This window comes from Oryx dammah, unplaced genomic scaffold (genome assembly GCF_014754425.2).
Source record: "Oryx dammah isolate SB20612 unplaced genomic scaffold, SCBI_Odam_1.1 HiC_scaffold_17, whole genome shotgun sequence".
Classification (NCBI taxonomy): domain Eukaryota; kingdom Metazoa; phylum Chordata; class Mammalia; order Artiodactyla; family Bovidae; genus Oryx; species Oryx dammah.
In genome coordinates, this window is record NW_024070201.1 from 63,320,248 (window position 1) to 63,464,426 (window position 144,179).

Genomic DNA, 144,179 nt, shown 5'->3' on the forward strand with positions numbered 1-144,179 from the left:
TAGAGGACTTTACAGGGGAATGGGTCACCCAACTGAGAGTGATGGTTAACTCCATTTCCTAATGTTGGCTGCAAAAATCACCCACTAGGCAGAGGGTGGGCAGTCTCTGGACACTGACTCTACTACTGTTCTTGGGGTCCCACATGGTTCTATTATATAACGGCCCTTCTTTTAGGTCCCAAAGACTACCTCCTTGATAATGTTCCTCTGACCCTCCTCCTTCTGCCATTCATTTTGATAGATGTTACCAAACCACCATCCACAGGAAGTAAGTCCTTTTGAAGTCCCATTGACTGTTCATGTGGTGAGGGTGAGTGCCTATTTCACTCTGTACTAGCCAGCACTGCAAACTTTAAAAAGTTTTATCATGATCAGTCAGTCAGTAGTTCAGACGCTCAGTCGTGTCCAACTCTTTGCAACCTCACGAACTGCAGCACGCCAGGCCTCCCTGTCCATCACAACTCCCAGAGTCCACCCAAACCCATGTCCATTGAGTCCGTGATGCCATCCAACTATCTCATCCTCTGTCATCCCCTTCTCCTCCTGCCCTCAATCTTTCCCAGCATCAGGGTCTTTTCCAATGAGTCAGTTCTTCCCATCAGGTGGCCGAAGTATTGGAGTCTCAGCTTCAGCATCAGTCCCTCCAATGAATATTCAGGACTGATCTCCTTTAGGATGGACTGGTTGGATCTCCTTGCAGTCCAAGGGACTCTCAAGAGTCTTCTCCAACACCACAGTTCAAAAGCATCAATTCTTCTGTGCTCAGCTTTCTTTGGTCAACTCTTACAGCCATACATGACTACTGGAAAAACCATAGCCTTGACTAGACTGACTTTTGTTGACAAAGTAGTGTCTCTGCTTTTGAATATGCTATCTAGGTTGGTCATAACTTTCCTTCCAAGGAGTAAGTGTCTTTTAATTTCATGGCTGCAGTCACCATCTGCAGTGATTTTGGAAAAAATGTTTAACATAAATTTTATCATCTTAATGATTTATAAATGTTCAGCTCAATGGTATTTAGTGCTTTTGTTGTTGTTAGTTGCTAAGCCATGTCTGACTCTTGTGACCCCCATAGACTGTAGCCCGTCAGGCTCCCATGTCCATAGGATTTCCCAGGCAAGAAGTGCCTTTACATGGTTAAATAACCAGTCTCCAGAACTTTTTCCATCTTGCAGAACTTAAAACTCTTTACCTACTAAACAACAACTGCCCATTTTCCCCTCCCTCTAGCCCCTGGCAACCACCATTCTACTGTTTCTATCAATTTGACTCTTCTAGTTAACTCACATAAGCAGAATCACACAGTATTTGTCCTCTGTGACTGGTTTATTTCACTCAGCATAATGTCTTCAGACAGCCTTCCTTTCTTCCTAAGACTGAAAAAACATCTCATTATATGTACATACCTCATTTTGCATCTCCTTTCATCAAGTGGACTTTTTGGACTACTTCCACTTTTCAGCTATTGTAAATGATGCTGCTATGAACACGGGTGTGCAAATATCTCTTTAAATCTTCCTTTCAGTTCTTCTGTTTCTACAACCAGGAGTAGAATCTCTAGATCAGACAGTAATTCTATTTTAAATTCTTTGAGGAACTACCACACCATTTTCCATAATGACTGCATTATTTTTCCTTCCCATCAACAGGGTATAAGGATTGCAATGTCTCCACATCCTCGCCAACACTTGTTATGGTAGCCATCTTAGTGGGTTTAAGGTGACATCTCACTGTTATTTTGATTTGCATTGCCCTAGTGATTAGTGTGGAGAAGGAAATGGCAACCCACTCCAGTGTTCTTGCCTGGAGAATCCCAGGGACGGGGGAGCCTGTTGGGCTGCTGTCTATGGGGTCGCACAGAGTCGGACATGACTGAAGTGACTTAGCAGCAGCAATGATTAGTGACACTGAGCATCCTTTCATATGTTCATTGGTTTAATTTGCTTTAACTTTTTATTTCCATTTTTTTATTCTATTTGGAGACCAAAGTGGAACTTTCATTCCAATGGTGAGATGTTTCCACTTTCCAGAATTATAAGGACTACCCTAACTTTGCAAACAACTTCTCAAGTCTGTGATGAGTTGCCCCTCAGTGGTGGTAGGAAAAGTTCACACCCGTGATCATCAGGCTCATCAGACTCAAGATTTACACAGCGCTTTGTAGTTTATACCGTATCTCACTGGATCATCACAGCAGCCTTGCAGCCTTGTGGGTGCAGAGGGCAGATGAGGAAATTGAGGTTCCGAGATGAGAACAGAAAAATAGAAGGGAATCAGTTCTTTAAAATCATAACCACCAAACCAAAGTACAACAGACATAGCTGGCTGCCTAGTCAACTACTCTCTAGGTCCACCCGTGTTTCTGCAAGTTGTTCAATATTTTCACGTGGAGGAATGTCAGCTAAAAATACTCCTGGCTTCTCTGACCATCCTTTACCCTCTCTCTCCTTTCCCAGTGAGTTTGGAGAAAACCTGAATATTCTCCACTCAGCTCCTCCCTCTTCTCTTCTCTTCAGACCCTGCAGCGAGGGGCCGTTCTGGGCTTTCATCCACTCTGTGGCAAATGGGGGAAGCCTGAAGGTTTTTTGGAGAGATGTTACAAGTTCCTTTCAGGCAGCAGTATTAGAAAGCTCTCTCTGGCCGCGTATTTAGAACACTTTCGTTTCTTCAGCTTTTCCTAGTAATAAAGCTGTTGACTTGATCTCCATCTGTCTACTGAATGTATTTTTTCTTAGATGATTTTTTTTTAAACTCTTTATTTCATATTGGAGTATGGCCAACTAGCAATGTTGTGATAGTTTCAGGTGGACAAAAAAGGGACTCAGTCATACATGTACACGTGTTTATTCTTCCCCAAACTCCCCTCCCATCCAGGCTGCCACATAACATTGAGCAGAGTTCCATGCGCTATACAGTAGGACCTTCTTGGTTATTCATTTTAAATGTAGCAGAGTATACATGTCTACCCGAAACTCCCTAACTATCCCTTCCCCCCATTCTTCCCTCTTGTCAACCATAAGTTCATTCTCTAAGTCTGTGAGTGAAAGGCATTATTCATTGGACCACTAAACCTTAACCCAAACCACAAAATCAAAATTATTAAGTATTTAATACAAAACTTCACATCATGTCTACTGCTCCTGTTTTATAGTTCCTGTTGGATATGGAGGGACAGATGATGTCTGATGTGATCTGCAGTATGGTTTCCAAAATTAAGAGGGTCAAGGGCCCACAAAGGCCTTTGCTGCTGCAGCTAGGTCACTTCAGTCGTGTCCAAATCGTTGAGACCCTATGGAGCATAGCCCACCAGGCTCCTCTGTCCATGGGGATTCTCCAGGCAAGAACACTGGAGTGGGTTGCCATGCGCTCCTCCAGGGGGATCTTCCCAACCCAGGGATCGAACCTGCTTCTCTTATGTCTCTCGCATTGGCAGGCAGATGCCACTAGCGCCACCTGGGAAGCCTACGAAGGTCTTAAAAGAAATCAAGTAAGGACTGAGGTTTGACTCAAGTCTCAGGTTCAGGACAGACAGGAGATGTGGGTAAGGAGTAGGTAGCGGGGTTAAGAGGTACATATGAAGTAAGAAGTTCTAAAATGATTTGACCTGTTGGATGATTGCAAACCAGGCTGTGTTTTCCTCTAAGAAAATATTCTAGGTTTCAACCACATGATACTGAGTCAGCTGAGTCTGAAAGTACGGAAGAAAATAGTGTCAAAAGAAGTTACAGCAGCAGCGACACTAGGACTAGCTAGTGTTAGTCGCTCAGTCGTGTCCAGCTCTTTGCGACCCCATGGACCCATCGGCCCCTCTGTCCATGGGATTCTCTAGGCAAGAATACTGGAGTGGGGTGCCACGCCCTTCTCCAGGGAATCTTCCCAATCCAGGAATCAAACCAGGGTCTCCTGCACTGCAGGCAGATTCTTTACCATCTGAGCCGGGAAGCCCAGTACTAGCTAAGATGTATGGAATATATGTTACTTCATTTTATTCAGTCTTCCACCACAACCCTATGGATTAAGCATTATATTAGCTTTGTTTTACATTTGAGGAAATTGAGGCTTAGAGAAATTAAGTAGTTTGCCCAAGGTCACACGGCTAGCAAGTACTAATTACCATTCCTGATACATTTTCTGAGGAAATAATTTGATGGAAGCAAAAAGCAACAGGCATAAAATCTCTATTAGAATGTTTTATATAATTGCAACCAGAGGAAGCAACTTACATGTACATCAGCAGGGTAATAGTTTAATAAATATGCTACATCTAATCAATGGAATGCTAGGAAATAGTAATTCTGGAACTTGTATTTAAAAATGAGCTTTAGGAGCTCTGCTCAATGTTCTGTGGCAGCGTGGATGGGAGGGGCCTGTTGGGGGAGAACGGATACACGTATATGTATGGCCGAGTCCCTTCACAGTTCACTTGAATCTAATCACAACACTGTTAATTGGATATACTCCAGTAAAAAATAAAAAGTCTAAAAAAAAAAAAAACACCAAAGAATAAAGTGCTAAGGGACAAAGCAGAAAATCAAACAGTGTGTACACCATGATGACAAACAGTATAGGGAAAAAAAATCTGAGCACATGTAATCAAAAACTGAAAAGATGTATCAAAAACAAAAATAACTTTTAATACCAAGTGGGATTTAGGTGAATCTTTTTTCCTGTTTCAAAATTATTTTCAACGTTGCACAGGCACTACCTTGTCAGCAAGAGCAGAACAGAGCTGCCTGGGGCACTGTAGGCGGGCTCGTGCATCAGCAAGTTAAGGGTCCCTGGGAATTCTGGGGAGAGCTTGACATGCCTCTTCATGAGCCCCCAGTCAAACTGTATGTATTAGCCTGCATCCAAGTGTCCTTTGAACTTAAGGCAGATGCTGAAATCCTGAGCACAGTTTCTCTGTAAGCATCCCACAGGGAAGAGCAACTTTGGCCCTGGCTCCAGACAACTAGAATCTCGAAGCTCCACCGGTGGGGAGGTTTTGCAGACTTGCCCAAGGTGCTGGTGATATCACCGAAACGTGGGTGGAGAAAGGCATGGGGCAGGACAGGAGAGGAGGTGAAGACGTTTACAACCATAAACTTTTCTAGAGGAAATGAGATGCAGATGAGTAAAGGGCAGGAAGGAGAGAAACAAATCGTGAGGTGTTGGATAGTAAGAGACTTTCTTGAATGTTGAAACAGAAAAAGGCAGTCTAGTTACCCAGTTTCCTCACTCCACAGATGCCCTTATTGTGGTGGAAGGAACAAGGGCTTTGACATTACACCAGGTTCTATCACTGGCTTCACTGCTGTGTGACTACAGGCAACTTACTTAACCTCTCTGATCCTCAGATTTTTTACCTTTAAATGGCAATGTCATTCCTACAACACAGAATTCAGTGAGACATTCTGAGGTCTCCCTTGTCCTAGTGCCTACCCCATACATAAATGGAACGTTCTTGGTCTCCATCTCTCTCCCTGTGGCGATGGGGACGGAGTAGCATTTTTTTGTGCCCACCATGTTTATTCTACAAGCTAACACCCTGCCATGCTTTCTCCCCAGCAAAGGACCAGAGAAACCCATCCCTGCCTCCTGAGGGAAGAGAGAAGTGTAAAACAGGGATGTCCTGAGGGCTGCACCCCAGGGCCACGCTCTGCTCTGAAGGTGAGTTTCTAGATTGCGTGTGATGAGAATGGAAACACAAGCAAGATCTAAGTCAGACGGCCAGGGGCTGACACTCTGTGGGTGGGGGAAGAGAAAGGGACAAAACCCAGCCAAGGTGCTGGCAGATGGGCAGACCCAAGCGGTGGGAGCGAGGGTGACATTTTAAGACAAGACATAAATGTGGTTGGTAGGAGGGGGAGCCAGTCAAGAGGCAGGAGAGAAGGGAGACGGGAGAGGATGAACAGTGAGGAGGTGAGGAGGGCAGGGGAGAGTGAAAGGGAGACAAGCCAGAGGAAAACAGAGCTTAAAAGACATAGAAAGAGTGAGAAATATGAAACCCATCTGAGAAACTGATTGAATGCTCACCCTCCATGTGCATCCAACGATGTCACCCGCCTGTGCCCAGCACAGGGGCTCCGTGAATACAGTGTGGAGGGGATCACAGTCCTGGGGAGTATCTCCACGAGATGAGGCGATGGAAATGCCGCCGTTTGTTGACTTGTCGGTGGAGATACATGATCCCCTGTCCTGGGGATCCCCCTCCTCCACAAGGCTAAGCCAGAATAAAGAAAGTTTTCCACCCTGAATAAGGGCAAGCCAGGTCTTGCTAGTGCCAGCCATCACCGATTGGCATGGCCCCATCTGGCCTGGGAAAGGGGAACTGGTTGCTACTGAGAAGTCAGATTCGGTACAACTGGAACAAAAGCCAACCATGTCTTAGGTACAGTCTCTTTCCGGATTTTCCCTCTGGTTTTTCTTGAGTATTCAGAGTTCTCATGCCCTCATCCACAGCCACCTGGCCAAATCGGCCAGGAAGAATGATCTTCTCAATTCATTGACCCAGGTCACAAGAGTGACCGATACGGCTGTAAAAGTTTAGGTAGTAGATGCTGGGGCATCAGCTGGCTGGCGCCAGAGGGGCTGCCTGGACCTTCTCCAAGGATGTCACCCGGTGGTCCTGCCTCTTGCTTCTCGGGTTTGATACCCTCACCTGCATCCCTTTCCAGAGGCCACCTGTCTGGACCACTCAGCAGTTATAAGCCTGAGCCAGATCCCCGCCACAGCCCCATCCCACAGACTGGGATGGGGACGGCCAGGTATTCTACTGCAGGCAGAACAGATCACCCGGTGTGTGGTGGAGACTGCCCTCAGGACCAGGCGTTTCCTAGATAACGGGAAGCGACTCAGTATGTTTGTGTGTATATGTGTGTGTTTGTGTGTGTGCATCTTTGAAGACACCAGTTATGTTTAATGCATCTTAATATGTTTTAAAATTAATTTTTATTGGAGTATGATTGCTTTACAATGTTGTGTCAGTTTCTACTGTATAGCAAAGTGAATCGGCTATAGGTGTACATATATCCTCTCTTTTTTGGATTTCCTTCCCATTTATGGGACTTCCCTGGTGGCGCAGATGGTAAAGAATCTGCCTGTAATGCGGGAGACCTGAGTTTGAGACCTGGGTTCTATCCCTGGGTTGGGAAGATCCCCTGGAGAAGGAAATGGCAACCCACTCCAGTATTCTTGCCTGGAGAATTCCATGGACAGAGGAGCCTGGTGGGCTATAGTCCATGGGGTCGCAGAGTCCAACATGACTGAGCAACTAACACTTTCAGAAACACTTAGGTCATCACAGAAATATGTTTTTAAAGTATGACTGTTGTTTGATTCCAAAGTAATGTATATATTTTATAATACATATACAAACATGTAGTGGAGACAATTGTAAATAACCCATAATGTAATAACAGTATTGTAGTTATGTTATGTTAAAGAGCTCTTAGTTTTTAGAGTCACATATTGAAATATTTACAGATAAAAAGACATGATGTCTGGGATTTGCTTAAAAATACTCCAGTGGTGAGGAAGGAAGTAGGAAGTGCAGACAGATAAAATGAACCATGAGTTGACAATTGGTGAAGCTGGGTGATTGGTACTTTTCTCACTACCTGTTTATCTATTTTTATAATTGAACTTCTTCATAATTAAAAGTTTTTTTTTAAGATTTCCATCTTCCTTCTGTGCCATATATATCCTTCCATTAAATTCTCATTGCCTTATTTGGACAAAGGTCAACAATAATCTCACCTCATATACTTCTAGTCCTCTTTTAATACAAAGATATATACAGAGAGAAATTGTACTCTTTGGGGATGTGTAATGAATGTGTTGAAAATAAGACCTTATTTATTTGGTAAATATTAATATTTGGACACTGTACTTACTTTTTTATTGAAGTATAGTTGATTTACAATATTATGTTAGTTTCTGGGGTACAGCAAAGTGATTCAGTTACATATATATATGTATAAACACATTAGCTACTTTATATGTAGCAGTTTGTATCTGCTAATCCCAAACTCCTAACATACCCCTCCTTCGCCCCTTTCCCCTTTGGTAAGCATCAGTTTGCTTTCTGTGTCTGTGGGTCTGTTTCTGTGTTGTAAGTAACTTCATTTGTGTCATATGTGAGATTCCACATATAAGTGATTATCATATGGTATTTGTACATCCCTTTCTGACTTAGTTGACTTAGTATGATAATCTCTAGGTCCATTCATGTTTGCTGCAAATGACATAATTTCATTCTTTTTTATGACTGAGAAGTACTCCATTGTGTGTGTGTGTGTGTATTTTAGAATGCATATACAAACATGTGGCAGAGACAGTTTTAAATTGTCTTTCAGAATTCTTTATCCATCTTTATCCATTCATCTTCAGATGGACTCTTAGGTTGCTTCCATGTCCTGGATATTGCAAATAATACTGCTATGAACATTGGGGTGCGTGTATCTGTTTGAATTATAGTTTCTCCAAATATATGCCCAAAAGTGAGACTAGGAACTTTTGATTGCATCAATTGACTCTTTGCAACCCCATGGACTGCAGCATGCCAGGCTTCTCTGTCCATCACCAACTCCCGGTGCTTGTTCAAACTCATGTCCATTGAGTCAGTGATGCCATCCAACCATTTCATCCTCTGTCATCCCCTTCTCCTTCTGCTGTCAGTCTTTCCCAGTATCAGTGTCTTCCAGTGAGTCAGTTCTTCATATCAGGTGGCCACAGTATTGGAGCTTCAGCTTCAGCATAAGTCCTTCCAATGAATATTCAGGACTGATTTCCTTTAGGATGGACTGGTTGGATGTCAAACTGGTTGGACTCCTTGCAGCTCAAGGGACTCTCAAGAGTCTTCTCCAATGCCATGGTTCAATTCTTTAGCACTCAGCCTTCTTTATGGTCCAACTCTCACATCCGTATGTGACTACTGGAAAAACCATAGCTTTGACTAGACAGACCTTTGTCGGCATAGTAACGTCTTTGCCTTTTAAAATGCTGTCTGGGTTGGTCATAGCTTTTCTTCCAAGGAGCAAGCGTCTTTTAATTTCATCGCTGCAGTCACCATCTGCAATGATTTGGGAGCTCCCCAAAATAAAGTCTCTCACTGTTTCCATTGTTTTCCCATCTATTTGCCATGAAGTGATGGGACCAGATGCTATGATCTTAGTTTTCTGAAGGTTGAGTTTTAAGCCAACTTTTTCACTCTCTTTCACTTTCATTAAGAGGCTCTTTAGTTCCTCTTCACTTTCTGCCACAAGGGTGGTGTCATCTGCATATCTGAAGTTATTGATATTTCTCCTGGCAATCTTGATTCCAGCTTGTGCTTCATCCAGACCCAGCATTTCTCATGATGTTCTCTGCATATAAGTTAAATAAGCAAGGTGACAGTATACAGCCTTGACATACTGGTTTCCCAATTTGGAACCAGTCCGTTGTTCCATGTCCAGTTCTAACTGTTGTTTCTTGACCTGCATACAGATTTCTCAGGAGGCAGGTAAGGTGGTCTAGTATTCCCATCTCTTTAATAATTTTCCAGTTTGTTGTGATCCACACAGTCGAAGGTTTTAACACAGTCAATAAAGCAGAAGTAGATGTTTTTCTGGAATTTTCTTGCTTTTTCTATGATCAAGCGGATGTTGACAATTTGATCTCTGGTTTCTCTGCCTTTTATAAATCCAGCTTGAACGTCAGGAAGTTCTTGGCTTACATACTGTTGAAGTCTAGCTTGGAGAATTTTGAGCATTACTTTGGTAGTGTGTGAAATTAGTGCAATTGTGCAGTAGTTTGAACATTCTTTGGCATTGCCTTTCTTTGGGATTGGAATGAAAACTGACCTTTTCCAATCCTGTGGCCACTGCTGAGTTTTCCAAATTTGCTTTCATATTGAGTGCAGTATTTTCACAGCATCATCTTTTAGGATTTGAAACAGCTCAACTGGAATTCCATCACCTCCACTAGCTTTGTTCATAGTGATTCTTCCAAAGGCCCATTTGATTTTGCACTCCAAGATGTCTGGCTCTAGGTGAGTGATTGCACCATTGTGGATAGCTAGGTCTTTAAGATTTTTTTTTGTATAGTACTTCTGTGTATTCTTACAACCTCTTCTTAACATCTTCTGCTTCTGTTAGGTCTATATCATTTCTGTCCTTTATTGTGCCCATCTTTGCATGACATGTCCCCTTCGTATGTCTAATTGGGCATATGGTGATTCTATTTTTACTTTTTGATGAGCTTCCATAACTGTTTATCATAGTGACTGCACAATTTACGTTTCTACCAACAGTGGTTGGTAGAAAAAAGGGTTCCCTTTTTTCCACACTCTCCAGAAATCGATGACCATTCTGAAAGTGTGAGATGGTACCTCATTGTAGTTTTAATTTGCATTTCCCTGGGATTTCTTTAGAGGGAATGATGCTGAAGCTGAAACTCCAGCACTTTGGCCACCTCATGCGAAGAGTTGACTCATTGGAAAAGACTCTGATGCTGGGAGGGATTGGGGGCAGGAACAGAAGGGGACGACAGAGGATGAGATGGCTGGATGGCATCACTGACTCGATGGACGTGAGTCTGAGTGAACTCCGGGATTTGGTGATGGACAGGGAGGCCTGGCGTGCTGTGATTCATGTGGTCGCAAAGAGTCGGACCCGACTGAGCAACTGAACTGAACTGAACAGTTAGAACTGGACATGGAACAACAGACTGGTTCCAAATAGGAAAAGGAGTACGTCAAAGCTGTATATTGTCACCCTGCTTATTTAACTTATATGCAGAGTACATCATGAGAAACGCTGGGCTGGAAGAAGCACAAGCTGGAATCAAGATTGCCCGGAGAAATATCAATAACCTCAGATATGCAGATGACACCACCCTTGTGGCAGAAAGTGAAGAGGAACTAAAAACCCTCTTGATGAAAGTGAAAGAGGAGAGTGAAAAAGTTGGCTTAAAGCTCAACATTCAGAAAACTAAGATCATGTCATCTGGTCCCATCACTTCATAGGAAATAGATAGGTAAACAGTGGAAACAGTGTCAGACTTTATTTTTTAGGGCTCCAAAATCACTGCAGATGGTGATTGCAGCCTTGAAATTAAAAGACGCTTACTCCTTGGAAGGAGGGTTATGACCAACCTAGATAGCATATTCAAAAGCAGAGACATTACTTTGCCAACAAAGGTCCATCTAGTCAAGGCTATGATTTTTCCAGTGGTCATGTATGGATGTGAGAGTTGGACTGTGAAGAAAGCTGAGCGCCGAAGAATTGATGCTTTTGAACTGTGGTGTTGGAGAACACTCTTGAGAGTCCCTTGGACTACAAGGAGATCCAACCAGTCTATTCTAAAGGAGATCAGCCCTGGGATTTCTTTGGAAGGAATGATGCTAAAGCTGAAACTCCAGTACTTTGGCCACCTCATGCAAAAAGTTGACTCATTGGAAAAGACTCTGATGCTGGGAGGGATTGGGGGCAGGAGGAGAAGGGGACGACAGAGGATGAGATGGCTGGATGGCATCACCGACTCGATGGACTTGAGTTTGAGTGAACTCTGGGAGTTGGTGATGGACAGGGAGGCCTGGCGTGCTGCGATTCATGGGGTTGCAAAGAGTCGGACACGACTGAGTGACTGAACTGAACTGAATAATTTTTGAGGCTGAGCATATTTTCATGTGCCTATTGATTATCTGTATGTCTTCTTTGGAGAAGTGTTTATTTAGGCCTTCTTCCATTTTTTGACTGAGTTGTTTGGGTTTTGTTGTTGTTGTTATTGTTGTTGTTGGGTTGTATGAGCTGTTTGTATATGTTAGAAATTAATCCTTTGTCAATCACATCCTTTGGCAAATATTTTCTCCCAGTCTGTAGGTTGTCTAGACAACTTTGCTAGGATTTCAAAATTATGTTTTGTACTAACTTTGTGAGAAATTTCTTAAAAATTTAAGCCAATGACATTTCGGTGGTGCTGTTACTGCAGCATACCCACACTATCCTGACTAATACAACTTAGTATTCCATCCTCATCAGAGATGACAAATACTTATTATTAGCGTTACCTTTGCCCCATCCTAAATACTATTAACGCATCACTGACGTCTTACCCATTGATCTGTAAGACCTCAGATTCTTTCTCATCACAGTGATTTAAGCCATCATTACTAGTTAATTGGAGCAGAAAAAAATGAAGGGAAATCCAACAAAAATCATCTTACTACAATCTGCATAAAATCCAAATTTTTTTACCATAGCCTGCCAGGTCACATACAAGTTAGAACTTACCCTCCTCTAGAATCTCATTTCCTAACCACTTATTTGTCATTCATTCCACTCCAGCCACACCGGTCTTTCTGTTCCTCAAATACACTGAGAATGCTGCTGCTAAGTCGCTTCAGTCGTGTCTGACTCTGTGTAACCCCATAGACGGCAGCCTACCAGGCTCCCCCGTCCCTGGGAGTCTCCAGGCAAGAACTCTGGAGTGGGTTGCCATTTATTCCATCTCAAACCTTATATTTTCTGTGCCTGCTTTTTTGAAAACTTTTTTCTTATACTTTTGCAAGTTTGGCTCATGTGTCGCCTCTTCAAGGAGAACTTCCTATTCAACTTGCATTCTCCACTCACCTCCTCAATGATAAGAAAATCCTGTTGTATTTCTAGTCCTGAGTAGTTCCTGGTGCATAGAGGTACTTAGTAAACATTTCTGAAAGTAAGGCAGGCAGTTAATTTGCCAGCCCCAACATGGACTATAATCTTTTTGATGGGAGAGACTAGGTCTGGTTCATTTTGAGTTTGCCCCCCATGTTTAGTCCATCTAATGCCTCCAGTAGAAATCTCTTAAATTTCTGATTGATTGAGAGTTAGAAGGCTTGTATTTCCCTCTATACCCTGATGGATTCATATCTGTGCCTTTTTTCCCCTTCCACCTCACATACACACACTTAAGATTCCTGCTCTTTTCTCTCTCCTAGCCCCTCCCTCACTACATCCTTTCCCAGTGAAATTTAGTTTGAGTCTCTTTCTCAACCACGCCATGCCTTCCAAAGCAGCAGCCTCCTGTAGCAGAGGAGCAGCAGCAGGCAATAAGATGGGTTTGGGCCTGACCTCATGTTTCCAAGCTACTTGTTGTTATTGTTGTTTAGTTGCTAAGTTTTGTCTGACTCTTTTTGCAACCCCATGGACTGTAACCCGCCAGGCTCCTCAGTTTATGGGGTTTCCCAGGCAAGAATAGTGGAGTGCATTGCCATTTGCTTCTCCAGGGGATCTTCCTGACCCAGGGATCAAACCTACATCTCCTGCACTGGCAGGTGGATTCTTTACCCTTGAGCCACCAGGGAAACCCCTATTCTCTTTTCTGTAGGAGCCTGGCTGGAGCCTTGGCTGGAGCCTCACTCCTATGCATTGTAGCCCAGAAGTTTTACCCTTTGGGTGTTTTGAAGAGAAACAGCTGTTACCATCTGCCAGCTGAAATGTTTTGCCTTTGAAATAGACTGTGAGGCATGTTCAGGCAGAAAGGGGCTTTTTGGAGAAGGCATGGGAAAACAGGACTCAGAAGACCTGCCACTCATTTGGAGTCCTGTGCAACTGTGGGCAACTCATCAGAATGTCTAGAGTCTCTACCAGTGAGAAGAATTAATGGTACTCTCTCAGGATAATTGGATGATGGGGGTTGGGGCGGGGGTGGGGGGTGGATGGGGGTGTAGGTGAGGCCAGATTATGAAAACAGCATGGAATTTAGAATCAGAAACCCTGAGATTTAGAGTCATAAGTCCTGAATTGAAGGCCCAATAGGGGACACATCTCAGTCATTTAAGCCCCTGTTTTGTTATTGTTGTTGTTCAGTTGCTAACTTGTGTCCAACACTTTGCAACCTCATGGACTGCAGCACACCAGGTTTCCTTGTCCTTCACTGTCTCCCAGAATTTGCTCAAACTCATGCCCATTGAGATGGTGATGCCATCCAAACATCTCGTCCTCTGTTGTCCCCCTTCTTCTCTTGCCCTCAATCTTTCCCAGCATCAGGATCTTTTCCAATGAGTCAGTTCTTCCTTCCAGGTGGCCAAAGTATTGGAGCTTGAGCTTTAGCACCAGTCCTCCCAGTGAACATTCAGGGTTGTTTTCCTTCAGGATTGACCAGTTTAATAAAAAACCCCTGTTTAGTCTTTCGTAAAACAGACAGCCACCCTCCTATATTCATCAAGTATTCTTGGTTGCAACAGAACCCAGCTAGCACTAACACAAACAGAAGAAAGGGGATTTCTGAAAGGATATCAGGACACATCACACAAGTCATGGGTAAGAATGCAGTCAGATGTCGAGAATGGACTAGAACAAGGAAGAAAAAAGTGTCAGAACTGAGGTTTTTCTGCCTTTCTCCCAGCTTTTGCCTGCTTCTCCTTTCTTTTGTTTCTCCATCCACATGGAGGTAGGTGGCTACCCCACGGCTTCCAAGTATGTGTTTACAGGATCAGCCCTACTCCAATCCCAAGTTTCTAGAAGAGAGACTATGACTGGCCCAACTTGCATCAGGCGTCTGGCAACTGGTCCAGTCAGTCATGGGCATGGCGGGTAGGGGTCACATAGTAAGACTGCGGCTGCCGTGGGAGGCTGCCTTTAAGGGTCTAGATACAACATTGAGAGAAAGAATTATAACTTGTGAGTTGGGCCAGCAAACCAAAAAGTGTCTTATGAAGAGTATGATCACTGAATAAACCTCCAGGTGCTATAAGCAGAGAATGGTGTTTATTTCTAGGAAGGACATACAGCTGTCTCATAATGATATTCTAATGAATGAAGGCATTTGTTGTTGTTCAGTTGCTAAGTTGTATCTGACTCATTGTGACCCCATGGACTGCAGCACACAGGCTCTTCGCTCCTCCACTATCTCCCAGAGTTTGCTCAAATTCATCTCCATTGAGTCGGTGATGCTATCTAACCATCTCATCCTCTGCCACCCCTTCTCCTTTTGACTTCAGCCTTTCCCAGCCTCAAGGTCTTTTCCAATGAGTCAGCTTTTTGATTCAGATGGCCAAAGTATTGGAGCTTCAGTTTCAGCAACAGTCCTTCCAATGAATATTCAGGACTGATTTCCTTTAGGATTGACTGGTTTGATCTTCTTGCTGTCCAAGGGATTCTCAAGAGTCTGCTCCAGCACCACAATTCCAAAGCATCAATTCTTCAGCATTCAGCCTTCTTTATGGTTCAACTCTCACATTCATACATGACCACTGGATAAACCATAGCTTTGACTATATGGACCTTTGTTGGCAAAGTGATATCTCTACTTTTTAATATGCTGTCTAGCTTTTCATAGCTTTCCTTCCAAGGAACACGGAAGAAAAATTTAATTTCATGGCAGCAGTCACTGTCCACAGTGATTTTGGAGCCCAAGAAAGTGAAATCTGTCACTGTTTTCACTTTTTCATTCTATTTGCCATTAAGTGATGGGGCTAGTTGCCATGATCTTAGTTTTTTGAATGTTGAGTTTTAAGCCAGCTTTTTCACTCTCCTCTTTCACCCTCATCAAGAAGCTCTTTAGTTCCTCTTCACTTTCTGAATAACTGAGGCTGTTGACATTTCTGCTGGCAATCTTGGTTCCAGCTTGTGCTTCATCCAGCCTGGCATTTTGCATGATGTACTCTGCATATAAGTTAAATAGGCAGGGTGACAATATACAGCCTTGATGTACTCCTTTCCCAGTTTTGAACCAGTCTGTTGTTCCATGTCTGGTTCTAACTTGCTTCTTGACCTACTTACTGTTTTCTCAGGAGAGAGATAAGATTGTCTGGTACTCTTATCTCTTTAAGAGTTTTCCAGTTTGTTGGGATCCGCACAGTCAAAGGCTTTAGTGCAATCAATGAGGCAGTACATGGGGGCTCAGTTGGTTCAGTTGTGCCTGACCCTTTGTGACCCCACGGACTGTAGCTCACCAGGATCCCCTGTCCATGGGATTTTCCCAGCAAGAATACTACAGTGGGTTGCCATGCCTTCCTTCAGGAGAACTTCCCGACTCAGGGATCGAACCCGAGTCTCCTGTGTCTCTTCCATTATAGGCGGTAGATGGTTTTTCTGGAACTCCCTTGCTTTCTCCATGATCCAATGAATGTTGGCAATTCGATCTCTGGTTTCTCTGCCCCTTTGAAACCCAGCTTGTACATCTGGAAGTCCTATGCAAATCTAGAATTTTCTAGTAAGTAAGCAAAACTAGTTTATGTACTTAAAGTTGCCTCATTCTTAAACAATAAGGTTCTACTGTATGCCACAGGGAACTGTATTCATTATCTTGTGATATATTATAATGGAAAAGAAAATGAAAAATGTGTATATGAATAGCTGAGTCATTTTGCTATACAGCAGTAATTAACCACAATATTGTAAATCAGCTATACTTCAATAAAGTTTAAAATTATAAAATTGCCTCATTCTAAGAGCCTAATTTTTCAGTGAGCTGTGAGAATCAATATTCTCTATATTTTACTTTAGTCAACTCCTCTCCAACTCAATGGACATGAGTTTGGGTAAACTCCGGGAGTTGGTGATGGACAGGGAGGCTGGCGTGCTGCGGTTCATGGGGTCGCAAAGAGTCGGACACGACTGAGCGACTGAACTGAACTGAACTGAAACTCCTCTTTACCTCCCCAACTCTCACAAAAGCTTCTGAAGGAAACCCTCCTTCCTAAAAGAAACTGACTGGAATAAAATTGAGTGAAAACTAATTAAGACTCCACTAATTTAGTCTTAGTGTTTTTGCTGTCAATAAATCAAGAATCAGAATGAGATAAAATGTTTCTATCTCTATATCTCTTAATGGCAAAAGAGGCTTCTTTTAAGTAAAATGAAGATTTGACCTTGGATAAGTCACCTAACATTCCTGAACCTCGGCTTCCTTCTCTGGAAAATAGGAATGAACTTTTCATAGGGCTGTCGGGATGAATGGCATACAGTTTAGGATACGCTAAGCACTGGTGTCTAGCTGCGAGGTTTAGGATAATGAGGCTGAGTAGCAGGGGCACTGATGATGGTGGTATGGGTAGGTAGTGGTAATGGTGATGTAGTGGTGGCAGTGGTCACGTAATAGTGGGGTGGGGGGTGGCTGTGACAGCAACGGTGGTGACTGGTGGTGATGACTAATTATGATAGAATCAAAAACGTTTCAATTTTGCTCTGCACCTAAAAGTCACTTGGTCACATAGCAAAGGGATGAAGAGAACAATTTTCAGATTACCCCAAGGATATCAGCCACCATGACATTTCAATAACAGGTATGATCAACATACATCATGCTTAAATGTCCATTAAGGAAGACCCCCTTAAAGACTTTCCAGAGATGTTTAACTAACAATCCGCATGATGTGTAGAGAAGGTGAAGAGGTAAGAATTTTAGTTACTCCATACTTAAAAAGGAATATAATTATATTTCTTTTAAATAATTGTGCAATATACATTCTCACTTGCCTTCCTCCTAATTAGGCTACTACATGAGGTCACATACCATTCATTCAAATCTCATCTTTGACAATTCACTTTCTAAGTTAGTTTCTATCCAGCTAAGGAATTTGGTCCAATGGCACACCATTTTAACTTCCAAAGGCGTGTGTAAACCTCATTTTGCAACTGACATGGACCTACCTAGACTCCAGAGGTACCCTGTCCCCTTCATTTTCAGGATGCACTAGCTACTTCGGTTGCCATACTTTGAAAGCCTTAGTAATCCTAAAGGCTCAGCTCCATAGTCCCACTTGGTTAACTCAAAACCAATTAGTCATGCAACTTCATCTATTTATCTTGCAGATTGCATCCCAAATGACCAGTATCCCGGGACTTCACTAGTAATTATTTCACAAGAGCTTTTTGATTGCTGCTCATGGGAATGTGTGGAATTCACACTAGGAGGGTGATCTAAGAATGGATTTATTTTTTGAGTGAAAGCTGAACCAGAATGGCACTTTTTCTTTACTTTGCCAAATTGCTCCATCTCTGGGAGAAAAGAACTGAATGTTATCCCTTTAAAAGAGCCCAGTGGCCTGCTATGTTCATAATCCTCAAATCCCATGATTCAGTTTCCATCTCCCAGCCTTACTCCACACAGGCCTGCTAACATTTGGTTTAGATCTAACTTTTCTCTGCTCAGGAACACCACAATTTATTATTAGTCAGTAATAATAGCCAGCGGGCCCCAACATTTTAGGAAGAAAAATAAACAAAGTCTAGTCTGCCAGAGGGAACTATGCTCCGGCTGTCCTGGGTCTGCTGAAAGTGGTCACCCAGAATGACACTGCTGCCTGCCTATGTCTCAAAAGTGTCAGGTTGTTTAAACGCTTCTACCTATTGGATCACGTGATTCCTGAAGTCACCCTATAAAGTGTGCTGGGAGGGAAAAGAACGATAGTATTTTTGCATTTATGTCGTGTTTATTTACTGAGCGCAGTACGAACACTAGAGACAGCAATTACCAGGCATTGGAACTGAGTTAGTACTGAGACCCAAGGCAGACATGGTCCTCTCTCTAGATAGCTTAGAGGCTCGTAGGTCATAGTTTCACCGTGAGGCAGGGATCCCAGGAAAGAGTCCTGATGCCTTATTTCACTTACTACTCATAACTGTGATAACATTCTTATTAACGTCAATGGGATGAGAATTTGTGTTATTTGTGGACAGGATGACCAAAACTCCCGGAGGTTAAGAGACCCGAATAAAGTCACCGACTGATAAGCGGGAGAGCTGAGGCTCAGACTTGGGGTTTCCTCATCCAAGGCTGCTGACTGCATCCTGGATTCTTTCCAAATAGTGTAATCTCACGTCAACCCAGATCAATTCAAGCTCTCTTTTTTACTTTCCCATGTCTCATAGTTTGGCTTAGCAAAGTATCCCCTGCAATAGACATTGACCACCTAAAAATAGCAATTTTGAAGATATAAGCTTTACAGAGGCTCAGAGAAGAGCAGGGAAAGTCCTGGTGAGGCCAGTGGTGTGGGCAGAGTAAAGGAGAGGCGTCGGGGGTGGAAAGGGAGTGGGGTTTGCTCTGAGAGGTGATCCAGGAATTCCCAAGGGGTGGCCCTGACTCAGTAAGTCACCAGGTCAGTTTGAAATGAGTCATTTGTGGCATGGGGGCAAACAACCTCAGTCCAGCACTGAATTATCGGGAAGCAGGCTGGCAAAAGATCTCCCCTGGGAGAAGAATCCTAATTACGATGCCCGAGAATTTGCATGCCCCTCTACAGTTTGCAAAACACTTTCATACCTGTTTCTTCCTTTGCTGATTGTTTACTGCACAAGTGCAAAGGGGACCAGGGTTCAAGATGACCCAGTCTAGTGGTTTTTAATATTTGCGTGAAGAAAAATTCTTTGTCAAAATGAAATCTCACTCAGCAGTCTAGTGTATAACATTGATGCCAGAGGGAGCTCTGTGGCTGGGATGGGGACTCCAGTGGGGGAGGCATGCTGCTGCTGCTGCTAAGTCGCTTCAGTGGTGTCCGACTCTGTGCAACCCCCTAGATGGCAGCCCACCAGGCTCCTCTGTCCCAGGGATTCTCCAGGCAAGAATACTGGAGTGGGTTGCCATTTCCTTCTCCTGTGGGGGAGGCATAGCCCACACCTAAGCCTTTGCTTTGATCCCTGTGTATGTTTTTGAGGAGTCTCCAAGGAAATACCTAGTTCCATGGAACAGAAAGACAAACATTGTTTCCCATCTTTCTAGTGACTACAAATACCCATTCCACTTTCCCCCTCTTCTCCAAAACAAAACAAACAAGAAAAAAAGCTGAAAACCCTGGAAGTGACACAAGACAGCCAGGGTCATTCCTTGTCCAGTGTTCTTTCCATGAAACTCACCAGGGCTGGTCTCTCACATGATCAGAGGCTGAAGATCTGCCTGGAAGCCAGTTTGCCTCCAGTTGCTGAAGGAAAGTGTCCTCTTGGTCACAGATGGCTCGGCCAAGTCAGCTACTACTGTAGCGTTTATCAGCGTACCTGTTGGTCAAGTGGGGCTCTTTGTTTCAGACAGGCCACCCCTTTGGACGTGGAATGTCAGCCACTGAGCAGCTGGGGAACAGTAAGTCCAGCGATCTTTCAGCTCCAAATACTCTCCCTGAAAATGCAAGAGGAACAGCCCCTCATCAAGCAGGCTCTTCCCAACTCAAAACTCACATTGAACTACATAGCATTTGTTCTAAATGTTTGTCTCCCTGCAAGTTCATATGTTGAAATCTTAACTCCCAGTGTGAGGCTATTAGGAGGTGGGGCTTTTGAGAGGTAGTTTAGGTCATGTGAGTGGAGCTCCCGTGAATGGGATTAGTGCCTTTATAAGCAGATGCACACAAGAGAGCTTGTCCTCTCTCTCCCCCTCCATCCCCTTCTCCCCTCTTGTGAGGACAGGACAGGACAGAGAAGATGACTCTCTGCAAACCAGAAGAGTGTTCTCACCAGAACTGGACCATAATGACACCCTGATCGTGGACTTCTCAGCTTCCAGAACTGTGAGAAATAAATCGGTCATTTAAGCCACCCAGTCTGTAGTACTTTGTTATGGCAGCCTGAACTAAAGCAGTGGGGATGGCTGCACAATTTCGTGACTGCATCAAAAGCTACCTAATGGCTAAAATGTTAAATTTTCTATTAGGTGTATTTTAGTTCAACAACAGCAACAGCAAAGTAAACTTTCATTGACTTCCTGTTTCTTAGGGATCAAGCTCAAACTTCCTAGTATAATTTACAAACTGGCCCCTGCTTACCCCCTAGCCTCATATCTTGCTGTCCTCCTTCAATCTTTTTATCTGATCAAATGTTCCAATTGCTCTCCAAAATAAAAAAGTGATTACTTTGCTTTAAAAATGCTGGCAAGGCTCTTTCAGGGTCTCTTCACAGTTTCTGGTATCAGATTCTGTGTCTCACCAGGCAAGAATTCCATTCAGATTTACTTTCAGTAGTCCAAGTTAGCAATAAATGCTGCACCTGCTTTTCGAATATTGTATCACAATGTTACAGATAGATATGGAATTATAGTGCAAAGTATGATTTTTTCAAACTCAAAATGAGGAATATGACAATCTCCTCCCCTTTCTGAGATTTGCTGAGTAGAATAGATTAGGATAGAAAGTGGATTAACATTCATGTAGATAGGAATATAAACAGGACCAAGAAAGAAGGGATTGATGTGTGGGTGGGTGAGAGGGGTAAAATGATGAATGGATATGTAGATGATGGATGGATGGATGGATAGATGATGTGTGAGTACATGTATGAACAGATATGTGGGTATGGATGGATCGAGGGGAGAATAGTATATAGATGGATGTGGCTTTACAAAGAGATGTGAAAAGATTAAGAATAGATGGATGAGAAGTTGTATGGGAAGGTGGTTGGAAGAAAATGTGGTTGATGGATGGGTAGATAAAAGGATATGTAGTTGGATAAATGGTTGGACAGGAGGCTGGGTGCATGTGAGTGCATACTGATGGACAGGAGGGTAGATAGATGTGTGAGCCCTGGAGAGACATAAGATAAAATGGGTAGATAGAGGAATCCGTGGGTGTTTGGGAGGATGAGTGAGAGTGTGAGTAAGCCAAGGAGGAATGGATGGATGGAACCAGGTGCCAGCCTGGGACCGGAAGATGATGCACAGGTCAGTAGAGCCAAATACCAGCCCCGTGGCTGGTTACCATTAGCTTTCCCTGAGCAGTCCTGCTAAGAATCAAAAGTCCACCCGAAGCGTGTTAATGAACTCCCTTCTCCTTCAAGGGAAGGTCGACGAGCTCTTCCTCCCTCCCCTGGAAGAATCGCAAGCTCCCGACCATGCGCAGGGAAAAACCACACTTCCACTGTCCCAGCCCCGCTCCCAGAATATCCAGCTGCCTGTGAAACCCACAGAGAAGAGTTCCCCAGCCTGAGTCAAAAGAGAAACTTCGCGGAGGGGAGAGGCCAGAGGCTGAACCCAAAGGGGCGAGGTTTCAGGACTCAGTTATTCCCTCCTGCGTCCAGAGGCTGCGCTCCCAGCCGCCAGGAGAGGAAAGTCGGTGCGTCCTGGGTGCACGGGGACCCCTCGGCCCTCCGGGGTGCGCGCCCAGGCACCCCGCTTTATTATCTCGGGGGAGAACGGGGCGGGGGCGGAGGGGCCAGGGCTAAGGAGAGCTGGTACGTCTTTAAACTTCTGCCGGCTGCTTAGTCACAGCCCCCTCGCTTGGGTGTGTCCTCCCTCGCTCCCTCCCTCTTAGGTCACTCTCTCAACCCTCGAATAAAAACTGCACCCAACTTCCGAGGCGCCCTCATTGCCAGCCGGACCCCAGCCTCCGACAGGTTCGGGCGCCCTGCTTGGCCCGTGCTCCGCCGGCCCCCGCCCAGCGCCCGGCCCCTCCGTCTCCACTCCGCTCGCTCGGTCGGTCGCTCCGACGCCATGGACACGTTTTGGTGGCGCGCAGCTTGGGGACTCTGCCTCGTGCAGCTGAGCCTGGCGCAGATCGGTGAGTGCCCGCCCGGACGGGAGGGAGTGGCCCGGACCCAGCCGTGCGGGCTCCGTTGGCCCTGGGGGGGTCGGGGTCAAGTGGGCGGCGAGCGGCTGGGATTTGGCGAAGGAGGACCGGGCGAGGATTTGCGCTAAGCTCTTGGAGAGCCTGTCGGTGGGAAGCACCGTTTTGTGGAACGGCAAAAAGAAAGAGCGCAGAAAAGTTTGCTGGGCAGCAGGCTGTTGGCGCGCGCTTTGGGGTGGGGTGGTTGGAGCCGGAACTGTACTCCTGGGTGCGCGCAGCCTGTGTCTGGACTAACAGACTCTTGTACCCAAGGGCGCTTGAAGCCAGGCTGCGCAGGGCAGGGACGGGCTGGGGTAGGGACAGGGGTGCTGGCGAGGTGGCCATAGAGGTGGGCACTGTTGCCGTGTGTGAGGGTTGGTGGCAACAAGCTTCCCAGAATGGGGTCCCGCGTTCCTGTGGCTCTCCCATTTCACCTAGGTTCCAAAGCTCTTACAGTTGGCTCCAGTCACGAACAATCTTAACGCTTGTGGGAACTTGAACCTTCTCTGTGGCAAGGTTCTGGGTCGCCACGAGGTGCCAGCCTGGGGCAGGGAGTGTGAGTAGGGTAGGCAGTGACTCGGCCCGCTGCTCCATCCTGGCAACCTCCTGCAGGCTGCCGATCAATTAGGGGAAATCCAGGCGGTCATGTGGCTCCCAGTGGGTGCCTGGCAGCCTCGGAGCAGGACAGGGAAGCAGGCTCCTGGGTGGCATCAGGGATCCCGGAGCCGGTATCCCATCCCTACAGGGTCCGTGCCTCTCAGGGGCTGTCGAGGGGGTGGCTGCGTGTGAGGTATTCTGGCAGGGCTGAACTCCAAGCATTCCTTTTCTTTGTCTTTATATGTACAGATAATTACATGGCTGATTTGCTTATCGCTAGCAAAATTAATTTTTCTTTTAAGAAGTGCCAGCTGGGTCATTAAGACAGCTCAACCTATGGTTAATTCTACTCAGCAAGTGTTTATTAAACCCAGCTCTGGGGGTACCAGGAAAGTAAGAGACACAGTCCTACCGGGATACTTTAGACTGAGAAGATAAGTGAGGGTCTAGGATTTAGATTCCTGAATCAGAAAAGTAATAATTAATAATAATAATTAACAGTCATCACAATGGCAGCACCAGCCACCATTTATTATACATTTGGGCTGGGCCAGCCACTGTGCTAAATTCTTTACATTCGTTATCTCGTTTTACCCTCAACAATGGCCCGCTGAGAAGTGTCCTGTCGTTAGCCCCGTTTTGCAGGAGGGCAACAAACCGAAGCTCAGAGAGGTTAAGTGACTTGCCTGTGTTCACACAGTCAGAAGACTGCTGGTTCTGTGAACCAAGCTTCTTTGCCTGTTGCTTAGTCAGTACTGGTTAAGCTGCATGTATGATATGGACAAACAGCAGCATGATATGGACAAACTCAGAAAGGATTTTGTGGAAGGAGGTGGTGGACCAAAGGCTTTAGAAGAGGCTTTCAAAGGGGAACTGGAGCTCCAAGGATCTCTCGAAAGGCAGAGAGACTTGGGATGGGAGAGAGCAGGGAAAGATTTCAGGGAGAGCTCTGAGCCTGGCCTCAGGGAAGAGGAACCAGGCTGGTGTCTCTCTCTCAACTATAAGGAAGTCCATTTGCATGTTACCTCCCTGGGGCATCTTCTGCTTTGCTTCTGAGGATTTCGACTCCTGACTCCTTCCATCCTGTAGCCCAAAATCTTCTAAAGGGCCCCATCCCCTGATATTTGGCACTGTCCTGGCCCTTGAAGTTCCTCCCTTCCCCCCAGATGGGCAGGCTTACTCCTGCTCTGGGTTTCCGTGGTCCCTTTGGGGAGCGTCATTTGGAGGAAGCGCAAAAAAATACCAGTAGCAATAGCTGCCTGGGCCCAGGCTTTCATGCGCTTGTCAAGCTGTTTGGAAGGAACTGAGACTTGGGAAGGAGATGTGACTTAACAGTGGGCTCGGGCTGGGCTGGCAGAGAGAGGAAGGACAAAGAGGAGGCGGGAAGACTCTTCTGGTGCCCCACCAGCGAAGGTAGTGGGCTCCAGAGGACAATGTGGACATTTCGGCAAGTGGCAAGGCTTTGGGGAGGAAGAAAGGGTCTGATCTTCATACTGAAAAGCAAGAAGTAGAGACATGGCCAAATACAATTAAGCAGTGTTGGACCCAAACTCTAAGTTGGAGAACAGATCTGTTGAACTACGTTTCACATGTGGAAGGACGAAAGTAGCCCTGGATAAAGAGCAGTGAAGTGAGCCCTCTATACCTGCCTGCCTCCTGTCCTCTGTGGGTGAGAGGTCCTTGCTAGAGAATTGTGCCCCTGGTGTTTAGAAAGAGGGGTGCATCTAAGAGCTCTGGGGCTTTGGCGGTGGCTGGCACCCTTCTGATCCCTCTGAGCCTTAGAGACCCCTCTTTCTGGGAGTTAGACTTTTGGCTGTGTTTTCCCAGGAGAAGCAGCAACAAAGCCAACCTCCATTCCCGCTGAGGTTGGTTAGCATCAGTTAATTCAGTTGTTCCCCAAATACACAATGGACATCTTCCTTCCTGCAAAGGCACAGTGCCAAGTAGGTGTGTTTGAGTTTTGCAGCCAGTAGAAAAAGTTTCCGTTCTTTTCCCAGTTTGGCCCACGCAATTTGGAGAGGCTGCTGGGCAGTGTGAAATTCTTAGTTTATGACAGATCCCTTTCCACTCATTCAAGAAATATTTCTTGACTCACTATTGTAGACTCAGAGATGGGGACTCCAAGAATCATTTAGAAAAACCCTTTCTTTTTCCCAAGGAGGAAACAGATCCCCAAAGAGAGAAAGGTGACTTCCCCTCTCTCTCAGGCCGAGTGTTAGCACAGGACGCTTTCCAAACCTCAAGGCTCTGAAATACCTTAATCCTCCAGGACTGAGCCCACCTCCACTACTTACAGTGGGTGGGGACTGTGTTGTCTACAGAGGTAGCAACGTTTGTTTCACACCTTAAATTGTCTTAAATGCTCAATACAATTTTATATTTTCCTCCACAGTATATCCAGTTTGAGTTTAACCTAAGAATAAAGATGATAACTTTCTTCTTATCAAGCAAAGTGGCTGCTTGGGGTAGAGCCTCTGTACTGCCCAGAGCCTCCTGGGGTGTTGCTGGATCCCATTCAGTTAGCAGCATCCCAGCTTTAAAAGCCTGACACTTGGTTCCTCTATGAAGTAGGCCTAAATCTGCAGGCAATACCAGTTACCGAGCACTGACCCTGGTGGCTCAGTGGTAAAGAATCCGCCAGCAAGGCAGGAGACCCAGCAGATGTGGGTTCAATCCCTGGCTCAGAAAGATCCCCTGGAGGAGGAAATGGCAACCCACTCCAGTATTGTTGCCTGGAAAATCCCATGGACAGAGGAGCCTGGAGGGCTTCACAGTTCATGGGGTCACAAAGAGTCGGACGCAACTGGACGTGCATGCACACGACTTCATACGAGGCATTCAGCCATGGGCTTTGACCAGGTTATCCTATATAAGCTTCACAACAGCCCTGTGTGTGTTTAGCAATCTTTTCATTCCATTTTCCAGATAAAGAAGTTGAGAGGCTCAGGGAGATGGAATGACTTGCCCGAGGACACACAGCTAGTATGAGTGATGGAGTTGGGGTCCTCTGTTGTCTCACATCCTCTGTGTTAGACTCCAGTGCCTGTGCTCCTTTGATTCATTATTTGCCTCTGGAGGACTCTGGAAGTTGTGTGAGGCCAGCAAAGGTGAAGCCTGGGATGAGTGGCTTTCCTCTTCCCCGGCAGGCTGAGAACTCTTGGCTGCCCTGCTCTGCCCTGGCCTGTCTCTCTCCAGTCCTGGCCACAGCTGTCGAGAGATGCCAACCTAGCTATTTGTTACTAAAATAAGTCAATTCCCTTATCAGAGTCCAGCTGCCCTTCTAGACATGCTCTCATTTGCAGGCTTGGAAAAAAGGGAGAGGCTGTTGCTTGTCTAAGAGACAAGTCAGGGCAAGGGTTTCTGCCTGCAAACAGAAAAAAAAAAAGGGGGGGGGGTCCTTGCAGAGGCTCTGACCTTGCAGACATTCTAGGTGCGATGACCCAGGAAGACCCCTTGTTACATGCTCAGTGGAAACCCTCAGCATTTAGCAGTTTGTGTGTGCCCCAGTAAGGGGGAATGTCAAGGACCCCGGCGATGGGCTGATACGGTTTCTAGAAAAGGCAGGGATCTTGAACGGAATGTCAGTGTGGGGTGCGAGGTGACACGTGGCCACTCAAGTGAGATTTCAGTTTGGCCTTGAGTGTCAGATGGCTCCAGGTGGGGAGTCCCTGATGAAGAGGAGGCTGTGGGAGGGAAGCGGGCCTCCCCCGGCCACCCATCCTGGCCGCGATGGGGGCTGAGTTACAGGCTACCTTGTGTTTCCCCTGCGCCTCCTTTCTAGTTGACTCCACCAAGAGACTGAAAGGGAAGTGGGTCTTGTGAAAGAATGAACTGAAGCAGGTGGCAAATCCCGCCAGACCAAGTGAGTTCTCAAAGGGGATCTTTTCTGCTTCAGAGAGAATGTCTGAGGGGTTGCACAGCCAGATGCTGTGACTCAATTTCCTTTGTGTCTTTGCTTCAATGGGAAACACACCAGTGTTCTCTAGACTCGCCAGGGGAGGCTAATGCCTTCAACCTTAAGTTGGAACGCCACTCTTAATCCCTTAGCAAGTTAATATTTTTCTTAAAAAGTGTGCTCCCTCGAAGCTGCCCAGCAAGGATTTGGGAAGCCAGCCCAATCTGCCAGAGTGTTTTCTTAAGTGTGTGGTTGTGGGATCTGGCTTGGCATGGACACAGCGGTTGGGAACTCTGGATTTTCCAGGAGGGTCAGGATTTCAAACATGCATATATTCTACCAGTTGAAGTCCAACGTATATTTTGACTTCTGTAGATTTTTTCTACAAATAAGTGCATGACTTTGTGTGATTAGAAGTCAGAAACTTGCATAGATTTTTGCATAAGTGAAAATCACATCTCTACAGCTCATGAATCAGCCTAATTAAATTACTATCCAATTAAATTACTATCTGGTTCAGAAAATTTATACTTTGGAGAGGAAAATTTGTGCCCCTCTGCTCTCTCTCTCTTGATATCCCAATATGTGAAGCCCCAAGAAAAATGACATATTGGGTTTTTGCTTTCTAGGTGTGGACATATACATGGTAGGTGTGTCCATAGGCGTTTAAGTAACTGAACGTGTGTGTTTGTCTACCCGTAACGTTGTATTGCTGGTCAGTCGTTAAGTTTGTATAAGGTATCTTCTGTGGGTCCCACACTGTACTAGGTCTCACAGGGGAATTAAATGTGAGAGAGCGGGACTCTATCCAAGAACCTTAAGGTTTTACATGGGGAACACCGTACCAAGGAGTGACAGCCTGGCCAACTAGGACCACAGGACTGACAGCCTTGCTGAGCTGAGGCACAGCCATGAGGGCTGGGGGACTCAGTGATGGGGATGAAGAGGGGGCCATGTGCACAAGAGAAGATTTGAGCATCTGAAGAAGCTGGAATGAGCTCGGGCCGTGTGTATTTCTGTTTCCCTGCCGTTCATTTACCCACTCGAGCAAGTTCATTAACTGGACAATATATCCAGCAAAAGCTCACGTACTTGCTGCCCATTTGTGCACCAAGCAGTCTTGGGAGCTCATGGGCAACAGGGCACAGTCCTCGCTCTCAAGCAGCTTGTGGTCGAGTGGAGGGTTTCCTGGATAACAGCTGATGGTGCATCTCTGGTTTATTCTCACTCTAGATTCTGAAAGTGCACGCCTGCCACCGCCCCCCGCCCCGCCCCCGGCCAGGTGTGACGGCCTATATAGCCTCCAGACATGGCCAAACAGGGGTGGTGATAAAGTCACCCCCAGGTGAGAATCCCTGGCGTCACTGAATGGTGGCCAACCTCATCTCTGACGAGAAGATATCTGGTCCCCATAGGTCCCCAGTTAATTAGCCTAAAAACTGCACAGGGAAATTAAGATCAATAAGCATATTTATCTTCTGGGGCCAAGAGGTGCTCATGACTTTCATACTTCTTATTGGTGGAAAACCCCAGACCAGATAGATCTTCTTTTATCTCTCTTCTGCAGTGTTGTCGGGGGGCTCCCTGACATCAGGGATGGAATCGCATTCATTTTTGTAGTCTCAGAACCCAGTCCTGGCCCATATTTGTTATCTGTTACTGTTGAACTGAGATGAATATTTAGAATATAGAAATTATTACATCCAGGTATATGAAAACATGCTCCACATTCTACGTAAGATGCAAAGGCCTTTATCTGTACATGATAGCAGTGGTGAGGACTGCCTCCAGGACAAGGCTGAGATGAGCGCTTGGCTGGACAGTGGCCCACCACAGGACTCGTTTTTGGTCTGCCCAAGTAGGGAGATCACCCATCTGTTTGTGGCTTTGGTGGCTGCTTGCCGTGACTGGGGACGTCTGTCTAAGGACAGGATGACTCACTTCTTGGGCCAAGAAGGGAGTGGGAGTTAGGCCGGATGATGACACCCAGTCCCACATTGAAACCTCAAAATAAAACACTCCTGGGCAGTGGCCCACTTGGAACTCTGGCTTATTTTGGAGATGCTAATCTGATGTTGGACTTCTTGGGTGAGAGACCCACACTCTCGCTTTCAACCCCTCCAACACTGCCCCCTTCCAATTTCTAGAAGGTGTTAGCAGCTGGTAGAGAAGTGGAAGTACTTCCCAGAAGAGCCTTCTCTGTGGGTCTCCTGCAGGTACTACAGGTCTTCAGCAAAGCCTGACACCTGACATGGAAGCCAACGGTGCTTTGTCTCCATGGAGCTTGCCACGTGTGACGCTGACCACAAATGGGGCAGGTCCTGCCTACCCATGGCTCATCCACCCCGTGAAACTTTGGGGCAGGATGAGGGGTGAGCGTCAGGGGGGTCCAGAACCTCACAAACCCAGATCTCCCTGAGTTTGGGGGTGCGTTGGCTGCCTGGGTGTGTCCTCTTGAGGCAAGAGTCTCTCCTAAGAGCAAGTGTGGGCAGATAGGTCCCAGGAGGGTGGGGAGGGGCTGAGTCACCGAGGAGGTGATTTGCAAAACCCAGGTCCCCAAAATCTTTCCTGAGTCTTCAGCTTTTGAGAGTGAATGTTAAGTGCAAAATTCTAGGGAGAGAGAGAATTCACAGAGACCAGTAATTCTGAGACTTTGCCATGGTGTCATGGTGAGTCTCCTTGAGCTGTGCTTGAAAGTTCATCTTTCTAACCCTCAACCTTTCTGGAGAGTTAGAGCTCTTGTACATTTTGTTTGTTTCTTTGCAGTCAGTTGTATACATTAGAAATACTGTCACTACTGTTGGTAATATTAGCAAACATCATCCTGTTCCCTCTACTAACGTGTTTAATCCATGCACTAACTGTAGGAAGGCGTGCTCATATTACCCCTCTTTTACATATGAGAAAACAGAGGCATAGAGAATTTGAGTCACTTGCCCAAGGCCACAGAGCTGGTAAGCAGGAGAGCTGGACTTCCAGTCCAGGTGGTCTAGCTACAGGGCTCACGTCCTTGCTGACTGCATTGCTCTGCCTTCCTTAGTATATCAAGACAGTAGGGTGTCCAGAAACCCAAACAGCGATACCTGCTAGTATGCTTACTGGTTGTCTTCATACCTGCTAGTACACTGCTGGGCAGGATCATAACATCCACAGAGCTGGATTTGCTCTCTGTTTGTGTGCATGATGTCATAGGAGGGGGCTGGAGCTGCAAATATGAATGAGAAAGAAGTTGTCATGGAAACGTCTTCCCATTCCTACTCTGTGCGGCTCATTCATTCCAGTTCCTGGATAGAAGGTCTGCCCATACGGGATGTGGAGCTGGGGGAATTGAGGAAGGAGTAGGATTCGGCGGGCGGTGAACCAAGTCATTTGTTCAGCATCACTTCATACTTGTCCCCTGGATGGTGGGTGAATGACGCTGCTCCATTGTCCAGGACCTTGGCTCATGACAGGATAAAGTTGGGAGAGGAGCCAACTGAACAGGAGTGAAAATGTTTGCCCTCAGCTTAAGGGTCCTTAATGCCAGGACCTTCTCTCTACCAGCTAGAACTGGAGACAGAAGAATCGACTCTGAAAGCGAAGAATGTCAGGCGGCAGGCCATGGGCACATGAAATCAGGCCAAAACTAGACATTTACTTCTGCCCTTCTTCCCAGCTCCAGTGCAAACCTGTGACTTGGCTGCTGTTTGGCCCAGCAGGTGGCCTTTGCATGGGAGAGGGCAGGTAGCATTTCTTCTGGGTGCTCTCCCGGAAGGGAGGAAGCAAAGGCCCCTGGAGACCTCCAACTCAGCCTGCAGGTAGGCAGCTGGGCCTTTGGCCTGGGAGCAGCGACTCATCACAGAACCCCATCTGTTTCAGTTTCAGTACATCTCTTTGCACTTGAGTAGGCCTGCAGTGCCTTCTAAAAGAAACCACACATCAGTAGTGGGTCTAGGTAGCATCTTCTACTTCCTCTCTCAGAGAGAACCCACCAAGATATTAGAGTGGGGATGATAAGGCCTCTTCACAAGTGTTCACCATTATGGAACCCGAGATGCCAGGGAGAAAGGAACAATTCCATGCAGCTCAGACCTGGTCTCTTGCCTCTGGCTTGGAAGATCATTTCTAGCGAGGTCCCTGGCTCCAAAAGTATCAAATGGCGTAAATACTGTATGCCAGTTACAAATGTTGCCATTGTTGCACGTGTCCAGTTCATGAAGCAGATTCCAACAGAGCTGAGCATCATCTTATAGCCTATAGCAGACCAGCTGACGTCACTGAGTCAGCCCCTCAGCCACCAGTGAGTTTCAGGGCCCCACTTCCCTACAAGGGGAGGACAAGGGTATAGGTGCCCACAAGAAAGCTGGTCACATAGACATAAAGCAGAGTTTGGAGAGAGAAGTAATACTGCCATAGAAATCTTCTGCCCAGAACTTCAGCTTTGTAGTGGATTCTCTGTGATGGAGCTAGTTATCTTGCCAAGGTCAACCTTAGAGGTCAGACTCATCCCTCTAGACCAGCAGTCCCCAACCTTTTTGGCACCAGGAGCCAGTCTTAAGGGCAGCAATTTTTCCATGGACAGGGCGGGGAGATGGTTTTAGCTTCACCCACTGCTCACCTCCTGCTGTGCAGCCCAGTTCCTAACAGGCTGCAGACCAAAACTGGTCCATGGCCCGGGGCTTGGAGACCTTTGCTCTAGACTTCCTCAAGCGACTCTTGCTTTGCCCTTTTGTCTACTAGTTGTTTCTCCTTGATGATTCATGAAAAGCCCATGAGCGTATTTCTATCTAAAAAATTCAAAGGCTGCTGCTGAGGTATATTATGGTCTGTGTTCTCTTTCACCGGTGAGTCCATAAGCTCCTTAGGGAAAAGCTTATGTTTTATGTACATTATGTACAATTTTGTATCCTTGAGGTTCCCATCTGTCAGTTTCTCAATTATAGTAGATGTTCAATAAATGTTGGACTGAATGAATGAAAGTTCTAGATTTGGCTAGCAAAGCCATCTTTATCATTTACCTTTTGTGATTTTCATAGATTCTGGCTAATGTTTTTTCATCTTTTTAAATTTTTCTGATCTATAGAAACCTGTTTGTTTTTTTTTTCTCTCGTGCTTCCTATACTGATCCTCATCTCCTTGACATCACTTTACTCTGCATTCTCTCTAATTTGAGTGTGCCTTTCTTCAAGTTTGACATATCAGGCAAGGCAGGAGAAGTTTAGAGCTCACTGAGTTTTGTCCAGTAGACCAAGGATCTTAATTTCCTAGAGGTCTGTCTGCCTCTCAGCCCCAGCCCTGCCAAATCTGACTTCATGTACACAGAACTTAAGCCTCAATCATGTTCCAGTGACACTCAGAGAAAAGCAGTGGGCTTTTTGGTCACTATGTTCAAAGGAAAAAAGGGAGGAGTTCTTTCTTTCAATGATTTAAAGACCTTTTGTACTGAACCAGCTGTTCTGTGTGGTGGGATGAGAATGAGAAGATTGGCTTTGGAGGAGGGCTTCTGGAAGGAGGAGGGGCTGTGAAACAGGCTGATTCTCCTCCTGGCCGCACGAGAGCAGCGTGAGCCCCAGGGGCTGCACACATTAAGCGTCTAGAACAGTGTTCAGCACGTGGTGTCTGGAGCTCGAGTCTAGCACACAGAAGGCGCCTCGAGTATGGAAATGACTATAATTCTTTAGCGCCTCTCTGTAACTGATTGACTGTGTGATGCAGAGCCAATCATTTTACGTCAATTTGCCTCCAATTTCCCGTGTGTCAGATGAGACAGCAGGATTCTAGTTGATCTGTGCAGTCCTTTCCCAGCCTCACATTCTGTAAACCCACCATTCTGCAGGCCCATGAACACCTAAGCCTCATAAAAGTTAATGCAAGGAATAACACACTGTGGTGCAGTCCCTCCCCACCACCCCACAACTGCCCCCAAACACACAAAAGTGATGTCTGGTTTGTATTAAATGTCAGAAGTGAATTATTAATCCATACCAGAAACAACAAGCATACAGACCGAGTTACACTCTAAACGCCAATTGGCCGGATGGACTCCTGGGCCAAGGTGCTCTGCTCAGAGGACTCCTCCAGATCCTTCTGACCCCTTGCGGGTGAGCAGATGAAGTCTAAGCCAGAGAAGTTAGCAACAGGTGTCAGTCCCACAGCTAAAACTGCCCGAAGTCAGTCCTGGGATTAGCCACAGAATCCAGATGCAATAGGGCTTCCCTGTGGCTCAGCTGGTAAGGAAACCCGCCTGCAATGCAGGAGACCTGGGTTCAATCCCTGAGTTGGGAAGATTCCCTGGAGAAGGGAACAGCTACCAACTCCAGTATTCTGGCCTGGAGAATTCCATGGACCGTATAGTCCATGGGGTCGCAAAGAATCAGACACAACTGAGCGACTTTCACTTCACCTCCAGATGCAATATTCTTTGAACAAACATTGCTTCAAGAGGCTAGAGAAGTCAACCCTGAAGAAGAGAAAAGTGGTCTCCTTCACGCTCCACGCTCCATTGGATTTCTCAGCTTTCCTCAAGGGATCCCCGTAACATGTTGATGCAAAATGAACCACAGTATTCAGCCAAAGCAGTGCTTACAGGATGAGCTGTAGCATCCTAGGGAAAAGAACTAGGGTTGCCGTGGGAATCTGAAAACAAAACAGAGAAATATATATGTATCGAGGTGGCACAGGTAGTCTTTTGAGACGGTTAGTTGCTTCTTCTATGGAGAAACTTCCAGACTCCTACTAAGATATTTATTTATTTTCTGTGGAACCAGAGAAACTCTTCCTGCTCAGTGAGGGCAGGAAGTAGGGAAGGAAGTTAGAATGACTACATTACTTAGGAGTTTGTCCAGGTGATAAGTTGGGTTTTCCTGGTGTCTTAGATGGTAAAGAATCTGCCTGCAGTGCAGAAGACCTGGGTTCGATCTCTGGGTCAGGAAGATCCCCTAGAGAAGGAAATGGCAGCCCAGGGAAAATTCCATGGACGGAAGAGCCTGGCAGGCTACAGTCTATGGGGTCTCAGAGTCAGACATGACTGAGCGACTAACCCTTTACTTCAAGGTGGTAAGTGAGAGACTAAATGCTCTGTTGGGATTCTGCTCTTCTATTGGTCACTGAAACCCTTATCAGATCAGAGTGCATCCTGGGTGTGCCCTGTTTCATATCCATCTAGAATCCACTGACCAGAAGTTGTAATACTTGTGGATGGATTCAGTTCTCCTGTCGTTGGCATTGCTCTCGGTAACTGCTGGGTATGGTCCAGTCATCTGTATCTCCAGGCAATCCTCCAGACACTGCCTTCTAGGAGAAGTGAGAACCACATGTGGCCAGCGGAGGCTCGGCGTTTTTCCATCTTAGTTACAGGATGACTGCGGACAAGGTTCTTCCTTTATTAGTTGCTTCTGTTTCTCTGGGTGTAAAATGGGAATAAACCCACCAATTCAATAAATGCAGGAAAAACTATTATGTGATTGTCTTTGTGGAAAGAAGTGAGGGAAATAGATCTAGTTCCTGTCCTCAGAGAATTTACTGTTTGGTGAAAGAAGAATTAACCAAGTGAAGAAAGTATGTAAGAGAGCAGACATTTCTGTGTGACAATAGTGTAGGATGATTTCATGGAAGCAGTAAAATTTGAGGATGAATTGAGTGTGAGTAAGAAGATGAACAGAGGAAGGAGAGTGACTTAGGGAAGCATAAAGAATGAACTGAAAGTTTAAAAGTTGGGGAAGTAAGTATGACTTGATTGGGGTCAGTAAAGGGCTGCATGCCCTTTAATTAAGAGACACCATGTTGAAGAACAGTGAAGGATGAGGTTGGACAGATTCCAAGTGATCAAGTGGCACCATCTATGAGATTCCATTCCAGAGACTTAGAAGTTCTCATGACACCCTCTTTAGACAGTGCTAGACAGAGTTCAGAAAAAGGTCAGCTCCAACATTGGTTGATATAAAAACTTTGGGAACTTCTGGCAATTTAAAAGAATCGCAAACAGGCTCTACAGCAGGGCAGCAATAGCAAACAGATTTCAGCTCCTGTATCATTTCGCATTGACCACTCAAGGCTGCCTGAGAGGCTGTGCTAAGAAGCCAGACCTTGGCTCAGCCACAAAGATTGCATGTGTGCGTGCTAAGTTGCTTCAGGCATGTCCGACTCTCTTTGCAACCCTATGGACTGCAGTCCACCAGGCTCTTCTAACCATGGAATTTATGGACTGTAGCCCACCAGGCTCCTCTCTCCATGGAATTTTCCAGCCAAGAATATTGGTGGTGGTGGTTTAGTCGCTAAGTCGGGCCTGACTCTTGTGACCCCATGGACTGTAGCCTGCCAGGCTCTTCTGTCCATGGGATTTCCTCAGCAAGAATCCTGGAGTGGGTTGCCATTTCCTTCTCCAGGGGATCTTCCTGATCGAACCTGGGTCTCCTGCATTGCAGGCAGACTCTACCTTGCCGGCACAGAGATCGAACCCACATCTCTTATGTCTCCTGCGTTGATAGGTGGGTTCTTTACCACTAGTGCCACCTGGGAAGTCCACAGAGAGTGCTGTGGTCAATTAATGATGTCTGTTATGGGCGCAGTATGGAGGATTTGACCCTCCTGTATCACAGAGATATCACCACGATAGAGCAGTAGGCTTTTCTGGTGTACTTTTCGGATAGTGTGTGTAACGCTGGGAGTTTAGCCCACTGAATCTGGTTAAATAGCCATATCATAGACTCAGTCTCCTTCCAGAATGGTATAAATGCCTCTTTCCCAGAGGAGTTTGGTCCCCTGAGCCTTCTCTCCTGATTCATTCACAGTCTGTTTTCCCATCAACCCTAGTGAAGTAAGGTGCTTGGAGCCAGGAATCTCCTCTGTTTGCACAAGGGCCAGACCTCGTGGCCAAGGGTAGCTTCCCGCATCAACTTCATCTGCAAACTGAGAAGAGAAAAATGATTCCTCAGCCATGGGGATGATAGGAGGCATAGCTAACTCATGTTAGTTAAAGCCTTTGAAGATGAAAGGGTTATATGTGCATGTTAATTACAACTTTTATCAGCCCTGGAGCCTCTACATTCTCAGCTGCCACGGGGGGCTCTTCCTTGCCTCCCAGATACAAACAGTAGGAACATTCCAAAGGCTGGCCCCCGCTGGAGCATCCAAGTCAAGAAGGCTGGATTCTGAACTCTGGCTGGTCAGCCCACTCTGAGCGGCTCCAGTTTCCCCCTGTTCATCCCCAAGGGAAAAAAGCAAGCTCACTGCTTGGGTAGGTAAGATAAGGTAGAACCAAGGGATAAACAAAGGCTCCATCAGGAGTCTATTGGAAATAGCCTCTGGGTGAGATTAGGACACTGCTCTAATTCCCACCGTGTCAAAGCCTAATTGTGTGACCCTGGGCTGCTGGCTTTATCTGTCTAATGTTTCAGTACACTTTGTGAAATGGCGTGGGGGTAATAATCCGTCTGCCTCTCCTAGACCTCTCCACTTTTACCTGCTGGTGTAAAAGTGTTTTGTGCTGGTAGGCAGAAACTTGTGATGTAGAAACTACAAGGTTCTATTATTACCTGAAGTCACTTTCACCTTTATCTCTGTCTCCTGTTGCTGGTTGACCCCAGTCATTGAAATTGTAGTCTTCGGAATGCTCTCCTACGTGCTGCCCTCCTCTCCAGGGCAGCGCTTATCTGGGGCCCTTGGTATGTGCTCAAGTTCTTGATCCTGCCGTTTCCGGAGGCGGGCAGACACAGCCAGCCTGCAGGGGATGGCGGTGCCCTGCCAAGTTGTGTCACAATACCCCTACTTCGGTGACTCAATGAAAGCACTGGAGGCAAATGAGGGAGGGTTTTCAGAGTCTTTGCTAGGGCTTAGAAGGTGCAAGGCTGAGCTGCATCCTATAGCAGGACTGAATTACGGATCCAAAGACAGAAAAGAGGAGAAAGGGCCCTAAGTGAGAAGTTTTCAGGATCTGGTGACACAAAGCCCATGATGATGGCATGTCAGGATGGGGAAAGGCGCTGGAAATTACAGAGTCCACCTATTTCTTTTGGATGACTATGGGAAGGCCATCTTGAAGACTGCACATGACTTGCCCAAGGTCACACAACCGGTTAAAGTCAAAACTCTGGTTTCTGCCCCTCCATCCAGTACCCTTTCTGTTTCATCCTTTGAGATGATAGGAAAGGGCACTAAACAGGAGGGCACACGGCTGACCAGGGCCAGAAGATTTGGAGGGACAGAGAGGAAGAGAAAATAGTCGTGGGCTTGGGTTTTGTGTGTGCGTGTGTGACACAGTGGGAAATACTGCAGGTGTTCACAGTCTGCTGGGCCTCACTGTGCTCAGATCTCGTTTCCTATGTAGTACCTTGTGCATGCATGCTTGCTGTTTGTTTTGATCCTTTATGATTCAATGAACCTTTGGAAACCAAAAGGCCCAGCATCACCTGGCCTAGCTCTTACCTAGCCTCTCTGAGCAGTCAGTGGTTTTCAAACGGTGCATTTGTGTACTCAACATGCATTTACTGAATACCAATATATGCCAGGCACTCCAGCCAGGCACCAGGAATACAACCTTAAACAAGAGAGGCACAGTTTCTGCTGTGATGGGACTTATGCTCGAGCTGGGAAGACGCTGTAAACAACTCATTACACCCTTGTTTAATTACACTTGTGGTCAGAGCTCAGAAGGAGAAGTACAAGAGCTTGTGAGAGCATGTAACAGGGAGACTGCGCCTGGTTTAGAGCATCAGAGACTTCTCAATGAATAGCAGTGAGTGTGTTTGCAGGATCCCTGCAGCTCCATTTGGGGGGCTGGGGCTACCTGTTGGACTCCTCAATCCCACCAGCTCTCAAGTCCAGGGGACATTTTGGTAGGTGAGGTCAGAGCTCCTCATCACAACTCTAGCCACAGCAGCTCCTGTTCTGGCTGCCTCACATAGGGTCCTCTGAATAAGAGGGCCAAATATCAAGGTTGTATCCCTCAAAATTCTGAAAGCAATAGGTTTGTCCTACTTGCCCTGCAATAGGCAGTGGTGGGAAGAGAGCCATGAGAACCTCCAAGTTGACTCAAACTTTTAGAAGCACATGTTGGGGAAATGAAGGAACCCAAACTCTGGGAAGCAAAAAGTATCATTTTTCCATGGGGGAAAAATTCATAATTTACATAGGTATCTTGAATATTAAGCTTTGGTTTAGGGTCAAATTTGGTCCATTTTATTGGAAGTTTCTTGGTCTTATTTTGAACACTTCGGTGGCAAGAGTTTGAGGCCATGGTCTGATTGATGTGTCCCTGAGGGGTGGTTTGTAGCATGACTTCTAGCAGCCATGCAGGTGCATTGACTGGGTCCAGGCAGGAGGAGCAGGCAAGAGCCCTAGGATTCAGGTGTCCAACTATCTGACTACAAAGGCCTCACTTTTTAAAAATCTCTTTGTTGGTGGTAAATACTTGGAGATGACCGGAGTAGACTCTATCAAGAGGGTGACATAGATGTGGTAAGGAAAAAACAAAAACAACCCCCCCACCCCCAACAAAGCATCACTTAGAATGCTTTCAGGTAAAAGCACAGGCTGGGCTTCCCAGGTGGCACAGTGATAAAGAATCCGCTTGACAAATCAGGAGATGCAGGGTCAATCCATAGGTCAAGAAGATCCCCTGGAGTAAGAAATTGCAACCCATTCCAGTATTCTGGCCTGGAAAATTCCATGGACAGTGGAGTCTGGAGGGCTACAGTCCACGGGGTCGCAAAGAGTCAGACATGTACACACACATGTGTACGATGCTAATAGTATTTATCAATTAGCAGAGTATAGGCACCAGCCATCCAGATGGTCAGTTATAAACAACTGTGTCTTCTGAACAAGGACAGATTCAGGCTATTGTCCCTCCCAGTGATGATGATGGTATCCTTTTCCTTTTGTTCAGATGTGCTTTCTTGGGTTGGAGAGATAAGGGTGGAGTTATAGCTATCATGCCTGAACAAAAGCCACAGCCCATCTATGCGTCAACCCGTGGTGTGTCAGTCTCATGCAACTGCTATCTGTCACATAGTTCTTGGTATACCCACATCAGTGCATGTCAGCTGGTATCACTGTAAGGAACAGAATAATCAACCCTCATAAATTGTTATCTAGCACAGCAAGAAGTATGGAAACAGGATGATTCCAGAAGCAATGACGTTATCAAAGATCCAGTTTTCTTCCAGCTTTCTACTCTGCCCCTCATAGCGTCTTCCTACAGTTTAGCCTCCTTCATGGTCCCAAATGGACTCTCACAGTTCCAGGCATCCTATGGAAAAACAAAACAAAAAGCAGTGTCTATCACCAGAAGGAATACTTATTCATAAATATCTCTTCTTTAAAAATGGAAGGATGGCTTTTGCAGAAGTTCTTAATTGACTTCCCTTGGAGAAGGAAGTGGCACCCCACTGCAGTACTCTTGCCTGGAAAATCCCATGGATGGAGGAGCCTAGTGGACTACAGTCCATGGAGTCGCAAAGAGTCGGACATGACTGAGCGACTTCACTTTACTTCTTATTGGAAGAATGGTGTGCCATTCCCCTGGAGACCCACACTAACCCAATCAGTGGCAAGGAGAACTCTGATCACAGTGCTCAACTTAGACCAGTCATGATCCACCCAAATGAGTTAGGAGTTGTTGGCCTCCTCTTCCCTGAAGCACTTTCAATTAGAAGGATTTTATTGCATTGGTAACAATGTCTCTTATAATCAATAAGGCTGTAAGGGAGTCGACACAGCTAGTAGAGTTTGATTTGCAATTCTGTGTAGGCAAAAGAAAAAAGGCAAGTTCTTGTGTTTTCTAAGTCACACCCTCATGTTTCTCCCGGGAAGACACACCTCACTGACAAGAGTTCACATGGGGGACACACTGCAGGTGGAGGCTTGGATGGTCTGGGTTTATGCTCAATCACGATAGCTATAACTTTATCCTTTTCTCTCTCCAATAAAAGCATATCAGGGAATAACCTTAAATCTGTTATAATTTACAAGAAATAGTCCATCTTTTGCACACTTGAGCACTTTATTATTAGAAACTCATCACTGCAGCTCATCTCAGCGCTGCTGGAGCTGCACTTTGCTGAGGACCATGAGTCTGTAGTGATCCATTTAAAAAGAACTACTGCGACCTTGGAAGAGCATCTCTTCCTGTAAATTATGAGATGATGACCCCCAAGGGAGAAGGCCGGCTTCCCTTTTCAAAAACTACACTCCTGGAGTGTTTTAATGTGTGTGAAGTGTGTTCAGCTCCATTATCTAATCCAGCACTCACATCAGCTTCCCGGTTAGCATTATTACACTCCTGTAGAGGAGAGGCGTTTAATGACTTTCCCAGGATCACAGAATTAATGCAGATTCAGGATTTGAATCTTAACTTCTCCATCCTTAGAGTTGATGTTCCTGCAACCACCCTGTGTTGACTCCCCACAGATCGGACTTGCTTCAGGGAATCTAAATTAACTATTGAATTTTGTATGAATAATTGCTCTTTCATAAGCAGAAAAACTCCTTCCAAATATTAATAGTTTCTCTGAGTCCAAAACTCAAGGGCTCAACATCCTAACATTTTGATTAGTCCAAAGAGGGACAGGTGGGTTTTCTGGGCCAGTGTCCTGCCTCCATGCAGTGTGCTCATGAATCTAACAGCATGGAGGGAAACTCAGAATTTAAAAAATTATTTTTCCATTCCTTTTTATCACTTAAGTATCATTAAAGGATTTATAAGGACTGAATCCAGGGAAGAGAAACCCAGGGGATGTTTAATGTGGACCTCAAGAATGTGATGGTTTCTGACGCAGGAAGGGGGCCTTGCTTCTCAAAATCTAATGATGAAAGAGCGAGAGGAATGGATTCTATCAAACTGAAATGATTTACGCTTTATTATGAGGGTGAATTTCCTGACTGCGAGGCCTGCTGAGCCTGGCCCGCTAGTTCTCTGTCTATCCTTCAGTTCTCAGCTGAAATGACAGTGCCTCGGGGAGGCATCTCTTGGGGACAGCAGAGGCCTTGGGGAGGAAAGGCTTCCCTTTAAAGTGCAAGCGTTCAGCACCTTGCCCTTCTGATACTACATTTATTGTGCTGTGTTGTTGTTTTGTTGAGTGTTTGTCTTCTTCCCTGGACCATAGTCTACGTCGGGGCAATGACCTTGCTGACCTTTCTCAATGCCCTGGTCTCAGTGCCTAGCACAGTGCCCATGGTGGCACTGGATAAAATCTTGTTGAATGAATAGACTTGGAATTGGTCTATTTTACTATTTGGTTGGATTTGTGCGATTGTGGCTTACCCTGGTGGATTCAGTTTGTGATGTCCAAATTCAGTTAAAAAAACAACTTTACATATGTATGTATCCATGTAGCTATTATGTATCTGTCTGTTCATCCATCCATGTATCTATCATATATGTCTATCATCTGATCTGTTGCTCTATGTACCTATCCATCCATGTATGTATCATCTATCTATTTATCTATTTATTGGAGTAAGAGATAAACTTCCTTAGAAAGCAAATGAGGGTTAGCAAACAGACCACATCTTTTCTCCTCCCTCTGTGACTGCGCACCACCCCAACTGCCATTCCTCTTGGCTATCATCACCTAGATATAGTCTCTTCCATGGTTTTCTGCAAAGGTACCAAACAGAGGCTGAATATGTGCAATGTTCAGGATGGCTGTGAAAGACAAGGAGGAAACATGTTCTGCTGAGGGAGAGAAGAGATGGAGGAAGGTTTGGGGAGGCAAGCCTTGGATATTCTAGATTCTTCTTACTGGGGACAGAGGGTGGGGCTCCCCATGGCTCTCTTGTGAAACTTGTTTGGGGGGCAGCTCTGTTTCCTTAGAGAAAAACATCATCAGATAATCTCCAGCCTTCCTTAAAGACTGTTTCTCAGGGTAGAGGAAAGGTACCTATTATCTGTTTGAGCTTCCTGTTATTTGTATTGCCCGGAAAGCTAAAGTCAACATCTACTTCTGTATTCTGCACTGTGTGCATTGTTAGAACCTCTGGGAAACTCATCCGGTTTCTTCTCCAGATGAGCTTCCCAGATTTTCTGGAAGACATTTAGAAACAGGCATCTCTTCAAATAGGCCATCAGAAAATAGTCTCTCAAAGTCAGGTTCTCTGTCTTCTAAAGGATACATTTGAGAATGCTTACTCATCATCCTTGTAGTTAGTAGGACTGACTGTCAGCTCAGCCTCTGGGCTAAGCACCGAGGTCAGGGATTCATGAGTGGGATCTGAGTCTGGTATCCCACTCTCAGAAAGCACTGTGTGTACTCGAGTTCAATCTGGGTTTGAGTCCTGCATGCGTGCCGAGTTGCGTTAGTCGTGTCCAACTCTGCAACCCGATGGACTCTAGCCCACTAGGCTCCTCTGTCCAAGGGGTTCTCCAGGCGAGAATACTGGAGTGGCTTGCCGTGCCCTCTTCCAGGGCATCTTCCCAACCCAGGAATCAAACCTGCATCTCCTGTGGCTCCTGTATAGCAGGCGGAATCTTGACCGCTGAGCCACCTGGAAGCGTGGGTTCGAGTCCTGCCCATCATCAATTATGTGGCAATTGACAACACTCTGAACCTCAGTTTTCTTGTCTTTAAGGCAGAGTCCATCTAGGTGTAGGTGTAGGATTGTGTAAGGACTACCAGATTGTGTGTGGAGTAACTGACAGGGAGCAAGCATCCTCAGTGTCATCACTGTAGTATTAGACCTGGAACCTCTCCCTTCCTCATTCAGCCCAAACTTTGTTCCTGCTGCGCTTGAGAAATGCTTCCAGCTGCCTTTGAAAGATGTTCATTCCATTTCTGGGCAAAACGTTAGTCAATAAGATCTCATTTAATTTGGTGGCAAGGGGACACCAAAGTGCTGACACCCACGTGCTTACTGGAACAACTGTTGCCAGGCAGACACGGCAGCCGGGGATGTTCTGGGAAGCTTGGCTATTGCAGAAGCTGGTGAAAGCGAGTCGGCTGACGCGCTCCAGGCCTGTCTTTACTTGCTTGATGACAGGCAGTCTCCAAGGCTGCTTGTCTCAGCAGGATCTGCCTCTTCCTGCCTTCAGTGCTGACAGTTGGCATGAGGAGGAGATGGTATTTCCCTCCCTCTTGGGGAGAAGCACTCCTTTACCTGGTCTCAGAGTGTAGAAAGACCCTTGGGGGCAATTTAATGCAGTAGCTTCCTTCTCATTCTGGAAATTTTGAAGTTCCTCAGGGTCCACTGCTTCCCCCAGAAGCCCAGGCTTGGAATTTCCTGGTTGTGGAGGGGTTGGGGCTGCGGGACCAGCTTTTGAACACATGAAGTGCCCACCCTTCAATCATATTGGGATGTTCAATCCTCTTATCTCCCCCAAATACTTTAGTTACCTTTAACTGCTTAGTTCTGTTCGCCTTTAAAGAAAGGAAGATCTGGCCCCTCCCCGCCGCACCTCAGAGTGACTAAAACTTTGCATCTTTTGATAGGAGTGTTCGCCTTTGTGTCACACTCTCATTTTGCTTTTAGTTTCTTAAAAGTGTGGTTGCAGACTGCTGTTTGGGCTGAAACAAGACTATCAAAACACAGACAATTGCTTGTAGTGTAAATACGTTATAAATCAGAACCCAGGGGTCCCCTTGATATCTGGGAGAGCTGGGGCTGGTCATGCAAGATGTTTTTTTTAATCTTCCTGTGGGAGAATGAAAAAGATTGACATGTACTGAACACTTGTTATGAACCAAACTCAACGCTGATGCTTTCCCATGAATTTATTATCTAACTCCCATAAACCTCTTTTTGAGGTTTGCAGCAAATATCCATTCAGTAAATGAATGACTGCATTTCCTCAGAGCCATTTTATAGGCTGGGAAACTGAGACTCATAAAGTTGAAGTAACTTGCCCAAGAAGGCTCTGCTCTCATGTGGTGGGGCTGAAATTCAATCCTCTCCCTCTAATACCACACCAACGTTCCCACTCAGTCTTATGGGGCCCATCCTATCCTCCCCATCTCCAGAACTGGAGGCCTTAAAGCTTCAAGGCGTCTCCTTTTCCTGAGAATCTGGGTTTTTCTGGCTCCTTGAAAATGAACGGTCTTGAAACAGTTTAGTACTACTGAGAGTCATCTTTGGGAAAACAGGTGGAGCGAACCTCCCTCTTTGCTCTCTGCACTGGCAGCGGGACCTGCGAGACCACCAGAGATCAGGCAGTCAATCAAGAGTGGGCGTCTCGACTTCCAGGGGTGCAGGTGGGATCTGCTTGAAAGCACCTCACTGGAGGATTGTCTCACAACTAAAGAATGGTCTGAGTTGGCCCGCGATGCTGAAATTTGCTACAGGCAGCACTGGGGCTGTTTGTAATAATTTAGGAGTAGTCTCTCTAAGGGAATCCGCGATCCTGCTGTGCTTCTCTTAATTGAAACCATTCTCTCCCGCCGACTTCGATGGGGCAGGTTCTAGTCTCTGTGGGCTGGAAGGCATTTAGTTGGTGTAATCGGAGAGCAGGATGCTGGTAACACTCTTGTTTTGTCTATTATTTCTTTTTGTTGGCCGCTCCAGCCTGCTTGACGCACACCACCGCCGCCTTGATTCCAGAGGGAAATACCACAACCCTGCAGGCAAGAGGGAGCCACTCAGGTTTAGAGAACAAGTTTAAAAGAAACGTAGACTTGTCCTTCTAAAGGCAAAGCGTTGGGTTGGCCAAGGGACCTAGAGACTACCAAAGCCAACTTCTTCCTGGGTCTGATAAAGAAACTGAAGCCTTACTGATGAGTACTGATGGCTTATTAGTAAGAAGTCAAACTGCAGATCCCAGGTCACTGGACTCTAATGTATTTCCCACAAAACTAAAGAAACATCTATTGGGCACCATACTATGAATCAGACATCCCAGATATAAAGATGAACAAGGAATGGTCCTAATGGAACCCATTTTGATTCTATGGGTTAGTATCACTTGAGGCAGACTTTTTCCAAGAATAGTGTTTTATAAGTAGTGTCTGTCTATCCATCTATCCATTCATCTATCTGATGACTTCTTCCATCCTTCCTTCGTTCCTTCCTTTCTGCTTTTCCCTCTTCCTTCTTTCTTTCCTTCCAATCTGTCAATTGCACATATTGTATAGAGCGGGGGCTTGTGCATCTGAATAATTAGGCTCCTGACTCCTAACTGGGAGTCTTGAGTGGCTGTTACTGGTGACACAGTGAATGGCTGGCCAGTTTATCAAGAACTGTCAGAGCAGGAGGCTTTTAGCCTTAAGTACACTTTAATCTTTGAGATGATTGTCTAATATTAATCAAATCCCAGCCGCTTTACTAAGCGTCAGGTACTTTGCCACCTATTTCAAGTGCGTGCCTTCATTTACACCTAAAAGCACCCCATGAAGGAGTTGCTGCCTTTCTTTAGTAAGGAAGAAATGAGACCAAAAGGTTAAGAAAACATGGTGTGCCTAACGTTCCACAGGACCCCAAGCTGGGCTTTGGACTCAAGTCTCTCTAATGTGAAAGACTATGAGTTTGGCTGCTGTACCATCTTACAGTACCATGGGGGTGATTGTTCCATCACCCTAGTAACTGTAAACTCCGAGAGGCTGAAGATGCTGGGAGATTCTTGTAAGCCTTCAGGGCTGGTGCGTGGACTTAGCACAGTTGCAGTCTGATGGGCTTGCTCTGTCACGCTGATTTGCCTCCTTCAAGTTCAGGCAAAGACCCAGAATGGGTGTCTGCAGCCCACTTCCATCAGCTCGGTTCCCAGCTAATGGCTCAAGTGGACACCGAAGCTGGCTCATTCAGTTATGGCTCAAGTGGACACCGAAGCTGGCTCATTCAGTTGCCTTGGCCTTTGCCTTCCAAGTCTTCCTTGTTTATCTTAAGTCCGCATTCTAGGGACATCTCGTCATGGACCCTGGAAGGCAAAGATGAATTCCAAATATGATTTAATCTCTCTCTCTTTGTGTATAGGTATTTTCTTTTGTCAGGTATCTGATCTCACCAAGAGCCCCATAATAAATAAGGAAAATATACCCAACAGCTTCATAAAAGAGTGAGCCTCAGACCACACAGACTGCCAGAAGAGGCAGCCTGTTCATCTTTTATTTTCGTGTAGTACCATCACTACCCCAAACTGCCTTATTTATATTCTCTGCATTTCTCTGTATGGCTGTCTTGTTTCCCCACACTAGCGCATAAGCTCTTTTAGGGCAGGGACCTTGTGTGTCCTCAGCTGCCAGGGTTGTATCTTCTAGAAGGGGCTTTGAATGTATGCCTTGCACCATGCCCTAGGGAGACCAATAGAGACCTGAGAGGCACAGATTTCATAGGAAGAGTTCTTGTCATCCTCCTCCTAGAGCTTCTAGGATGCCCCTCAGATGTCCATGGTGAAAAGAGTTTAGGCCTTCACCCAGGTGTGGTCTCTTTCCGTGTCCAGTGACCGTTTATTTGAAGGAAAATCCAGATCTTATTTTCTCTGACAGCTTGGCAGAAGGGTCATTTGTAACCTTCTCTATTTCCAAGCCTCCTGGCTTTTTTGTGTGAGCCATGTTCCTTAAGAGCAGGAAGTTATGTTTGGCCCACTCCGGCGATGCATGAAATGGTAAAGATTTTGGTCCAAACTCTGTGGCTTGAGTCGGATTTAAAAGCTTGTCAGGAATGAGTTCTCTGGAGCCTGGCATTTGCATCTGGCATCTGTGGTTACAGATGAGATTTCAGAGATTGAAAGCTCAGGAAGAGGTGTGAATTACAAGCTCTTAGCTCACAGGGCAATTGGAACTGTACTGATCCTAGAAATCTTCTGGCCCAGATTTTTAAAAATATCCTCATGCTCCAGCATCTCCCTTTGTAGGGTCTCTGTTTTGAAACATTTGTATTAATCTCTCTCTCTCTTTTTTTTTTTTTTGGTAAATTCTTTTTCCTGAACTTTTTTTTTGATTGGAGTGTAATTTCTTTACAATGTTGTGCTAGTTTTTGTTGTACAACTAAGTGAATCAGTTACATGTATACATATATTCCCTCCCTCTTGGACTTCCCTCTACCACCCGCCCTCCCCACCAATCCCAACCATCTATGTCATCACAGAGCACAGAGCTGAGCTCCTTGTGTTATATAGCAGTTTCCCAATAGCTATCTGTTTTACAGATGGTAGTGAATATATCGGAGAAGGCGATGGCACCCCACTCCAGTACTCTTGCCTGGAAAATCCCATGGACGGAGGAGCCTGGTAGGCTGCAGTCCATGGGGTTGCTAAGAGTCCGACACGACTGAGCGACTTCACTTTCACTTTTCACTCTCATGCAGTGGAGAAGGAAATGGCAACCCACTCCAGTGTTCTTGCCTGGAGAATCCCAGGAAAGGGGAAGCCTGGTGGGCTGCCGTCTTTGGGGTTGCAGGAGTCGGACACGACTGAAGAAACTTAGCAGCAGCAGCAGCAGCAGTGTATATATGTTGATTCTAATCTCTCAATTCATCCTACCCTTCCCTTCTCTGTGTCCATATATCCGTTCTCTATGTCTGTGTCTTTATTCCTGCCCTGCAAATAGGTTCATTGGTACCATTTTTTTCTAGCACATACATGTATTAATATATGATATTTGTTTCTATCTTTCTGACTTACTTCACTCTGTATGACAGATTCTAGGTCCATCCACTTCTCTACAAAGGACTCAATTTTGTTCCTTTTTCTGGCTGAGTAATGTTCCAAATGCATCTGGAGAATGAATAATGCTCAGGTTCTTGAACTGTGAGGAGACTGATTCACATGGGTGCACACACACCGCTCTTCACTTTAGCCTCTGATAGAGGGAGAGAGGGAGAAACGTAATCTATGAGAGGAGAGAATGACTGCGTCACAAAAACACGACCTGATGATTTCCAAGCCCTCCTAATTCAAAATCGGTGGAAATCTAGAATTCTCCTTGGTCACTTTAATACTTGTTGTTATCAATACATGCTTTTGTAGCTGCATCAGTTCACTGCTGTTGTATTTGAAGAGGAAAGGGGCAGCCTAAAGGCCTGGTTCTTGTTCTATCTCAGTCCATGTAAAGGTGGCAGGCTGCCTGACCCCTTAATAGTGCAAACTTGGACAAATTGTTTTCTTCTTTTTGGATATCATAAGAGTCTGTATTCCAAGTACCAAAATTCAGAAATAAGAAAAACAGGTAAAATGTCAACAATTAAATATTAAAATGCCAATTAATTAAATGTTTAATTTGACATAATTAACTTATAGAGGCAACTTACATTTAATTATATAAATAAATGAATAGGAAAAGAACAAGTTTCTTAACCTCTCTAAACGGTAGTTTTCTTATCTGTAATAAGGTCTGATCAACAATTGTCCTTATATCATACATTTATTGTGGGAATTAAATGAGACAATCAGTGGGAAGCACTTAGCACACAGTAGGTGCTCCATTCTTGGTAATATGGCCAGAGGTCCAGCAGTAGGACCTGTCCCAACCACACCCAACAGGGTCCTTGCATTTCCAGCCCCCAGTGTGAGAGTCTCTGTGCCCCACGCAGAGGAGCGTGGCTTTCGTAAACGCCTAAACTAACTCATGTTAGAGACCAGGTATAATTCCGTCATTTGACTTGTGACCATGCCAGTTTCATAGTCGAATGTTGAGTCAGTTGTGCTCTGAACCTCACCTGTTTCATCTGCAAAATGGAGTTGATGATTTGACCTCTCAAAGCCGTTCTGAGGATCCCATGGTAGGACATTATTACCACACCTAGATTAATGTCCAACACCGAAAAGCAGCTCCATAGATTCCAGAATCTTCTCTTCATCCCTTGAAAGGATTCTGGGAGAGATAGGGTCAAGGAATTCAAATCCAAGTTGGAGATACCCCAGACTGGGCAGTCCTGCTGGGCTCTGTGGGAACTGGTGCTGGCCTTCTGTTCCCCTCAGCCTGGATGGCTCTGCCTTGGAGGACAGCAGCTTCACCTCAGTTTCTGGATCTGTCAAGCCTCTCGAGTCCATTGCTGATCAGCTCCCATCACTGTAGATTAGGTTTGGAAAGGCAGACTTGGCTATCTTCTCTCCAACCTTTAAGGAGAACTTTACATTGCAAAGCATTTTTATTCTTGAGACTGATGAGAGCATTTTTAAAAAATCACTTATAAACCATTTTATGCAATGTGTTTAATCCTTCAGGCTTCAGAGCCTTGTACTAATGACTTAGTGCTCTGACCCTCTGCTTCCACAGCTGTCACAGAGGTGACTAACCCTCTTAGGATGCTTTGGAGCCCCTGGCACACAGCATGCCTTGCCAAGCAGTGGTTATCATTGCTACTGTGGGCCCCTACTGCATTGGTTTCCTGAGTGTTCCATGCAGTTTCTTAGAAAGCATTGTGGAGGGTGTCAGGACCTTGGTGGGGTGGGGTGGGGGCTGGGCAAGGATGAGCTGCTGTTGGATCCAGGGTCTTGGGTCTGCCCCTTCATCCTCACTCCAGCTCTCATGGAAGCAGTTCTGCTTTCCTCCATTTCTGAATACTGTGGTTCTGCCTAAGACATCATTGGGAGGAGAAGGGACGGTAAAGTATGAAAACCATCACCCTTCTGTCTGAATGCTGCCACTTTTCCCCTTTGCTGGGTGACACCCAAGATGGAAAGGGCAGAACCACGGATAATGGGGAAAATCAGAATACCTCGAAAATCTGAGTTGAGGTCTGGGTTTTATTCAAATTCTGTAAGACTTAGGAGTCTCTGAATCTCTTGCTTCTTGGTTTCTTCATCTTAAGGGGCCATAGTACCTACCTGATGGGCCTCACAGGGCTGCTTTTGGATGTAGAAATGCTTCATAATTGGAGATGGAAAGACCCCACCATAGTGATATTATTGACACCTGCTTGTGCTTTGATCCACCTGTTCTGCTGGGGTTGGAGCCCATATGCATCTTAATCAATATTAGATTTTTGAAAAGTGTTGAGATGTTCATATCACCCCAGGTGTGCATGTGGCTCTCCCTGCTTTATCCTACTAGCTCAAGCATTTCCTAACTCCTCGCTTCATCCTGGGAGGCAGGAAGTTTAGGCGTGAACCAGAGATCGAGAGTGATTTATTCAAGGTCACACAGCTCTTAATGAATAAGATTTAGGCTAGAACCCCTTTGCCCCTCTCCCAGATGGGGCCCTATGGGTCATCTGTGTGTTGGTGACTCACTAACCACCCCGAAAAGCAGCTATTATCTGTGAGTGACAGTTTCAGCCCACCTCAGCTCTCATGAAGTGTGCTCTGCTGGGCTTAGTTGCTCAGTCACGTCTGACTCTTTGCAACCCCATGGACTGAACCCCGCCAGGCACATCTGTCCATGGGGTTCTTCAGGCAAGAATACTGACATGGGTTGACACGCCCTCCTCCAAGGGATCTTCCCAACCCAAGGGATTGAACCCAGGTCTCCTGTACTGCAGGTGATTCTTTACTGTGTGAGTCATCAGGGAAGCCCAAGAATACTGGAGTGGATAGCCCAGCCCTTCTCCAGGGGATCTTCCTGACCCAGGAATCAAACCAGGGTCTCCTGCATTGTAGGCGGATTCTTTACCAGCTGAGCTACCAGGGAAGCCCCTCGTGAAGTACTCCCCTCAAAATAAAACCAGCCAGTTCCTCAAAGATCCGGCTCCAGACCTGAACCAGAGCTGTACCTGAACTAGATAGGTGATATAACTGTAACTACCCACCCCCCAGGCACCAAAGTATATATAGGTATGAAATAAAGTAGGACCTCTTTTTTCTTTTCTGCTTGCAACAGGAAAAACCCCATGTGGGCTCCTGAGATACTTTCTCATTTGTTTTTAACCACATCCTGGGTTTGTGTTAGTCAGTCTGTTAAACAGATATGATCCAAAAAAGAAGAAAACAAAGGTCTTAGGCCCAGAGCCGAGCATTTTCTGGTTGCCATGGCGACGTGTAGGGGTACACGCTGTGGTTTCTCTCCCTCAGCTGTCTTTCCGGAGACTCGTTCATCAAAACCACTTAGCCTCACAGAACTGGGTACTGAGGTGACAGTTCTGGGACACACTCTCCTTGGCCAGAAAGACTGTTGGATCCAGGATCAGGAGTGGGGGCCTAAACAGACCTTCCCACCCTCTCCTCTCCTCCAGTTCCCATCCTTCCACCAGGAGGCAGGGGTGGGGGCTCTTTCTTTAGACTCTGTACAAACAAGCTAAGAGCTTCATGGGGTTGGTCCTTGGGAGGCCTAGACTGAAGGGTCAGGGCAGTGGCTGAGAGCCCCTGGACTTTCCTCTGACAGAGCAGATGTGATAGGTCCTGGTTGGTTCAGTGTTGGCTGCCATGACAGGCTCCTTGGACAAGAGGCTGAGAGGCCAGGGGATAGAGTCAGGCACCAAGAAATTGGGGTGCGTTTCCCTTCTGAGCGCCAAGAGATGAAAAGCTCAGTTGAAAGCCACCCAGGACACATTCTGGAGGAAATTCTCTGGGGATGATGGAATATGAGTATTTTCTCTGCTCATTAAACCCTCACCCACCTCCAGGGCAATTCCGGGAGAGACTGAGTCACCCAAGCCTCATGGTCTGCCTGGGGCAGCCAAAGGCGATTCGGCCACTGAGTGTGATTTTGGCCTGGTTCAGAAGGGGATGCTGAACAATAGACCCTTTCATCAGGCGCCCATCACATGGGCATCAGGGGATGGGGGCGAGAGATGTGGGGCAGCAGGAATGCTGCCAGCCTTCTGGACTGGCAGACCTGGGTGGCAGCAGGGGCTGTAATTGCCAGGAAGACTCCTGGATGGAAACTTCCGGGCTTTGAAGACATTAACAATCACAATGAAAAACAGAATGGTTTCTTCGTGTCCCATTGACACTGTGGACTGTGGCCTTTATTGGAACGGCTTGCTCAGGCCTCTTATAAAAGCAAGTTCAGTAGTCAGAGCACTGGACAGGGGGTCTGAAATCTAGCAATTATGGACCCCAGAGTCCCGGCTTCTCTCACAACTGGCTAGGGGGGCATGCTCAGTCATTGTGGATCTTTGTTTCCTCTTGTGTCTCTTGAGAATTTGGTTAGCTGCTCCCTATTATCCCGCCTGGCTTTAAACACAAGTGATCCAATGAGCAATAAAGCTTTTAAAAAAAATTGACCTTTTCTCTCCCTAGTTCTGATCAGAATCAGTTCGATTAGATTTGTGAGTTGCATAACCTTTTCCAGACATGAACTCAGCAAGTCAGAAGATAGAAAGAGAATCCTGGCTAACTCATGATAAACGGTATAAAGGTGAAAATGTGGAGAGCCCACAGGTGCTTTTGTCTTGCATGTGACTGACTCCAGGAGTTTGATGGAGTGAATGGAGTGTCATGACCCAGCTGGAATGGCCTGGTCTGTTGAAATTTGTAGGCTGGTCAGCAGATATCTCAAAATGTCACAGGGACAGCCTGTGGTCTGGCATCCCAGTCCTAGGCCAACCTGTCTTCATTCTGCCCTGCCTGACTTCCGCCAGAGTCCTCAGACTGTAAAGGGCAGAAGAGGCCTGAGGCTGCAGGGGGTTGGAGTCTTTGATCTTCAAGGGGATGACGGGAAGAGGACAATTGGATGAGAAAGAGGAAGCCAGCCTTCTGTTGGGGAAAGTCAGCAAACACAGGGACCTCCTTGGCATCTTTGCCTCAGGGACTGGGTGTAAGTTCCATTAGTGCAGGTCTTCCCACTGACATCTTCCTAAGCTCTTAGGAGAAGTGCCCTACCCTTTTAAGCCTCTGGTCCAGAATCAAGAGACCTGTGGTCTTAAAATAATACTTGAGCTTATTAGCTCAAATTCCTCTCTGCAGAGCCCTCTTTTAAGTCTCACCTCTCTGCACCTTAAAAACCACATGGAGAAGAAGTAGATTTCCTGTAGCTTAGCATCTGTCCCACGCATGAGGTGCCACTTAACACTGTATTGTGATCAGCCAGACTGCCCAATCGGAAATCTGGTCTGCTGGGCCCCGGCTCACGTCATTCCTGTCTTCTCAAAGAATCAGTTACCTTCTGTGTCAAATGGGGATAATAAAAGTGCCTGCCATATACCACCACTGCTATGAGAATTAAATTAAATTTTAGGTGTAAAATATTAAAAACCTCATAGGGGTCCGATTAGGTGGTGGATGAATGTTTGCAGTTATTATCATGGCTGTGGAAAGTGCACAAGTCACTCAGTCGCACGAAGTGGCCTTCTCCCGGTCTTCAAGAGGACCAGCTTCCCCAGACTCACAGCCTACTCTGGTGGGACCAAATCAGGATACAAAATCTCATTCTGCCTTAATGCTGCCTCACCCTTTCTGAGGAGATGACGGAAGGGGCCAGGCCTATCTAGGTGGCGCTTGTTGGAAAACACACTAATTCATTTGGGGCCATCTGGAGAAGTCTGGCTCGGAGAACTGAGTCTCTGGGCACAGCATGACTGCAGATGGTCTCCCGGGGTCTGCACGTGGGGTTCCCCGTGTGTGTCCTCGAGACGTCTCAGGAGATGCGGTCTCAAGGGTCCCTATGACAGGATGCAAAAAGGCCTTGCTCATCTTGGAGAGGATGACTGTGAAGTCCAGACAGACAACATTGGTAACAGAGCTGAAAGTTGGTCTGCAACGTTTGCTTTCAGGGAAAACAGCGTTAAGTTCTCAGAAGCAAAAGCTTCAAGACATTTGGAATTCTCAACCAGGGCCAGCTGCTGATTCTTTTAGACACGATGCGAGGAGTGGACCTGAGACGTGTTTCGTTTGTACCTCACACAATCTGTTTGTCCTGGGGGCAGTGGGGAAGCATTTCCTCCCTCATTTGTCCATGTGTGCCTACCATGTGTGTGACCTGCACAGGGTCCTGGGGAGAGACGCAGTCACTGCTCCCAGGAAGCCCACAAGGAAGTTCCAAAATTTTAGAATCCTGGAATTTCTAATTAATGAAGAAAACTTAAAGGAAGACCCCCTGGAAGAGGGCATGGCAACCCACTCCAGTATTCTTCCCTGGAGAATCCTATAGAAAGAGAAGCTTGATGGGCTATAGTCCATGGGGTCGCAGAGTCGGACACAACTGAGTGACTAACACTTTCACTTGAAAGATAATAATTTCTTATAATTCTTTACCTGTTTCTGTCATAGACATCTTTGAGAAGCTAATGGAAACCCAGGGATGCTGTCTCCAGCGAAACACCTACACACGTGTACATGCTTGCATGCATATGCATGCTGATACATAGATACATACATACACACAGAATCTTGCATATAAGTAATTTCACAGGTTTATAGATCCCTGAAGACCCGCTCATGAAAACTTCTTGTCCCTCAGCCCTACTGGTCAGCTGTGTGACATCCCCTCCTCCACGCTACTCACCTCCTAGGAAAATCTGGAGACCCTCAAAGGCGAGTTGGGTAAAGATTACACAGTGTGGTACTCTCAGAAGAGGCTGTGATTTTCTTCCACTTGTGAAGCGACTGGAGCAAACCAAGAAGCTACTCATCTCAGGCCCTAAGCAAGATTTTGAAATGTGCTGGGGTGATTTTACTAGAAAGATTTATTTTTCTTGATGTGAGTCTTAGTGAAAAATATAGGCAAGATTAATAGTGTTATGGGTCAGCTTTGGTTTATCCAAAAACAAATATACCTAGAAACTTGCGGAATTGGTGTCATAGCCCAGGAGTTGGAACCCTGACTCCCCGACTTGGGTGACTTTGGACACATTATTTAATTTGTTTGTGCCTCAGTTTCTTTCTCTCTAAAATAGGCTTGGCACTACTGCCTATTCCATAGCATTTTTGTGAGAATTAATTTAGCTGAAGTAGATCACCCACCTAATGAGTATAAAACATCCATTGGCTCTAATTAAGTGCCAAACATCATATAGAGTGTTTGACATGCTTTGTCTCATTTCACGGTCCCACAAACCCCGGTGGCACTGTCATCCCATCAAGGAGAAGGCTGAGTGTCAGAGAGGAACTATCTATCTGTGTAACCCAGAGCTAGTAGCAATGTCAGGACTTGAAGCCAGGGTATATCTTGGGTATATCTCCTCTAAGTTGAACTACAAGGCTTCAATGTGAGTTGGTGCCAGGAGTGGATTACACAGGTCTCTTGGTGAGCACGTTTTTTTTGTGGTCCTCCTGGCAGGCCACTGATAGAGCTCTTCCCACATGGGCAGTGAGATCCCTGGGTGCCGGGCCCATGGTTCCTCTGTCCTCCTGGCAACCGCATCATAGCAAACACTCTTCCTCCTTCAGACGCCACCTTGAATCCGAAAGTGGCCTCCAACCATTAGTGTTACCCATCAGATCTCTCAGAGGGAGGAACATGGGATCACTCCTTTATTTCACGATTTATTGGAGACCAGAGGGCCCAGCAGAAAGCATTCTTGATTCATGTCCAGCTGGACAGGCTTTTTGGAGAGATGCACTTGGCCATTTACTATTAGGCCCTTGAGTCATGGCAGCTCCTAGATCACAGAGATCTCTGTTTATCCAGAGCGATGCCCAGATATCTGGGGAGTCCTGCCTCACTACAGGTGTTGGCAGTGTGGCCATTGCCATGGACACGGGAGGCTGTCCTGTGATTTGTGGTCCATGGCTACTCATGCCTCAGTCTTGCTCTAACTTAAACCTTGGGATATTTCTGGCTCTACATGGGGGAGGTTGAGAGTGCATAAAATGTTTTGTAAATTAGGTTTAGAAGTAGTGGCCTGGTGGTTAAGCCTGTGGTCTCTTGGTCCCCAGACTGGCTGGGTTTGAATCCTAGCTCCATTGTTATGAGTTCTGTGAACCTGGGCACGTTTCTTCCCCTCTCTGTGCCTCAGTTTCTGTATCTGGAAAATGGGGACAATAATATTACCTACTGTATACGGATAAAATGAGTTGCTGCTAAGTCGCTTCAGTCATGTCTGACTCTGTGCGACCCCGTAGATGGCAGCCTACCAGGCTCCTCCGTCCTTGGGATTCTCCAGGCAAGAACGCTGGAGTAGGGTGCTGTTTCCTTCTCCAGTGCATGAAAGTGAAAAGTGAAAGTGAAGTTGCTCAGTCGTGTCTGACTCTTCGAGACCCCATGGACTCCAGCCTACCAGGCTCCTCCGTCCATGGGAGTTTCCAGGCAAGAGTACTGGAGTGGGTTGCCATTGCCTTCTCCATAAAATGAGTTAATACTTGTCAAATGGGTAGAAGAGTGTCTGGCCTATACATCATATGTGCACAATATGTGTTAACAGCTATTAGTGCTGTTAGTATTACTAATACCCTTTGGGGGTAGTAATTTCTGCTTGTGTAAGTGTTAAGGAAGTGTTGGAAAGTCTTCATACATTTTCAAGACTTAACGGATACACAACCCTGAAAGGCTTGGTCCTTTTTAAGGCATGAGGGACCCAGAGGGGAGGAAATGGGAATACTCTTGACCTGAAATGAAGGTTTTGGAACCGTCTTTGGAATCCCCAGATGGCTGAATGCCATCAGGGCTAGGATAGGACCTTTTTTATGTGTGAGACTAAGATGAATATAAGCTGTGGAATCCTCACATTGCAGAGAATTTCTTCATTCATCCAGCAGCCCCTTTTCTGAGATCTACTGCACACCCTGTTTAATCTTCGTGTTTCCAGGAAGACTGAAGCTAGATATTATCCATGCTTTCCTGTCTTGGCTGACCATAAGCACACACCACACACACTCACTATTCTCACGCACACATAGAGACACCCTCACACTTGCGTGTGTGTCGTCTATCAAGGGATGTTGTTTGCTCTTCGTGGAACTCAAGAGATTTTATTCACAAGTATCAATCTGAATGGTTCCTTTTGTATTTGCGTATTCTACATGCCAGGTGGCAAACTCAAATTTATGTTAATAACACAGAAACTGCCATTTAGCTCCAAGCCACCGTCCATGCCTCAGACTTTATATTTTACCTGGGAGTGACAGCAGCCACCCGGCCGCGTGCTGACGGCCACACCCTGCCTCTCCTGGCATCTGCTGAGATCTCTCCTAACAGTCTCACCTCCAAGAAGCTGATTGGGAGGCTTTGTTTCTCTTTTGTAAGCTACACACAGAGGGCCTCCGGAAGGACAGTCACCCAGCGCAACAGTTTCTCTTGGCAAAGATTGGCCAACCGAAGCCAAAGCTGAAAATGTCAGTAAAAACAAACAGGATCTCAAAAGCGCCTTGTCCGTTTCCCTCCTCTGTGCTCCTCTAGCCTCATCAGCCAAGCGCTGTGTGAGTGGCTTCCGAAGGACACCATTAGACCAGAAAGGAAATCCCCCAAACACGTTTGCTCCATCTCACCTAGTTCTGACACTTTTTTAAAAGCACCTCCGTGCTGATGAAACAAAGAAAAGAAAACCACTTGATACTGCCTTATGTCTTCTCAAAGCTCCATTTCTTCTTTCACTATGTTCAGAATCGAGAAAGATTGTGGAGAGGTTTCACAGTTCTCTTATCATTTCAGTTTGCACTTCGTCAGACACTGTTTTCTCGTGGTTGGAAGCTACTTCCTGCTCAGAAAGGAGAGAGCACTTGTTGTCCTTACAGTTCCATTAACACCGACCCTATCTTCGTCATTAGGTCAGAGTTGTTCAGGCGTATCCCTCCAGAGTGAAGACGGGCTCCAATGACATGAAAAGATTCCTGAGCACACGGGAATAAGTGGACCAGAGTGTGGGTTCTGGTGTTAAACAGACCTGAGATGGAATTCCAGCTCTGCCACTTAATTGCTGGGTGACTTTGGGAAGTCATTTCATTTTTCTCAGCTCCAGTTTCTTCACCTATGAATAATATATATATAACTTACCTATAAGTCACCTCGCAGGGTTCTTGAAAGATGATACCACACAGAACCCCAAAGAAACTAGGTACCCAGGGACACTGCAGTCACAGCCATCCCCACCCTGGCTATCAGCTCGGAACTATATTGCTGAAACAGAACAGCTGGGATTCAGGAAGGCAGCTACAGGCTCTGGACAGCAATCCTCACTTCCTTGGGCAGCTCACTTTTCTGAGCCTCAGTTTTCTCAATGATGTGCTCAGTCGCTCAGTCGTGTCTCTCTGTGGTCCTATGGATTGTAGCCAGCCAGGCTCCTCTGTCCATGGTATTCTCCATGCAAGAATACTGGAGTGGGTTGCTGTTTCCTCCTCCAGGAGATCTTCCCAACCTAATGATCGAACTACTCAGGTCTCTTGTCTCCTGCGTTGGCAGGTGGGTTCTTTATCGCTAGCGCCACCTGGACAGAATGTACAAGTGGTGCTACTTTCTTGCGTTTTATCTCAGATTTAAGCATGAGGCAGCGATGCTTTGACATGCTGCGGTGAAGGTGGAAGGCTCTGGCCAGTAGGGAAGATTATTTGGCTTTGCAATGAGGCTGCTCTAAAACAAAGTTCTTACCCTTTCCAAATGATGGATGCAGAACAATCTAACTGTTCCTTTTCATCCCACAGATCTGAATATAACCTGCCGATATGCAGGTGTATTCCACGTGGAGAAGAATGGTCGCTACAGCATCTCCAAGACTGAGGCTGCCGACCTCTGCAAGGCCTTCAATAGCACGCTGCCCACCATGGCCCAGATGGAGGTGGCCCGGAGCATAGGGTTTGAGACCTGCAGGTAAGGTACCAGCACCCACCTACGCCCCAACTAAGCCCACTGAGGAAGGCAAGCTGCCTGGGTCAGGGGGCGGAGCTTAGACCCAGAAGCGTCCTTTCTGACACCTGAATGGCTGGTTGCCTGAAGAGTCGGCCCCACCCATGAATTTGGGCAAGTCAATCTGGAACCAGTATGACTACTAAAATTTAAGGCCAGCTAAAGACATCTTTGTGAGTCACAGCGGGGTTTCCCAGGGGAGGCTTTAAAGGTCATAAGTTGGAATCCACTTGCTTGAACCGTCCTGTCAACAGCGCGCGCTCTGGGCTTCGAAGAAGCCAGCAATATCATTGTCAGAACCACAAAAAATTGAAAAACCAAGTAACTGTTTAAGATAAGTCCATGCCTGGTGGAGCCTTGACCCTGTAGACTTGGCTGAAGCAAGTTTTTCAAACTATTTTTCTCTCTTTTGATTTTGTTTCTCTTTTGTGTTGCTCTGATTTGAGAGAAAAGGGCATGAAAATCATTAAGATATTATTACAAGTGATTGCAAAGCAGTGAGAGGGGTTGAAGGAGGCCTCCTGAGCTCCTCCTACCGGATTCGCAGTGCTCAGGGAGCAGTCCTCAGGTCCTTCCGCCCCAGGATGTTCACAGCAGCCTCGCCTGTGTGTGCACACTCAGCTGCTCAGTCGTGTCTGACTCTTTGCGACCCCATGGACTGTAGGCTGCCAGCCTGCTCTGTCCATGGAATTTTCCAGGCGAGAATACTGGAGTGGGTAGCCAGGGGATTTTTCTCACACAGGGACTGACCCTGCATCTCTTGCATCTCTGCGTTGGTAGGTGGCCTCTACCACTGAGCCACTTGGGCAGCCCTCACAGAAGGCACGGCCCTTATTTTCTGAATTTTTTTTATGGCCCTGTGGTAAGTGGTGCACATTAAGAGCAAGCAGTGGTGACCGCTGTGGTGAGGTGTTTGCGTTTGGTTTGTTTTTATGAGAAGAACCCTAGGGAATCTGGACAACTTCGGTCCGAAGTTTCCACCCCATCCTGCAGCCGCCCCTCTGCACTTCTGCAATGTGAGGTTAGGTAACACGGTTCTCTTTTCTCATTAACACGCTCATATACAAACACAGGCTGCTTTTTAAAAAGTCAAGCTGCAGAACTCTTTTTGGAAACCATTCAATGTAACTTAAGTGCATCTATCCCCTGTCCTTGGGTAAGGCACCTGTAGTCTGGGTGGGAACTGAGACTGTGAGGAAAATGAACTGAGCCTGATGAGGAAAATGAAGCATCTTTTCAATTTTTCTAATATAGTGACCCCTAGCCACGCTTGGCTAGTGACATCTAATTAAAATTAAAATAGAAACTTTGGCTCTTGGTGGCACTAACTATGTTTCAAGTGTCTAATTAGCCGCAAATGCCTGGCAGCTGCTTTATCAGACAACTGAGATTATAGAATGTTTCTATTTCACAGAAAGTTATGTTGAGCAGTTTTGCTCTGAAGCGATGAGCAGATGTGTGCAGACATCTGCGTTCCAGCAGGGTCTGCTGCTAAGTCACTTCAGTCGTGTCCGACTGTGCAACCTCATAGATGACAGCCCACCAAGGCTCCCCCGTCCCTGGGATTCTCCAGGGAAGAACTCCGGAGTGGGCTACCATTTCCTTCTCCAGTGCATGAAAGTGAAAAGTGAAAGTGAAGTCCTTCAGTCATGTCTGACTCTCAGCAACCCCATGGACCACAGCCTGCCAGGCTCCTCCGTCCATGGGATTTTCTAGGCAAGAGTACTGGAGTTGGGTGCCATTGCCTTCTCTGCAGCAGGGTCTGGGAGAATATAAAAGGAGCAGATAACTCAGGTAGCTTCTGAACTTGAGGTGTAGGCTGCAATGCAGGAAAGTTAATTAGCAGGTCCATTTATTCTATTCCTAAGGCTAATTATTTAAATATGGCCCTGACTAGGCCAGTGGCCTAAGAAAGTGGATTTCGTAAGCTGAATTTTGATTGTGAAATGCAGGCAAGGCAAACTTATGAAATACGGAAATGTTCTTATATGCTGAGAACAAGGGAAGTTCTTACTGTGCCCAGTGGCCAATCGTCCAGCCCTTAGATGCTGGACAAAGGGCTTCTCAGATGATTCAGTGGTAGAGACTATGCCTGCCAATGCAGGAGACACGAGTTTGATCCCTGGGTTGGGAAGATCCCCTAGAGGGAGAAATGGCAACCCACTCCAGTATTCTTGCCTGGACAAGAATGGACAGAGGAGCCTGCAGGCTACAGTCCATGGATTGCAAAGAATTGAACACGACTTAATTGACTGAGCACAGCACAGACCCCAGCTCATCTGTGGGTATCCCTGTCTTAATCCTTAGACTGCACCAGGAGTTGGTTGTACGACTCCACTTTGCAAAGTAAGCAACTGAGGCTTAGTTCTGCAGCCTATCCTGGGCCACATCACCTACATGGGGAGGAGTCTAGACTCCAGGCCAGCTTCTGAGCCCAGGGCAAGATTTAATGACCCAGCCCTCCTGAAGAACTGAGAGCAAAAGAGAGATGAAAGTCTGCTGCATGGATGGATTTGCTGAGTATTTCTTTTCTTCCTGGGAACAGCAACCTCCTCATGTAGTATGTGTGCATGTGTGCTAAGCTGACTCATGTAGTATACACACATAAAAGCTTTAATATCCCTAACTGATGGACAGGGTGACACGTAAAACCTACAGTCAACACAATGTGGTAAAAACTTAGGAACAATTTACAGAGGGAATTGTAACTTCTAGAATGTCAGTGTTATATGGACTAGCAGAATGTGATGGGAGTAAAATGGGGAGTGGGCTCACCTGGAGTTTTATTATTTAAAAAAGACAAAGAAAAACTGTGCCAAAGAAATCTATCGTTCTACCCATAGCTGGTTCTAAGTGTTGCAAAATGTATTTCCGTAATTTCACTCAGGTAGCTATGAATCAGATACCTGCCATAGGACAGATGGGAGAGTCTCACAGGTGATGGGAAAACCTTAGCAGCTACTGTCTTCAGTCTGCCCTACCCTGATTAGCTGGGATCCTCAGATACATGGAAACGCATTAATATTTAATTGTGCTTCCCCACCCCCCCGCAAGCTCCTGAGTCTATGGAGAAACCAGTCTGGCCATGCAGATGAGGAATTAGTCATGTCAGCTTTTGCAATTTAGACATGATGAGTTCAAGGTGCTTAGAAATTTCAGACTCACAGCCATTTCTGTGGGTACATTGCATTACATACTGTCGCCCCCGGCAGGAAAGATTGAAGGGATTTGGGAATTGCGTTTTCAAAAACCTGTTGGATTTAGTGCTCTCCTTTTCCCTTGCAAATCGTATTTTCTCAGCCCACACCTCATTTTTTGAAGCATTTTACATTTGAGAGAAATCATGCGGTAAGTATTCAACCACCAGGATGCTAGTCAGAGGCTGGGTACTGTATGTTGTATCTGAAAAGGATACACTTGTTTTCTCCAGCATGCTCTCAGAAACACCATGATGGGATGGAGGAGTTTAAGCACTTCTCTGACTGTTGCTTCTGGAAAATTCCTGAGTTAATGAAGCTTTGCTATCTACTTAATCATTAGTGGCAAAAGTTGCTCAGTCACGTCTGACTCTTTGCAACCCCATGGACTACACAATCCATGGAATTCTCCAGGCCAGAATACTGGAGTGGGTAGCTTTTCCCTTCTCCAGGGGAGCTTCCCAACCCAGGGATCGAACCCAGGTCTCCTGCATTGCAGGTGAATTCTTTACCAGCTGAGCCACTAGGGAAGCCCAAGAATACTGGAGTGGGTAGCTTATCCCTTCTCCAACGGATCTTCCCAACCCAGGAATTGAACTAAGGTCTCCTGCATTGCAGGTGGATTCTTTACCAACTGAACTATGAGGGAAACCCATTAATCATTAGTACTCGCATTTTAATGACTGTCAATTTACTTCCACTGGCAGTGGAATCATGCCTGAGATGTTCATGGGAAAAGAGGCATTGTATCTGGCATATATTAATTAATAAGGTGGCCCAGTTGGTAACGAATCTGCCTGCAGTGCAAGAGACCCAGGTTCAATCCCTGGGTTGGGAAAATCCCCTGGAGAAGGAAATGACAACCCACTGCAGTATTTTTGCTTGCAGAATTCCATGGACAGAGGAGCCTGGTGGGCTACAGTCCATGGGGTCGCAAAGAATCAGACACAACTGGGCAACTTTCACAAATTTAGAGCAATGAAGTCTGGAATGAGGGACTCGCAGAAAAAGGTGAGACCAGGAAAGAAGAGGAGGATAGATATGGGAAGGATATCAGTTTGCGATTTATGAACTGAGATGAAAAGCCACCTAGTTCCCGTTGGATGGGAGCCAGTAGTTTTCTGTATTTTCTGGCAAATAGGAAGGTAATGGCGGGCCAGAGTGGATCTCACATGGTACAGGGGTCATTTTATCTGACTTTGGCTTCCCTCTGCTCATTCAAACTGATTGCTGATCACAGATTTCAACGGCAATGGATCGATTTTTTAAAAAATTTTATAGAGCTCCAAGGAAATCACTTTGTCTCCGTCAGCCTTGTTGGTCCCTTTCACTGTCCCTCTGTTGTTGTTTTTGGCTTTCGTGTAACTTGGTTGTTGAAAACTCTGACATGCCTAGGGGTGGGTGAGCAGAAGGAGGTTTTTATACTGCATGAAACATCCTTGGATGGGATTTTATTAAGTCCCTAATTACATTGTTGCAGGTGGATGACCTCTGGTTTTCTTTTGCAGGTACGGGTTCATAGACGGGCATGTGGTGATTCCCCGGATCCACCCCAATTCCATCTGTGCTGCGAACAACACAGGGGTGTACATCCTCACATCCAACACCTCCCAGTATGACACGTACTGCTTCAATGCCTCAGGTTGGTCCCAAGTGGGTCAGCTTTAAGTCCTGGGTGGCTTTTGGGCGGCCAGCCTTCAGCAGCATGGCTGACAGTCTCGGCTTCAGTGGGGATGCATGCAGCCTCCATTCACATAACAGATGCTTAATGCATATTTCATCAGTAGTAAAAAAGAGTCCTGTCTCCAGGGTGCTTACCTGCTATGTTGGAGAGGCCAACAGTAAGCAAATACATATGAAATCACTTTCATGAAGTCAGACAGTGACAAGTGTTGCAAAAAAAAAAAGCAGAGCAAGGGACTGCAGAGTGCTAGGGGTGCTTTTTTTCTGAGAAGATAATCAGAGAGAGTGCCCATGAGGAGGTGGGTGTGGGAGAGCCCTGATGGGAGCGAGAGAAGGAAGCCACGGCATGGTGGACAGCTGTGCACAGCCAGGTCCGTGGGAGCATCAGGGCATGTGCTGACAATGGCAAGGAGACGTAAGAGATGCAGGTTCAGTCCCTGGGTGGGGAAGATCCCCTGGAGGAGGGCACAGCAACCCACTCCAGTGTCCTTGCCTGGAAAATTCCGTGGACAGAGGAGCCTGGTCCGCCAAGCTATATAGGGTCTGCAGTCTATAGGGTCACAAAGAGTCGGACACGACTAAAGCTACTTAGCAGGCACGCACAGGCCAGTTACCACTGAGACTTTTCTCCCTGCTTTTCTTTTTGCCCATAGGGTTGGGCTCATGTTCAGAGAAGGGAGTGAACAGTACTGATGAACCTTCCTCTACTTTGGGGAGGTTAGTTCCATTGAAAAGTTTGAGAAGTCCTGGGGGATATTGCTCGCCAAAGTAGCTGCAGTAAAGTTCAAAGCGATGGGTTTCATTTTCTTGTATCCAAATTTACTCAGTATGTTAGAGTGCTTTTTATCAATTTTCTGTATGTTTTAGTGATCAATGACACACGTTCAGTATTGTGCTGGGCAGAGTAAAGTCAGAAGGAACCAGAGGCCATCTTTCTTGTCTCCAGAGTTAATCTTGTCGAAGTCATGAGATGAAAAATAAAGGAGCTAGGGAAGAATGTTTATCTAAGGAGAAATACATTCTAAATGTCTTGGATTAGAGTTGGATGATGATGAGGGTGTTAAGTGGGTGACAGACGTTGATAACCTTCTGCTCTGTGCCAGGGATCACATTGGAAAGATCCTTGAATCCATCTGAGCCTGAGACTGCTCAGCAGGTGGTCAGGGCCCAGTGATGTGATCCTCCTTGCAAACTTGCCACAGGGACCAAAGCCAGCCCCATCTTAGCAGATGCCTTCTATAAGCTTAAAATGTCGGCAGTATTTTTTGTAAAACATGGCCTGTGGTTGACAAATGAAAATACGGCAGGCCCTGGAAAGGTTCATGGTGTTTATTGCCTCTTTCTCAGTGGTCAGGCTCAGCACTGGTGACTTCTGTGTTAATACAGAAAACTGACCTGAATCAGTTCATTTTTGAAGTTTGCTTTCAGTAAAATGCCCGTTTCTCTTTGGAAAGGAGAAATTTAGGGGGAAGATTCTACATTCATCTGTTTATTTATTCATTTATTCAACAAGTATGTACTGGGCACTCAGGAAGATGTCTGTCCATCTGTCACTGAGTGATTGGCTAGACTGAATAATTAACATTTCTCTTGGCTATTTTGGTGTAGTGGAGGCAAGGTTTATGAGATGCAATGTATCAGGAGACTCACCTGAGTCTTTCTAACAAATCCTTCAATTCAAGGAAACTCCACAGGCTTGATTCTTTCAGCAGTGTGATGCTCATTAAACAGAATGAAAGGCTGTCCAATGAGGCCCTGTATCTGACATGGGAACACGAATGTAGTGCACATTTGGGTCACCATCCATCTTAGTATGCCTGCCAGATTCGATATTCTTTATAAAAGTTAGGGTGAATTGGAGCATGAAGGGACTCCATCCCCACAAATGCACTAATCGTTGGCAAAACTGCCTTATTGGTTTTGACATCATGCTTCATTCTCTTGCAACTTTATTCCTGGAAATTTCCAGTGCACTACTGTTACCTGCAATTGTCTTTGAATTTGGGGGAGGTGGTGTTGGAGAAGACTCTTGAGAGTCCCTTAGACTGCAGGGAGATCCAATCAGTCCATTCTGAAGGAGATCAGCCCTGGGTGTTCTTTGGAAGGAATGATAATAAAGCTGAAACTCCAGTACTTTGGCCACCTCATCCGAAGAGTTGACTCATTGGAAAAGACTCTGATGCTGGGAGGGATTGGGGGCAGGAGAAGGGGACGACAGAGGATGAGATGGCTGGATGGCATCACCGACTCGATGGACGTGAGTCTGAGTGAACTCCGGGAGATGGTGATGGACAGGGAGGCCTGGCGTGCTGCGATTCATGGGGTCACAAAGAGTCGGACACGACTGAGTGACTGAACTGAACTGAACTGATTCCATCGTTGACATTAAGAAGTCATAATCCTGCTTCTGGGTCTGTGTAACATAACAGTTAAATCAGAAACATCTCGTGGGTCAGGTCAGTTTCTGGTGGTGTCCCCAAATAGACCCTGTAGATACTTTGCAGGATCTCCCAGGTCGGCTGTCCTGATTTTCAAATGAAGGAATAACTGGGAATTTTTTGAAAACAGTGAAAGTCTAAAGAAATACTATTATTGTCTCCCGCGACCTGCAGATTCCCCAAAAGCAGACAGAAATGTTCATCTTTTGCTCCTTGTTTATTCTGTGATCTGTCATATGTGCTGAGTAAATGCTTAAAATGAATAAAAGAACTGATAAGCCTGAAACTTCCTTTCATTAATTCTTAGGCATTGTCATTCAGGGTTGTTAAGAATGTTTCTTGACTTGTTTGTATTTGCAGACCATTTGTGGGGGTGGGGGGGGTTAATATCTTAGATATGTTTACCAGAAGAATGGACTGTAAGAAAATTATATTGGTGGTTTTTTTCCCCCCATTCATTCAACAAAGATTTTGGTGCCTCTCTAGCCCCATGATACATAAATGTTCTTGGCAAGAAAGATAAAGTTACTGCTTATCTTGTGGAGTTTCCATATTTCTATGGAGGTGGCTGGGTGGCAGAGGGTAGGGGATAGGAGATGTGCTATGAACAGCCATCAAGTAAAATGAACAAGACAATTTCAGCTAGTGGTGAGCAAGAAGTAAACATGAGAGAGAACAACTCTGCAGTGGTGATGGGTGTTGGGGGTGGTGAGGGGCTAGCTTAGACTGGATTATGAGGAATGACCTTACCAAGGAAGTGACTTTCTCTTTGAAGAGTCTCTCTTCTGAGAAATCTTTTAATCAGCCCTTGCAAGAATGGCTATTTTTAAAACCTGCTTTTCTCTGGTTGAGTGTATAAAGCTGCCAGGTGTTTCCATTATGATGGCAAAGGATAGGCAAGTAAAGGGCACCGTGCCCTTTATATGTGGGAAAAGATGCTCCTAGGAACTGGGGAGCAAGCAAACTCTGCTTTGTTAGACTTGTGTGTTTGTCTAAGTCATAAATACCCAGTGATTTATGGCAGGACATTTAAAATACTTGTGATAATAGGCTCCTTTGTAATAGCAGTTTGCCTGCCTGCCTCCCTCTGTCCATCCATCCTTCCTTCCATTGGTCCATCCATCCATTCACACATCCATCCATCCATCCGTTTATTCATCCATCCATCCATCCATCTACCAACCATCCACCCATTTCTTTGTTCTGTCCTCTTTTCCAAGAAACAATTCTAGAAGAAACTAACCCAAGAAATCAGTTTTCCATTTCGTTAGTTAAAGCACACGTGCACGCATGCACACACACACACACACACACACACACACACAAGTATAAAAACTATAATACACAACTGAATCCAGCCTTCCTGTAACAGCGAAGCCAGTTTAAAGCTCTCTGAGTTTTTGAGCTTAACCAAGGTCCAGTTACGGAATACAGCATTTAGGCAGGAACAGAACCGTTTGTTAAAGCATTCTGCAGGCTCCCTACAGTGCTCAAGGGATGGCTGGCAGGGGGAAACTTTCCGAGTTTGCTTTCAAAGGGCATTAGACAGTGCTTCTCAAAGAGCTGCTCTCATAACATCTGTGGGTGATCAGGTAGGCCCAACGTACAGTCAGAAATCGTTATTCCCAAAGAAGGGAGGAAGTAGAAGATAAATGGAAGGAAGAAGAAAAGGGAGTCAGAAGTGTCTGTGATGATATAAGCCCAAACAGAAGCCTCAGAAAATATTCTGGGCACCTGAACCAAAGATGGACAACCTCGGAAGCTGTACAGTTAGAAGTGTTTTATTCAGAATAGGCACTTAGGGGATTAGTTAAATGCATCAATAATATATTAATAAAAAGACAAAAAAATTGTTTTTTTTAAAAAAACATTCCTACCAAGTAAGTTCTATGTGGATTATTATAGTCTTAGAGTCTCATGCTGTTCATGCTGATAAGTATTTGATTGCATTCGTCAGCCATGTTTTCCCATTGTTTCTGCAGATTATTGGGGTTACAAGTGATTTCTTCATTATAGTTCATACATTTCTTTAACACTTTTTGAAGTGCTTCCCCTGTTAATTTTATAATAACACATTTAACAAATAACTTCTAATGTATGCCTCAATAAAGAAAGACCATGTCTATCTTACGACCATTGTATCAACCAGCCTTCTATAATGCTTGGTATAGAGCATATACATTTGTTAATGAATGGATATGTTGGCATGGGGACCTTCTAAAGATGTATGAAGTAAAATAAAAGTGAAAAGATGCATCACCAAGGTCAGAGAAGTTCCTAGGTGACTTGGTCAAGTTTAAGAAAATGATCTGGGCTAAGTTATAGCAAAAGTCATCCTAGCAAAGAGAAATGGACATCAATTAGGCTTCTGTTTTTTAGCGTTCTCATGTCTTTTTTTCTTTTCTACTTCATAGCTCCACTTGGAGAAGACTGTACTTCAGTCACGGACCTGCCCAATGCCTTTGAAGGACCCATTACCATAAGTATGTATCTCTTCTAACCTTGACTGAGTTTTCCCATTCTTGGGGAAAAGATCAGGTGCATTTCTTATGTTTCATATTTGAATGGAATCACACTCATTTCCCTAAGGCTAAAGACAGGGCTACAGTTTACTGTCCCTTTATTGCTATATGGTTTACCCCGATACATTCGTTGTTCCTGAAACATCAGTCACCTGAGAACTGCTTTCACATTTTTTGGCATCTCTGTGGACACAGCACTGTCATTTACTTGATATTTTTCCTTTATTTGACCCATTATTTTCTACTTAAAAAGCACTAACATAACTCCAAACGGAAAGCCAGTACCTCTGGTTATAAGTAAAAGGTAACCTTAGAAATAAATATAAATGTAAGAAAAATTAAATAATGTTCTTAAATTCTAGCTGTTGAAGGCTTCGAGTCTGAGCCATGTTCCCTTTCTCAGAGGCAGGGATTAATAGGTGTTAGAGGTAGGGACATTCTGGCCTCCCACATTTTCTGTTTGATTCAACTGGAGTATTTAAAAATGATAATAAGAACTCAAACTTCTTGATATGTGTTTCAACGTTATTTACACTATGTCGACCTAAAATCTTCCTGATTATCCTGAGAGATTGACACTGCAGAAAACACAGTATTTCAGCCAGAACTTTCAAATAGGTCAACGTGTTACCCTTGATCTGATTGCCTCTGAGCCTCATGTTTTGAGAAGTATGACAGTGATGAGGAGGCTGGGTTTCTACCTCCTAAAAGCCAGACCCCTCGATGATGTCCAAGGTGGCAGGAGTGTCGTGGTGACGGGGACGAAAATCATGCCTGGCCCACACCGTTCCAGCTCCCCATGGCAGGAAATTGCCCCTGGCCTGTGCCTGACAGGAAGAAGAGGGGCCAGCAACCGTGAAGTGCTCTGCATCAGGCCTGGTTTGAAATCCAGGTTCTCTACAATCTGGATGATCTGAGCCTCAGTTTTCTCCTTTGAGTAATGAGTCAACATATAAGATTTGTCATGAAACTTAAAAAAGATAATGTGATCCATGCCGGGCCCATAGTAGATGCTCAATAAATGCCTCATTTCCTTGGTCCCAACAGATCTTTCTCTCCATGTCCAGACCTGTTCAAGTGTGGTCTTATTTCTTCATCAGATCTCCATCTGTGAGATGATTAGGGTGATGGAGACTTTGGATTTTTTAAAAGTTATATTTGATTAATAGTTCCACTTGGACAAGATAGATAGACCAACAGAAGGAATCTTTAGTCCTGCCTATGCCACATAGTAGAAAATCATTTCAGCTAAATGCACACTTGTGTAGTGAGTGACTCACACTTGAAGGCAACACATTTAGAAGAGAACTATGAATGAAGCCCTTCTCGCTCTTTCTCCTCATGTCGTTCTAGTCGTTTTCTTGTTTAAACCAAAGATTTTGATCTTTATATTCACTCCTGTGTCCTCATTTCAAGTTGAATTTCACAGATGGCAGAGCCTCTGTCAGTGTTTCAGCATGCTATTTTGTTAGCCAGGACTGGGGATTCATTGAAACTGGAAACATTTTCCCCTTAGAAAGAAAATCTAATTCTTCATGGATTTGCATACCTCAGAGATCTGGTTCCAGACCACTGCAATGAAATGAACATTTTGATAAATTTGGGGGACTTTCCCAGCACATGTAGACGTTACATTTACACTATACTATAATCCAAGTGTACAATAGCATTGTTTTTTTTTTAAACATACATGCCTTAATTAATATTTTATTGCTAAAAAATGCTCACCATTATCTGACAACGAAAAGTTTCCACAAAGCTTCCATGTGGAAAACACAGTATCTGTGAAGCTTGGTAAACTGAAGTACTAATAAAGAAGTTATGTCTTGTATTCCCTGACGAGACTGATTGCCTCTTTGTCTCCTACTTTCTCAAAATAGATGGAATTAACAGCAACAAATATGACATGTACTTGAGAAGGAAGGGTAGGGACCAGGCAGGAGAATTATCATTTATTGAGCACCAGCTCTATTTTGAATACTAGGCTAAATACTTTCCATACAATGTATCATATAGTGCTTATAGAGGATGTAGTCTCATTCCCATTTTACAAATGATGAAACTGAAGCTCAGAGGGTTGCCTACCTTGTCTAGAGCCACAGAAAGCTGGGATTCAAACCTGGGGACATCTAAATACACCCTCTCCCCAGCCTTCCCACTTGCAGAGTGTGTGAGTGGGCAGGGAGGGTTCACTGTCTTAGTGCATTATATAGTCGCTTTGTCTTCCCCACTAGAGATGTAGTTAGCCGCTGTTTTGCTTGATAAAAAAAGAAAAATAGCTCTGAAGTCACTGTAAGATAAGCCACCGTCTTTCCTATAGTCAGAATACGTCAGCTGTCAGATTCTGAAAGTGGCTCCTCTGTCTTCCAGCTATTGTAAACCGCGATGGCACCCGTTATACCAAGAAAGGCGAATACAGAACTAACCCCGAAGACATCAACCCCAGCATCGTTAGCCCCAGCAGCCCTCCTGATGATGAGATGAGCAGTGGCTCCCCCAGCGAGAGAAGCACTTCTGGAGGCTACAGCATCTTCCACACGCACCTCCCAACTGCGTACCCACCCCCAGACCAAGACAGCCCCTGGGTCTCCAGCAAGCCAGAGAATACCTCGGATACCAGTAAGGAGAAAGAGTCACTGTGCTTTCCAGTAGCCATTCGTTCACAGGGATGTCTCTGGTCTATCTGAGGGACATGAACTCGTGTTGATAGCGACTGTCTCTAGAAGGTGGTGACATGATTTGGGGAGGTGGCCTCCTGCAGTTGTTGGTGTGCTATGTCATTGACTGCTACTGCTTACCAAAAAAAATTGTTTTTTCCATTTCTAAGAAGTACCGTACTGGAAATTTTTCAGAAGAATGTCCCTGGTTCTCTTGTCCCAGAGAAATGGTGACGGTTGACACCTGATAACATAAGCTAGTTTCATTTTGGCACACTCTCTTCTGGTTCTTACCCATTTACGGATAAAATTGTTTCCATAAAGTCGGGATCATAAAATATGCATACCATTTCATCTGCTACTTTTTTTTCAGGTTCATTTTATACATTTAGGTTTTAACTTGATTTATATTCATATTGTTAATTGGGTAATAATTAGTCATACTCTCGACTCATGATTTGCTAAACAGTTCCTTTGTTTTTGGCCTAAGGGAGTGTATCTGAAGGAGTTATCTGATCAAATTAAATCTACTTATGGGTTTTATATCCTTCTCTAGTGGGGAAGGCTCTTCATGCTTGCTTGGTTATGTGGGTAACTCATTTTGGGGACTTCTGGAGTGCAGTTATTTAAGCTCTGCATTCAGTGTCTTTGGGGTTTGGCCCCGGCGTTTCACTTTCATTGGAAAGTGTTTGCATCTTCCTCTGGTCTTCTGCTCTGCTTCCTTCTTTGCTTTTTCCCCTACAGTTTGTTTTAAAACAGGTTTCCAGATGGGCTGTGTTCCTTCTGTGGAGGATTATTCAAACTCAAACAGGCCTTCTGCCTCGAGCTGCTTTCCTAGTATGGTGTGGATCTTCTCTTCTCCTGGCTGCGGCTCTCAGGGGGTGAAATTCTGGTCTCCAGAGAGTGTGGCAGAAATGTCCTGGTTTGCCAATGCTCAAGACGGGGCCCTTTTCTATTCTTCAGAAGCCAGGGTGATTTGTCAGAGCACTGTGATTTAACATAAGGTCACTTTCTTGATGGTGTTTTAAATTTCTGTTAGCAGATTGCCGAGGGAAGAGCACAGATAAAGCTGGGATCCGGTCATTCTCCACAGATTCTTTGAAGCATTTCAAATGGCAGATATTTTCAAATTTCCCATGATTTCCTAGGTTATTGGATCTCTGGAGACTGCGTTGCAGTATTGTCTGTAATCCTATGAACAATGCTTCTTTTAAAGTTTATCTGTTATAATTGGAGGATAACTACCTTACAGTATTGTGATTTTTTTTTTTGCCATATATTAAACATGAATCGGCCTAAGTATAACATATGTGCCCTCCATCCTGAAACCCCCTCCTACCTCCCTCCGCACCGTATCCCTCCAGGTTTGGACAACCCTTCTGGAGAGAAGCTTCTGCAAACCAAGCAGGTGGAGCTGCTAGTTACTTGCTCCTTCCTGAGTTCCCTGCCTTTCTAAAGTAACCACTTAGAAGGTGTTCAGGGAATGCAGTTTTAGCAAAAGCAACAATTAGTGGTCTCAGCAGGAAGCAGATCAAGGCAGTCTGAAGTAGCATTTCCCTCCAAAGAAGAAAATCGAGACAAAATGTATCTTGTGGGAATCAGATGAAACTAACATTAAGCTGCTGACAGCCTATAGAAAATAGTATTTCACATGTGCTTCAGGAAGGGCAATGAGGACATTTTATAAACATTCATGGCAACATCCTTTAAGGACCATAGCTTTTCTGCCTTAATCAGCAAACATATTTTTGAAGTCCTACTATGTATCAAGCAATTCTAATGCTTGGGACCCAGTGGTAAACACCATTAGAAGGTAATATTGAGGAAAAAGTAAGGATTAGTAACCTTGTCTTTCATTCAACCAGTATTTGAGGTCTTCTCTGAGCCAGACATTGCTCTTGTTACTGGGGACTCAGATGGATCTCCCTTCATGGAGCCTGTTTCCTATACAGAAATCCAGGGAATGATTTGGTTAAGTATGTTTACTTAACTAAAACATTGTTTAGCATTTGGGTTGAGAAAAGAATTGTGCTTTTCTCTTTCCAAAACACTTAGCTAAGTTTCAATAGTGTAGGAGGAGACTTATATGTCTAGCGGAGTAAGCCCAGACCTGAGAGTCACGAGAGTGTTGTAGGATCCAGTAGGGCAATGCTGAATAAATTAGCTCACACGAAGAAAGGTGTCAAAGAGAACAAGCAGCCTGCTCAAGCGGCAGGCTCGAGAACATTAGCACTGATCAGTTCCTCAACAGACCATATTTTCCAAGCCGAGTGAGGAGAATCCCCAAGCCTCATAGCTATCGGACTGAGAGTTGGGACTTAGCGAGAGGGAGTGATAACAAAACCTCCCTAATGGATGCAGAAGGGCAGAGGTCAAGAGGAAGGCTGGCTGAACACCAAGAAGTGCATCTTTGGCTTGCGTGGTTGATTCCATCCTTAAGGGTCCTTGGTGGGTGGCAATAGGGAGAGCCAGTGAGAAAGACCATCTGGGAAGCGCTTGACTTCCAGCAAGCCTTTTATTATAAATGTTTTTGGAAGCGCCTTCCTGGAGGTATGTCATCAGCCTTTTTGCTATTGGTGATCTGGAATCGTTTGGAATCCAGAAACTTAAACTAACTCAGGAACCAGACTCTTGCCTTGGATCACTCTTATCTCCTTGTCTTCTGGGTGTAATTACATATACATGTATATTTATTATATGTATAATAACATATAACATTTATTATTATTTTTGGTCTAGCATGGTCTGCTTGTGTGGGGAAGAGTGAAAACTCTGCTGGCTAGGCGAGAGCTGTTCACAGTTTTTCCAACTCTCATACACCTCCTTTTCGGAAGACAGAAATAATATTTCTGTCCTGCTCTTGTATATTTACTTCCTGTTGGTTTCTACCGGATGTACTAGAGGGAGAGGGTGGCCGGAGTTCTGTACCTTTAATAAAGTTTCTGAGGTAAGAATGGGTTGTCTGCAGGTTTTCCAGGAGGATGCCCAGGTTTAGCTGGGACATCCAGCGTGAAATTGGCTCCTATCTCTCTAGTCCCTTTTATGCATATGTGTCCTTTGTAGCACAGAACATACTGTGTAAGGAGTTGACATTGAATGTGTATAGAGTTAAAGCTTTTCATCTAGAGTTCATGGGCTTCCAGTAGGCTCAATGATAAGCTGTAAGATATTCAAGAGCCACCAGAAAAAAAATATGCAAAACTTTGAAAATGTGTATGTATAGGCTCCCTTTTTTGAGGAGAGCAGCCGTAACTTATATTAGATTTTCAAAGAAGCATGTGACTCAAAATGATTTTTAAAAATCTCAACTGGCTTAGAGGTTTATCCTGATGATTTTTGCCATTCTTCAGGGAAACAGTCTGGACTCAAGTCCAACTTGAGAATCAAATGGGAGATTTCAAAATTGCAAAATGACAATTTTTGCAATTGCCTTTCTCTAATTTGAATAGAATCCAGAAGTTCCCTAACTTGGGAAGTTTTTGTTTCCTTTCTGAAAACGAATTAAAAGGGACAGAAAGTGATAAATGGATTCTTGAGAAATCTTTATCTGATTTCAACACTTGGAAACACACCCTTTGCAAAGTTCCTAAAGCTTGACTTGAGATTAATGACTGTGGGCGGAACTTGGAAATGCTAGTTGTCATTACAAGCTTCCTCAGGTAAAACCACAAAAAGATCCAAAAGTTACAAGCAAGCACCTCTAAAGATACTCCAAAAATAAATGAATGAAAGCAACTTTATGAAATGCTACATAGAAGGCTTCCAGTTCATGGCTGGGTCACCTAATCAACTAGATGTTAAATCTCTTTTCCATCACAGGTTATTAAGTTGCTACTTGATTTAGTTCTGAGCCTGTATTCAGCGGGCTTCGTTTGAAGAATGAGTAACACTATATGGATAAGCATACTGAATTTGCATTTCTGATGTTGTCCTAAGATTCTAAGAGATCTGGGGAAGCCTGGAAAGAAAAAATCAGGCCTCAATCTTCTGTAATCTTCATTCTATAAAATATGCATACATTTTATATAGAGAGGACTGGGAGTAAAGGTTTTCTGAAAAGACCTCACTAAATGATGTTTTCATAATTGATCCGGTTTCTTCAACTTTGTACTCAAACCACCATGCAGCAAGCAGCTCAGGAGCAATATAATTGGATATGGTCTTGGTTTGGTAATTCACAGCCTAAGACTCAGGATCAAACGACAGCAGTGACAGGTAAACTGTTACGTCTCTTGCGTCTCTCTTGTCTTGAATGCCAAGCCTTTCAGTATTAAGAGAAAGGACCTCATTATTATGTCAGAATTTCCTATTGAGGCTCTGTCACCATCCTTAGGGAGAACAGAATCTGGCACCATTTTGTTTAATAGCGAGGCCGGTGGCCCTGGGACATGACTGGATTCTGCTTAGTGTCCTACTTGTTTCCTTCTGGCAACAGGCACCTAGAACCAGAGTTATTTTTCCTTCAGATCTTTGATTAAGAGATTCAATCAGAACACGTCCTCTTAAAAGAAGTCTATTAGAAAATGCATACTCCTAGTTTCTGCTGATTTAATTTACACAGACAATAATAATAACAGAGGAAAATACTGATTTACAGATGGAAAGTGTTGGCCCCGGACAATTGTTTGGACATCTGCTATCTCAACTGTAAAGTGTAGGAAGTGACCTGTGCTTGATGTAAAAATCTAGGCTTCTAACAAGCTCCCTGGATGTTTGACTATTTATTCTAAGTAGCTATAAAGTGTTTTGACTTAAAAGTTTTTGTGAGAAAACATTCCAAGTCTGTAACAATGGGATATTGTTAGCATATCTTCATTTACTAACTTTTGTTGTTGGTGGATATGACCATATTTCAAAATAATTAGAACTTTTTTAATTCAGAAGAAGAGTTATAAAAAAGATCCTTTACCTTTGTTTAGCTTATAAGACTAAATAAACTATTTTTTATTTTCACAAATATTCCTATAAGGAAAATAGTACTGATATTATGTTATGATTGCATATGATAGTGATTAAGATGACGTTGGAGAGGTGGGGAAGAGATTGAATGCAGAATTTTTAAAATCGTATTTTTAAAATGTTTACAAGGTTTATCTTCATCAGACAAATGCTGTGAAGGAAAAGGTCTTGTACTTCTCCTTGGGCTTTCTTGTTGGCTAGAAAAAAGAAATCTAATTCACCTTACTGTTGTATTTGGGGATTTAATGATGGTTTCAGCCTCTCTGCTTGAACTTTTCTCAGCTTTTGTATCTACTATTTTCTGGCACTAGTGGTAAAGAATTTGCCTGCCATTGCTGGAGACATAAGAGATGTGGGTTCGATCTCTGGGTTGGGAAGATCTCCTGGGGAAGGAAATGTCAACCCAGTCCAGTATTCTCACCTGGGAAATCCCATGGAGAGAGGAGCTTGGTGTGCTACAGTCCATAGGGTCGCAAAGAGTTGGACACCACTGACGTGACTTAGCACATGGCACTATTTTCTGCTATTCTTCTGACACACATCATGGCTACAGAAATGGCAATCTTTGGAAGTTGCCAATCAAGACTCTGGCTTCTAGTCTTGTTAGTGAGATCATTGAGTCACTTCAGTTTGTCTTCCTTGATTGAGTATTCTGTTTTCAAAAACTGAGTCTCAAAATGTTCTGTTCTGCTTTGCAGAATCTAGCATTGATGTGCAAGTAACCATGGGCAACGCTGTTTGGGAATTTGGACTCTAACTGGAGAAAAGTGGAATGGCATCTCTTTCCAGCTTTCACCTCAGCTGCCTCTCTGCCATGTGTCTGATATTGTTGGGGCTGTGTCTCTGAGGCTGTGGGCAGACGTATCACACCCTAGATTCTTGGAGGATGATATTGGTTGACCAAGATAGAGGGTAGAAGGTGAAGGGCTGGAACTCTGAAGAGCTGGAGTTTAGAAGCACAGACTGTCACACGTGGTGGCTGTTCAGTTGCCCAGTTGTGTCCAACTCTGCGAGTCCATGGACTGCAGCACACCAGGCCTCCCTGTCCCGCACCATCTCCCAGAGTTTGCCCAGGTTATGTCCATTGCACTGGTGCTGCCATCCAGCCATCTCATCCTCCGACACCCTCTTCTCCTTTTGCCTTCAGTCTTTCCAAGCATCAGCCTCATAATGTGGAGAGGATCAATGTCTTGTTCAGTCAACGTTTCTAATCATCTAATCTCATACACAATTTCTCTGCAAAATGATCTTTCTGATGGTGAGGGATATAACACTTTCTGTAAAAGCTCATTGGTGGATAGTTCTGATTACCACCTTTTTATTTTTATTTATGTATTTATCTGTTTAGCTGCACGGAGTCATCCTTGTTTTGCACAGGCTTTCCTTAGTTGCAGCAAGCGGGGGCTACTTTTGGTTGCAGAGTGCGGGCTTCTTATCAGTTTTCTGGTTGTATGCTAAAATAATGCTGGGAACTGCAGCGTAGCTTTCATTTGTGTTCAGAGTTACAGAAATCAAATGCTAGAGAAGATCAAACCTAATAGCTGGATGAATAGCAAATTGTGAATACAACTGAGGGATTTTTAGAAATGATTGACATGTGTTTAGATTCCAAGGTATTACTGAAGGTGGCTTAACACAATGAATAGGCACGTGTGAAACTTTTTTATTCTGTTCTTGACAGCCTAGCTTTCATGGCGTATGCTTAATAATAAATGCATCTGAAAGCATGGGGGAGTTTATCAGCCTTTTTCTGTTTTACTTCTTTGGTGAGGTTATGTCTATATTTATTCTTTTAACTTCCTTGAAAAGAGTATTCCATTGTAAAGATCATACCCAATTGTCTTTAGATCTATACATTAGCTTGAGACCAGAATATAACAATTTGGAATATAGAAGTCAAATCTCTCACTTCTCTCTTTTAATCTTGGGAATTTGATATACGTTCTGTGCCTGTTTTTCTCCCTCTGTGAAATGGATCACTTGGGATTCAGCTCAGCTACTAACGCAAGTCACCACAACAGGTACAGATTCAAGTATCATCTCAGCAGGCTGGGAGCCAACTGAAGAAAATGAAGATGAAAGAGACAGACACCCCAGTTATTCTGGATCAGGCATTGATGATGATGAAGATTTTATCTCCAGCACCAGTAAGAATAATCAATTCCTCTAGAACCATCTGTGCCAGGCTTATCGATTAATCTGAGTGATGCCCAATAGTATCTTTCTTGAGAAATAGTTAATATGAGAAATGAGCATAAGCCTGTGATCACAGGTTAGTTAGTTATGCCTTGATGAGATTATTAAGGAAGAAACTGATTTTTTTTTTATGGAAGCCAAAATCTTTTATAGAATTCTTAATTCCTCATGTAAATCCTTCCTGTTTTGTCTATTTATGTGTTAAAGCTAAACTATAACATAACAGTGCCAATTATTAAAGACATATAGTGAAGCCATTGCATCATAGTATCCAAGTTTGTGACAGTTATAAAAACTTTTTTGAGAATAGAGATGGAAATTGAGCTGAAAGGTCCTTTAAAAAATCAAAAATTGGTCTAATATTCTGCCAGATAACTGAGTTTCCTATACTTACCTGTTCATGAGCTAAGATACTGCTGAACGAGATGAGATTGCTGAAACTGACTCCATCACAGCTCTGCCTTTTTTTTTTAAAGAGAAGATGTGCCTTTGGGGTGCTAAATGAGCTCTCTCGGGTCACCGAAGTCCAGTCTGTCCTATTTGAACCTGAGAGCTTCATCCCCAAAAGTATAGCATCCCAAGAGGAAGGGGTCCAAAAGAATAGCTTAGACCTGAAGGCATTTGAGTATATGACATCAGTACAACAAATACTTGAGGTGAACTGTATGCTTTCTATCTAAGCTATATTCCTTAGCTGGACACCCCTGCAGAGCTTAGAAACTAACAAGGGAGCTCTCTTTAGTAACTTCAGAAAAAATACCAAATACCCTCAAAACACTGGAGCTTTACTATTGTACTGTCTCTTGGGTTCAGGATATAGCCATATCTTCTAGGTTGGGCATCGGGAAAGATGTGGTCTTGATACTTGAGAAACTAAACCCTCTTAAATGGCAAGCCAAACAGATGAACCTGAAAATAAATTGTATGCTCAGGCTTCAGCAGGGAGCTTCCCTTGATATTGTTTCATATCTGCAGCATATTTTTCCATTTCAGCTCACTTTTCTTCTTGGCACTTATGCACTTAATGGAGCTGGATGCCCACTTCCTTCTATTGGGGTGTGATAACTGCCAGTTTTTCATACTAATTGAGAACGTAGTTCATGGTTTTACCTGATTTTATTAACTTGTGAAATAGAATCCAATAGTATTATCATTCTGAAGAGTTTTGTATTATTTGGGTATCAAAATAAAGTTTGAAAGAATTAGGATGGATTTGCAAATAACTTTTCCAAAAGACGTTGGTTCTGATTTTGTCATGATTCTTCCGTCACATGCATCTCTTCTTCCAGCCCTGTCATGTTTGGGGGTGACCATATCAGGGCAGTGGTGGATGTCTGCTTCTTTTTATTTTAGGGGAGCTGCTGCAATGGTGGTTGGTTACCTATGGTTTTTCCTACTGAATGTATGCATCTTGGTTTTCTTTTCATTGGCTATGAATGGCTTGCTCATGAAATGCTCTGTATTTGATGAGAATTTCTGAGGTGTTTGATAAATATTCAGAAATACATAGCTCATCACATGGCTGTTCTAGGTAGATATTCTTCCTTTGAATCATCTATAGGAAAGCTCTGGCTGCTCAGGGTGTTTCTTTCCCCATAATGCTACTAATGAAGTAAAGTGGTCATCATGGCATAACTTTCAAGCATCTACTCTTCAGCTCGAGTGTCTACCTGTAAGGACACCTTTCAGTGTTAGAGATTGCTTGGGTTTTCAAGTGCAGAGGGTTGTTACAGACTGCATGGACGCGCAAAGCGTTGACATCTTTGGTTCTCCTCGGTGGAGGGCTGGTGTTTTCAAAGCTGTCCTTCCTCCTGCTGCATGCAGCTTCTTTGGCTGCTTTCTCCAGAAGATCTCATGTTCTGACCTCCACGTGTTCTCTGACAGAATGCGAAGGACACTGAGATACTTAACAGTATGGCAGAGTCAAGCTGAAGCCACTCTCCACTATCCCTTCATTTCTACTCAGCCATCTATACAGCCTGGTATAGATGAACGACTCTGTAGACTACAAAAGGGAGAAATGTACAAAACAAATGGTGAAGGCTCAAGAAATAACGTTCTCCTAATTACTTGAATCATCATTGTCACAGTTTCAACCACACCACGGGTTTTTACCCACCCACAACAGAACCCGAATTGGATCCAAAGGAACCCAGACCATTCGAATCCAGAAGCATCACCTCAGACAACCACAAGGATGACTGGTAATGGGTTACGCATACTTAAAGATTTTTTTTTCCCCCTCAAAGTCTTTGGTGCTGCAAATGTCAATCATCAGAACACAGTGGGGAAATTTAGTTAATATCTCATCACAAATTCTTAGTGAACTTTCATGAGGATACTCCATTCAGGTTGAGTCATTTGTCAATTATATCATCTGGGCATAAGATATTTTACGTTGCTTCGTTATAAAACTGAACATATTAAAATGGTTTGCGGTGCTGCCCTTGACAAAGTGGTCATAGTGGCATAACAGGTAATCATTAAGAAATTCTATGCATTTTGATTTTCTCTTGGGAGAGATTAGCGATATCATGCAAAAGTGTTAAGAGTTGATGCTCAGAGGTACTACTTAGGCATTGACCCATTAGATGGCATGTACTTTAATGAAAAAAAAAAAAAAAACAGAACCATCAAAAACCAGTTGATAAAAAGTCACAATGTATATAACCATCATCACGACAGATGTGGACAGAAGTAGCACCAGTACTTATGGAGAAGGCTGGACCCAGGAACCACACTCTTCTCCCAGTCACCATGGGTATCATGATGAAGAGGAGACCCCACATTCTACAAGCACAAGTAAGAAGGATGGCAATCAGCAGTTCTGGTTTAGCTGAGTAGTGAAGTCACTCCAGAGAGTAGGAAAAGACATTGGCTACATCTTCGATCTCCACACAGTAATTTCTTTTATCCCCAGAGCATAAAAAGCTGCCAAATCTGCACACGGTCTCTTAGAAATTGGAATTAAAAATACTAACTTGTCAAGTTGCCCCAAAAGGCAAAAATGTTTAAAAATATCTAAGATACAGTTTTTTTGTGTTAAAGATTCCCAGAGGCTCCATTTGGGTAGTTTGTGTGTTTTTATGGAAATGTCTGAAGGAGAGTGTGTTCTTTTGGTGCTTAGCAGTGGCATGTGGAAAGAAAGTGTGACAAGTACAAGGATCTTTGGAACTCTTTGTTTTCTGTAAAGATCTTTGAGAAATCCAGCTTCTTTTTCACATTGTTTCTCACCCCATTGTAGAAACACCTCCCTTGTACTCTTGGGAGGAAAGACAGTCACTTAGATGGACTATATTTGAATTCCTTGACTGTTCTTTTTCTGTTTTTAAGCTCAGGGTAATTTGGGGGAAGGCTTTGATGCTGTTATTTTTACTTATATGCAAACATCTCAGGTTTCCTAAAACAATTTCAAGTCTTTCTACTGGCCTATGAGGATAGGACAAAAAAGAAGTAAGTATATTCTGTTCTTTTTTTGTCTGTCTCTCAGAGATGCCTATATTTGGTATAAAAGAAGCTTTAATTTAGGGTAACAGCTCATAGCATTATAGAAATTATGGTTCAACCATGGTTCTTATAGCCTTAAACACTCCAAAAGCAAAAAAATGTAAGGAACAATCACTAAAAGCCAAAGGAGTTTGGGAATCCATGGTCTGAAGATGTCTTCAGACAACAAAAGAAACTTTCAGACATCAGCTAGGACTGAACAGATTAGGACTGAACATCCTGAGCGCTGTGACCTTCCCTAGTGGCTCGGACAGTAAAGAATCTACCTACAATGCGGGAGACCTGGGTTTGATTCCTGTGTTGGAAAGATTCCCTGAAGAAGGAAATGCCAACCCACTCCAGTACTCCGATATTCTTGCCTGGAGCATCCCCATGGACAGAGGAGCTTGGTGGGCTTTGGTCCATGGGGTCGCAAAGAGTTAGAAGCTACTAGGCACAGCACAGAGCATTGTACTGAATACACCCAACAGGCCTGCATCTCATTATTGACCACAATAGATTTGATATTCACATGAGGATTATGGGCTGAGTTAACAAAGAGTCTAATGAAATAAGAAACAGAAATAAGAGAAATAAAACAGAAATTTCTTCAGAATGGGATTCTGTACCAGTCCCTTTGGATCCTAATAGTTTATTTTAGAAGTTGTTAAGACAGTTTGTACCTAAATGTTTATATTATTTAAGTTTATACTATTTAAGAGGCTTGGAATTAATGAGCCTATTGTCAAAAAGTAGTGGGGGAGGGGCATGATTACTGGAGGGTAGCTGAAAAACAGGACAGAACAAAACCTAACAAAGTGGCAGCTGCTTCAGCGATTCTTTTCTGGGGACTTGCAAAACATCAAGTGATTCTGGCTGGTGATTTCTAGGCTTTATCAAAAAAACATTACAGCTTCTAGAAGAGAGTCAATCTTTGTATTTGCAATGGAAATCTTATAGTCTGTTAACCCATATATTGAAGACAACAGAGGGTTACTGGCTATTTAAAGGATCATTCTGTTTATAAAGATAGTGGTAGAAAGAGTATAGAATAGTGTGTGCATTTCTTTTCTTTTCTTTTTGACTTTAAGCAGTTTATATTTGGGTTAAATTTTCTTTATTTTTTGTTTTTTTTTTTTTTTTTTTGGTAATTACATCCAGTGTTGTTTCTATCTTCATTATTTGTCAGGAGGTAGTGATTTAATCAGGGGGAGGTAGAACTTAAGATTTTTATTTTTTTTTCCCCTCCCTCTGGATAACCTGTTAACTTCAGGAATGTTTTGGCCAATGCAAGGGTAAAATGAGGGCAGTAAGTTTTATTTTTTAAAACATCTTTGCTGTTGTCAAGTCACACACATTGTTTTCTAAAATAGTGAAATAAACTAGTTTTACAAGTTGCAAACTGTACTTCAGCCTGGCAAGTTTATACAGTCTGTTTTTCCTTTTTTTATTGAGGTATAGTTGATGTGCAGTATTTAACACTCATTTTCTTGATGAACAGAACTTCAGTGTTAGTCACAATGGATGAAAATGTCAATGACTTTCTGATTCTTCCCAAAGGCACCCTGGTACAATTTTATTTCATTCATTTTGTCCTTCTTAAAACTAGACAGTTAGAACATTGAGTGCTTGAAATTTTAAGCCTGTCACACACTCTTACAATTCCAAACACTGGTTAAAAAGGTTTTAGATAATGTCAAACATTGGCTGGAAGAGTTCTCTTCCACTGAATTAAATTTGTTAAAACGTGATTTTGACAATTTTAGATGCTCCATAGACATAACCTTGTAATATGTCAGTGGAATAGCATCTCAGTCATTCCCAGCATCTTTCATGCTGGGCAAATTCACTGCTGGTACATTTCTGGTGTGTGAGATGTTGAGTCATGTGACCACTACTTGAGAAGTCTTCCTACCAGGCTGATCTCATCATAGATTGTTATATAATACACTCCTCCCCCTCAAATCACTGAAGACCAGAGGTTAATTTTTTGAATGAACAGTTCTTTCAGGCAGGGTATGTGAGGCCATAAACTCTAGTAAAATAAGAATAGTACTAGGAATTCAGAGACTGTGATCTAGTTACAGCTTTGTGCTGATCTGGCTATGTGCTTTTGAGCAAATCACAACTTCTTTGGGCCCCCGTTTTCTCACCTGAAAGACTAAAGGATTTAAAGACTAAAGGATTTAGACTAAAGTCTAAAGACTAAAGGCCATCTAATTTCTAATATCCCTTTCAGAGTTACCAGTGGTTTCTTTCTTTCTTGCTGTCCCTTTCTGCCTCCTGTCCCACCTGCATATGTGTTTAAGGTAGAAAGCTATGTGTTGGTAAGGAAAGTAATTGAACAATAACAGCTCACCATTGACGTTCTTCTCACAGCCCAGGCACCCACTACTAGTACAGCAGAAGAAACAGCTACCCAGAAAGAGCAGTGGTTTGAGAATGGAAGGCCTGGGGAATATCCCCAAACACCAAAAGAAGACTCTCATTCAACAGCAGGGACAACTGGTAATGCATGGTTTCACAGGCAGACTTGGGTGAAAACTTCCTTGGGTGTTAAATGCTGGGCATTGAGGACAGTGAACAAGAAGAATTGGAAAGAATTGTCACAAGATGTTACAGTCCCTTAATCAATGACCATGCAGTCAACACATACCAGCCCTTAAGTGCTCATAATAAATCCCCTGAACAGAAATGGATATAGGCACAGAAGGGAGACACAGAATATGTGCTTGCATGCGTCACTTTTGGATCTAATGTTGGCATCCCCTGGGGAGACTGTCGAAGAGACTCTGATTGTATAAAATACTACCTTTTCTTTTGTAAAGGAATCTTCTCCATGACGTGGGTCCAGGCTTTACAACACAGTTCCATAAAATACTGGGCTTGTTAGAAGGCTTTTGGTCAGAAAAACCTCAGTAGTTGAAGAAATGGAGCCAGACATTTTGAGACAAACACCTGTCTGGTGTCGTTTGGCCTTTTGTCATGTTTATTTGGAGATTTCTCCTTGAATAGAAATAGTTTCTTCTTAAGTAAAAAAAAAACCCAAAATGCCTCTATACTTGAACTGTGGGATTGGGGAGATTGGAGTCAAATCTTGTCATCTCTTGTCATTTCTAAGCGTTGCCTGATAAGTTCACTCTGCCAGCTCCTATGCATGTGTGACAGAAGCCTTGAAATGCATCCTATCCTGTAAAAAAAAGTGAATTCGTATCCTTACTTGATAGCAGTGGGAAATATTCCTGTGTTTTCATTTACAATATAGGATATAACGCATGATTTTCTTCCAGTGTGTGGCAGCTTCTGAATTCACAGCTGTCAGAGTGATGGATTCAGTGACTGGCTATATGATGTGGTTGTTGCCAAGGGGCCACTATTGTCATCTTTTCTACCTCTGCGTCTTCATTGGCTCAGAATGAAGCCAAAGCACGTGCTGCATTCTTATGTCACTTGTGCCGTAAATCTCATTGTTGGGTGGTACTGCTTCTAATGGAGTCCATTCCTGCTTTTGAGATGAATGGCATTGACTTTCCTGTCTGTCTCGGGGGCGGGGAAGCTGCTACCTGACTCCTTCCCTGCATCACTGCTGGCCTCACGTGCATGTCACCGGGATGCAGTTGTCTAGGAGGATCTCCTGTGTGTGGACTCCTGTACTTCCTCCTTCCAGGGATGGTGGCAGCGTGGTGTGGGCGAAGAGCTATTTCTCCTCCGTCTTTACAATAACTTCTCATCCTCCCACTAGAGAAGTTATTAGTGCTTTTGCATCCTCTAGTTCACATGCTGATTGCTAGGGAAAATGAGCATGAGTGAAGCTGCACCTGCTAAAACATTCTGCATTTATGCAACTTCCCGACCCTCTAGACCCGGAAGACCCTTTCATTGTCTTGAGTAGAGAATATAGTCTTTAAAAAAAAAAATTAGTGTATCCCTGTCCAGATGTCAACTAACACTTTGATAATTGCTTAAACTGCATAGTCACAGCAGCCTCAACGCATGTCAGCCATCCCCATCAAAGAGTGACAACGCAGAGCCAAGAGGACAGTTCCTCGACTTATTTCTTCGACCCAGTCTCGCATCCGATGGGGCGAGGTCATCGAACAAAAGGAAGGATGGGTAATAATCTCTGAGCTCTTTTATATATTATGCTTCAGAAAGCCACCAAATGGCTGTTTTTCTAGAAGTTTTGGCTTTAGACCAGTCTGCTTTCCTGAAGAACTTTGCTTCTTCCAAAATTAGTTTTCTTAGTAAGACTGGTATGCATATACATCTGAATCTGAAGTCCTGGGCAAGAGTGGAGAATTTGGCAGGAGAGTAAAGAAGGATTAGTCCTAAAATGATGGGAATGGAAGTCATTTTCTCTGAAGAGGAGCAGTCTCAAGATTTCTTTTCCATATACTTCCAAGTGCAGGGTTTTAAAAAGAATGAAGTGATAGATCCAGTGACTGTTTCCATTATAGACCCACAATAAAACTTGTCTTTGGTAGAGAAATGTTAGAGGTCGAAGATTCCAAACAAGTAACTAAAAGGCTCTGGAAAATTGTGTGAATTACTCTTGGAAACTTAGGAATAAAATACACTACTCGGTGACTTAGGATTTGTACCACCCTTGGCCCTCCATAAATGTTTGTGAATTTAAAGCATGGACAGCTTTTATATAGGATGGAATCATTGTTTTCTTAATTAGCATTCTTATTTACCTATTGGAGAAGGAAATGGCAACCCACTCCAGTATTCTTGCCTGGAAAATCGCTTGGGCAGAGGAACCTGGTGGGCTACAGTCCATGGGGGTCGTGGTGAGTCAGACTTGACTTAGTGAGTGAACAGCAATTTACCTATATGCAATTCAAAAACAGAATTAAACAAGAGAGAGTGAGAAAAAGACTAGCTGGAGCTCTGCAACAGTGGAAGATTATTATTGTATTTGACAAAATTTTAAATTTAAAATAAATGTTTCCTTTAACAGAACCAGATGACAACTTTCCTGAGAGAATCTGTAAGAATTGGTAGCAAGAGGTGCCTCTCTTTTCCCAGTGTTTACCAAGGAGAAGAATCCATGTTCTTTACTAAATCCATGAATAAAATTGTGCAATTTTATTAATTTTTTAAAATTTAACAAGATGTCTTGATCACAGACATGTAACATTCCACAAAGGGAGATCAACCAAGAGAACAAATTGGTGATATGAATTTTCAGTCATAGTTTCAAATATATTTTCTGGATCCAAATTCCCAAGGGTATGCACTGGACAAGACTTATTGAAGTGAGTTCTCAGAATGCAATATAATGTCTCTCAGTATTGAGTTAAGCAAAGTTATCTCCAAAATGAATCCAATAGTTTCTGCGGTCTCATTTCTCCAGAACATCATAACTATGTTGTACCCAAATATTAGTGAGCATATATCCCTTAAAGTATAACTATATTAAATATCTGCAAATGTAATTGTATTTTATGTTCAGTGCATTATGGAGACACACAATGTGCAGTTAATTCACGGTCCGTGTTCTTAAGGTAGAGCTTCCCAGGTGGCACTAGTGGTAAAGAAATCACCTGCCAATGTGAGAGATATAAGAGACGTGAGTTTGATCCCTGGGTCAGAAAGATCCTCTGGAGGAGGAAATGGCAACCCACTTTGTATAAGCCTGGAGAATCCCATGGACAGAAGAGTCTGGTAGGCTACAGTCCACAGGTTTGCAAAGAATCAGACATGACTGAAGCGACTTAGCAGTCACATGCATGCTCTTAAGGAACTTAAAAGTTAGCTAGGAAAACAGCTTCAAAATAGATCTAATAGTATGAGAGAGTAAGTAATAGGTGTCAAATGAACATTGCTAGCAATAAACACAAAAGAAATTCTGAGGATCCCTTGGACAACCTCAGAGAAAGGTAGATTGGATCTGGTTTTTGAAAAATGGAAAAAAAAATCTAGTCAGTCAGAGACAGGAAGTAGGGGAATTTATTTATTTATTTATTTATTTTTTAAGGAAAGAAACACATATAAGGAGAGGTTTAAAAGAAAGAAAGCCAAGAAATGAATTTGGCAGAGTGAGTGGACCCACATGTCACAAAGAAAGATGAGTGTGAATGGTGAGGTTGGGGCCATTATGTTGTGCGGCTGAAGAGCCGCGTGTAGACCCAAACACGTATTTCACACACTTGGTAGCTGGAGGCTCTGATGATACCCATTGTGGGAAACCAAGCCAGTGAAAGAGCTTCAGAATCAATGTTGTCTTCATATTGATGAACAGAAAGGGTTTTCATCAAATTGATGATGTCACGAATGTTATAATTGGCTTCAACCATAGAATGGTATCACACCTTTTAAAGGATTCTACTTATAAAAGGAAAGAAGAACAAGAGTGTCTAGAACCATCAGCAGGCTGGACATTTTCTGGGGAGAATATCCATTTGCGGTTTTGATTTGGATTAGCCAGACTTTGCTCTTTTTTAGCGATTTTAAAATAATAGAGTCAGCTGCATTTTGTTCTATGAAGACCCTGATGTGCAGTGGAAAGGCTACACTGTAGATGTGGGTCCCTAACATTCCAGTGTTCCCCTCTGGAGTCATTTGGAACAGATTAAATCTCCCCAGAGGCAGCAGAGTGGGTGGACTTTGAATCCAAGAATCGGCTATAGTGATGGTGTTTATGGCTTGTGTGGCCTGTTTCACTCGGGACTTGTTATTTCAGCAGAATTGATTTGTGATAGTTATTAGAAACAGCTTCTATAAATATTTCAGTGAAATTTCTATGTAGTTCAACATTATACACGTTACATTCCAAAGACATCTATGTATGCGTATGGAGGATTCATTGATATGTAACGCTTCTTATTCTTTGCCCTAGAAATCCCCGTGGCTTCCATCTAGATAGTATGGGATGATGATTTTATTTGTACTTTCAGTTCATGGAGCAAAAGAGGAGAAAATGAGGGAAGAGGACTGTAACAACATTTTTTTTTTTTTTTGCCAAGTCAAGAGGATGTGACAAAATGGTGCCTGAACCAGTGCAGTTTGTCTTTTATCCACATGTCAGATCACTGGCTTACCCCATGTCTCAGCAGTACACAATGCATCTGCCAATTCAGTAGACTCAAGAGAGGCGGGTTCAATCCCCGAGTCGGGAAGATCCCCTGGAGGAGGGCATGGCAACCCACTCCGGTATTCTTGCCTGGAGAATTCCATGGACTGAGGAGCCTGGTGGGCTGCAGTCCATGGGGTCTCACAAGACTGAAGCAACTGAGCATGCACTCATGCATAGATCATTTGTATAGAACAGGACAAGTCACACGTGGGTTATATTTCTGTCTCTCTGCAAGGCTTAGGAGGCCCATCATGTACTCATTTAGCATCTTTCCAGACTCAGCAAAAAACAACAAAGATTGTAGCTTTCATACAACTCAGCCTTTAAATGAAAGCCAGTTACTTCTTGAGAGGCCCTTTTGGAGAAATGATCGTTTATTTCAGTTCTGGAGACATGAATTAGTATGTGCTTTCTTTCCTCTCGTGCAGGTTTGAATATAAGAATTATTTATCTCTAGACCAGAAATGACCTTCAGATAGCAGTTAGAAAATCAAGCAATAACACTGATTTAATTCCTTCAGATACAGACACCAGCCCTAGTACAACGCTTCAGCCTTCTGCAGATCCAAACACGAGTTCGATGGGAGACTTGGACAGGACAGGACCTCTCTCAGTGACAACTCGTAAGGATAAAGATACTCAGCCTCTTGACCTGTATTCTTGCTTCAGCTCTTGCTCTCCTTGGCCCTGATGCAGGGCTTGGTGGTGGTATAGCTCATTCAGTGCTGAGTGGTTCAGCTCAATATCAAATCTGTCCTCCTTGTCTTTATTTTCTGGGTGGTTCTTTAAATCTGATTATACCTTCATTTGTGGTGGTTTCCTCTTTAACTTTTATTAGAAAGGAAAAGGATGTGGGACTCGATTCCACTTGATTTTCCTGCTTTGAGTAGTTAGGTTAGTGAAATTCAAGGCCACAGCTAGGGTAGTGGCATCTGTCTGGTTTAACTGACTATTTCCTTGTGAGTCCCATCTTTCAACCAAGGCAGAAGAGGGGTAGTATTTTTCAGTGGCTGTAAAAAGATGTTTTGGGGCTAGATAATCAAGAGAGTAAGGGAATCACATTAGCCTGTAGAGGAGGATCAAGACAATTTTTTGACAATTGACATTAGTGGCAGGGCCCTGGGAATAAAAGAACATTTGCTCATATCTCTTCCTATCACTAAACATCTGGCAGAAACAATGCTAAACTTCTAGTGCCCTTAACCTCCACCATAGGTGCAGGGCTATCCCAGAGATCAACATAAAGTCATTCATAATTTCTTGACAGAATATTAAAGAAATCCAGAATTACGAGGGCCTCATTTCACTGCTTGCTAGACATACTGGGCAGAGTCTTTGCATGTGAGTCCTTTCAGGCAAAAGGAAAAATCAACAAGCGTGTGTTCATTGTCAAGAATGTAAATAACCCAGTAACCAGGCATCAAAGGAGATGCAAATAAGCCTAGAAATGGTCCCTGCCAGTGGAGGGTCTTGCAGCCCTACTTTATGTCCCTGTTGACTTTTGCTCTGTTGTGGGGCTTGGGATCTGTTGACTGCCTTTCTCCTGGTTATACTATTTACTGGGTAGTGGACACGGCTTAGTGGTACGCTTTAGGGTGTGCTTACCCCTGTAACTCAGAGGTCAGTCCTTTTCTTAGAAGAACACAAAACAAATTAACTCAAAACAATGAAAACCATTTCAGATATGGGCAATGGTTCAACCAGAAATTGATATGTATCAGTGAGGGCCCTGTATTTGCCCAGACAAGCGTTTCCTGGCCTTTCAGTGCATTGATGAGAATCCTCATCCACAAATGAGATCAAAAAGCTAATCATGGGGTACAATAGTGACTTAAGTGTTTCCTTGTGTAAATTTGAGCTGAGTTACTTGAGCGGGTTATTCTAGATGAACTTCTTCCTCTTTTGTGGTTACAGGTATACTACCTGCTCTGCTGATGTTTACTTTCCCTATAGTCACATTTCTTGACACACAGTGAAGTTGCTCTTGATGGCTGATAGGAGCTCCGGGATTCAAGCATTCTTTTTTCTTTGTTTCTGGTTTTTCCTGAGTGATAGGAAGTAATGCTATAATTGGGCCAGGATGATCCAGGGTGGACAAAGTTTTGGCTTAGATTTCCTCTTGGCACTTCACCTTGTTTATTATACAGAAAAACAAAGCCAGCTAAGGGGCAAAGCAGAATTCTGTTGTGCATTTCTTTCAGTCAGAGGAGAATGGCATGCAAACACCTTGGTATTCCTATGTACCTACCCATCTGACTGTATCAGATCCTCCCTGTCAGCAGATAACAGAGGATTTTTCTCATGGCCCCAAATTAATACTGGACTCATCCCTCATTGAAACAGAGCAGAGTGATCCTCACAGCTTCTCTCCATCGCATGGCGGCTTAGAAGAAGACAAAGGCCACTCAACGACTGCTACTCCAACATCTATCAGTAAGGACTGTAAAGCCCACATGGCTTCAGCTATTGAAAAGAATCAATAAACCACGGGTGCTTTTGCAGGGTCTTTGGTGGAGGTACATCAGTTGGCTGTTGTCATGCTGTTACTCCTGATCAGAAGGTGTGGCTGGTGATGGTTCTCTGTCTTTTCTGCTTTGTAGATCTCTTAGAAGCCATTGTATATTAAATGCAAACTATATTTTCTTAATCTTCAAGTTTGGGTTTCTTAAACCCTAGAGTTAGTGATTTTGTTTAAGAGTAACAGATTGCTGGTGTGTGATTGGGCGGAAAAATCTGAATTATAGCACTATTTTCCTTGCATTAATAATATTATTTTGCCATTTCTCCTCTGGACCACAAATCCATGGTGCAGGTGACCAGGAAGCAGTTCAAGGAAAGGAAAGAACAATCAAAGCCTCACATTTTTGAAACTTTGCATTTGCTATCCCAACTGCACAGCCTAATTTTACCTTTCAATTCAGTAACACATTTTTTCCTCTTCATCAGCGATGGGTTCAATTGAGTAAGAACTCAAGATTATGTAGTACCCGAGTTTCAAGGTAACAATTCTAGAGGTATAAACCGTATTTGAATAACCCAGGCAGATGTTGCAATGAACGTCTCTTCTAGATATTAGGATCGCCGCTCTCTTCCATTGAATGATGTCCAGATGGTATTGACTGCAAAATATTGATTCTGTTCAATAGGGTGAACAAACTGCACCATCTTTTGCTCCATGTCCACAAATAACAAGTGAAAAGTTTTTGCAGCAATTGCACATGCTGAAGACAAGCATGTTTTGGGTGGTGGTCTTACAAATGTGGGTTTACCGTTGATTCCACCTCCACACAGATAGGAACGATGGCAGAAGAGGTGGAAATCTTCCTGAAGATGCAACTACTTCAGTGGAAGGTTACACTCATTCTCCAGATACAAATGAATACACAACCCTCACCCCAGTGACCCCTACTAAGACTGGGTCCCCTGGAGTTACTGAAGTTACTATTGTTGGAGATTCCACCTCTAAGGCTGATCTTACTTTACCAGGTAATTTGGCCATTTGATATCTGGTTTGCTTTCTCTATAGGAAGAAACAACACATACTTTCATATAGTAAAGAACGTCTTCTCTGTGGAGACTGTAATTAGATTGATTTGTGTCATGGGAATGGCTTTCATCACAGGTCATCATTCTAATGCAGTAGATTTACTTTAGATGAATAATGCTTTTATTTACCTGTGTAATTTCCATTTATTTTTTGTGACTTGGTTGTTATGGTAGAATTTCTTTCTTTGTTTTATTCCTGACCTTCTGATATATTTAATTGAACCATATGAAATCGACATTTTTGTAAGTAAAAGTAGTCAAGTATCAGTTTCATTTGATTCAGCTAATATATGCTGCTTATGTAAGGTTTTACCCAACTTGTGAATAATTTCCCTATACTAATGTCTTTGCTCTGAAATTATTTTTTATTGGTGATAGATTGGTGGATTTTATTTTTGGTGAAGGGCTTATGGATACTTCTTCTAATTATGGTGCACACTTAAAACTTTATGATTTAATCTACATCATGACTAGTTACCCTTTCTCAGACAGAGAGGCCTGGCATGCTGTGGTCATGGGGTCGCAAAGAGTTGGACATGACTGAGCGACTGAACTGAACTGACCCTTTCTCTTGTGAGAGCAAAAGAGTTGATCGAAGATGACTTATTCAATAAGTTACACATGGACCTAGCCATCCTTCCCACTTCTACTTTTGTTTCTCTGTTTGCATTAAGAAACTAATATTGAAGAAAAGGGAACTGCAAAATACTTACCCTGGCTAAGAAACTAAAATTGAACTCTCTCTTCCTGGTGCCAGATATTTAAGTGTTCTTACTATTCAACCATTAAGGAATATTAAAGATCCATTACCATGCCCCCTCAGATGAACAATAAGTCTCATGAGAACTCGATATATAAAGCAGATGACAGTGTGATGCTGTGGCTGTTGTGGGGCAGAATGCCATGTGCCTGGCCCGTATCCTAGAGCCCACATGCCTGGGCTGCCCATCTCAGGGCTTCAAGGGAAACAGTTTTAAAAAATCCTGACCTCAACTGTATCGGCACAACAAAGCCCTTTACACCTGCTGGTTCTTTATTCGGCATGGTTCTGCCCTCAGTTGTTAAAAATTCCAAGTAGCTGTGTCAGTATTCTTCTGGAGAAATGAATTTTAGAGCACTGCCTGGTTTCTCTTGGCAAAATAGGGCCCTTAATGCAGCCGAGTGAATTTAAATGGCCATTTTAACAGTTACAGTAGCCTCAAAGGATTACATAGCCTATTTGTTAGTAAATAAAATGCTTTCTACAAAATCGATATTTACATACCCTGATTCCTTCTGCTTTCTGCAGTGGTACAGACAGATTTTCCATAGTTCGCCATGGATTAAATGATCTATCATCCTTGATTTTCTTCCAGAATACTCAGATAAGGCTAATTTCTTCCCATATATTTTTTTCTCCACCTTTTTGCTTAATGTTAAGAATGAAAATATCCTTAATTGTAGTGGCTGTGGTCTTGGTGGTGATGGTGGTGGTGGTGGTGATGGTGGTGGTATTGAGTGCTTTGGTGTCAGCATTTCAGCAAATCCTGTTTTCAGTTTTTCTAACCATCAGCCAAGGAACAAAGCAATCTATCTCCTCCATACAATTGTGTAAGAGATTACAGTTCGCCTATCACCACTTTCTCTGAATAAGGACATTGTGAAGATCAGATTACTGTGGATTCCTTAGAGGAATCTTTCATAATGGGTGACCATAGCCATTTTATGAACCTGTTTCATTTTGCTTCAAGATTCCATTATAATTTTAGGAAATGTGTGGGCAGGAGGAGGAGGAACCAGAGTTTCCATATTCCGAACCCGAGATTTGACTTGTGGATCCAAATTTTAGCAATTCATTAACTTGTTTCAATGTAAAGCCTTCTGGTGATGGATGTTTGAGAAGATGGGATTATATGAACTCTTGGTGTTGAAAATACAGATTTAAGTTTTTGGAAAATATGATTTGAAATATATTCTAATAACTAGGTACACCTTAGCCACATGTTAGTTATCTCCTCATTTCTTTTCACTTATTTTCTCTAAATTGAATTGACTTTTCTTTTTGAATCCTTACTGATTCAACCCCAAGCTACTTTATTGAACAAACAAAACATTTCTCAATTTCCTGCCTCAAAGAAATCTCTTTAAATGTCCCATGCCCTAAGCCACAGAATACATGCATTCCCAATGATCACATCTATCATAATTCAAAGCATATAATTGTTATGTCAAAGACATATCAAATCCCAACCTCAGACTTGCCAAGACATCATAGTATTTTTGGTAGAGTTACAATTTGGGGGTTTCTACTGAAGCCACACTTCCTAAGGTCATCCTTACTGGTCTGTGCTGTCCCAGTTTTTAAAATTTTGATTGAAGCTCTAACCCACTCATCAGTGAAGGAAGCAGTGAACAATAATTCATATCATGGACCCATTCGGAACTTCTTTGTCATTATTTTTGGTTACCTTTAAGAGACTTTGCAATGGGCTGTATGAAAATGCACAGGTCAGGAAGCCCAGATGGTAACGTAACTGAGCATATGGTATTGAACTCCCTCTGTTGCTCCTTACAGGAGACTACGGCTCGTCCCACGATCCCAGTGGAAGGTCCTATACAACTCACGCATCTGAATCAGCTGGTGAGTTTGAGCTGCTTTGTCATTTACTGCTACCATCATGGAACCTGCTAATTATTAATGATGTATGAGTCAGTGTCTCCCCGAAAGTGGTTTTTATACGTTCTTTGCATGCATCACAATCACAGGGAGAACTTATTAAACTACACTGCTGGGCCCCATCCTTAAATGTTTCTGCTTCAAGAGGAGTAGAGTGAAGCCTGAGCATTTGTATTTCTAGTAATTTCTCTGGTGATGCTGATTCTGCTCAGACACGGACTCCACTTTGAGGATGACTGCTTTCGAGAAAATTCTTCCATCTGAAAAAATCAGGAAGAATTCAAGCAGGTGCTCAGTTTAACACTGCATTTTACCAGGGCGATTAAGAACATAGATTTTGGAGAAAGAGTGGCCTGGGTTTGATTCCAGCTCCTTCACATGCCAACGAGGGACCTTGTTAAAAGGATCTGAGATTTGACTTCCTAACCAAAAAAATTGGGATGATAATAATTGTCACAGGGCATTGTTTTAAAGGGGCATTCCCAGTGGCTCAGTGGGTAAAGAATCTACCTGCAATGCAGGAGACACAGGAGACTCGGGTTTGATCCCTGGATCAAGAAGGTCCCCTGGAGGAGAAAATGGCAATCCATTCCAGTATTTTTGCCAAGAAAACCCCATGGATACAGTCCATGGGGTCACAAAGAGTCAGAAGTGACCGAGCGTGCATACACATGCACACATTGTTTTAAAGATTAAATGATGTGTACTTGTAAAGTCTTTAGCATAATTCCCTTGCCCACCGCACATGGCATAATAACTAGCCTTTACTGAGAATTTACTGTGTGCTGGTGGCATTGTTCTGAACACTTTACATGTGTTAGGTTGGACCATCTGAAACTGCTATTTCTGTAGATCAACAGTCAGGTATCGGTGATTCCCTATATTTCATCTTTTATGTTCTCATTTAATTATGTCAGTAATTGTATTATCCTAGTTTTACAAATGAGAAAACTAAGGCTTAGAGAGGCTAAGCAGCATGGCTGAGTTGACTTGGTAGAGTTGAATGGTGAAGCCAGGTTTTAAGCCCAGGGATCTTGTGTTGCCTCTCAGAAGCATGATCTGGAGAAATACCCTGTAATGACAATCATTACTGCCATAATTACTGTAATGATCACGCCTCTAGAAATATCACTCCAGGCAGCAAAAGTCTGCCACGAGGCAGTCTGAGTTGTGATCACTAATGTTGCTCCTGAAAGGTTCTGCCGATGCTGTCTCACTGTGGTCTCCCTGATTATTGCCAGCCCAAGTGACCTCATGCCAGCCAAGTAACGCCATATGAACTATTGTTCTTCCCCTCCTTCCCAGCTGAGAGTAGGGTTGCCTCCAAGCTTGAGGGTTCACACACTTAAAGCAAATATTGAAATGGATATTTACATGGTGGCTTCAGTAATAACCTATCCTGTAAGAGCACAGGGATGTAGGGGCCCAGTAGAAATGCTTCTAAAATAAAGACAGAAGTCCCAGGCTCTCTGCAGGGCCTTGGGTGGGGCATTTAACCTTTTCCAGTTTTGATTTATTAGTAAAAAAGGAGATCAGGACACAGGCCTCTGTTACCTCTAGAGCTCTTGTGAAAAGCATGCTGTATTAAAAATATGAAAGAGTTTTGAAAATTACATGGAGCTATTACTATAAGGAGGTGCTCTTTAGTTTTGGGGTTTTTTTTTGGGGGGGGGTGCTTTTTAAAATCAAGTGATTTTAGCCACTCCAAGCATGGTCCCTGGACCAGTGGCAGGGACATCACCTAAGAGCTGTCTGGAAACGCGGACTCCCCAGACCACTGAATCAAGAACTGTATTTTATCCAGACCTACCCCGCCCTGCTCCCACTAGGCAGTTTGTATGTACTTTAAAGTTTGAGAAGCACTGTTTAGACTTTTTCCTCACAGTGTGAGCCACCTGTGCACATGTCTCAGATTGGATCTCACCTCCCAACTGCATCGTCAAGCATCCCTCTTTGCAGAACTTACTTCCCCAACCAGCCCTACCCGGGCTGGATTCACAGAGCTCTAGGGTGCAAGACCAGGCCTGCTGGGTCTCATTCGTCTTCTCCGGCTCTTTCTTGAAGTAAGAATCAGGTGGGCAGGGGTTAGTCTCTTATGTTTGCCTCCTGAGCAGGTGTGTGTTGTTCAAATGGAAGGTTTCATCTGGTTGTACACACACCCAGATCTTTCCTTTCTGGGAGCGCTTTTTATGAAAATCAAAATAAAGAGATAATGACCCATTGATGGCCTCCCGTTCAAATATCAAAGGCTGCTGTGAGTCAGACACAGACCAGTGAGAGGGGCTGTACCCCTTAGGTGGTTATCAAGGCAAAGATCTCTAGTTTAGACAGCTAGTATCCCATGACCTGTTCAGGCAAGCACCTGCCAATAATGACCAAGGCCTCTGGGAGGCAGCTAGAGGAAACCCCTTGGATTCCTTCTGATTGACAGAAGACACTGTCAAAATGGCCTGCTGAAACAGCCAGATGTCCAGTAGAATTTGTTTTGCTCCATTTTGAGTTTAACTAGTACATTGAATTGCATAAACTGTGAAGAAGGCTGAGTGCCGAAGAATTGATGCTTTTGAACTGTGCTGTTGGAGAATACTCTTGAGAGTCCCTTGGACTGCAAGGAGATCCAACCAGTCCATTCTGAAGGAGATCAGCCCTGGGATTTCTTTGGAAGGAATGATGCTAAAGCTGAAACTCCAGTACTTTGGCCACCTCATGCAAAGAATTGACTCATTGGAAAAGACTCTGATGCTGGGAGGGATTGAGAACAGGAGGAGAAGGGGATGACCGAGGATGAGATGGCTGGATGGCATCACTGACTCGATGGACGTGAGTCTGAGTGAACTCTGGGAGTTGGTGATGGACAGGGAGGCCTCGCGTGCTGTGATTCACGGGGTCACAAAGAGTCGGACACGACTGAGCAACTGAACTGAACTGAACTGAGTGCATTGAATTGCATAAACAGGAGCCATTCTACTCAAAATAACCACAACCATCAGAATTTCAGAGTTCACCATGTACAGTCAGAAGTTTGACTCTGAGAAAAGGCTATTTAAGTTCTGCCCATCTTCATGGGGTCACAAAGAGTCGAACACGGTTAGGCAAATGACTGACAACATCTTCATTCATTGATTAGCCAAACAGACTTCCTTTTTTTTTTACTTCCCTGGGAACCCTTCAGGATTCTGCAGTGGGTTCCCATTGGGTAGGGGGAAAGAGTTAATTTTAGTGGGAATTTTTCACATTTTGTTTTGAAACAGTGGAGGAAGCACAATACACACACATACACGCATGCACACACACACCAAAGCTTTCATTTGGGTGAGTCTCTTCACAAAATGCCTTAGAAGTTTCATTCAAAACATGATTCCTCCCTCATTGTAATGAACCTCCTGTTCTGACTTGTGAATTCTTTATCTTGTGATTCTTCCTGCTTCCTTCCAGTTTGGATTCTTTGTCTCCTTATTTGATTTTGTAGCAGCAGAGAATGTTATCTTCTAAGAAGTGCATGTTTTGTGAATATAGACATTAGCAGGCGCTTTCCTTAGGGTGATTTTTCACAAAGAAAAAGGGACACTGCCCACCCTACCCTACCCTGAATCCCTTTTTTTTTTAATGTTTATGACTATTGAAGATGTTGGACATAATTTTAGGTTTGCTTTGAACTACCTTAAGCATTGGAATCCCCTGGGGATCTTGTTAAAATGAAGATTCTGAGGTTTGGGATGAAACCTGAGGCTGTGTATTACCAGCAAGCTCCCATGGTGATGTTGCTGGTCTAGGGTAGCAAGGTCTTAAATTAAAAATAGAGAATTGTAATGTTGCCAAGTTGAAGATTGTACTGCTTGCTGTACAACAGGCCAATAAATCAAGAGATGAGTTGGTGGAGCAAGGATTAGTGACTTTATTCGGAAAGCCAGCAGACAAAGATGGTGGACTGGTGTCCTAAAGAACCATCTTGCTTGAGTTAGAATTCAGGCTTCTTTTATACTAACAGGGACAGAAGTGAAATCAAACTTTTCCTGGTTTCCATCAGGCTTGTTAATTTCTTCCTTCCTGCAGTCATTCACAGGTGGGGCTTGTCAGGATGCTTCCTATGAACTAGAGCAAGATATTTCAGCTTAATGCTCATTCCCTGGAAGGCAGGGTTCCCAGAGATGGGCCACTATGTATAATTTAAACTTATAGATAGCATTTCTTTAATGATTAGCTGGTAATATAAACAAAGGTTCTTCCCTATTACAGTAACTGCACACAATTATCATTCTTGTTCACTTCTTTAAACCTCTATAAAATGATGACGAAGCAGATTCTATTATTACCCCTATCTTATAAGTGAGAAAACAGACCTGGTGAGGGATGACTTGTCCCAGCAGATATTACTGGTGAGAGACAGAGGTAGGACTTGAATCCAGGGCTATCTTGATTGATTTATAGCCTCTTAAATACTTCAGAGTACTAGTGCTGAAAATTCTCATACTCTTGCTGAAAAATGACATTTCTAAACCTTACCCTTAATCAAAGAGAGCTTTTCTGGAGGGATGTTTCTTTCATACAACACAAAATGGATGTCTGTGGGTTGGATCTATAGTTTTGCAATGATGTAGCGTGTAGAGTTTGGCCTTATGTGTTGCTCAGTAAGAAACTCCTGGTTACACATTCCATTTGTTGAGAGTTGTTGTTTTTTCTCTTTAGGATACTCAAGTGGGACTGAAAAACATGGGGCAAACACAACCTCAGGTCCTATGCGGAAACCTCAAATTCCAGGTGAGTTTTGAGCTGTGAAGGAAAGAAATGCTAAAAGCAGGTCTCTCTGAATGTCACAGAAGGGAAGAAGAGACCAGTTGGAAAGCACATTCTCCTACATGTCTACCCTTGAACCTGATGGCTCCTCTTTGTGAGCTAAAGGGTGAATGACAGTACCACAGCCTCTTGAGAAAGAATGAAATCTTTCCTTCTGCCTTGGTCCCATAGATTGGCTGAGCTCATGTTCGGACCTGTCCCTAGTCTGTCCCAAAGAAGTGCCTTGTTAGTTACTAAAGTTCCCTCCCCAAGTGAGTGATCTTCCTGTCCCAGGGGACAGGAAAGCTCCCTCCCCAAGTGAGTGATCTTCCTGTCCCATGGGACAGGAACTTGAGGCCAGTTCCCTCTATATTTCCGGGTTTGCGGGTGGATGTGTAACTTTCTCCTCACATTGCAGATGATGGGGAAATACAAGAGTCATGTGCGTTGGGTGGAGTGAAAATATTCTTCTGGTCCCCAAACTGCTTTGCACGAGGGACAATCTTCACTGATTCAGAGGGAAGAAAGTTTAAGAATATGGTGAGAGGGCTAGGCCACGTGGTTCCCTTGAGCATCAAGATTTAAGGCATTTGAGGCAAATGCTTTCTTTGACTTAGGCTCCAAACTGGACATTTGTAAAGTGGGATTACAATTAAGGAAGGTTTTTCCTAGGGTTGTAAATTATTCTTTTAATTCTCTGCTCTACAGAGATCTCAAGCTGACCCTCTCTTAGGAAGAGGGAAGAGCGTGGTGTGGCCTATGTCCCCTTGCCTTGACTTACCTGAGCAGAGCATGTGGAGTTGGAGGAATGGACTAAGAGGGTGGTGGGATGCAGTTGCTACAATCAGGCAGCAGGATTTTCCCCAGCTCTAGTGAGAGTGAGTGTGGAGCATCTTAGGGCTAGACCCATGTGGAAAGAACAGAAAGGATACCTTTCTGTCAGCCTCCACATCTCCTGACTCAACCTCCCTCCCCAAACTCATCAAACCAGGGAGGGGTCAGGCTGAGGCAGTACTGAGCAAGAAATCAGAGGAAAATGAAGTTTCTCCAAGAATAGCCAGTGAATGACTTCCCATCTTTCTTGTTCCTTCAGCTTCAGTTCATTGCATGGATATACAATCTACTTTGCTATTAAATTTATTCAGATTGTCAAGTTATATTTTAATCCTACTATAGCTTGGTTTTAAAAACATGTATGTAACATTTTATTGGTTTACAAGTGATACACTAATTATTGGAGGCATTTTCGGGAATACTGCTGAACAAAAGGGTAAAAATATAATTCCCTTGTTATCTACCTCACCATCCAGAGTACCATGGTAATCATTTGCATGTGTGTCTTTTCTGTTATTTTTCTATCTGATTTCTATACAAACATGTCATTTGACACACTGTTTAGTAAACTCATTCCCAACTGGCTGGTCACAGCTTTTCAATGTCATTAAATAGTCTTCCTCTGTATCTTAGTACACAATACAGTGGATGGACCCTAATTCATTTAACCAATCCCTTATTGTTGAATAGTAGATGGTTTCCAACTTTTATAAATAATAGCTCAGTAAGAAACATCTTTATAGCCAAGTCTGAGGTCCTAAATTCCTAGAAGTATAACTGATGGATCAAAGGTTGTACGTTTTGAAGGATTTTGACAAATTTTGCCAAAGGACCCTCCTGACCTCTCCACAGGGATGTCATTTCTGCCACCCACTAGTATATGACCTCCATTTTTGTTCCTTAATAAAATATAATGTGAATGCTCTCATATAGAAAAGGAATGATACTTTTAAGGAACATTCTTTTAATTTATTTAATGATATTGCACCAAAGGCATCTACAGGTTTTACAGTTCATTCTATGCTTTTTGGAAATGTGTTTCTCCTGGGGGAACTTGGAAATCTGGACTGATCATAAGGTATGATAAACAGGCCTGTTAGACAAAGACCTATAGCAAAATTGTTCTTCCACTATTAGCTGACTATTGGCTAGATCTTTGGTTGGACCCATGTGTAGAGCTGACTGTAGCTCTGGTATGGACCAGGTCAATTTATAAAGTGCATCCCCCAAGCTCATGCATGTCTTTGCTTCCCACCAGAATGGCTGATCATCTTGGCATCTCTCCTGGCCTTGGCTTTGATTCTCGCGGTTTGCATTGCTGTCAACAGTAGGAGAAGGTAAGGCGATGCTCCTCAGGGCCTTAACTTTGAAAGGGCATCATTTAAACTTAGGCTGTAAAACTACTAAGTATAAAATACAACCACAGGGATAGGGATACATTGCACAACACAGGGAATATAGCCAATGTTTTGTGTTAACTTTATATGGAGTGCAATCTATAGAAATGTTGAATTACTATGTTGTATATGTGAGACTAATAGAATATTGTGAGTCAACTATACTTCAATCAGAAAAAAAAAAAAAGCCATAGGCAATATGTCCTTGCTACTCAGAGTGTAGCCCCTGCAACCAGCAGCATCTGCACCCTGGAAGCTTGTCAGAAATGCTGCATCTCAAGCCCTACCCCAGCCCCCGTATCAGAGTCTGTGTTTTGATAAGACCCCAGGGACTCATGTGGACAGTACAGTTTAAGAAGCTCTGCTCTGGTATATTCTTTAGAGAAGGGAGACTGTGATTCTTTGGACATCTGCTTTTAAATGGGTCTTTTGTGGGTCTTAATTTTGGGGTTTGTGATGAAAGTTGTGCAATATCTCACCAGTAAGACATGAAATAGTATAATCATTCATTGATTCATTGGGCTTCCCTGGTGGCTGAGATGGTGAAGAGTCTGCCTGCAATGCAGGAGACCTGGGTTCAATCCCTGGGTCAGGAAGATCCATGGCAACTCACTCCAATATTCTTGCTGGGAAAATCCCATGGATAGAGGAGTCTGGTGGGTTACAATCCATCTGGTCACAAATAGTCAGACAGGACTCAAGAGACTAACACTTTCACTTTGATTCATTGAATAAATATTTATCAAGTGTCTTCACAGTGCACAAAAATGCTGTATAGAGATTCAAGGATTGGCCCTTTAGCCTGTCTGAGGCCCCTAGAAACCTCTAGAACCCTTACCTAAAGCAGGCATTGGGTTTGTGATTTATTTTTTTTTTTGTAATGACCCTATTTTCTGCTTTCTGAAAGCTGTCATCAAAAGGATTCAGATTATGGCCTAGGAAGAGTTCCCTGAGACTTTCCATGGAAAGTCTGAAAAAAGACAGTCACCTCTCTAGAACTGGCATGTGGGTTGTTTTCATATCATCAGACATCTCTTCTCTCCCTCCCTCAACCAAGGCCTATTGTTTTGGAATGATATACCTGCATATACCTGATTGAGCTGTGACCAGACTCTAGAAATAATGCTGTGTTTAAAATGAAGCAAAGGAGAACAGTAATTCTAGCATCAGAGAAAATGAACTTTCACAGGAATACTCCAGAAATATAGCTCTAAATTTCAAGATACTCAAAGATGCACAATTTTTCTCCCAAAAAAAGTGCAGAGGAACATCAAACTTTTTGTAAATGTCCCTTGAGGTTTCTTCTTATAAAGCAAAAAAATCTTATTTCTAAGTGGGGCCACATTTATTGTGTCATTAGATCATCAAACAGAAAATGCCCCTACATTTGGGAAAAGACCTGGAGAAAATTCTAGAATCTTTCTTGTTGGCTTTTGGAAAGCCAAGGAACAGCTAATTCCATTGCCATTTATGGCTCATGCAGTATCTTTCCTTTTTGGAAGAAATCGAATAATGTCATTTTACATTCATACTGTGTTGCTATTTGTAAAACAAAAAGAAATTTAGCCAATTGCAAAAGGAGCAAAAACTAGGAAAAGAAATCTGAAAGACCTCCTAAAAATCTCCCATGACTAAATGGAAAGAGATATTTTTCAGTTGAGTTTAAATAATATGACTTAGGGAGCCCTTACAAAGAGCCTTTATACTTTCCTTCAGCCTCTGTGCTTTTTTCATAGATGACTTTTGTTCGATTAAATATGAGTTTCCTATTGTTGGAAATCAGTCCTTTTATTCCAGGCCCTAAAATGTACCACTTCTGCTCACATATACAGCCTATAAGCTCTGTACATGTCACCATAGAAACGTTGGCCTCAGATGCTCTCAACGTTGGGGAGAACTCAGAGAAGTGTCTCAGCTGTCCCCCAAGCAGCTAGTGTGACTGGTTAGCTCGTGTGTCACTTCTCATCATGTCAGCAGTATAAGCAGGCCCCCTTGCTTCCCCACCCCCTCCTCCCAATACCAGCGGTCACTCTGGCAACCGGCAAACAGGGACACGCAGGATCCAGTAGAGCAAGCGTCTCACCGGGAGAATAGCTGCTTGGATGCTCTGAATTACCGTGTCCTGATTTGATAATCGAAAACAGATTTGCCACAGAGCTAAAGACTGATTAACGGCTGCAGAGGCCCTGGGATATACACTGTGATTCTAAAGCCATCAGCCCATTTCTAATCCTCTCAAAAGGCAGAGGCCTTTCTACTTTGGAGCGTGGCATTCTAGAGGGATACAGAATCCTATTTTCATCAAAGAAAGTTTGTTTGAAGATAAGAGGCCTATACCAGGCATTCACTTATTCAGCAAATGTCTTTTAAGGGGCAGCTGTGACGTCAGCACTACAGAGGAGGAAGAGATGAAAACAAAAAGGGTACCATGCCTTCTCTGCAAAAATCTTGAGGTTTTGTGGCAGTATTGGCCTGTTCACTTTGAGTCGGCTATTGTTTATTGCCAACATACTCTGGGCCAGGCCGTGTTATATGATTACGATTAAAAGATAGAAGTGGAAAATCATTAACTACTGAAGTTGAGGTTGGAGAGTTAAACACGGGCTTCCGTGAAGGAGTGATCTGTGAGTTCCATCGTCTTAAAGATGCCGATTTAGGGGCCCTGTAATTTCTCTTGCTTTCCCGGTCCCTGTCTTAGCCCACATTATTACCTTTCCTGCTGTTCTTTTTATAACCAGAGTCCTTGAATTGCACCTTTCCAGTGGAAATCAGAACTGTATTCACTCTCTGTAAGAGCCGACAGCTCTTTTAGGAATCAGTTGGATTGGTAGGAATCAGTTGGATTGGATGAGACTGAAGAGAAGTTAGATGCCTTTCTCCTTAAAGAATTTATTGGGTTTGTGTGAAGAGGAGAGAGAAAGCTTCACAGAAGAGAAATGATTAAGGAATGTTTCTGCATCGATTGTGCAGAAAAGGCCTTTGCCTGCTTTCACTGTCATGGGAATAATCATCCTGTCTCTGCACCCCAGAGGGCAGCCATGCACCCTAAGCCTGGTGTGTCCCCTCCATAAATCTCCATGACTTAGAAATGTCTTCCTTCTTGTAAGCTGCAGCCTAGTTCACTCTAATCTAAGCTCACCCAAACTCCTTCTGCCGTCTACAACAGAGCTGTCTGGTGGAACTTTCTGTGATGACGAAAGTGTTCCACGTTTGTGCTCATATACAACCATTAACTACTTATGGCTGCTGAGGCTCGTGATGTGGCTAGTTCAACTTAAGTGAATTTTTGGTTTTATTTCATTTGAACTAGTTTATATCCTATGGCTGGTGTCTACTGGATGGAATGGCAAAGCTCCAACACACTGCAAAACAGATCTCTAAATGTCTTTCAGGACTGTCAGGTAGATGAGACATAAGATCAGTCTTGTTTTCTGTTTGTTTGTCTGTTTGTTTTTTGCTATTGATGTTGTTTTTAAGGAAGGGGAGGAGGCCAGAATGATCCCTGTAGTAATGGATTAGAACTGATGACATCAGTATGAACTTAATACAGATGTTTACATATAGAATTATTTATTTTTTTTTATTTTTTGGCCACGGCATGTGGGATCTTGCTTCCCAGTTGGCTCGGTGGTAAAGAATCCACCTGCCAAACTGAAAATGCAGATTCGATTCCTGTGTTGGGAAGATCCCCCGGAGCTGGAAATGGCAACCTACTCCAGTATTATTGCTTGGGAAATCCCATGAGCAGAGGAGCCTGGGGGACTACAGTCCACAGGGTCACAAACAGTTGGACACAACTGAGCGACTAAACAACAACACGTGGTATCTTAGTTCCCCAACCATGGATTGTACCTGCAACCCCTGCTTTGGAAGCTCAGAGTCCCAACCACTGGACCACCAGGGAAGTCCCAAGACCAGTTGTTAAGTTACCTTACCGCTTAACTTTTAAGATAAACTCCCCCATGCCCTAAAGAACATGTGTCCTGGCTTCTAAATCCCACACAGCCTGCCCACCCACTCCTGGCCAGGCTTCAGTCTGCCAGCTTCCTCATTGTCAGGTCACTTGCGCCCTCAGCTGATGCCTGAGATTGAAGAGGAAAGGAGATACAGGCAAGATGTGGTTCAGTAAAGATCTCTGACCTTTAGAGTAAAAAAGTCTTAAGTTGTAAATACTAGACTGTAGTTCCTGCCATAACTAGCGGGGTAGCTTTGGGTGATATGCTTGACTTCTTGGACTCAGAAAAGAGATATGCTGGATCACCTCTGAAGTCCCTTCAGCTCTAATGTTTCTTTTTAAATTCCTGTAACTAATAAGAAAGAAAAAAATGAGAGCTTGCTTTTTAAAAGTACTTATAAATTGCCCAGAGCACCAAATATTGGGCTGAGTTATTTATGAGCATCACCCTGCCCTCCTGAAAGAACTCAGACAGAAAACAGAGGCACATAAATCCAGAGGGAAATGGGGGCAGGACCAAACCCAAGCACAACATTCCTCCACCCTGCAGGTATAATGTTACCCACTTTCAAAATCAGCTTCATTTAGGGTAATAACGTTAATCCCCACCTCAGCCCCTTGCACAAACATTTATCTTATGATTATAAATCACTTTCCTGCACTGTTTCATACAACTTCTCAAGTACCCGTTTGGTGGATGAATGGAAATTACTTTAATAAGATACCTTTTCTCCAAAGACCATCTGATACAAACTATTGGGTTGGCCACAAAGGTCATTTGGGTTTTTCTGTAAGATGTTATGGGAAAAACAAACTTTTTTGCCAACCCCATATTATATATAACATGGATAAATGACAAGGTCCTACTCTATAGCATAGGCAACTATATTTAATATCCTGTGATAAACCATAATGGAAAAGAACATACGTATGTGTGTGTATCAGTCCAGTTCAGTTCAGTCACTCAGTCGTGTCTGACTCTGCAGCCCCATGGACTGTAGCACCCCAGGCCTCCCTGTTCATCACCAACTCCCGGGGTTCACTCAAACTCATGTCCATTGAGTCGGTGATGCCATCCAACCATCTCATCCTCTGTCGTCCCCTTCTCCTCCTGCCTTCAATCATTCCTAGCATCAGGGTCTTTTCAAATGAGTCAGTTCTTCGCATCAGGTGGCCAAAGTATTGGAGTTTCAGCTTCAGCATCAGTCCTTCCAATGAATATTCAGGACTGATCTCCTTTAGGATGGACTGGTTAGATCTTCTTGCAGTCTCTCTTGGACTCTCAAGAGTCTTCTCCAACACCACAGTTCAAAAGCATCAATTCTTTGGTGCTCAGCTTTCTTTATAGTCCATGAAGACCATACATGACCACTGGAAAAAACCATAGCCTTAACTAGATGGACCTTTGTTGGCAAAGTAATGTCTCTGCTTTTTAATGTGCTGTCTAGGTTGGTCATCTTCCCTGGGTTGGGAAGATCCTCTGGAGAAGGGAATGGCACCCCACTCCAGTACTCTTGCCTGGAAAATCCCATGGACGGAGGAGCGTGATAGGCTATAGTCCATGGAGTTGCAAAAAGTCCAACATGACTGACAAGTGACTTCACAAGGTTGGTCATAACTTTTCTTCCAAGGAGTAAGCGTCTTTTAATTTCATGGCTGCAGTCACCATCTGCAGCAATTTTGGAGCCCCCCAAAATAAATCCTGTCACTGTTTCTCCATCTATTTGTCATGAAGTGATGGGACCGGATGTCATGATCTTTGTTTTCTGAATGTTAAGCTTTAAGCCAACTTTTTCACTCTCCTTTTTCACTTTCATCAAGAGACTCTTTAGTTCTTCTTCACTTTCTGCCATAAGGGTGGTGTGTGTGTATAACTGAGGGTTTTCCAGGTGGGGCTAAGGGTAAAGAATCCACCTGCCAATGCAGGTAGATGTAAGAGATGCAGGTTCAGTCTGTGGGTTGGGAAGATCTCCTGGAGAAGGGCATGGCAACCCACTCCAGTGTTCTTGCCTGGAAAATCCCATGGACCGAGGAACGTGGTGGGCTACAGTCCATGGCGCTGAAGAGTCAGACAGTACTGAAGTGACTCAGTACGCATGAATGTGTAGAACTGAATCACTTTGCTGTACAGCAGAAAGTAACACAGCGTTGTAAATCCACTGTACTACAACAAAATTAAATTTAAACAAAAAGCTGCAAAAGCAAAGACAAATCAGATAACCCTTGGTAATCCGAATAAAACACAAGCAGCACCTCCCTTTGGCCTTTTACAACATTTTCATCATAAATATAACAAGGGGAGTGGAGGTAGCAGAAGAAACAAAGCAAACATTTTACATGGCTCTGGTTACACTAACAAGTACAGCAAGTGCTTCTAGAACATTCACTGTGTTTCTGATGCCGTTCTAAGTGTTTATCCAAGGCCTCGACTTCCTTACTATACCTTGTTCAGAAAAGCAGCAGATAAAATGGTGGTAAACTCATGTATCCAGTGCCAGCCTCTGTTTCAAGGGATTTCCACAGTCTTGTGACACTGATACTCTTAACAGCCTGGTGTTACAGATAAGAAAGCTGAGGCTCAGATAAGTTAAGTGAGTTGCCCAAGGTCACACAGTGGTAAGGCCCTCAAACCAGGCCTTCTAAGCCCCTGCTCTTGTCTGTGTGGATCCATACGCACAGCCCTACGGACCAGCAGAGGTCAAGGGTCCTTCCTCCCACCCTCATCAAGAGTCATGCCAGAGGATACAGGATCAACCTCATATTCAGGAGGTATAATTTTTACTTCCCCAAACAAGTGGTTAAAGTTTATGGCCTTGGCAGTTCCAGAGGGAACAGCCCATGATCATGAATAATAGAAGCTTTGTCTCTACAACTCCAAATATCCAGCGGCAAAGTGAACAATTCCGACTTCATACTTGTTCCAGATCTCCAGATGGTTAGCAGCATGAATAAAGCAAGGGTGGCAGAGCTGAGACTTTGGGTCATAAAAGCCTACATTTGAATATTGACTCTGTCCCTCTTACTGGCTGTGTGACCTCAAGCCAGTTACTAAACCTCCCTGAGCCTCAGTTTCCATTGCTGTATAATGGGAATAACAGCTGCTTTGTGAGATTATTGTAAAGATTACATGAAATTACATGTAAAGCGCCTGACATTCAGGAAGTGTCCAATAAATGCACATTTCCCCTCACTCCCACTCTACTTGTAGTTGTGAGTGTTTGCACCTTTGCTTTTGTTTAAGCAGCATCTGACTTCTTGATGTGTGGCAGTGATCATGTTACAGGAAAGAGGAAGCATTGCTTCAGGCTGGGGCGGGGGTAAGGCAATGCCCTGACCCAGCAACAAGATCAAGGTCATGCTCTTCTATAGCAGACCTTCTGCATTTGAGTAATGTTATTAAGAAATCTTAAATAGTGAACAACTTGCCTTATGTAGTTAAACTTCCCATATCTAAGGTTACATGGCAATTAACCAAGCATAAGGGAAAAATCAGTGTGGCCTTATATCTTCCCTGGTGGCTCAGATGGTAAAGAATCTGCCTGCAATGCAGGGTTCAATTCCTGGGTTGGGAAGATCCCTTGGAGAAGGGAATGGCAACCCACTCCAGCATTCTTGCCTGGAGAATTCCATGGACAGAGGATCCTGCTGGGCTAGAGTCCATGGAGTCGTAAAGAGTCCGACACGACTGACCAACTAACACTAACACTATACTTCTAGAAAAGCGGTGCCTCATTCTTCTTGGTATTTGCAATAATAACCCTGTCAACGCCAACAAAGTGTTGACTGGGAGAGGAAGTAACGGGGCTTTCTTGAATACACAAATCAGAATGATTTACAGTCGTCCCGTTGATGGTTTATCTAAGCCTGCAGAAACAGCCAGAGTTTAACAGAGGCAAACATTTCCCTTACATGATACGATGGAAGGAGAGTTAGAACTTGGGAGTCAGACACACCAGGGTTTGAATCCCAGTTCTCTTAGTACTTGTTCAATAACCTGAGGCAAGTGATGAATTTTCCGAGCCCAAGATTTCTTTAGCTGTGATGGGGGATACAGTGAGCACTGGCTTCCCATAGCTGTGACCGCTGATTCTCAGACTCACTTCAGGTAGCTCGTGAGGGTTTGCTAAGTCCCAGACCCTGGTCCCCGCTCCTCGAGTTTTCTGATTCGGGATGTCTGAGGTAGGCCTGAGAATTTGCATTTCTAACAAGTTTACAAGTGATGCTTTGGCTACTGGGTCAAGGACTTGCTGTGAAAAGTGCTGATTGTTAAAAGTCAGTAGGATGAAATATCCTCAGATTATCATAAACCATAGTGATGGTGGCATTAACTGTGACGATGACAAAATCGTCGTACCCATTTCTCTTACAATTTTTTTTTTCAATTCTTAGGTGTGGGCAGAAGAAAAAACTGGTGATCAACAATGGGAATGGAACCATGGAGGAGAGAAAGCCCAGCGGACTCAATGGAGAAGCTAGCAAGTCTCAGGAGATGGTGCATTTGGTGAACAAGGGGTCGTCAGAGACCCCAGACCAGTTCATGACGGCAGATGAGACACGGAACCTGCAGAATGTGGATATGAAGATTGGGGTGTAACACCTACTTTGTGACCTTGGAAATAAACCACCATTGGCGACACAACCATTACAGGGAGCTGGGACACTTCACAGATGCAGTGTGCTACTGATTGTTTCATTGGGAATCTTTTTTTTTTAGCATAAAATTTTCTATTCCTTTTTTGGGAGTTTTTTGTGTTTCATTTTTTAAAGTCAGATCCAGTTGATAAAAACAGCATTGCTTTCTGAAATGAGGGCCCAGTTAATAATCAGCAAGAATTGGACTGTTCTGGTCTATGGGGTCGCACAGAGTCGGACACGACTGAAGCGACTTAGCAGCAGCAGCAGCAGTCCCCACCGAGAAGTGTCTCACCTCCCTGTGGTGTGTGATGGGCAGCTTCTAACAAAAGCCACACGTCCATCTTCCTGACCCTCAACCTTCCCCTTCACCCCACCCACCAGGGAACAGCCACCTGCTAAGGACATCCCCAGGGCTAGGAGGGATTGGCCCCTGGGAAGAAATTTGAATGGGTCCATATTGCCCTTCCAGCAGCCCAGTCCCTGGGCATTTCTTTCTAGTGGGGTTGGGGGTGGGGGTGTACTGGTTACACATCCCCTTCTACAGACTCCTTGGAAAATTTTCAGATGCTTCTGGGAAATACCCAAACGGTGAAGCTATTTATCTATAGTAAGCTATTTATCTGTGTTTTTGAAATATGAAACCCTGGAGGTCCTTTGATCAGTGATTTTTTTTTTTTTTTTTTTTTTGGTTACCTACCTGGTCAGAGGCATAAAAGGGTTTCTGCTGATTCATAATAAACACCTGTACTTCTTCCACCTTAACCCTTTGTGCTGTGATCTTTCAGTTTCCTAATCAGCAAAGCCTGGGTCCCAACAACTCATCAGGAAGAGGCGAGTCTTCATCTCAGAGCCACGAAGCCCCCACTCAGGCTCACTCACCCAAATCTCATAGAGGACCAGGGGAGACAGTATTGTTTTACTTCTGAGGTTCCAAAGGCATTCGATCCTGTCCTACAACCAAAATTGTGAGAGGAGGAGCTTCAGCTGCTTTTATGTACTAATGGCTGCCTATTCTTTCCCCTGAAAGGCGGTGGAAAGTCATGTTACACGTGCATGACCTACCATTTGTGATGTTCCATGGTGTTGTCCAAAAACAATACGGAAGTGCCTTCTAACCTTTTGTAATAAAAGGAGAAGCCAGTAGAAATGAAGGAGCACAGACAGTGGCCAACAGACGGGCACAAGTAGGGAAAGGGGGAGCCGGGAGCGGTGCAGATCCTGTCGGAGGATTTTTATGGCCGTGTTTGTATATGTTTTTTCAAGCCAGTGGTCTCCATCCAAAGCAGTGACTACTCAGGGTTAACTTAAGTGGCTGGAGACTCCTTCAAAACCCACCTTGGATTCATCACCAGATAAGCAGTTATATGGCCAAATGAGAGAATAATGGCTTTATCTCCTGCTTGGCAAGTCTTTAGCAGTCCTTATATATAAGTTCAGGAGACTCCGTTGGTCCTAAAACTTCCAAAGGCTGCTGGTAATAGAAGAAATTGAATCTATAAAAATAAGGGGTTCCATAAACTGGGACCTCCTTCCTTAGGTCCCCAGAAAAACTAATTTGCCTACACTGATTACAACTGACAATGTTTCCCAGCCCAAATATGAAGAAGGAGGAGGAGAAGGAAAAAAACTGTCCCATGTGAATCAGGGCTGGGCTTACACCAAGAGTGGATTCTGAAGAGTATATCAGTATTTAAAGGGGAGTTGCCAGCTTTCTGCTCATTCAGAAACTCGACTCTTTCCCCATCCACGCTCACAATCCCCTCCCCATCCTGGTCTTTGAAAGTTTCCTTTCTCTTCTGGGGATATCCTCAGTCAGCTCCATAGTTAGCTGTCTGGCGTTCTTTTTATTTTCAAGCCACACTGTTGTTACTGCTGCTGTTGTCCAAGTACCCCCACTAGCCAGAGCTCTCCCGGGCTGCTGCAGACCCAGACAGGCTCACACAGGCTCTGTAACTTAAATGCAACAAACCACAACAGGGGCAGATTCAAGAAAGCCAGACCCAGCTCAACCTACCCCAGATTCTCTTTCGGGTCCTGGACAGTCATACAAGTCTCACAGCTAGGGAAGGTTTTCCACCCCTTCTATACATTCCCATCAAGTAGGCTGAAATTTTGTTCAGTCGCTCAGTTGTGTCCGACTCTTTGGACCCCATGGACTGCAGCATGCCGGGCCTCCCTGTTCTTCACCATCTCCCGGAGCTTGCTCAAACTCATGTCCATTGAGTCGGTAATGCTATCCAAGCATCTCATCCTCTGTCGTCCCCTTCTTTTCCTGCCCTCAGTCTATCACAGCATCAGGGTCTTTTCTAACGAGTCGGCTCTTTGCATCAGGTGGCCAAAGTATTGGTGATTCAGCTTCAGCAGCAGCCTTTCCAATGAATATTCAGGACTGAATTCCTTTAGGATGGACTGGTTGGATCTCCTTGCAGTCCAAGGGACTCTCAAGAGTCTTCTCCAACACCACATTTTAAAAGCATCAATTTCTCAGCACTCAGCTTCTTTATGATTCAGCTCTCACATCCATACATGACTACTAGAAAAACGATAGCTTTGACTAGGCAGATTTTTGTTGGCAAAGTAACATCTCAGCTTTTTAATATGCTATCTAGGTTTATCAATTGCTTTTCTTCCGAGAAGCAAGCATCTTTTAATTTCATGGCTGCAGTCACCATCTGCAGTGATTTTTCCATCAAGCAGGCTGAAATAGGAGATTGTTTTCTACTCTTTTGGAATTACATATGATCTTCCCTTTCATAATTGTTGTCACCCCTCACTTGGATATACCTCTGTGTTCTTAAGAAAGGGAAAGGGGAGGTCTAAAACTTTCATCCTAGGATACAATACCCCTGCAACATTGCCTGTGCTCAGGGAATAGGATCTACCCCCGCCACTTGAAATAAGGATGTAACTCCATGCCATTCCTACCAGTGGCTTGCCAGGTGGCCTGCGCTGGGTCTTCAACAGTATTATTTGTAAAAGAAAGGGACCAGCATTTTATTATTTTGTGGAGCTTAGGAGAGCAAAGCTGATAGTTTTGCAAAGCTGAGGGCTTCAGCTGTAATTTTTCCTGAAAAACTACAAATCTTTTGTGTCTCCTGAGGGCTTCCTTTAAATTAGCATTAGGTGAAAAATAAGATGGGGCAAAAGATACCTTCATATCCATATTTTGCAGATTCTAGCCTGGCAGAGATTTCTCTAGCAGAACCTCTCAAGAAATTTTACATCAAGACCGTGACAACTAGAATCAATTCATAGCCTCCGTTCACTCAGTATACCAGTACACAGCAGGGGAGTAAGAGAAAGAAATCACTGATTTCTCTAGAAAGCAAAATGTACTTAAGAATAACATTCACCCTTATGTCATAGGAATGTCTTTTTATAAACCACTTGTGTTGAATTTTCCAAGAATGGCTCATTGTTCATGCATGCATGATGGCCATTGTTAAATATTTTGATTTTTCACAGCACACCCTCAACTCTGATTTTTGTATATTTTTTTAATGGACCAGTAATAATGAGGAAAGCATGATATGTATATTACTCAGCTGGAAGCACTTATTGGAACATATTAAAAGGCTACTATTAAAAGGGTTAGTGGGTTAAAAGGGAAATGGACTCAGGAGCCTCTGATTTAAAGGGGTATGAGGCCTAGAAGGGCAGAGCTGTGATTATTTGGTTGTTTGGGTAATTTAGATGCACAAAGTTAAAGGTTTATGAGGTGACTAGAGCTTCACACTCATTTTTTTCTGAAAAGAAACATTAAATTAATTTCTAACACTTAAAACTCTTCTTTTGGAGAAAGTATAATTTTCCATTAAAAGTGTGTGGTCTACACATTTCAAATTAAATGAGATATTGTAAAGTGTTAATACTTTAAAAGCCAAGAACTACCGTTGGCCTTCTACTTAAAGAAAGGAGAGAGAACATTCCTTCCCTCATGCAAGGCTCTAAAAAGACAGAGCTTGGAAAAAGACTTAAACCCATGGGGCCAAAGAGGATGGAGGAAGAGTCAATAACAGCAAAAATTTGAAGCTGGAAAGTGATGGTTCATTGATAGTGAAGTCGCTCAGTCGTGTCCAACTCCTTGCGACCCCGTGAACTGTAGCCTACCAGACTCCTCTGTCCATGGGATCTTCTAGGCAATAGTACTGGAGTGGAACTGAGCAAATTTGGAAAAGCTGGATCCCAAGCCAGCAGGGGGATAATTGAGAAGCAACCAGATTTCTGTAGCAGAACTCTCAAAGTCGTAAGATTTGGCAGCATTATCTGTTTCTGGACATGGTGGAGAAAGTGAAGTGAAGTCACTCAGTTGTGTCTGACTCTTTGCGACCCCACAGACTGTAGCCTACAAGGCTCCTTTGTCCGTGGAGTTTTCCAGGCAAGAATACTGGAGTTGGTTGCAGTCTCCTTCTCCAGAGGATCTTCCCAAGCCAAGGAGCGAACCCGAGTTTCCCACATTGCAGGCAGACGCTTTACCGTCTAAGCCGCCAGGCAAGCCCCGGTGGAAAAGGGCTCCACCTTGGTGGAGAAGGCAGGGCTCAAATTAGGGAGATGGCTAAATGACTAAGGAGTTGAATGACTGTTCTTTCTTTCTCCATTCTAGCAAAAGATGGGAAGATTATTCTCAGAAGAGGGCAAAAAAGAGATTCTGACTAAGGCATACACAGTTGACATTAAAAGTATCATTCTGTAAAGTGAAACTGTATGTAAGGAATGTCAGCCTTCCTAGACATTTTCCCCCAACCTGGCTCCCAGAATGCTGGTAGACACGCATATACAATATGCTCCAGGCAAAACTCAGTCTTCCTGGGGAATCTGATAAACTTCAAAGCAAACCAAAAAATAGCAACAGAATAGCTTCCCAAGGCTATATATAGCCCAGCAAAACAATCTACAATGAAGATCTCAAACCCTTCCAGGCATACAGGGCTCTTAGCTTGCTGTGGCTCCCTCTTACCCATGAGACAATTCATGGAGAAGAAACATTTAAAAATATATATCAGTAATACTCTCAGTAAGAAAGTAAGAGATAATTCTATCTATGAAAGAAGAACACAATGCTATGGTAAAAAAGGAACATTTAGTGAACCCCTAAAAAAGAAGTTTTTAAACATTCAAATTGAAAGCACAAAATAAAAAAAAAATACTCAACAACAAGTTTGGAAAATAAGATTGAAGAAATATCCCAGGAAACAGAGGAGAAAAGAAAAGTAGAGAAAATTCTAGGACATCTAACTTACAAATAATAGGAATTACACAAAGAGAAACAGAGAATATGAAGACGGAATCATCTAAGAAGCAGATCAAGAAAATTCCTCAGAATGAAAGAATATGAATATCTAGGCTAAAAGGACTGAGTGCTGAGCACAAAGGATGAAAACAGATACACGATCAGACATATCATTTAAAAAATTCATAATAGCCAAGGCAAAGAGATTATCTTATAAGTTTCTGAGGAGGAAAGGGTATATCACAAAGAGGATTGAGAGTCAGAATAGATTTAGACTGCTCAACAGCCACCTTGAAAGGATGAGGACTATGAAACAAGTGCCATAAAAATTCTAAGAGAAATGTTTTCAAGCTAGGATTCTAATGTAGCCAAAAGTGAAAAGTGAAGTTGCTCAGTCGTGTCCGACTCTTTGCGACCCCATGGACACTAGGCTCCTCCGTCCATGGGATTTTCTAGGCAAGAGTCCTGGAGTGGGTTGCCATTTCCTTCTCCAGGGAACTTCTTGACCCAGGGATCGAACCCAGGTCTCCCACATTGTAGAGAGACGCTTTCCGTCTGAGCCACCACTTGATCTTAGCCAAAAAGCCAACAAATTAACTGTAAGGGCAGAGTGAAAACATTTCATATCTGCATTATCTCCAAACCTAGTTATCCGTTCCCAGGCTACTCCTGAAGGATATACTCCATTAAAGCAAGGGAGTTACTAAGAAAGGGATTCAGAAAGCAAAGTAAAAAGAATCCCGAAAGAGATAATAAAGGGAGACCCTGAGCTGAGAGCTATACAGCATGTCTCAAGAACAATCAATCCAAACTAGAGTACTGATTAATAAAGGAAGTAATAGATGCCTTGGCTTTGTTGACCTCTAATTAAAAAGGTTATTTTTCAGTTATAGCAGCTAACTACTGAGGCATTTTAAAACCACTCCAAAACAGAGCAATTTAAAATAACAAACATTGGTTATTTCTCATGAGTCCACCCATTGACCAGGTGCTTTTGGGATCTGGCCAGGGCTCAGCTGAGCATGACTGGACTGCTCATGGTTGTACTTAGCAAACAGGTCAGCTAGAAGTTGGCTGACCTACTGTGGCTTCATCTAGGATGGGTGGGACCACTGGAGGCTCTTTGTGTGTGTCCCTCACACACCTCCAGGGTCTGGCAGGGTTCCAGGTGAGGGCAGGTGCCTACATCACTTCCTGAGGCCAAGAACTTCTCCTCTACCCTAACACTATTATACTATTCACCAAAGCAAGGCACAAGACGAGCCCAGACCTGGAGACTGGGGAGTAGATTCTACCTCTTCATGGGAATTGCTGCAAAGTCCTATCACAAAAAGCATAGCTTCGAGGAGACCCATTAGTACAATCAACCTATGACAGATGTGTTGAAAGATTCTTGTGCTCAAGGGCACCCTTCCTGTTTATGCATAAGATACACACTCCATTTTGACTGTGTTGGCAATAGCATTCTTTTAAAAAGCCATAAACAACTTCATAATTGCTATTCATTGGAAAAGGAAGGAGCCGGATCCTATGTAAAAATAGATTGGGAGAGGCCTAGGACAGTAGAAAGAACATGAGCTCTAGAATTAGACAAATCTGAGTTTTAATATTGACTCTACCACTCTACCACTGCTCAACCCTGCTCACACAGCTTAAATGGTTTTAGTCTTAGCTTTCTCATCTGTAAAATAAAGACCACAAAACTTTCACAGGGCTGCTATGAGGGTTGAAGGAGAGAATCGGTACGTGGCTGTGCCTGGCGTATATCAGGTCCTTAAAAATATTAATTCTTATCTGAATATTAATTCATCTCCCACAGACACACTCTAGGTACTTAATCTCTTTCTTCATCACCCCCTCCAATTTTCCAAACTCTAACCAGTTTTTTTTTTTTTTAATTGGAGGAGGATTACGATATTGTGATGGTTTCTGCCATACATCAACATGAATCAGCCAGTTTTTAAATGTGAGTGACTATTAACTGAGGGTATCTAGGCCCAGAATATTTCAGAATCCAAGGCTCTCCTTTAAAGCAAGACTGAAAAGCAGCAGTCCAGGAAGCAGGGTAGCTGCTGTCCTTTGATGAAATCTCACTATTCAAGCTGTGGTTGCAAATTAACCAGAGCTGAAGCCCCACCCATGGCTTGATCCTGACCTCCAGGAAGTAGTCTCACCCACCCCCACCTGAATGGAGATCTTTCTTCCCCTCAGAGTACCTTTCCTCCTTGTCCACATGTCACTGAAGCAGGCCTTACTCTGCCATTTTCTTCATTTGCCTGTAGGCCTCTCTTTCATGAGACAAGTAAGTCTATTGAGGGCAGGATTTGGTTTTGTATCTCCAACACGCAACAGAAGGCCCAGCTTCATAACAGCCTCAAAAGTTACCATCTGCTGTTCACTTATGGATACCTGGGTTTGCACATCTGTTAGTCTTCCCTGGGTTTCCCCGGTGGTTCAGCAGTAAAGAAACCACATGCAATGGGGCTTCCCAGGGGGCTCAGTGTTAAACAATCTGCCTGCGATGCAGATGTGGGCTAGATCCCTGGGTCAGGAAGATCCCCTGGAGAAGGAAATGGCAACCCACTCCAGTATTATTGCCTGGGAAATCCCATGGACAGAGGAGCCTACAGGAGCATGGGAACTACAGTCCATGGGGTTGCGAATCGTCAGACACAACTTAGGGACTGACCATACACTCATGAGTCTTCCCTACTACCCATGAAGGGGAATTCTTACCCTATTTGAACAAGAGAGGCACTGGCAGGTACTGAGAAGTTAATGATGTCCTCCAGCTACACAAGTAGGAAGTGGTGGGGCCTGAAATGGAGCCCAACTCCATCCAAAGACTCTGACTTAACCTACTTTATTGCCTGTTGGCAGACTTTCAGTAAACTAAACTTGGCAAAGTTAAGAGATGGTCTCCAAGTATCACAAACCAGGTCAGCATGCCCTCTCTGTGCCTGGTGGGGCCAAAGGAGGGGTTTGGAAACCACAGGAAGGGTTTGGGGCTGAGTAAGTGAAGATGCATTTACTATTTTGGCCATAGTGGTAATAGAATTAATTTAGGACACCATAAACAACCTCATAGAAGCTGTCTTTATTGAAAAGTGAAGGAGTCAGTCACGTGTAAAGATGATTTTTCCCTGATGCCTGGGGGAAAGGGCCAGGGGAGCACGCAGTCTGGCTGAGCCATCCTTCTTGCCCAGTTACTGCACTTCAGCCTCCAGCCTCATCCTGTGCCTGTGTTGACATCTGGTCTTCATCACCAGTAGTTTGCCCATCACGGCTCCCCATCACCCGCCTCCTCAATCCCGCCCCCTCAGGTTTCCAGACTGCTTGCTTCATCGTGTGATGACTACTGTTTTCCAGGAGTCTAGTCCAAACCACTTCCTTCTTCCTAAGTCCTTGAAGAGGAGTGGCAAAAATCTCAAGAAAGGCAGCTGAAGTTTAGTTAGAAAACGATGGTCTTTAAAATGAAACAGGGAATTTCCTGGTGGCAACTTCCCAGGTGGCACTAGTGGTAAAGAACCCACCCGTCAATGCAGGTTGGCGTAAGAGAGGCGTGGGTTCAATCCCCGGGTCGGGAAGATCCCCTGGAGGAGGGCATGCCAACCCACTCGAGTATTCTTGCCTGGAGAATCCCACAGACAGAGAAACCTGGTGCGCTACAGTCCATAGGGCCGCACAGAGTCAGACACGACTGAAGCAACTCAGCATGCACACCGGTGGTTAGAATTCCATGATTTCACTGCAGGGGATGTGGGTTCCATTCTCTGGTTGGGAAACTAAGATCCTGCAAGCCGTACAGTGCAGCCAAAAAGTAGAATAAAATAAAACTGAGTTCAAATCCACCCCCTGCCACTTACTCCCTTTATGACCTTCACAGGTCATTGAATGGCTCTGTGCCTCATTGCCCCATCTGTAACTTGGGAATGGTAATAACCACCAGAAAGACTTCTGGGGGATTAAATAAGATAATGTGTGTAAAATGCATGGGAAGTTGTAGTTGAACACACATTTCCTGTCTCTTTCTTGACATCTTCCAAGTGTTTATTGTGTGAATCCACAGTAGGGACCCAGATAGAATGTTAACTAGGATGCAGGGGAAGTCAGAGGTATTCCAGAATTTTTCAGCCCCTCCCAAACCCTTCTAGGAATTGGAGTCCTAAGAACCTCCCACCCTGAGATGTCCAAATAGCCACTGGAAAAGAAAAGAGGTTCCCCTCCTGTTTTCTAGGGAAGGGTGGAATTAGCAAAGCATATTATTGACAAAATCTTACTACACAGAGGCCCTGCCAGAGCCAAGCTTCAGGTGGCTCCTACCTGGGGAGAGAGAGGAGACAGGTTGAAATTCCAGGAATCACGCTCTAGAGATCGCAGGCCCACATCTTGGGAAGTCTTCCATGCAGAAGTGGGGAGACAGGTTTTCATCTCTAAAGGCTTAAGGGCAATTCCAACACACGCAAGGTTACTGGAGTTCAGGAAGAGCTGCGCTTTTAATTTTCTACTCCTCCCAAGTTTCTTTAAATCTCATTAAGAAATGAAGAAAGAAATGTCAGGAAAAGCAGTCAGAAGGATAAAAATAGAATTAGAAAAAGACAAAGAAGAGCAAAACTTCAACAATTGTTCCGGAAAAAAACAGTTAGTAACTATTTATTGAGGACCGTTGGCATTTAGCAATCATAGAAAAAAGAATAGGGGTGTGTGTGTGTGTGTGTGTGTGTGTGTGTGTGTGCTCAGCCATGTCCAAGTCTTTGTGACCCCATGGACTGTAGCCCACCAGGTTCCTCTGTCCATGGGATTTCCCAGGCAAAAATACTGGAATGGGTTGCCATTTCCTGCTCCAGGGGAATCTTCCTGACCCACAATTGAACTCAAGTCTCCTGCTTTGGCAGGCAGATTCTTCACTGTCTGAGTTACCTGGGAAGCCCAATAATAGGTGTAACTGGCCTCAAAAAGTCTCAAGAAGGACAGCATCTCTCCCCCTCATTCTCAGTGAGGTTTGCCAGCTGTACTCCCTGGACATATTGAATAGGCCACACTTGGCGGCTCTTGTCTTGCGCCCCCAGAGCCACATGCACTGGGCTCTGGGGTCTGGCACCTTCGGAAAGTCTGGACAGGTTACAGAGTCGTTGGTGATCTGCGGCTCTGTCTTAGGACAGCACCAGGCTGAGACTTCTCTCAGCAGACAGACTTTCTGACCCTGTGTTTTACACCTATTTTCTCTTTGGCAAAATTTAGAGATTCATGGAAAAGCTAAGAAAAATCCTGGGTGTTCATCTGGCAAACCAAGGGTGAGATCAACGTGAATTTTCCCACCTAGTTTCAATCTTCTCAGAAACTGAGTATTTTCCCTGTGAAGTCCAACCTCCTTGACGGCCTTTCCTGACCTGTTGATCATGCGCCCCCTAGTGGACACCTCTAAACATCCCTGTGATCCACGTGGAAATTGAGTCCAGCCACCTGGTCACAGCAAACACCCTCTTCCAACAACACAAGAGAAGACTACACATGGACATCACCAGATGGTCAATACCGATATCAGACTGATTATATTCTTTGCAGCCAAAGATGGAGCAGCTCTATACAGTTATCAAAAACAAGACTGGGAGCTGACTGTGGCTCAGATCATGAACTCCTTATTGCCAAATCAGACTTAAATTGAAGAAAGTAGGGAAAATCACTAGACCATTCAGATATGACCTAAATCAAATCCCTTACAGTTATACAGTGGAAGTGAGAAATAGATTCAAGCGACTAGATCTGATAGAGTGCCTGAAGAACTATGGACGGAGGTTCATGACATTGTACAGGAGGCAGTGATCAAGACCATCCCCAAGAGAAAGAAATGCTAAATGATTAAATGGCTGTCTGGGGAGGCCTTACAAATAGCTGAGAAAAGAAGAGAAGCGAAAAGCAAAGGAGAAGAGGAAAGATATACCCATTTGAATGCAGAGTTCCAAAGAATAGCAAGGAGAGATAAGAAAGCCTTCCTCAGTGATCTGCAAAGAAATAGAGGAAAACAACAGAATGGGAAAGACTAGAGATCTCTTCAAGAAAATTAGAGACACCAAGAGAATATTTCATGCAAAGATGGGCTCAATAAAGAACAGAAATGGTAGGGACCTAACAGAAGCAGAAGATATTAAGAAGAGATGGCAAGAATACACAGAAGAACTGTACAAAAAAGATCTTCATGACCCAGATAATCACGATAGTGTGATCACTCATCTAGAGCCAGACATCCTGAAATGCGAAGTCAAGTGGGCCTTAGGAAGCATCACTACGAACAAAGCTAGTGGAGGTGATGTAATTCTAGTTGAGCTCTTTCAAATCCTAAAAGATGATGCTGTGAAAGTGCTTCACTCAATATGCCAGCAAATTTGGAAAACTCAGCAGTGGCTACAGGACTGGAAAAGGTCAGTTTTCATTCCAATCCCAAAGAAAGGCAATGCCAAAGAATGTTCAAAGTACCGCACAATTGCACTCATCTCACACGCTAGTAAAGTAATGCTCAAAATTCTTCAAGCGAGGCTTCAGCAATATGTGAACCATGAACTTCCAGATGTTCAAGCTGGATTTAGAAAACACAGAGGAACCAGAAATCAAATTGCCAACATCTGCTGGATCATTGAAAAAGCAAGAGAGTTTCAGGAAAAACATCTACTTTGGCTTTATTGACTATGCCATAGCCTTTGACTGTGTGGATCACAACCAACTGTGGAAAATTCTTAAAGAGATGGGAATACCAAACCACTGGACCTGCCTCCTGACAAAATCTTTATACAGGTCAAGAAGCAACAGTTAGAACTGGACATGGAACAACAGACTGGTTCCAAATTGGGAAAGGAGTACATCAAGGCTGTATATTGTCACCCTGCTTATTTAACATATATGCAGAGTACCTCATGAGAAATGCTGGACTGGATGAAACACAAGCTGGAATCAAGACTGCTGAGAGAAATATCAATAACTTCAGATACTCAGATGACATTACCTTTATGGCAGAAAGCAAAGAAGAACTAAAGAGGCTCTTGATGAAAGTGAAAGAGGAGAGTGAAAAAGTTGGCTTAAAACTCAACATTCAGAAAATGAAGATCATGGCATCTGGTCCCATCACTTCATGGCAAATAGACTTGGAAACAGTGTCAGACTTTATTTTTCTGGGCTACGAAATCACTTCACATGGTGACTGCAGCCATGAAATTAAAAGACGCTTGCTCCTTGGAAGAAAGCTATGACCAACCTAAACAGCATATTTAAAAGCAGAGACACTACCAACAAAGGTCTGTGTAGTCAAAGCTATAGTTTTTCCAGTGGTCATGTATGGATGTGAGAGTTGGACTGTAAAGAAAGCCGAGTGCCAAAGAATTGATGCTTTTGAACTGTGGTGTTGGAGAATACTCTTGAGAGTCCCTTGGACTGCAAGGAGATCCAACCTGTCCATCTTAAAGGAAATCAGTCCTGAATATTCATTGGAAAGACTGATGCTGAAGCTGAAACTCCAATACTTTGGCCACCTGATGTGAAGAACTGACTCATTGGGAAAGATCCTGATGCTGGGAAAGATTGAAGGTGGGAGGAGAAGGGGATGACAGAGGATGAGATGGTTGGATGGCATACTGACTCAATGGACATGAGTTTGAGTGAACTCCGGGAGTTGGTGATGGACAGGGAGGCCTGACGTGCTGTAGTCCATGGGGTCACAAAGAGTCAGACATGACTGAGCGAATGAAACTGCGAATGGAACCTGGCAAAGAACCCGCCTGCCAACGCGGGAGACTTAAGAGAGGTGGGTTCTCTCCCTGGGTTGGAAAGATCCCCTGGAAGAGGAAATGGCAACCCACTCTGGTATCTTTGCCAGGAAAATACCATGGACAGAGGAGCCTGGCAGGCTACAGTCCATGGTGTTGCAAAGAGTTGGACATGACTGAAGTGACTTAGCACTAGCACCTACCTTCAGTCCTTGAATCATCAAAGTAAAACCAGAAAGAAGATGAAGGTGGGAGTCTAAGGCTGTGTGGAGTGGAAATGAAACTGGGTTGCCAGGGTGATGGGACCAAGGGTCGGAGTACAGCTGATGGTCCACGTTTTCTTTTAAATCACTCCCTTCTGTTTTGAAAAGGATTCAAAGATGCTTGAAGGAGAAGGAAATATTAATTAATTGCTGTTTAGTTATAATACTGAATACCTCCTCCTATGTACTGGGCATGTGCTGTGTGCTGGGCGTCACATCTTTGTGGCACACAGAGAACTGTGGCAGAGGACCCGCTGCTGTGACGGGGGCCGTATAGGAGGGTATCTATCTACAAAGGCTGGCACTGACTAAGTGTTTATCATCTACCTGACACACTATTTAAACCATGTGGTGTGCTGGAAGCAACTTAAGTATCCATCAACAGATGGCAGGATAAAGGAGATGCGGTGTATGTGTGTGTGTGTGCACACATACACAAGCACGTGTGTGAATACTACTCAACCATAAAAATGAATGAAATCTTACCGTTTGCAACAGCATGGAGGGTATTATGCTTAATGAAGTAAGTCAGGCAGAGAAAAATACTGTATACTTTCACTGATATGTGGACTCTCAAAAATAAAATAAATGATTGACTATAACAAACCAGAAACAGACTCACAGACACAGAGAACAAGCTAATGGTTATCAGTGGGAGGAAGGGTTGGAGGAGGGGCAAAATAGGGGAAGGACTAAGAAGTACAAATTACTAGGTATAAAATAAATAAGACACAAATATATAATGTACAGCCCAAGGAATATAACTAATCTTTTATGATAACTTTGGGTGAAGCAAAGCCTATAAAAATATCAAATCACTTTGTTGTACACCTAAAACTAATTAACATTGTAAATCAACAATGTTTCAATTTGAAATTTTAATTTAATTGAAGAACTTTGTGTGCTTATGTGTAAACTCAAGTTATCTAACCTCTCTGGGGTTAAATAGGTCTTAGAACATAGCTTACAGTGTTATCAGAACTAAACAAATTAGCATCTTGAAGGTCTCAGAATAGTGTCGCACAGAGCACAAATGTGTGCTAAAATAAGAAAACTGAAATAAGACTCACACAGCCATGTGAGATCTAGTACTTTATTATTCTCACTCTGCAGATGGGGAAATGAAGGCATGGGAGCATGGTTGCTCAACCAGTAAGTGGCAGAGCCAGGATGCCAACATGAGCAGCCTGGAGCCAGCGCTTATTTCCCTTCAGTTCAGTTCAGTTGCTCAGTTGTGTCTGACTCTTTGCGACCCCATGAATTGCAGCACATCAGGCCTCCCTGTCCATCACCAACTCCCGGAGTTCACTCAAACGCATGTCCATTGAGTCAGTATGCCATCCAACCATCTCATCCTCTGTCATCCCCTTCTCCTCCCACCTTCAATCTTTCCCAGCATCAGGGTCTTTTCCAGTGAGTCAGTTCTTCACATCAGGTGGCCAAAGTATTGGAGTTTCAGCTTTAGCATCAGTCTTTCCAATGAATATTCAGGACTGATTCCTTTAAGATGGACTGGTTGGATCTCCTTGCAGTCCAAGGGCCTCTCAAGAGTGTTCTCCAACACCACAGTTTAAAAGCATCAATTCTTTGGTGCTCAGCTCCAACTCTGACAACCATACATGACTACTGTTTGACTAGACGGACCTTTGTTGGTAAAGGTCTGCTTTTTAATAGCTGTCTAGGTTGGTCATAACTTTTCTTCCAAGGAGCATCTTTTAATTTCATGGCTGCAGTCACCATCTGCAATGATTTTAAAGTCTGCCACCGTTTCCAGTTTCCACGTCTATTTGCCATGAAGTGATGGGACCAGATGCCATGATCTTAATTTTCTGAATGTTGAGTTTTAAGCCAACTTTTTCACTCTCCTCTTTCACTTTCATCAAGAGCCTCTTTAGTTCTTCTTTGCTTTCTGCCATAAGTGTAATGTCATCTGAGTATCTGAGGTTATTGGCATTTCTCTCGGCAAACTTGATTCCAGCTTGTGTTTCATCCAGTCCAGCATTTCTCATGAGGTACTCTGCATATATGTTAAATAAGCAGGGTGACAATATACAGCCTTGATGTACTCCTTTCCCAATTTGGAACCAGTCTGTTGTTCCATGTCCAGTTCTAACTGTGGCTTCTTGACCTGCATACAGATTTTATCAGGAGGCAGGTCCAGTGGTCTGGAATTCCCATCTCTTTAAGAATTTTCCACAGTTGGTTGTGATCCACACAGTCAAAGGCTATGGCATAGTCAATAAAGCCGAAGTAGATGTTTTTTCTGGAACTCTCTTGGTTTTTCGACGATCCAACGGATGTTGGCAATTTCCCTTAACTCCCTACTTCCCTTAACTCCTACATATACTGCCTGAACCATCTTTTTTTAAAAAAAACTTTTAATTTTATATTGGAGTATAGCTGATGAACAATGTTGTGATAGTTTCAGGTGGATAGTAAAGGGACTCAGCCATACATATACTTGTGTCCATTCTCCCCTAAACTCCCCTCCCATCCAGGCTGCCACAAAACATTGAGCGGAATTCCTCGTGTTATACAGTAGGACCTTATTGGTTATCTATTTTAAATATAGCAGAGAGAACCTACCCATCTTTTTAGCAGGCATGATTCTCATTACATCTCTTAAAGATGCTGGCATCAGCATTGACCAGCTAGTAAATGAATTTCAGAATCATCTGGGACTCAAACAGTCTATGCCTATTAGTCGGTCCTGAATGCAGCACATATTGCTTGTCAGTTTGGTGTTTTGAGGAAAAAGTCAATCCCATACCAAACGGTGGCTCCTGATTTTGGTTTGGAATTGTTCTTTTGACTAAATGAATTTGCTAAAAGAATCTAGAGCTCTACAAAGAAGGGACAGGCTTATTTGGTGTTTTGTCTTGTTTCTTAGAGTTAACATTAAAAACACAAAATTTGGAACACCCTCAGCGGTCCAGTAGTTAAGAATCCACCTTCCAATGCAGGAGGCGAAGGTTCGGTCTCCAGTTGGGGAAGAAGATGCCACGTGCCGCGGGAATGCAGCCTCCCAAAAAAAGTTTTTTAAAAATACAAAATTAATGGTCTACTCCATTACTATGGAAAGGTAAATAGACAACCAAATATCTGTTTCCTGGAAAACTCTTTATTCCTAGAAGTCTTTCTTTTGCTGGAAATATTTTCTGTCCCCCAAAGTATCCTCCAGTTTATTAATGAGTTAAATATCAAATGAGTTAAATATGAGTTAAATATCAAACAACACCCATGGGATCGGGTGAACTGACATTTCCTCATGCCTTCAGAATTTAGGGAAACATGATTTGGATAAGATATTCTCTACTGTCCAATAAGAGAAAGGTGCCTGAAAAATGACCTCAGAGTCCAGGCGGGTGTGAATGCTCTGGAAGCATATTTAGTCCAGCTATTAATTCTGCTAGGGGGAGTGTCAAAATGAATGGAAGAAAATACGTGTTATTTAGGTCAGAACTGGACGTTTCTGAAAGAAATTAATCCTAGAGGTGATGAAATAGGCTTAATTGGTGATGCTACTGGTAAAGAACTCACTTGCCAATGCAGGAAAGGCATGTTGGATCCCTGGGTTGGGAAGATCCTCTGGAGAAGGAAATGGCAACCCACTCCAGTATTCTTGCTTGGAAAATACCATGGACAGAGGAGCCTGGTGGGCTACAATCCACAGAGTCGCACAGAGTTGGACACAAATGAAGTGACTTCGAACAGCACAATCCAGGGGAAGCCCAGCCACCACCCAGGGTGGCAAACTTTCACCAAGCTTTTCCTCCAACCCTTCAGTAACCAGCACCCAGGGCTCCCCCCTAGGGAACCCAGAGGATGCAGACACGGAACCTACCATTGTCTGTGGAGAAAAGTAAATGACATTTAACACAGCAAGCTGGGAAAGCTGAGGGAGGCAAAGAGAGCTGAAATCAGAGATGTGATTATGTCTGTGGGAAGGGGTGCAAGGAGGAAGGGAGGTGACACCAGAGATGGATGGCATTAATGGAGGAGATATGATGACGGATGGGAATTAGGCACATCTCACATTGCCCACTCCAGGAGGAAACACTCCCCACCCCTGCAACACACACACACACACACCCCAGCTTGAAATGAAAGTTAAATCAATCCACAGTGCTTGGGCATCCTCCCCCTACTGTATTGCTGCAAATATGGAAGTTTTTTGAATCCGATAGCTGGATTACAAACTTCACAATAAGCTTCCTGTTCCCTGCAGTGTCCTCTGTACTTGGAGGAATGCCTGGCACACAGTAGGTACTCAGTCATGCGTGTTGATCAAATGCACCGGGGAAGCATAGCAAGAGACCCGTCTTATGTGGCAGAAAAGGAGGGACCTAATCCACTGGCTGCTATTGGAGGTTTTTTCCAGGGTATTTGAATGGGGATATGGAGTCTGGTTATTTTCAATCCAAGTCATAACTTAGAATTAAGCTGTGAATATATTCCCCAGGCCAGCTGCCAAAGAGTTAGCAGAATGCCACCCAGCTGTCAAAGTGGACCTAACTAGCGAGCGCACTGAGGGTGTATAGAAGAGTTTCTTTCATACAGTGATGCACATAAACGAGGGACGTGGGCATGGGCGGGGGAGGCCAAGTCCTAGCCAGACACTTCCAGCTGGGAAGGGACATGACACACACTATTGTTCCCATTTGAGAATGGAGAGTCCAACTCAGACTTTCTGTTAAAGTCAGCAGATTGAATATAGTCATTATGTGTTTTTCTAATGCTTACACAAGGACTTCCCCCGTAGTCCTGTGGTTAAGAATCCATCTGACGATGAAGCAACATGGGTTTGATCCCTGGTCTGGGACGATCTCGTATGCCTTTGAGCAGTTGAGCCCTTGCACCACAACTACTGAGCCCAGGTTCCTAGAGCCCGTGCTCTGGAACAAAAGAGGCCTGCAACGAGAAGCCCTGGCGCTGAAACGGGAGCGTAGCCTCCTCTTGCTGCATCTAGAAAAAGCCCCAGCAGAGCAACAAAGACCAAGCACAGCCAAAAAAAAAAAAAAAAAAACTTACTCAAATGATAGCAAATGCATCAAAACTTTAGACCAATCCACACAAAAAGAATGAAAGAAGACACTTAAGCAGAAAAAGAGATTTCAACAGATTTTTGGAAGACTCAAAGTAAAGGGTAAGGGATTCTTGATTCGGGCTGTGTAGGAAGCTCTAACCCGAGGTGTGTGCAGGGCAAGTGTCTCTGAGAAGAGGCCCAGCAGAACCCAGGAGAGCCCTAGATCTTGAGGCATCACCTGGACAGTGTGGGTGAGAAATGCAAAAGTGTGACTTAAACCTGTGCTAGGCAAGCTTGGCTGAAAGGACACACCTGTCTTGGACTTTGAATCTTGAGTAAATGACACACAATAAGAGAGACACAAAGAGAGAATGATGGCTGTAGGAATGTGGTAGCCGTGGCCAGTGGCAGAGCTCGTGATGGAAGTTATGGTGGCAGCCTTCTTCCAGCCTCCAACTATCCGAGACAAGAATAGAAAAAGGGCATCCTTTCCTCCTAATGGACACTATGTGTGCGTGTACTCAGTCATGTCTGACTCTGTGACCCCTTGGACTGCAACCCACCAGGCTCCTCCATGGAGTTTTCCAGGTAAGAATACTGGAGCAGATTGCCATTTCCTCCTCTAGGGGATCTTCCTGACCCAGGGATTGAACCCATGGGTCTTGCATCTCCTGCGTTGGCAGGCAGATTCTTTACCACTGTGCCATCTGGGAAGCCCAGTGGACATTATGCCTAAGGGCACTTTATTTAACATATCTGGGCCTCAGTTTCTTCATCTGTTAAATGGGGTTAGTGAAGGCACCTATGCCACAGAGATGTTGTGAGGATATAGATAAAGATATCCATTCCATAGATCAGTGTCTGCCACCTAATACAGGTTCAATACATATTAAACAAGAAACTGCCCATGTGCCCCACTAGGCAGCAGAAGCATTCCCCAAAGCAAGAATCCAGGTGGAGAAAGGACAGACTTTCCTTCTGACTTCCATCAATCAGAGGACAGTGAGATGCCCATTCCACTGGGGCGGAAGTAAAGGTATAACAATAGTATTGTTAATTAACAATATTTTAAATTAGCCGATTCATAATTTTTGTTTCTAATAACATAGCTGGTTTTTAAAAAAATCTCATTTCTAATTTGAAGTTGGTGCATATAAAATATAATTTTTTGTGATTGTGAAACTCTGGCCTCAATCTTCAAAAAACAACTTATTTTAACGCAGCCAAGACTGCCTTTATCTCTGCTGTCTCTCCTCCATCGTGCCTTTGGAAGCCTTTTTTGGCTTCCACAGGGAACAACTAAGTTCCCTTTTCTTCAGGACAGTTAGACATACATCATCTTCAGATCGTTACCAAATCATAAATGATTTTGTTTCCAAATGAGGCTGCCTCAGAGAGGAAACATTTAAGCTGAAACCCAGAGCAGGAAATAAATTTGCCTAATATATCATGCAGCCGTTAGCAGTACAAACAACTGCAAATTCTCCGTGGCCCCAGATAACAAAACCGTATTGCCCACTGCATGCTGTATGCCCATTCCAGGGCCCAGACAGACTTTGTCATCAGAGCCACTGAGAGACCCTGACAAATGACTAAGTCAAATACTTTTATTACCTCCCTGGAGGGAAAGAGAGACTCTAGAAATGTGGAAACATGTAGAGCTGGAAGAAGTTAGCACTTTTCAACCCTAAACAAAATAGAGAAATGCTTTGTGCCCTAAAGGTCAGCTCAGCCTCAGAAACAAAGTCAATTCAGGTACATGGTCACCGTGTCTATTGTGAAAACCTCTGCAGGAACTAATGTGGCATCCAGCACAGTCTTTCTATGAACAAAAGGTAGAGAATGTTGCTACGGGAGAAATTATTTCTGAGTATCCTCTTCATGTGCATCAGTAAAGTATAATGGAAAAAGAAGGACTTACTAGGAGGTGGAATTAACGGTCATTGGTGGGGGCCAGGGAATGGACTGGTTTCCAGAGAGCTAGATCAAAATCTAATCAAGAAATTTCCTGGGGAGCCTCTAATGTCTTCCCATCAGGATTTCTGAAATGCTGTGGCTCTGGGTCTTCTGTTTGTCTCCTGTCCAGATGGGAATAATTTAAGGTGACTATGGGGCTTCCCTGCATGTTTAGATGGTAAAGAATCTGCCTGCAATGCACAAGACCCAGGTTCAATCCCTGGGTCAGGAAGATCCCCTGGAGAAGGGAATGGAGACCCATTCCAGTATTCTTGCCTGGAGAATCCCATGGACAGAGGAGCCTGGTGGGCTACAGTCTATGGAGTCGCAGAGCATCAGATATTAGTTGTTAGAGCAACTAACACTTTGACTTTCACTTTTCAAGGTGACTAAATTGACCCTATTTCACTAGGGGACTATGTTGGTAGGAGGGGTATGGAAGAGAGATTAGGAGCTGCAGAAAACTTGGATTTTTGTTTATTTGTTTGTTTATTGGTTTCTAGGCCAACAGGAGCCACATCCAAACCATATGCAGAAATGTCCCCACATCACCCCCAAGATCCAGGGCTTTGAGCTTGGTGCCACAATTGGGTGAGACTTTGATATGGTTTCCATTGGCCAAGTGGTAAACACATTTTGCCTTTGGAAAACAAAGTGCGCCCGATATTAGGTGACAAGAGAAGTGGGCCGTAATAATTTGTTAGTGCTGGTCAACAAATGTTTCTCCATCTCCCCCATCCTGAGAATGCAGTGAGACTGCATTGCCTTCTCCCTCAGGGCTAGGTGGGATCCTGTGATCCTTCTGGCCAATAAGTTGGAAGCCGAAGTGACATTTCACTAGAGTGACCTTCCTGGAGCTCTTTCCTCTCTGTTATGAGATAGCAGCTGGTTGATCATTGAGGGATTGTGAGTAACTGCAGTGAACAGAGAGACCTCTGCAGACCTCTGTAACCTTAACTATGGTTGAGCCAGTAACAAACTTAACATGCTGAGGCTACCAAGACCTGGGTGCTCTTTGTCATTGCTGTGCAACTCATCCGGACTGCTACAATGAAAGGCGGCAGATATAAGACAAACATAAATCACAACCGCTTCGCTTGCAGTCATTGATAATCAAACAGAAGTCTTCCCTAGTGAGCACAGATGGCAGCAGGGAATCCCCCTCACTCTCAGTTGATCAGAGTTGACACTCTGGATGACACTCATTGGCCTGTTGACTTAGCAAACATTTTAAGGAAGAGAAAATGTTCTAACAACCTGGGCCAGCTAAGGACAGGTGTACCTTAGGACTACAGATATCTTTTGAGATCTTCTCTTTACCAAACATGGGTTTCATGATTCCTTGGAGCAGTTAAGTAGATGATGCAGGACGTTATGTGATGAGAAGCATGACCAATCCTCTTTGAGTGAGTGCCCTAAAGTCTCATGCATAATTGGACTTCCAAACGAGACATCGAGGACTATTGCATTCAGCCCAGAGGTTTAAATGCCATTAAAACCATCAATAATGTGGCAATGTACTCTGCTGGGTTATTTGGGGAAATGGAGCCAGTAGAGTGGGAGATATTGAAACCAGATAGACCTCCAGGCCAGCTTTTTAATTTTTAATTAATTTTGGCTGTGCTGGGTCTTTGTTGCTGCATGGGCTTTTCTCTAGTTGTGCAAGCAGGGGATACTCTCAGCTGCAGTTGGCAGGCTTCTCACTGCAGAGGCTTTTCTTGTTGCAGAGCATGGGCTCTAGGGCTGGCAGGCTTCAGCATTAATAGCCGAGGCTCCTGGGCTCTAGAGCACAGGCTCAGTAGTCGTGGTGCAGGGGCTTAGTTGCCCCATGGCATGTGAGATTTCCCGCATCAGGGATTGAACCCCTCTTTCCTGCATTAGCAGGTGACTCTTCATCACTGAGCCACCGGGGAAGCCCCAAGCCAGCTTCTTCTTAGGTGTGTAAGTTTCTGAATCTCGGTTTCCATTACCTGTGAAACAGGGAGGGTGATAGCACCTGCCTCACAGAATTGTTACGAGAAGACAAACACCCAAGGTCTACAAGAGCCTGCCACGTGTGGAAGGGAAACTGTAGCAGAGGCCATAGGTATTCTGCCCAGATGCCCTTCTCGGGTTCGTCCACCCATCTCGTAACTGCTGTGTTGACAGCTAACAGCTCACGGCTGCTTCTTCTCTAGTGAATGGCTCTCTGCAGATGAGAGCTGCCTACCCTGCAGGTTCTGCCCACACCTCCCTACGTGGCCCACTGTCAGTGACTGACTGATATGGGTGCCAAAGACAATTTCCTTCCTCAAGTGGGGACAACACAAAGTTAGACTCTCCCTGAAGCTACCTTCTTGCTCGGTTCTTCCCCTTCCCTCTTCCACTACTCTCCTAGTCTCATAGGGTTTCCCGAGAAGTACGCCCTTAGACACACCCTGTGAACTTGAATCTTGTCTCAGGTTCCACTTCTAGGGATATCACCTATGATGCTGCTAAGTTGCTAAGTCGCTTCAGTAGTGTCCGACTCTGTGCGACCCCATAGACGGCAGCCCACCAGGCTGCTCCATCCCTGAGATTCTCCAGGCAAGAACACTAGAGTGGGTTGCCATGTCCTTCCCCAGTGCATGAAAGTGAAGAGTGAAAGTGCCTATGATAATAATTACAATTAATCATAACTATCAGGCTCCTCACTGATTCCCTGGTGGCTCAGACGGTAAAGAGTCTGCTTGCAATGTGGGAGACCCAGGTTCGATCCCTGGACTGGGAAGATCTCCCGGAGAAGGAAATGACAACCCACTCCAGTATTCTTGCCTGGAAAATCTCGTGGATGGAGGAGCCTGGCAGGCTACAGTCCATGGGGTCGCAAAGAGTCAGATGCGACTGAGCAACTTCACCTTCATCAGTGTGGCCATGCCCTGAAGCAGCTGCAGACTGAAGAGGGGCACCATTTTGAGATGATTCTAACACAGCAATGGATGAGCTCCCCAAACCAAAAGGTTCCACAAAGTTTCTCCCAAGTTCTGTTCTTGACACTGTTGGGGGAGAAAGAAGACAAGGCAATGGAGAAAAGGATGATGGGAAGGGAAACTGCCGGGAATAGACTCAGCCAAAGGGCTCTGAGGGACCTGCTGGGTTGGCCACATTCCACAGCAACAGCTTTTCTCATGACATTTGTCTCTACTACTAGACGCAACACTGCAAGCTTGGGACTCCCTGAGGGCCTTCTAAGCGAGGAAAAGGATTGCTTCACTTCTGGATGTCATGTTCCCTTTCCTGTTGGAAGAGCAAGCTCAGGCTTCCATCCCAGTGAGAGGCCACTTGGGTAGGGCTGAGATTCAATTCCCGTCCCTGAAGGAATTCAGTGCCTTCTCTTTGTCAAGAATCAGAGCTTTGGCGAGTAGCAGAATAAAGTGTAGAGGGGCACCAGGAACAAGAGACGGAAAGGCTCGTGGTGTTCATAAAGTTCCTCTAGGAGTAGAGATTATCCTGGGCTGGGTCAGGAGAGGTCACAGTCCAACAATTAAGCCCAGATTTTTGGAAGACCAGCTGAACTCTGTTTTACAGGCTAGTGTCAATGTGGTATGGCTGAAAAAAGAGGCCAAATTGGGAAAGAGAAAGCCAGACTTCTTCCAGCTTAGTCACTAAGAAGTTGTGGCTGATAGTGCTAAGGATGGTAACAGTGATGCTGATGATAACTGTCATTGACTGAACCCTTAATATGTGCCAAATACTGTGTAAACTGCTTTATGTAGCATAGGCATGATTAGCCCCATTTCACAGATGAACAAAGTGAGGCTACATAAACTCTCCAATGGCCCATAGTTGGAAAAGTTACAGAATCAGGATTTAACCTTGGTTTGCCACTGTATTACCTCTAATTCATTTTAATTATGATACTGATTTCCTCATCTGAAAAATAAAGTGAAAGTGTTAGTCGCTCAGTCATGTCTGACTCTTTGTGACCCCATGGACTGTAGCCCACCAGGTTCCTCTGGCCATGGAATTCTCCAGGCAAGAATACTGGAGTGAGTAGCCATTCCCTTTTCCAGGGTATCTTCCCGACGCAGGGATAGAACCCAGGTCTCCCTCATTGCAGGCAGATTCTTTACCATCTGAGACACCAGGGAACCCCCCATCTGCAAAAAGACATGGCTAAATTTCAAATATTTGCCCCTGAGGTCCTTTCTAACTTTACAGTTTGAAATGATTTCTGTCCTCCTCACTAAGAGTTGAGGAAAGTTTGGGATCAGGAGAGTAAGCAACTGGAAAAGAGAAGCTGGGTTCCGGTTGAACTTTTCACTCAGATGAAGGCAGTTTGGAAATTCCTTGGCCCCTCCTTCTGTGAGCAATACATTACACAGGCCTGGAAAACATTTGCGAAGTGACAGAAGCCGTTGGAGAATTCCAGGAGAGTCAGCTCATGCAACAAAAGGAGGGAACCGTAGATGACAGCAGTTCTATATTTGTCTTTTTTCCTTCGCTAGTGGCCTCTAGATTTTTCCAGACAGTATTTGGAAGGCTGAAATCTGATCACCCCAAATCACAGACAAAAATAGATGTTGGGGTTTTGCATATTCATTCTGACCCAATCAAGAGCGACAGGGGAAATGCAATAATGTTTTATTTGTCTGCTTATGGAATTCAGAAGAATTTAAAGTCACTGCTTTTATTTTTTAAATTTTATCTATTTATTTATTTTGGCTGCACTGGGCCTCCGTTGCTGTGCGCGGGCTTTCTCTGGTTGTGGCGTGAGTGCTTCTCTTTGCAGTGGCCTCTGTTGTCATGGAGCATGGGCTCTAGGGCGCATGCGCTTCAGTAGTTGTGCTGCATGGGTTTAGTCACCCCCAGGCATGTGGAATCTCCCGGACCAGGGATTGAACCTGTGTCCCCTGCACTTAACCACTGGGCCACCAGGGAAGTCCTAAAATCACTGCTTTTAAATGTTTGAGGGTAAGAACAGTATTTATATTAGATGGCTTTTGTTCTCTTTAGACTGTTGTTGAACAGGCCGTGGAAGTCAACTGCTGCTGCTAAGTCTCTTCAGTCGTGTCTGACTCTGTGCGACCCCATAGACAGCAGCCCACCAGGCTCCCCGTCCCTGGGATTCTCCAGGCAAGAGGACTGGAGTGGGTTGCCATTTCCCTCTCCAATGCGTGAAAGTGAAAAGTGAAAGTGAAGTTGCTCAGTCGTGTCCGACTCTTTGCGACCCCATGGACTGCAGCCTACCAGGCTCCTCCATCCATGGGATTTTCCAGGCAAGAGTACTGGAGTGGGTGCCATTGCCTTCTCCAGGAGGTCAACCAGCACTCCTGAATTTCAGCCTCTTTGGCTGTTTTTCTTACCATGACATGGGAATTAAAGATGGCCTCTCACTGCCTCAGTAAGCAGATGAATGAACGGAACTTTAAAAATTACCAGGAAGGAAATTATTATTTGCTGGGGACTCCACAGTCTTTCATTCTGGCGGGGCCCACATCCACTGTGTGGGCTTCTCCACCCATGCCTTCCTGTCTGGGCTGAGCGGTGACGAGCAGGGAGAGCACCTCATGAATGCTTCCTTGGAGATGCCTAAACCTCTGTTACCTGTGGTTCTTTGAAGTACCAAGTCCTGGCTTCCTGTTTGTGTCACTGTGCCTGGAAGGAGAGATGCCCAGAAGGTTCAGGGCAGTAAGTGGTATCCGCAGAGCCTTTTGCGGCTCTACAATCTTCCACTGTGAGGGTACAGAGTGCAGCTAATTGGGCTATTAGTGGTTCTTGGGGTAGGTAGAGATATTTCTTGTGACTTCCTGTAGCTTCTTCCTTCAAACCACTGTTTGCATCATAGCAAGCAACCTGCTAATGTCGGGTGGAGTTGCTGGGTGTAGCACATTATTGCTTAAAGAAGAGGTCAAAGGCTGAGTGGGCCCTCTCTGGCTACCGTCAGAGCTGTACTCTCTGACCGTACGCATCATGTGAGCCTGAGGAAAGAAGGCTTCAGCTTTAAATTTAAATTCCCCTTTTAAAATGCTTGTTTTGGACTTCACCAGAGGTCCAGAGGTTAAGACTCCGTGCCTCCACTTCAGGGGGCATAGGTTCAATCTCTGGTCAGGGAAGTTCCACGTGCCACGCAGTGCAGCCACACACATACACACACGCACACACACACCATATAAAAGGGACTTCCCTGGTGGTCCAGGGGTCAAGACTCTGCCTTCCACTGCAGGGAATGTAGGTCCCATCCCTGGCTGAGGAATTAAGATTCCACATGTGGCCAAAAATTAAACAGTTAAAAGACTCTGGTTTGGTCTGCCTCAGTGTTCCTGCCAGTGAGATGGACTCCATTAAACAGCCAGCAGTGTATGAATCACCAAGGGTTCCGACAGTGGTTCACAAGTGAGTGCTTTGAAGGAGCCACGGACAAATAAATGGAAGATTTGAAGAGGAACTTTTCAGTCATGCATGCATGCATACACAGAGACACACAGACACACAGAGACACACAAAAACACACATTATTTTATTTATTATTTCTAGAAGCCCATGTGTCAAAGCCTCCCTAGGTTGTATGCCCAGGAAACATACAGAAACATTCATAGCAGCATTATTTAACATCAAAAAACAACTGGAAATGAGGCAAATATACATTGGCAGGAAAGTGAGTAACCAAAATATGGCACATTTCAGATAGTATGTAATTATACAGAAGTGAAAGTGAACCACAGCTACTTGTAACAGCATGAATAAACTGAGAAACATGTTAAGAAGAAAAGAGACGTTTTGGAAAGGACTACATGCAATGCAATACGCTTTTTATAAAGCTCAGAAATAAGCAGAGCTTGTGGAGTCGTGCATATGTGTGAGATTAAAAAAAAAAACAACCTATTTTTAAAAGTAGAGGAATGATAAACAAAATTTCCAGTAGCTGTTTCCCCCGGGGAGTAAAGCAGCTGAATGGAATAAGGAAGGAGTACAAAGGTCAAGCGAAATGCTTGGGGATGCTTTAGTTCCCGTACTGGCTTACCGAGTCATAGGATTCTATATCATGCCGCATTGTAACTTAGATATAGATTACATATATCCTTTTGTATGTATGAGACATTATGCTAATCAGATTAAAAACCAAAATTATCTGTAGTCATGATGACTTACCCAGCTGACAGAATTCAAATTTCAGAGTTCAAAAGTTTAGAAAGTATCTACTTCAAACCCCTAATTTTACATATGTCAAAATGACTTCCAAATTGCTAAGGGACTGGACCACATTTGCACAACCCTTTAGTGACCATGCGAAGGTCAGAACTCCTGCCTGCTGGTTCCTAGCCTATAATCTTTCCTTCCATTCCCAGCTCCCAAATAATTCTTCTTTTTATTTTTCTTCTGCTTCTTCTTCTTTCAATAAGGGAAAACAGCATAATAAGCGGCCTTACAACCACTGTGGGTGGATTAAACACCTCTGTTCCAGAAAAAAGGGCAAGAAATTAAAATATGGGGATTATACTCCCTGAACAAGCAAAGTCATGTTTCTTATGAAGGACTGGTTGATAATGATCAAATGGCATCCATACTAAAGTATTAAGCTTAACTTAACTCTAATCGGTGGCTCTGAGCTACTTTAAAAAAAATGGCAGCCCAGAAATTTACTGATGAGCATATTTTCTGTAAATAAGATTTTAATAACATTTGAATATGGATGTGATGTACACTTGACTCCAAGAGAATAAAGAAAGGTGTCTTCAAAGGAAGTGTCCATTTTCATCAACCATTTAAATAAATTACTAGCATTGGTGAAAAGAGTTGTGATGTGTCACATTTAGGTACTTATTTAAAAATCAAATATTTGCCACCTTCAGTTCAGTTCAGTTCAGTCGCTCAGTCATGTTCGACTCCTTGCAACCCCATGAATTGCAGCACGCCAGCCCTCCCTGTCCATCAACAACTCCCAGAGTTCACTCAGACTCATGTCTGTCGAGTCGGTAATGCTATCCAGCCATTTCATCCTCTGTCGTCCCCTTTTCCTTCTGCCCCCAATCCCTCCCAGCATCACAGTCTTTTCCAATGAGTCAACTCTTCTCATGAGGTGGCCAAAGTACTGGAGTTTCAGCTTTAGCATCATTCCTTCCAAAGAAATCCCAGGGCTGATCTCCTTCAGAATGGACTGGTTGGATTTCCTTGCAGTCCAAGGGACTCTCAAGAGTCTTCTCCAACACCACAGTTCAAAAGCATCAATTCTTCGGCGCTCAGCCTTCTTCACAGTCCAACTCTCACATCCATACATGACCACTGGAAAAACCATAGCCTTGACTAGACAGACTTTTGTTGGCAAAGTAATGTCTCTGCTTTTCAACATGCTATCTAGGTTGGTCATAACTTTTCTTCCAAGGAATAAGCGTCTTTTAATTTCATGGCTGCAGTCACCATCTGCAGTGATTTTGGAGCCAAAAAAATAATAATAATAAAGGCTGACACTGTTTCCACATCTATTTCCCATGAAGTGATGGGACCAGATGCCATGATCTTCGTTTTCTGAATGTTGAGCTTTAAGCCAACTTTTTCACTCTCCACTTTCATCAAGAGGCTTTTTTACTTCCTCTTCACTTTCTGCTATAAGGGTGGTGTCATCTGCATATCTGAGGTTATTGAGATTTGCCTCCTTATCCTCCCCCAAAAGAATGAGAGACAACAATTCAACTAATCTAAACTCTCCTATTAAGTCTGTGGGTGCCCTGAAGTGTGAAAAGAAAACATGTCTTGTTCTCGATGGGGCTCCATTCCTGTATGTCTACCTTTTACTGGATGAGAATCTCATTCTGCTTAATGTGACCCTATTCTTGAAGACCATGCATTTTATTTCTGCAAAGTAACATTAAATGCTCATCACTTATTTCCATAGCATTGGTTTTTCCAATACCAGAGAAAAACTTACTGTGTTGGATTTACTGAAAGACTACATCTTTGCATACTATCCTTTATGGATAATTTAAGGTTTTTTTTTTTTTTTTTAATGGCCTAATAGCCATTAGAGCTGTTCATCAGCTCTTTCCAGTTTTATTCCTGGACACCAGGTCAGTTTGCACTTTCCTGTTTCCTTGAAGTTAGGTAGAGACATGTGACTTGTTCTGGCCACTGATAAATGAGCAGAAATGAGGCATACAGCATTTGGAAGGGTGCTTTAGGAGTCAGTGTAAGATCTGCCCTGTTCCTTTTTTCTTGCATTTGGTAAAGGCAGAAGCACAAGGAGGAAGTCTCTTTCAGACTCCCTCAGTGAGGATGGTGTGGACCAAAGTCCCCCAGACAGTGATGGACATGTCATATGAATAAGAAATCAACCTTGGTTGCTTTAAGCTGCTGAGATGTGGGAGATAACCTATACTGGCTGATTCAGAAGCATTTTTGTCCAACTCATGACTTTATAGCACAAGATGTAACTCCACTGTATATTTAGGCTTCCTAGAAAATATTCATTTAGACATTGTAGGCTTCAAGTTGCAAATTTCTCCAAAAGGAACACTGAAGACACTTACTATGTAATGTACACTAGCTTAAAATTGGAATTGAAGGAGAGTCAACAGCCAAGAGAAATTGGAATCCACATTTATTAATGAGAGATATATACATAAAAGTTAAAACACTTAGTGAAATATTGGATTTAAAGATTATTTCCAGTGTATAAAGAATATCCAGTTATTTTACACATGTAATGTTACAGTAATCAGTCCACATTGTAAGAAAGCTAAAGGTAAAAGCAAAATACTTCAAATACCCAAAATGTGCTTTGCCGAACAAGGCATTTCCTAGTACTATATGTAAGAAACAAACCCCAAATTAGTTGAAATTTTTTATCTTTTTTCATTCATTAAATCCAATGTGCTATAGACGTTCTACGTTACATGACTTTAGATCAGTGGGGATTGTGAACGTGAGGGAAACAATTACTCTTATCTTTCATTCTGGACACACACAAGAATCTTCAAAGGGAATTCTACCTAGAGGCTAGATTTCTTTCAGTAAGGTTTCCATCCTGAATATGACACAAGTTGAAGAAGCCACATTTTCAAGAAAAAAAAAAAATGTGCCTGCTCACAGTTACATCCTTTCACTCCAATCACTGGAGGAGACACTGGAAATTAACATGCTTTGTGCCCTCAGAGCATCTCCTAAGCTTCACATTTCTTGTGAAAAGAGAGGAACATTCAGTGTCCCCAGCTGCACATGGCCATTTTTCTCTGTCCTTAAAGAAGGAAAAGGGGGTTATAGGAGCTATGGACCTCACAGCATTCAACTCAGTGATAATTAGAATGTGTGTTTGGGAAGCAAGTATATAATCGCATTAGTTAACCTTCTCTTCAAACAGTTGAAACACACACACAAAGCCTAGGAGCTAGAGGCCCTGCTCCCTTCACATACGCGGGATCTGTGCTTCACTAGTTTTTTTTTTTTTTTGCAATCCCCCCAAGAGTATACTGACCATTCTTGTGCTTCTCACGCTCTATCTTTCTAGAGACAGCTGTGCAATTTACTATCAGAAGTGTGCTTTTGTGGGATTTTACCTGCATGGCAGTTAGTGAACATCTTTCCTGTACCCCAACTCAAGAAACCAAGAGGGACAAGGCTCTTCACAACCTTTAAGTCATGAGCATGATGGTCGGTATTTGGCAACCAAAGAAGCAGACCTTTAACCTACAGATATTATGCTAACATGCTCATGCTCAGCAGATGAACCTTTTGTCTCTTTGAGCTCAATTCATCAAGCAAACATAAATGTCTTGGCTGCAGAAAAATGTCCTTGTTCTAAACCTACCTAGGCCTAGATACTCAAAAGTTCCACAAACGTATTCACTGGGCACTACATAGACATCAGATGGCCTTTGACTAAGAATCATGACACATATCCAACACCCCTTGCCCTGAATCACATATTTACAAAGATACTGGATACACACAGACGTTCAACCAATCATCAGTACAAAGGATTCACAGATAAGTTCTTCACTGATATACATTCCCAAGTCACTTTAAGAAAGAGGAGAAATGATTTACCACTAGCTATCTAAGAAGGAAAAGAAGGATTTTCAAAACATGAATCAACATGTCTACTGCACTTAGATAAACAGCCAAAAATAACATTTAAATTAAATTACAATACATCTATATACCATTTCACTGAAATTACACATAGATATCTACATTATAGCTACACAAAGTGCATAGGCACTTTTCTTCATGCGTGAACCAAGTGTTACTGTGTATACACAAGAACTTCATGCTTGACAGCTATCTGTACTTGAAAATCACAGATATAATTGTTGCCAGTTGAGGGCATATCTAATCTGATTGCTTAATGAGGAGTGGATTTAAATACACACCAGTACACTTTCTATGTAACTATTTCCTAAAACATAGCAAAAATACTAGCCCTACAATCATCTTATCAGAAAGTGTGTTTGGCGGAAGGAAGACCCTTCCTTGTCTTTGCAGTGATTATTGATTTGCCTTTTGGGGAAATTTACATAGATTGTTACTCACCTGAGGACAGAATCTACCTGGGCTGCTTCTAAATAATTTCAGTGAGACTCTAAGCCCCATTGATAAGAGTATTGCTTCATAGCTGGTACTAATGTCTTTTACTTTAACCTTAAAATGTGTGCTCAATTCCCATATTAATGTGACATTTACTACCGATTTACTTGGCAAGAATGAACTGCAACAAATCTGTACTGATTGGCTTCCTCACACGCACCCTCAATCTCTGCTATCCAAAGTTTTCCTAAGCCAATTTTCACATAAATTATTAGGAAGGCATGGGAGATTCTCAATAGAGATGATTCCACTATTATCTTATTTTTCATGTTCTTGGAGAAAAGCAAAATTAGAAGGCTTAGGTGGAAAAACAAGATGTGGTGTCAAATATAAAGAGTCAGCACCATTCCTTGAGTTAAAAAGCCTAATTGTTTAAATATTATACATATCCTAACCAGCTAAAGGATTTAACTGACTCTTTGTTCTTAATGGTCATTTTGTTCATTGCATCGCAAAGGACTGGGTTTTTACATTTTTCAAATGTGACTGTATGCTCAGGAAACAATGACAGCTCTAAATTGCTGTAGAAATGTCTTGTGCTTGAATTAGTTGTAATTCTACATATGTGGTTATATAGAAAATACCGTAAGAAAATATCTGTCTGCAAAATTACAGATACTTAATAGATCCATTCAGTCTACGCTGAGTTCTTTATGGTTTATGAAGAATAGATACAAACCTATATAACATTATTAAAGGCTAAATCAATATTAAACATACACTATCCAGGACTCTAAATACATTTTCTCATGCTTTTTATAAATAACAGCAAAGAAGCCCACGGATTTGTTTTAAAAAAATGTAAGGTTGGATTGGAGGAATCTGTGAAATTTGGAGGGTACAATACTGATCAGAGGGCAATATATTGTCCTTGGTAACATAAATTTTTACCAGGAAGCCAAAATATGTCTGCTGGCAGCAAGATCAAATTAGATTCACAGTTTGCCAGCTCTCTCCTCAAGCCATAGAAAACAAATAGAAAAACAATATACAAAAATCCTCACAAAAGTATTTTTTTATATACAAATCTCTAGAGTGACCAGATAACCTGGTCTGTCCTGTGCAACCTGGAAATGTAATGCTGAGATTTCCTGGGGGAAGGAGGAAGGGAAGGAGTGAAGGTCATTTATGGAAAGATCTGGCTGCCAAAGGATGAGTTCCGAGTAAGGAGAAGAACTCTCCTGGGGAAGTAAGAAACCAGAGTACCAGCTTTCTGATCATACATCTCAGAGAACTCGCTCCATGGGGGCGAAACCTCAGAGACACGCTAAACTAACTTCCTGGGCTAGTGTGTGCATTTCTCTCCTACCAAAGGCAACAGACTGTTTTTAGGCAGCTTACATGGTTGCCATAAGAAGAAACAGAACCCCCAAAGGAGTGAGGCTCCCACTGCATAATCCCCACCTCCGCGGGGAAAGATGACAATGGTAACATAAGTTATAAGTTACCTTCCAACACTCACCCAGGGATGAGGGGTGTCTCCCGAGAAATTGGAGACCTGTTGTTACGTGGGCTCTAGGTCAAGTGCTGACTCTTCAAGGTACAGGGATCTGTTCAGTAGCAGGTTTTATCCTCAGCCCCAAAGGGCCCTGTATAACAATCAAAAGGACTTTAAAATATATCGAAATGGATACATGCTCCAGAGGTAAGAAGGTGAGGCAAGGCTGGACATAGGCAAGCTGATCAGTAATTACTCAGAGTGAATGCAATAAGAACTTGAGGGTTTTTCTTACTTTTTCATATGTTCTTATATGGGTCAGTTGAGAAATATCTTTTTATTGATGCTCTAGTGTTAGGTTTTCTGCATGAAAAATTTAAACAAACAAAAACTAACTCTATCCTTTCAGTTAGCTGTACATCTCTCTGCCCTGCGTTTACAGAGCTGAGGTCTTTGTTAATGAAAGTGCTCGTGGCACAGTAATACAAATCCTATTCCGTATTTAGCAG

The 144,179-nt window shown here is 43.8% G+C and overlaps 1 protein-coding gene across 12 annotated transcripts; it reads left to right on the top strand.

Annotated features, from left to right (window-relative positions):
• Positions 1 to 21,975: 21,975 nt before the first annotated feature.
• Positions 21,976 to 111,227, top strand: CD44 (CD44 molecule (Indian blood group)). Of its 12 annotated transcripts, none has more exons than XM_040259001.1 (17): positions 22,152 to 22,420; positions 58,249 to 58,414; positions 63,156 to 63,289; positions 68,183 to 68,251; positions 70,661 to 70,909; positions 77,898 to 78,053; positions 80,193 to 80,306; positions 80,788 to 80,904; positions 83,968 to 84,096; positions 85,564 to 85,701; positions 89,191 to 89,292; positions 91,013 to 91,102; positions 91,961 to 92,155; positions 94,770 to 94,835; positions 99,558 to 99,629; positions 101,737 to 101,815; positions 110,220 to 111,227. In XM_040259001.1, exons 1-17 carry the CDS (start codon positions 22,354 to 22,356, stop codon positions 110,422 to 110,424), a joined length of 2,148 nt encoding a protein of 715 aa, XP_040114935.1. In that variant the 5' UTR covers positions 22,152 to 22,353; the 3' UTR covers positions 110,425 to 111,227. The 12 variants fall into 12 exon arrangements, with proteins under 12 accessions (XP_040114946.1, XP_040114935.1, XP_040114936.1 ...); XM_040259002.1 differs by having other exon boundaries at positions 77,928 to 78,053; XM_040259003.1 differs by lacking the exon at positions 91,013 to 91,102.
• The last annotated feature ends 32,952 nt before the right edge of the window (positions 111,228 to 144,179 follow it).

Coding starts and splice junctions, on each gene's coding strand:
- CD44 (XM_040259001.1), top strand. CDS start 22,354: ATGGACACGTTTTGGTGGCGCGCAGCTTGGGGACTCTGCCTCGTGCAG. Junction 78,054..80,192: donor AGATTTTATCTCCAGCACCA/GTAAGAATAATC, acceptor TCATTGTCACAG/TTTCAACCACACCACGGGTT. Junction 85,702..89,190: donor TCGAACAAAAGGAAGGATGG/GTAATAATCTCT, acceptor TAATTCCTTCAG/ATACAGACACCAGCCCTAGT.